General features: G+C 42.7%; 2 protein-coding genes across 3 annotated transcripts; both read right to left on the reverse strand.

Annotated features, from left to right (window-relative positions):
• Positions 1-22,110: 22,110 nt before the first annotated feature.
• Positions 22,111-30,383, reverse strand: lrrc28 (leucine rich repeat containing 28). 2 transcript variants are annotated; one of them, XM_071897357.2, is made up of 10 exons: positions 30,255-30,383; positions 29,444-29,680; positions 29,011-29,051; positions 28,854-28,891; positions 28,357-28,494; positions 26,523-26,729; positions 26,283-26,385; positions 24,978-25,162; positions 24,439-24,598; positions 22,111-23,646 (listed from the first exon to the last, which is right to left on the reverse strand). In XM_071897357.2, exons 2-10 carry the CDS (start codon positions 29,609-29,611, stop codon positions 23,577-23,579), a joined length of 1,110 nt encoding a protein of 369 aa, XP_071753458.1. In that variant the 5' UTR covers positions 29,612-29,680; positions 30,255-30,383; the 3' UTR covers positions 22,111-23,576. The 2 variants fall into 2 exon arrangements, with proteins under 2 accessions (XP_071753458.1, XP_078139256.1); XM_078283130.1 differs by lacking the exon at positions 24,439-24,598.
• A 7,122-nt stretch (positions 30,384-37,505) lies between these two features.
• igf1rb (insulin-like growth factor 1b receptor) lies at positions 37,506-100,651 on the reverse strand. The gene is made up of 21 exons (XM_071897365.2): positions 99,902-100,651; positions 91,507-92,070; positions 55,347-55,650; positions 54,695-54,831; positions 54,082-54,226; positions 52,329-52,537; positions 51,905-52,031; positions 51,208-51,443; positions 50,115-50,282; positions 49,674-49,881; positions 47,267-47,577; positions 46,493-46,626; positions 45,924-46,083; positions 45,501-45,600; positions 44,982-45,052; positions 43,307-43,536; positions 42,879-42,986; positions 41,228-41,390; positions 40,739-40,868; positions 40,022-40,156; positions 37,506-38,382 (listed from the first exon to the last, which is right to left on the reverse strand). The coding sequence occupies exons 1-21, from the start codon at positions 99,990-99,992 to the stop codon at positions 37,833-37,835; spliced, it is 4,281 nt and encodes a 1,426-aa protein (XP_071753466.2). The 5' UTR covers positions 99,993-100,651; the 3' UTR covers positions 37,506-37,832.
• Between the last annotated feature and the right edge of the window lie 6,403 nt (positions 100,652-107,054).

A 107,054-nucleotide genomic window follows, 5' to 3' on the forward strand; every position in this document is an offset into this window, starting at 1 on the left:
TAACTAGCACCACCACCAATGTTTCCCTATCATACAATGAACGGCTTTCTAAATCTATATAAAGGATGTACTACAGATCTCATTAGTGGATTTGGTTTGAGGTAGGAGTGAACGAAGGGTTAATTAAGATCTCTGGAACAGGGGAAATCTGGGCAGGGAAAATGTATGGGCGATGCTCTCGTCAAAGGGCCCTTGAGCGAGGCACTTAACCTCCTATTGCTCCAGTGGAGCTGCTCCATGGCCAACAGAAGAAGACTGTACAGGGTGGGAATGGATGGAGCAGGTATGAATGTAAAGCAAGGTGGTGCTGAAAGTCTACATGAAGCATACACCACAGACATAAGTGGTGGATTTGGTTTGTGGTGGTAACGGTAATGTTGTGTTGTGCCTCGTAATCTCAACCAAAAATGACAAGGAATGGTCCAGTAACGCTGCAGTGTAGAGACGATGAAAATTTGTTCTCATTTGATTCTGCATTGTAACATTCAATGAAAAACTGCCTGCAGGTCTAGCGCAGCCTAGATGCAGGATAAATGCATCAAAGAGCAATTTCTACAATGGCTTTCAGTGCGTACAGCACTAATGCAGGATAGATGCAGGATAAAAGCTCGAAGCGGGACTTGTGCTGTAGCAGACTGTCAGGCTGCCGTGATGAACTGCCTCCACACCGCATCGACCGGCTGCTATCAATCAAACGCCATGTTCTGTTGAGATAAACAATGTTTCTGAAGAAAATAGGACATCAGGGCCTTTTTTTTTTTGAACTCGTGTTGCACTGAATCTCTGAGTCAGGGAAACGAGGTCAGCTTGTCAGTCGTTCAGTTGCCTGTTTCTCACGAGTTTGGGTAATGATGAAGCACTAACCTAAATCTGGGGGATTTTTAGAGTAGCTGGCGCACTGAAATAGCTTGTCTCTCCGTTTCATTTATTTGTTTTTGCAGATTACTTAGAGAAGGCATGGGAAATGAGAAAATGGTTGCTGTGTAAGTGAAAATTAGTGTTTCTATTTTGTAATGCTCCTTTCTTTGTGTAACTGGGAGCAAGGTTATTTGTCTGTAAATGAATATCACAGAAGTTATATCCGGTGTTGCCACTGGGTTTGTGCTTGGCGGTGGGGAGGTAACTGTTCAGCCATGTCCCTACATGAAAATGCAACATGCAGTATTAATGAAAAGTCAAAGAAGATTTCAAAACAGTGGAAAGGTTTCTTGTTTTAGTCACCTTTTTGCACATCACTTACTGCTGTGGTGTTGCACTAAAACAAATTTAAGGTATGAGCGGTGAAATGAATTCATTAAAATGAAAACAGTGTAGAAATCTCTCTGAGGAACACTTAACATCCTCCTCTCCCCTGTCTTCCTCCTCTACTTGCACCAGACCTTGGGCCTGTCTTGTAAAAAAAAACAACTCAATTTTCCACCTGGCTTTAATGTTTAATGTCTTCTCTATCATATGAATATTGCAGGATGGAGGCATTTTGGGCTGATATTTTGACCCTTGCACTGCTTACTTTTGACTGCTAGGAATAAGATCTATAGGAATATTATGCTTATTTTACTGTTGCACTCATTTTAGGTTGCTTTGGATAAGAATGCTAGCCAGTGGTAACCATTATAAAAATGCTCCTTCATGCATTTATCCTGCATTTATCCTCTATTGGTACCACATGCATTTGTTTATTGAGTATTACACAGAATAACCAAATGAATCTGCTGTTACATAACTCTAATGTCTCTTAACCAACCTAATTCCAAGACTATTCCTTGTAACTGACATATGAAAACACAACAAATCTTGATTTTTCTGAACAATAGTTCAGCTAGCCTGCAGCAAATACATACCTACATACCTAAACTGTAAACTTAATATATAAATGTCAGCATTGCTTTCTTTCTCTCTGTTGTCCTGTAAAACAGGCAGTGGGAGACAGTAGACTGTCAGCCTCCAGAATGACACCATGTCTCACTATGAGTAATGGATGTCTCACTGTGTGTGTGTGTGTGTGTGTGTGGGTGGGTGTGGGTGTGGGTGTATGTGTGTGTGTCTGTGCCCCTCACCGAATGTGAACGGTCCTCTACGCTGACTAATTGAAAACATCACACTGAAAAAACTGGGTCAAGGACAAGAAGGAAGGAGAGCAGCAGCAAGACAGATGAGGGTGTGTGTGGGTATGTGTGTGTGGGGTGTGTGGGTGGGGGTGTTGGGTGTGTGGTATGTGTGTGTGTGTGTGTGTGGGCCCCGTCTCACCAGCATGTCACATCTGCCCAGCTCACATCAAAGCAGAACCATGTTTCATTATTCACTGGATGGAGCCAGGTCAACATTATTAATGCAGCAGCTGTGTGTGTGTGTGTGTGTGTGTGTGTGTGTGTGTGTGCGTGCGTGCGTGTGTGTGTGTGCGCATACGTCTGACAGCATGACATATGCGCAAGTGTGTGCACTCGTGTGTATGAAAGTATGTATGACAGCATGAGCCTGTGTGTTCCTATGTGTATGAGTATATACGTGTGTCTGTGCATGTGTGTATGTGTATGCGTCTGTGTATGCGTTCTGTATGCATGTGTGTGTATGGCAGCATGAGTGTGCAAATGTGCTTGTTTGTGTGTGTGTGTGTCTTGGGGTGTTACACTTTCCATCCAGCTCACCATTATTATTGCAGCAGTGTGCCTCAGTGTGTCTGACATTTTTTACAGCAGGCTGCTCACACACAAACAGCAGAATGACATTCACAGCACAACACACACGACACACACAACATCATGGCTACTGGATTTATCTGTCACAAGCCACCAGCCATACTGGTACATTTTCCCAGTGGTGGATAAGTTTGTCCTTTTTATTATTCTCTCAATCTTCATTTATCCAGGGAAGTTTAACTTTTCAGCAGTGTCCTGCTTCACAGTTCCACACATTCACACATTCACACAAGTTGAAAAAGTTGAATATTATGCAAATGAGCACAACAGTCGTGGCGCAAGAACCAATCACATTCGGGCAAAAAGCTGCAGATTGCTGCTCTTCCTGGTGTGTAACATTACTGGAGGTAGCCTAAAATACTTTAGTCGCTAACTTTAGCTCTGGTAGTCTAATAATGTTAGCTTGCTAGCCTATCATCTATCCAAATAGCTGTAGCCTCTTAGCTAGCTAGCTTGCTAGATCTTGCTAAGCGACGCAAAGCAAAAGAGTCACACTTGGTCTGCATGTACCATGAGTTGTAAGCTTTCTGACTCCTGCACTGCTCTGGTCTGATCTCTGTCCCTGTCTTCCTCCCTCTGTGTTGGAGTCAATAGATCTACTGCCCTACAGTGTCAACAGACCATCTGGTACCTAACACACACACACACACACACACACACACACACACACACGCACACACACACACACACACACAGAGAGTTGTGTAACTCTGGGAATCTTTCTCTGTCCAGGCTTATCCTGGGAAAAGCTCTGATCCTGGAGTCAGAGAGACTCTTGTTAAGATGGAGTGGAAAGATACCTTTCACTTAGACATACACACACACACACACACACATGCACACTAAAAGCAGATATTCTCTGATGCCTTAACATGGACTGTCAGTCTGTCAGCTAGTGTTAAACAGAGTGGTCAGTGCAGAGCAGAGGACCGTATAGAACCATCATATACAGTCGGAGAGTTAAAGTACCTGCTGACATAGAAGTAATATAGTGGCACACTGCATACATCACTGTCAGAAATAATTCATTTTTAAATGACCTTTGTGTTGCATTAGAGTGGGTCCACACAACTACATTACAGGGAAGGTTCAGGAGTTTTAGAAGCCTATCCTACCTCTTTCCATAGCTATTATTTCTGTCTTTTTCATTATTTCCCAGCCCCGCTCTCTTACAGGATCATTTTAAGGTCACAGGAATATATTGTTCCATCTGTTCGCTTTATTCACCTGGCGGCCATATTTGATTTACATCATACTTGGGGTGATCCTACGCCTCTAGCTCTGCTCATCTCTCAACAATACTGGAGGATAGTTTTGTTGTATATTTTACATTATTTGTTCCATCTGCTTCACTGTCTTCCAGGTAGCGTTTCGCAATTTTAGTATGATGTAAATCAAATATGGCTGTTGTGTGAATAAAGCATATTGTTAGGGTGCTGTGGCTCTGACCTTTACGCTCCTTACTGTTCCTCCTACTCTGGATCAGCGCATCAACTAAATGCCTAAAATGTAGCCTAAACTTTAGATGCAAAATGATCATGAACCAAGCACCCTCTTAAAGGAAAGGATTTTTGGGCTATCCTATGGATCTCTCTCTCTGTCACACACACACACATACATACACACAGCACATACATAACTCTGTGCTGACCTATATAAACACATGCCAAGACATGTGACCAGGCCAGAGAGCATGCTGGGAGCCTGAGGGCTAAACTATTTAGACAACACACACGCTGCTTCCCGCCTGGTTGCACATAGAGCATACATGGAGACAGAAACACACACACACACGCACACAAACAACATGGACACACACGAACATGGCATGCGCAGGTAGGTACACACTTACACACAGATACACAACATACACTAAATGGCTATTCAAACACCTACACAAAATGAACATACACACACACAGACAATAGACCCAAATGACATGCAAACACATACACACACTCACACACATGCGCATACACAACATGGACACACAGACAAACAGATACACATAAACCAGCACAGGAAAGACCCACAGCCTACATTTTGATCAACCATTCCATGTACATTGATACAATAAAAAATAGTATTGTGACTGTTCATTTTTAATATTTCATTTCATTTCAAAATGTCCAATAGTTTAAATTAGAAATAAATGATTAAATATGATTCCCACTGTAAAAACAAATAGGAAGCCAAGCAGTGAACTGGAATAGCTCAACCAAACCTAAATTTGGCATTCCATCTTTCTCAAGACTCTAAAATGGACAGTCAAAACATGAGAGGTCTTGCTTATTCACAACTTTATCTTTTGGTACCAAGTTCACTCAGCCGGCATGGTCGGCGGCACTTTACACCAGCGCTGTTGAAACCCTAATGAAAACAATGGACAACCAGTTTCACGTCTACTGCATACCACCACAATGTCAGCGCAGAATTAGCTCACAAAAAAGCTCATGTTTGTAAGTACACACACACACAGAGTGAGAGAGTGAGTGAGGAAATGTATTGGAAGGTGTAGAGAAGTGCTGGTCGAGCAACAGTGATCGCAGTAAAAGAAAGAGAACTTTATTTTCTCTTCTTCACGTGTCATGTGTCACTGTTGCATCAGAGGCAGCTGTAATAATAACTGTACTAAGGCAGAGTTATTCCACACAATCACTGCTACACCTGTCTGTCTGCTGTCTGAAAAAGCCTAACCAGAGACCAGACAGACAGACAAAACAACAGATGGACAGACAGACAGAGCTAGGACTGGCTCATTTTCTCCAAAGTACAGTCCTGTGGCAAGATCCCTGCAGCCTCTTGCAACATTGCAGTAGTCGATTTTGCATTTTTTCTTTTCTACTACAAATTGTCCAGTCCAAATAAGAAGAAAAAGGTATAGGGGGTTTCATTCCAAAACACCAAGAAAAAAAAAACTATACATTGTTCACTATTTAAAACACAGACACATAATCATGTCCTCTGAAATGTTACAGTTTTCTGTAACATCCTCGTGATAGCTTCAGTAATATTTAGTGATGAGTTTTAGTTTAGTTGGCAATCATTTTGTCAGAGTAGGTGTCACATTTTTCTAATGGTGAACAAAACTATTCAGTTCTAGTCCCTTTAACCAGGGTTGTCAAAGGGCTTTTTTGCCCACCGGCCACAATGGCTGGTGGATTGCAAAACTAGCCACTAGCTTCTTTTACTATTCTACTGGCCAAATAGACTGTCCCGTCCCATCCTGTCCCGTCCCGTCCCGTTCCACCCCGTCCTCTGTTCACATGTTAAACCACAATGTTTCTAGATGGATGCAACACAGCCAGCCCAACCAGGCCTTTCTGTTAAATATTTAAAGCTGCTGACAGATGGGGAGTGATGAGGGACATTAGAAAGCTGAGGAAAGCTTTCTTTCTTTCTTTCTTTTTCTTTCTTTCTTGATTTCTTTTTCTTTCTTTCTTTCTTGCTTTCTTTCTTTCTTTTTTTCTTTCTTGTGTTCTTTCATGCATTTACTTGATTTTGATGGGAGAGCTTGTTCATTTTTGTGTACCTGATTGTATTTGTCTCTCTCTTTGTCCCTGACTTTCCTTTTAGTCTCTATCTTCCTCTCTATCCTCTCTTTTCATCAGTCAGTGTATCGTCCCTTGCCCCAGAGGACAGATATAACCCTTGTCCTTTCCAGTCGGACAAATACAGAACAGAGCTCAGTTCCATCACTCTCTGCTGCAGTTACAGGGCCCAATTTTCATGAATCAGAGAGCAGGCGCTGGTGCAATTTCATGGCACGAACGCACATGGGTGTGACCAACAGATTTTTGGTAATTTCATGACTAGTGGTGGCGCTCCTGCAGCACAGTTGTAAAAGCGGTTGGATTAGGAGGAATAAATTATCAGAAGTTGTGTTAGGGGCTGGCGCCAATCATGGCCAATCAAATCAGCTCCTCTCATTCCCTTTACAAGCAGTGCGCTTCTCACCATGGTGCTGACAGTTTGGTAATGGATGAGGAGTCCAGACCGGCTGCACCAAAAAAGCCTCTCCCAAGAGGAAACTGATGTCCTTGTCCGGGAGGTGCAGAGTTGCAAGTGATGTCATGGCGAGCAATGAAATTACCGAAAGGGCGCAGATGGGAAAAAATCCGCTTGCACCCTTGAAACCACCACTTCATCGGTGCGAGGTCACAGAATTTGATCTGCGCCAGCATGAAATTAGGGCCCACAGTCGTTTCAATGGGATTTTTACCATCTGATCATGCCAGGATGCATTAAACAACAATTCTGGATGTACAAACATCAGATTTTGCTCACATTTCTATCAGATCTTCAAAATCAGAAAGTGGACAGGCTTGCATTGTGAGTTATATGTAGTCTAGAATCCAATCCAGCCACAATGTGCATACAAGCAACGCACAGAGATAGAACGGGAGAGTGGGAAATAGTAATGCAGATAAATGCAGTTTAATTAAATCTGTCACAGAAGACACATAACAGGCCAAGTGTGGACACAGAGAGACCAGTTTTCATAATATCTGATCTTTAATAACGTCAAAATGTAGAGTCTAGACCTAGCCAGACAATAAGGCTCCTATCTTTAAACTACTAGAGCTGTAGGAGAAGCAGCTTGGACATCACTTAGCAAGCCATACACACACCTAATATGTGTGAAAGAGAAAGAACTGTAAATAAATGTGAGTATAAAACTTCAAATTATAGATATCAAAGTATTAAAAACATTTAATCAGGGAAAGAGACTCAATGAGTGCAACCTTTGGCTATGTATGTATCGCTCTTTTGCTCTTTCTGTGTGTGTGTGTGTGTGTGTGTGGGTGTGTGTGTGCGTGTGTATGTGTGCATGCATGCACAGGCACCTTGTGTGCTAGAGAGTATAAAGATAAGATGGAGCTAACTGTGCATCATCAGTTTTAAAACAAGTTCCAAAACAGCAGCGTTTGCAGTACTTTTGATGGCAACCTTTGACCTCTTTTATAAAACTTTCTTATGCAGAATGTTTTAGCCTGACGTCCAAATGCGGGATTAAGTCATACAAAGTTATCTTGATGTCACAATAGTTTTAATAAGCAGTGTACATTCAATTCCACCAGTATTCAGTGACATATCAAAAGCTAAAACTAATTTCCATCCTTACTCAAAGTTGTAATCAAGCCTCCTGGTTTACATAATAATCAAGCCTCCTGGTTTACATCCAGATTAACCGCAGTGGACGAATGTAGGCAAAGTACAGGGTAGTAAGCCACATACAGAGCTGGGTCTCTGCCCACAGCAACGCCTGCCGTGACAATATGGCCTTGGCGCATAAAACCGCTCCCTACGGAGAGACAGGAGGGACACACAGAGAGAAATCTGCCGTGGAAAATCACTGAGGAAATTCTAAGGAAAGTCTCATGCATCAGACAAATGTTACTTTTTATACACACATAACCTAGATACTTTTTGTGCTGTTTCTCTGGTGAAATACCATCAAAACAGACTTCTAGGATGTTATCATGCAAAAGAAGACAACTGCACTATAATTTGTCAACAATGTTTTTGAGTTTTGAGTAATAAGCTTTAAAAATTTATGGAAAACACAATCCTACAACAGCATCGTTGTCTGAGATGGCTGAGAGAAGGACAACAAACTGTCAGTTAAAGGGGGTAAATATAATTATAAGTACTATTTCCTTACATGATTTTGAAAATGTTGCAATACTGGTTTGTACAGCGGGTCTAGGAGGAGGACATCTACGAGGACATTTTGAGATATTTCAATAAAACTCTAATCAGCCCTTTGACCACAGCTTGGCCTTTCTAATCAACACCTCACATTTCTTTTTTTTTCTTCACAATTATATAACCTAGAAGCTATTTTTGGTGGAATTCCCCTTTAACACACATTATTTAACACAGACATGGGCAGCCGTAGGCGGCCTCCACCCTCACTCAATGACAGAGCGAAGGGGTTTTACAGTATCCTACTGGTGTGAGTGCACAAGTTCACTCTCCGGCCGCCTGGTAGTGAGTATAACAATGTGGTGTTCGTCTCCAAAGTTGGGCTGACCCTGATTTTAACACCTTCAGATTAGGAAACCCAAACAAATGGAAAGGCACAAATTCCCAGTGTTCAGCCATGTTGTCTCATGTTCCAGCTGAGTAGGGATGATGGAGCAGATTGCATTTCTGACATTTCCTCATTGTATAATCCAAAGCTAGGCAAGCAGACAGGAAGACAGACAGAGGGAAAGCTAGGCAGGCGGGCTGGGGAGTGAGACAGGCAGATTTACCACAGTGAAATGGACAGACAGACAGACAGACAGACTGGAAGGATGAGACTGGCAGACGGACATGCAAAGAGTCAATCAACTTGTAAAGAGGCATGCAGGCCGTCAGACAGATAGACAGTTAGACAGGCTGACTGGAAGGCAGATAGGGAGTGAGATAGACAAGGAGGGAACCAGGGAGAGAGACAGGAAAACTAACAGATAGGGAGACAGATGGACAGGCGGGCAGATAGAAGGGCAGAACAATAGACAAGCAAGTGGTCAGACAGATAGATGAAAAGAAAGACAGACTAGTGAGGAGGCAATAAAACTGACAGAGACAAGCAGTTAGACGGGCAGACAAAACGACAGACAGACAGAAGGACAGAATGACAGATAAGAAAGAAGTCAATAAACCTGGGAGAGAGATGCTACAGTAAAAAATCATATTAAAACAGCTTTGGAAACTGTTTTGAACTGATATCAGAAAGATATTAAGTCCTGATTTCACAAAAGAATGCAGGTAGCAGCTATGGGCAACTACGGACGACGTATCAACATCTATTCAACGTCAAAATGTTTGCCGGCAATTAGGCCGACCCATAGACAGACAGAGAGATAGGCAGAGAGATAGGCAGAGAGATAGGCAGAGAGGCAGGGAGACAGGGAGACAGGGAGAGGGGAAGTGTGGGGCGTCCAGGAGATTCAAAGCAATCATCTCTGGCCTGCAGGGATTATCGCTGCAAAGCCCCACTGTCCCATTCACTGAGGATAAAACCCACTGGATTAATCTGCAGGCCTACAGAATACACAGAGGGAGAGAGAGAGAGAGAGAGAGAGAGAGAGAGAGAGAGACAGAGAGAGAGAGAGACAGAGAGAGAGAGAGACGCCTCACAACACTTACATAACACATGGACCACTCTCGGCTCTCTCTCTCTCTCTTTCTCATATTTGTTCACTTTCTTTCAGATTTCCTCTCCCTCCCTCACTTGCTTTCACTCTTTATGTCCCTCGCTTTGGCGTTCACAGTCTCTCTCACTTCTGCTCTCGCTAACACACTCTCTCTCACACACTCATACACACTCTCTCTCTCTCTCCACCCCCCCCCCCCCCCCCCCCCCCCTTGCCTCTATCTCTTCTCTCTCCACATGCGCACATTCAAATGGACACATGTCAGCATGCTGGTCTGTACATGCTGTCCATTTACACACATGCAAACACACATACACACACACACACACACACACACACACATACGTCACCTATCAGAGCAGTGTGAGAATAGCTTTTACACACATCTTGCCCACTCTAAAAAGTAAAAGAGCACTTCACATTGAAACCACAGGGGAACCCCAGAAGGACCCTTGAGGAATCCCTTCATAAAGGGTTCATGGGTTCAAGGGTTCAACCCTGATGGGATTTCCACTAACTGAATGAACCACTGAACCATTTAGCATTCAGCCATTTTCATTCTTTTGGGGAATCTTATAGTGCTCACTGGCTCCCTTTGGATTTTAGAAGCCACTGATGGATCCTAATTTTTAGAGAGTGTCGTCAAAGCAGCTGTAGCCTGTCTACATTTACGTTCAAGGTTCAAACCTGTAACATCCCAGTTACAGGACAGTCTCTCAGATAGATAGGTAGATAGATAGATAGATAGATAGATAGACAGATAGATAGATAGATAGATAGATAGATAGATAGATAGATAGATAGAGAAGTATAAAAGTTACTAGCAGGTTCCAATCATCACAGACCATGCAAACTGATGCAGCCTCCAAATAGCGCAGATTTCCAGACAGACTAACCAAGACCAAAACAAACCAGACTAACTTAGAATTACCAACCACACAGAAAAAGCTTCACTACAAAATTAAATATCCACCACTTGAAAAAAATGACGCCTACTTAAAATGACTGCTGGTATGAGGAGGTATCTTACAGTAACACCTTTGCTTACAAAACAGGTTTGTTTTTCAGGACAAAATCATCTGTGTTTTTGACATATTGACTCACATACTCATGATTTTGGAACGAAGCCCTTGAAAATTCTGACTCTTATTCGTACTTGAATAAAATTTGAAAGCATCCCTTTGTCCTTGCAGATGGGGGGTTGACTTTCCCTGCAGGGTTTTACAGTCTGACTACAGTAGGAATCAGATTACTGCAGAGATCTGCCCTGTCATCCAGATCAATGGGAGGGGGGGTGGGGGGCGGGTCACATTCTCAAAGATCTCAGAAATGATGTGCTCCGTCGATGGACCATCAGGATCGGAATACAGTGTGTGTGTGTGTGTGTGTGTGTGTGTGTGAAGGGAAGAGGGGTGGGGTGGTGGTGATCAGAGCGAGGAACTAACTCAATCTGCATTTCCACTGACCTCCAGATGATGGTTACCTGCAAGTGGCTGCTGATAGAGTAACAAATGTTACCAGCCATATAAGTGTTTAGTTTAGTTTAGTTTAGTTTAGTTCAGTTGCACAAATGATTTAAATGCAGAAAAAGAAACACAAATTGTGCGGATGAGACGAAAATATCTTGAGGGGTTTCTAAAAACGTTTCACCCTACCACCGCCTCATCACCACACCCCAACCCGCCACAAAAAAAAACAAGTTGACAAATAATGACATATATTACAAGTCTATTTTGATAATGATGGATTTTACTGGGACAGCAGTGCCACTTAGAAATAATCAAACCTGCATTAAAAAATCCCTCATGGCAAGAAAGCAGCAACTGCCGAGAATGGACTGCAGTTGCAATCTTCTTTTTCAATACATGCTGCTTGCTCCTTTTATTGTTAAAACTTACCACTACTACTACTACTACTACTACTACTACTAATAATAATAATAATAATAATGATAATGAAATAATGAAAGTGAGCACATTGAAGAAGAAGATTGCGATCACAATCCATTCTCGGATGTTGCTGTCTTCCTACCATGTGGGATTTTTGATGCAGAATGACATAAATTACATTGAAACTCAAAAGGGAGAATGGTACAAAAAGAACAAAATGCATAATGGAAATAAATTAAACTGTGTGTGTATGTGTGTGTGTGTGTGCGTGTGTTTATGTGTGTGTTTATGTCTGTGTGTGTTTTCAAAGAGAGAAAGAGGGAGAAAATGTGTGTTGTGTTACTGTGTGTGTGTGTGTGTGTGTGTGTGTATGTGTGTATGTGTGAGAGAGACAGATGTAACAGCGCTTGGCTGGTGGTAACTTCTCACTTCTGTGGGGATGGTGATGGGGTGGTAAGTGGTGGGTGGTGGTGGTTGGGAGGTGTGTGTGTGTGTGTGTGTGTGCGTGTGTGTGTGTGTGTGTGTGTGTGTGTGTGTGGGGGGGGGGGGGGGGGGGGTCTGTTGTGCCAGTCAAAGCAGGAGCCATTTTCTCACCGGAGAACAGATAATTTGTGCACCCCGGGTTCATATTCATCATAGCATCTCAGCCATTTTACTCTAGAGCTCACTACTGGAATCAGCAAAACTACTTTTATTTTGCCTACAGGCTGCAGACTGGTACATTTACCAACTGCTTTCACTCTTTTACCAGACAACCAGGTTTTTTGCATAGAATAGGACTCCAAATGATGGTTGGTCACCTGCAGAGTGAACTGACTTACCACGCACTTTCACTATTTTACCAGCCAACTAGATGTTTAGAATAGAATAGGAATGTAATTGATGGTTGATCACCTGTAGAGTGGACTAATGTACCAGCCGCAGCCAAAATTCAGCCAAAAGTCTGATTTATTGACTTCAGTTATATAAAAAGCGAAGTCCTGCCTAAAATACACTGGCTAATGGTTTTGATCAATGGTGTGGGTGGTGCAGTCAGTTGGGTAGAAACTGATTGATTTGTATGACAGGGTGATTGAACTGGAGCTGGCATGAATAATGGAGAATCCCGCCTCCAAAGTGCCACAGCGATTAATTATCTCTCTTTTTGAGGAGGAATACTGCGCCTAAACAGAACTACACCTAAACGAGCCGTACATTCCCACCCAACCCAAACCCACTCCACTGGAGGCACAGGAACAAAAACTGTTTCCAGAGACTGAGTGTTCTCGCCAAATCGTACGTTGGCATTCCTGCTGAGTGTTTTCCACCACAGGGAAACACAACATGTCGATAAGCTTGTTTTCCTTCACAGAAATTAGGCTCGAACACAGTAAGCTCGGGTTGTGATTTCTTCTCTGTTTCTTTTAAACCTGATCAGGCCTCTTGGTGCGATTTTCAGAGATTTTCTTCAGTTTTTTATTAGTCGTCACCTCGTTCAGATGGACCTGGGGAGCATATGACTTGCTCATGTTGGGACACATTGGTGTGACTATGTATAAAAAACATGCATTTTCATCATTTTATTTGACACCATGTCACTACTTGATTTGTTTAAAAAAAATGAAAATGGCCAATCCTAGCAGGAGGCTAACTTTTTTGTCGACTCATTTGTCTCACTCTTCTCAGTTTGTACAGACAGAGAGAGAGAGAGAGAGAGAGAGAGAGGTAGAGAGAGAGAGAGAGAGATACATACAAACATACGTAGAGAACGAGGAGGCTGGTTACAGACTGGGAATGTTGTGGTATTACATAAGTAGAGCTGGTTTCAATACAGAACTCGGACATTTAAAAGGCTCCCTCAGAAATAGAGTGATAGAACGAGAGAGAGAGAGAGAGAGAGAGAGAGGAGAGACACAGAGAGAGAGAGAGAGAGAGAGAGAGAAGGAAATTAAGAAACACAGCAACAGAGGGAGACAGAGAAAGAAAGGGAAACAGGGAGAAAGAAAGAAAAAGACGGAGAGACAGAGAAGTAGGGAGAGGAAGGTAGAGAGAGAGACATTAAGAAACAGGGAGACGGAGGAAGAGAGATGGACAGAGACACTAATGAACATTACCTATTACCATTACCTATATTACCATTTTGCCACTAATGAATATGGCCTGTTCAGTCGATGTTTTTAATCAGAGTTATGGCGATGGCCACTTAGGACACATGAAATCATAGGAAGGTTTTTATTCCTTGGTCTAATTACTAATCCCACAATCTCAACAACAATCAGCCTCCTTCCCCCCAAAAACACTGCGGCTATGACTTCTTCTCACTGTAGGGTAAACTAACAGACATTTACTCTACAAAACACTGTCCATCTGAACAACTCATTTATGGTACGGAGGCTTAAAATCTTATTTTTCTGAAAAAAGCAGAACAAAGTGCCAATAAGGGTGGGATATTTGTACTTGTTTCCAATGCAAATGAACTTTTTTCAGGAATTTTCTTAAATCGAGTGGCATTTTCTTGACACTAGTGGAGTGATCTACCAGATTTTGCCTTGTTTCAACCTATTGAAAACACAGAGAAACTTCCTGAAACGTAAAACTGCTGTAGAAACAAGTGATGGCAGAAGAATGGCAGAAATGTTCCACTTGTTTGAATAAAACTAAGATTTTAAGACCCAATACAACACGAAGGGCTTGTTATTAGGATGGATATGTTTTTTTGCAATGTGCAACTCTCATGGTGTCTTCCTCTACTGTAGCTGTGCAGTTCTCCAGCGGAACTCCGGCGGAGCTGTCCGCGGTGCTGAACCGGACTCCCGCTGCAAGAGGCTTTACCGGGATTTAAACCCTCAGCCTCTCGCCACGCCATTTGAAACATGGAAAACAACTTCACCTTTCATTTAATCCTTACGAAAAAGAACTACAGTACTCTTGTCATAATTTTTAGAAGGATACTCCTATACGAAACAGCACAGCAAAACTATAATTCACTACAGGAATGTTATGGGAACATTGTAGTGGTACCATAGGAGATAGCCATAAAACACGATAAACTATAACTATACTCACTATAAACTATAAATATACTCACTATAAAGTCACTGTTGAGCACCACAGACACGCTATAGTCCCTACAGGAATATTATAGAAAATTATACAGATTTTTCATTCAGACATGATTAGTAGGGCTGTAAAACTAGTCTACCCTGCTGTAAAAACCTTAACCGAAGACAATAAAACAAACAAATAAACAAACGAGCTGACAGTTGCTTGTGAAACAACTTCACCAAAGCTGTTCAAATTAACCGTTTTATGAAAGAAGCTGAACCAGTGCGACTCTAAAGCCAAATTCAGGTCAAAGTTTAAATGATACAAGGTGTCTCTGTTCTTTTACAGTAGGAATGCTTTGAGAAAGAGGAAGAAAACAAAATCAGTCAAACCTACCTGAAGTAGTTTTTTTTTTTTTTTTTCAAAAGCACCGTCGTCGGATCAGTTTTAAAATGTCTGTCCGTCCTACCGCTCCGTTCAACCGGACTGTCCCCGCTACGAACACACCGCCCTCCTCCAAACCAACAGTGTCAAGTGCGACGGAGTTACAAACACAACACTTCCTGTCGACGTTTTCCAAAATAAAACCCTTATTGAAGAACCTAATCTTTACATTGTATTAGATTAAAATGTATTGATCTCTGTGGGGGAATTGGGTCATTGAAGCAGCAGATAATAAATTGGATATAAAGACAAAGAGAGTAGGCCTATTACAAGCCTACAACAACAGAACATATTGAGGATCATACAACAAATAAGCCTACATGAATTAGGATCCAGCATCATTGTTGACGTGTTTAAAGGTTAGAAGTGGAAGAACAAGTGTGCATCACAAGGTGTTCACATTATCATAGAGATAGAAAAAAGTACAGAGCCCTAATCCTTAATCTTTTTAGTATGTATTTTACAGCTGTAGCCATATTCAATCTAGATCCTCAGTTCTGATTAGCTGAGCTGAGTTGGAAGCTGTTGTAAAATACCTGAGTGCACCCGTAACAGCACAACAATTAATATAAATAATAATGATATAATATTATATTAGCCTATATGAACACCTGTACTGCATAATATAGGATAATATAGGATGACATTTTTTTGGTCCCCATGGGAGAAGAAGAGTATAAGCACACAACTAGAATATAAAACAAGAAATAAAACAGTAAAAAAAAATTGAATAAAAATTAAATTTGATCAGAATTGAACAATGAAGAATAAGGAAGAAAACAGTGATTGATAAACCGATACTGTGAATGAATCTTATTTTCTGATTATAAAATGGAAAGTTGCAGCCCTTAGTACTGATTGGCTGAGTCACATTGAAAGCCATTGTAAAATACCAAATAAACACACACTTTTGACCACATTACAGTTAATACACTAACCCAAAAATCACCACACACATTTTTTGTTGAGCCAATGTTCAAGATATTACTTGGTTTAACATTAAAGTTTAATTATTATTGATTAACAAGATAAAAGATTTATCTGAGTATGTATTATCACCACTTTATAAAAGCAATAAGCCACTCAATGCAGTGCTTTACAGTGGATTTTAGAACAGCAAAGAAGGTATTTATTAGCTTAAAGTCCCAACATAATATTAGCATTAACATAAAAAAAATTTTTTTTTTTACATTTGAATCTAATTTTCATATATTCACCACTTTTATTTTGAAGTCCAAATCACCTGACTTCCGGTCTCACTGTGTCTTGCTTGACGCTACTCTCAAAATGGCCGCGCCCTCTGACGTCAGAGGCAGTGGCTAAAAGGTAGGGCAGCTCAGTTGTTTTCAAAGCCATGTTGGCTACTAGAGTAGCACACCCACACTCACCTTCCTATCTGTGGAATAGAGTCTACTCACCTTTTCAAGATGACATACATCTTTATATAAACATAAATTCATAGTAGCCTATACATCAAAATAAGTTTTTTAGGGTACTTATTTTGTACTGCAGTTCTTTTTGTAAGGATAGTATGATTTATATGAGGACAGGAGCAAAACAAAAAAAAAATTATGCTTTTCTGAAAATAAGAATGATTTTTTGTTTATATTGGTCATTGTTGATCGTAGAGATCATAGCTCAACCACCTTTATATTTACCACTACCACATCATCATGATGGGTGGCCTATAGGAGGCAAACCACACAGCTGTCAGGGTTTGATATAAAAATGTATTCATGTTCTAAGTTTGAAAAGAAAAAACATGCATTCAAGTTGTACATTTTGAACTTGTGTCACATTGACATTGGCGACTGTTAGGAGAGAGACAGATTGGTGTAATTTTACAGACAGGGAGAGAGAGAGAGAGAGAGAGAGAGAGAGAGAGAGAGAGAGAGAGAGAGAGAGAGAGAGAGAGAGAGGGGCGGTGAGGGAAAGACTGAAAGGAAAATGAGAGAGTGAAAGAGTCAAACTGTGCAGCGCTCTTTAATTTTCCACATCCTCTCTGCAGATCTGGCTTTATCTTTCCAGATGTCTGTGCAGAAAATGATCCACTTGGACACTTCAAAGGGCGCAGGTTCAGCAGGTACCATCTGACATACAGCGATATGTCTTGAGACGGTGAAACACACACACACACACACACACACACACACACACACACACACACACACACACACTCCCGTCACTTAAATGTTCTCATTTCCATCACAGAGGCTACTGACTCAGTCTCACAGCAGGGATTTAGGCTGATGGTATTTTAAAAGCTCGGTGACTATAACATGTGCCACCATCTATTTCCTCTCTGTCCCCCTCTTTTTCTTTCTCTTTGTCGTCCTTTCTGTCTCTTTTTTGCCTCTTTCAGTTCAGTTCAGTTCAGTTCAGATGCTTTATTGGGATGAATGTTGCATGAAGTATACTACTAAAGAAGAACAGTCCAAAGTTCACGGCGCACTTGAGCATGACTGACAGATTTTTGGTAATTTTGGTGACCAGACTTAGATTTGGAGGAATAAATTATCATTAGGTGAGAACAAAATAAGTGTGAAACCCCCAGTAAAGAAACTGCACATGGAGGCCTGATGAGGAATGCTGAAGCATTGCTTTCTTTCATTTGCAACCCTTTTTCACAGTAAAATAATAAATAGGATATATTACATATATCTGTCAGTGTCTGTGTGTGACTGTTTGCCTAAAGCTGCCTAAAGTTGACAGGAACTAAGGAAAACAGCGTTGAGTTTAACTTGACAGCCTTGCTCTTTTGAGTTTATCCAGTTGGTTTTGAAAGGCTTTCTTCAGTCCAAGGGTTGCAGAATTTTCTCAACCCATAGCGGAGCATGTGATCCCTCAATTGAAGTTAAAACATTACAACACCAAAATTGGAGATAGATAGATAGTGACCATATATATATATTTAGAAGTGCAGTACATGCATAATATCCATTCATGTCAGTATACATGTATATCTATGCATGCATACAGTATATGGACAGAAGTGCATATATGTTTAGGTATATATTCATGCATATAAGTGCATGTGTGTGCATGAGGATGGGTGTGCATCTGAGTGTGCCACGCCAGGCGCACCCCGACAGACTAAGTGATGTCAGAGAGTGTCTATGAGCTTCTACTCAGTGTATAATGTGTCCTGCTGTTTGCCCCAGGAGTCCTTGACTTTACATAATCAAATCCAGGCTGGGTGGAGAGCCTTTCAAGGCCACAAGGCTTCAGATCTGAATCCTGCAAATTCTGTCTGCACAGATTCACACTGAGAGGCCGGGCAGGGAGCACACACACACACACACACTCGTCCCCACACATCAGTTGTGTATTTTTGTTTGTTTGTTGTTATCAACATTGTATAATATGGTAAGATTCAACACCTGACCTAGGAAAGTATGTATCTAGACACCTTTATTTATCCTGTGAAGGGTTCTTCTGATCATTTTCCTTTCCCAGATATTCCCAGTTGGTCCGGGGATTCAAACCTGCAACTTGCCATTCACAAGCCTAACCTTTAGGCTACTGCCAGCCCCATTAATTCCTTAGCAAGATCTTATGAGGTCAAAGGTTTTGTAATTTATTGTTTGATGAGGTTTATTCAGTGTATGTGTGTGTAGGTAAAGGCTTCAGACTTCATTCAGCCAGTTCAGAGAGACTCAGGACGATGATTTGAATGTGATAAGCGGATGTTTTATAATAAAATCTTTGGCAAGGCTCCCTCAATTTTCGCAAAATTGTAATTTTTGATTGAACTTTCATGTCATGTTCATAGCTTTCTACCTGCTGTCAGTAAGCTCTCACTATATTTCATCCTCTCATTCATTTTACAGTTGAGGTGTTTATCACTTTCACCCAGAGCAACTTCCAATTAAGAACAAGAAGTAAGAGAAATAAGAGGTATGGGGAGGTACAGAAAAAAAAAAGGACTGCAACCGTCTTCATCTCTCACCTTGCATCATCTTTCCTACCCTCCTCCGCTCTGTCTGTCTATGTGTGGCTGTTTTTCATCCATGTCTATCACCTCACCAACACTTCTCCGTTAACACAATTGACTGTTAATGCTTTTCACATTTTTCACCGAACAAGCAGCAATACCCCCAGTCAGCTTACCGGGTTGGATAAACGACTTCAGATCAACAGCGGATGTGAATATTTACCGCTGATGGATGGGCCTGTCCATGTGTGGTTCAGTTCATTAGCAGACCATTGAAGAAACCATTACAGAAGTCCCTCCCAAATTGACAGTCCAATAGCAATCAGTCTGAGCACAATGAATCTCCTTTTATTGCCATTGATCGGAGTGTAACTTCTTCCTTTCCTGGGCTGTCGTGCGTTCAAAATGGCTCTGTGCTCTAATTTGTGCACAGCACAATGCATCCTGTGAAAAGATATTCATTTGAGGGCGAATCCTATTATGCATTACAGAGGGTAAGGAATGGTACTGTTGCAGAAGTCAATACTGGAGAGGCATTTATTACAACTGAGTATGGTGCTGTAGAAGCAGCATTGTGCCCGGTAGATCGCTGACTCAAACCTCCAGTTGGGAGAATCTGGGCAGGGAGAGTCATGAGTCATGGTCTCCTCTCCATCAACAGCTACTGTCTGACTTAGAGGACTATTTGTTTGTTTACTGGTTGTTGACAGGTTTGAATGAGACCCACAGCTGTAACTGTAAGTGTATGAATGTGAAGCAAGGATCCACTGAAAAGGGCTCAACAAAACCCCTCTCTGGATAAATATTAACGTGTAATGTATGTTATTTGTTACCGTTAACACTTTTTGTTCACCCTGTGCCAGAAATATGAATAAAGAGGAGACAAGTGTCACACTGCATGAATTATCATAACATGAAGAGCAGTGACTCATATGGAAATGTAGCTCACAAACACCAGAGATCGAGGACCAGTTTGGATTATGGAGCGATTTAAATGGGCTCCTCAATAATTTCGCTGAATTTTGTCTGAAAAATTCATATATAGTTGAAGTGACTGCCTATCTTACATTGCTATAACATTTCACAGTCCCTGCAATCTGCAGTGGGCTGATGATTAAAACACTTAAGTCAGTTGTTGCCAAGCTTAGTCCAGTAATCCCCCTCCCCCCCCCTCCCACCTCCACTCTACCCAGGCTGACACACTACAAGAAATGACCATGGTGTTGCATGATGGTCCAGGTGTCACCTCGTGTGTTATAATATGGACTAGGCTCAGTGCAGCACGCAAGGTGGAATTCATTCAATTACTTCATTGGCACGACTGTTTATCAGAAAAGCAGTATGCACAATGTCAATTTTCAAAAACCAACAGTTCATACATTCACACCATGATGAGATGCTAAATTATCTGGTTGGAAAACATGTACTATACAATAGTACATAATCAATATCTATAATAATATAATTATATGTGAAATAGTCAAGACAAATTGTTTGTTGTGATTACTATAAATAGCTTGGGATGAATACATTTTTAGCCTGTTTAGCCTGCATGCAAAAGATCCATTTTTTTCCACCAGCTCTCATATCCATCTTATGACAATCCTGTTTGTTGAAAAAAATCTATAAATACACTTGACTTGAAGAGTTAGAGTGTAAAAAACGCCCTCCTCTTACTGAGTGGCATCCTATTTTACACATTCCCTTTTCTCATCCATTTCAAGGGTTACAAAATCTTCCCGCTGTCTCCTGTCCTTCATCTCCACTGCAGTGGATTGAACAGGTGAAATCAATAAGGAATCAAAGGTTTCACCTGGATTCACCTGATCAGGCTACTTTATTTTTTCACACTCAGTGTATTTTGCTACCAGCTGAACAATATATGCTTGATCATATCCTCTTTCACTGAATGTGTGTGTGTGTGCATGTACACTTTGATTGTGTGAGTGTATGTGTGCGTGCGCCATTTATCTTCATTTTGTTTTAACCATATGTATATTTTGAGAGTATGAGTGTGCGCACTTTGCTTTCACGTGAGCATATGTGCGGGCGCGGGCGTTCACGTGTGTGTTAGCTTGTGTGTGCGGTCAGCAGAGATGTGATAGTCCCAGAGGGCTGACAGAGAGCTGACACGCCCATCAGAGTCTCACACCCGTCTGAACACAGTATCGATCCTGGTAATGGAGGCGCTCCACCCTCCAGCCCTCCGTCCCTCCACCTCTGCTCATCCCTCCATTATCCCTGACAATGACTCATCATCACTCACTCATTGAACTTTTGACATATTTAGGCATTTGACTATCGCTTTCCTGAGCAACTTACAAGTGCAACGAGAATGTGTTCTTACTCAACTTGCCTGGTTAAAGGTGCTTCGTGTAGCATTTTAACATCGATAAATCATTACCAGACATTAGTGTCATTACCATAAAGACAATCGGCAAGAAGACGGGCAGCTTCCACACTGTAGCTTTGTCACAAAGCCAGCAAGAAGATATGGGAGAAGCAGCTGCAGAAGGAGATGTGAATTGCCCTTTCTTCCTCCTATTCCTTGCACTTCTTTTATAAACCAGGCTATGGTGAGAGCGGGGGATGGAGGGCCAAACATTTAGGAAAGGACATGGAGAGAATACAGCAGCGTTCTCTGACTCATGAGTTCGGCAAAGCTCTTCTGGCAACCCAGCAAGCCAGCCGAGTCAAGACAGCGACTGCTTACAGTAACATTAGCTAACAGGCTACAACTCAAGTCAAGTCATTGGCTCAACATAATAATAGTTACTCCGACTGCAGCTAATAAACTATAGTGAAACCCACCAGTCCAGCAGAAAAAGAGCCTCATCTGTATCTCTCCTCAGTCCCTCTCATCTTTGAGTGCTTTTCATCTTGGAAAGCCAAAGCCGATGTTCAGTCTAGTTCTGGCTCTAGTGTGTGTGGGTACAAACTCACTGGCAATCAAATCAAATTAACCATCAGTCAACGTTTACTGCCAAACGCAAAACATTCAAATCAAAGCAACTGATAAATTAGAATAGTACAACATAGTCTTAACGAACATTAACACAGCCATCAGCTGAACAAAATAATCAAACAGTGCAGAAGCCTTATTTACTACAACTCAAACTGAGTCAGTTATGCTGAGGAAGCAAGCCTCTACAAGGTTGTTAAAAACAACTTGACCATTTTAGGTTGCTGTACGTTTTGCACACAATGTATAATGTTTGACACATCTGTATTAAAAACACTGCTTACACACAACACAGCATATGGAGAGTTTGTTCCAAAACGAAACAGTCACCATTTAAAAAACTCCTACAAAATAAATGACATCACAAAATTAAAACAAATTATGTTACTTTTTCTTTTTAAGCACGTGGCATTAATCATTGGTTGACTACATTTACACACTGGATGCTCTAGATTTTAGAAATACTGAATGATGAACTTGAGGTACTGATGTTTCGCTCAAAATGGATATCCTGTGTTTTGGAATGGAACTCTTCATAAGTTGTGTTAATATATGTTGTGATGACACTGTGTGTTGTCCCAGATGTACATTTTACATTTCAGCCATTTATCTGATGGCCTTATCAAGAGCGACTTCAAATGAAGTGAGCAGGTGAGAGTTGGGTGTCTTGCTCATGGACACATGGCCACTGCGGGGATTGAACCTGTGACCTTTCAGTTGTGGGAGGCTCTTCTCAAACCACAAGGCCACCGTACCAGCTGTTCAAAAATTACACATATCTTAAATGGATATATAGCATTTTAGAATAGAACTCTTCAAATATTTTTGTGTCATGAACGAAACAGAAACGTACTACAAATGTTAATACTTCAAAGATGACTCCACTGTCTATGGGATGTGTCTATTGCAAAATATTTTGTCTATTGTGTGATGTAAAAAAATTTTGATTTCACAAAATACTGCAGATTTTAAGACAAGCGCTAATAAATCAAACAACAGTGCTTGTTCTTCAATAACATTCAGAAAAGTGCCTGTTTTCAGTAAAGGGTTAGTAGATACTTCATGTCTAAGTTCACACTGACGGAGTTCTAGAGAGATCTAATTGAACTGCAGCTAAGATGTCGACTCCAGTAGGAATTAAATCCTAAAACCTAACATGCCAGTTAGTTAAACTCAGATAAGTGTTATTGCCCATGACCTGAACACCAAGTTGGGTTAGGATTAGGGTCTTTGTCTAAAGTGTGTTGGAGCGTTAATGAACAGGTTCTGTCTGCCATCTGCCCCGCCCAACGTCCACACAGGCTGCTTCTTAGTGGTTCCAACTTCTGCCAATCAAGCAACTGGCCCCCGCGCTATTGGAGCAAAGAACGCCAACATCCACTGTTCACCGGCGGACTCTCGACAAGCCGTCATCTGTCAGGTTCTGGGAACCCAATCAGCAGCTGCTGAGCGGAAGTGGGCGGGGCCAGCGTGGTGAGGTCATCCCTGGAGGTCAAAGGTCCGTAGGCAGTGACTGGAGCAGCAATAAGCCACGAAACTCACTGTGGTTCTGAAGAGGAAAGAGTGGAGGAAGACAGAGGAGTAAGAAAGCGTGAGAGAGATGGGGATGACGTGCATGCATGTTCAGTTCAACACAATTTACACAAACACAAAACAAATGACTTAGGTATCTGTCAACATGAAAAAAGTTAAGATGATAAAGTGGAGCATCTGTCAGTGCTTTCAAAGGAATCATTCCTTCGATGGTTGACGGCAATGCTTGACACCCGATGGCTGTAGTGGAGCAGGGGCATCAGGGACCAGAAGTCCCTCGTGCTTGAATTCATTCATTCATTCATTCATTCATTCATTATAGCTCACAACTATAAATGCATTTGTTTACAATGCATTGCATCTTATAATAAAAGTACAACAGCTTGTGGTGTGAGTTTCTGCAGGAGGCCATTTTAACATAATAGGCCTAGATCCCAAGTTTGCAAATTCTATTGCTATTTTCCACTTTACGGCTTGGAGCACGCATTTTTTATTTTTTATTTTTTTTTACATACGAGTTTGCAAGTCATGTTACAACCGCATTCATATTATAAGTACAACTTCTTCTTCTTGCAGTTTTGTATTCCCATACTTTTGCTTTTTTTTTATAGACTTGTGCCTTCAAAACACTGGTGATTTAGAGATCTGACCCTTTGAGACACTGTAGTGATTTGTCAATCTGTCCCTTCAAGACAGTGCAAGCAGGGAGCAAAAATGTGTGTGTTTGGGGGAAGGGGGGGTTAAAGAGAGGAGGTTGGGAGTAGCTCTGTGGGCATTTGTGGCAGGGATGGGGTGCGTTTGTTCTAACCTGCGGTGCACCCCCGCCAGGGCGGTGTTGCGGAGGGGGAAAAGCTTGGGGTAGACAATGGTGAACATGGGTTGGCTGCAGCGGTGGCAGTGTCCCAGGGGGAAGTGCAGCAGGTCCAGCAGGCTCTTTGGGAGGATGATGGGGGGCAGGAGGTTCAGCTCTGCGAGGAGAACAGAACAGTACGAGGACTCACAACAGCTTCCTACTGGGTTACACACACTTTATGTAGGTGGCAAGGCAACATTGCATGCAAGCAGTTTGATGTGACATTCTCTCCCATGCAAAGAGAGAAAAAATAGCATGTACCAGGGGGGGGGACGCTACAAGGTTTGTTTACTTGTCTGTAAGTCACGCACAGTATCCCAGACGCTAATGATGGCACCTCTTCTTCCCCTTTCCCTGCTGCATACAATCAACATGAGGTAACATATTTTCTACTTATTGCCACTCTACAACTCTTTCGTTCGTGGGGGACGATGTAAAAAGTGGAGCCCAGCTGGCCAGTGTGGCAGACAGACAGGCACACCAGCGCTCCTCACCCGTTGGGTGGTGGTGGTAGGTGCGGTACAGGGTCCTCATGGCGAGCTCCTCCAGGGGAACCACGCTGTCTGTCTCCAGGGCTACCACTTTCACCTCCGCTGGCAGCCCAGCCAGTGCCTCGCTTAGCGCCTCGCCCAGCGCCTCGCCCAGCTCACCGTCCAACACCTGGGATGACACACCACACCTGGATGGGAGCGACACACACACACACACACACACACACACACACACACGATATGAAACACATACTGTAGTGATGGGTCGATTCACAAATCAATCGTTTATTTGAACGATTCTTTAAAGTGAAAGAGTTGATTCGATTCACAAACTGAATAGAAATGTTAAATTGGTCAGTGTCTGCGGTTGGACTGTGCTCCGTACAGTTCTACAAAATGCACTTGTTCACTCAATTCATAGTCAAATTGAATTTTTAGGGGCAATTGACAGCCTTAACCCAAACAGCATACTACTTCATGGCGCGAGCGTGATATTATTCAGCGCAATATAGGGATGGGACGATATGGTTCTCACGATACAATTCGATACACCATATGATATAATAAATAGAAGTTCAGTGACAACAAAGTCTGACTGAGCAGAATTATGTTTATTTCTGAGCCACTGATCTTTCTAGCAATGGCTTTGGCTTGCTAAAATGTAAACAACAATTTAAAAATGTAGTCATTCAGTGAACTAGCAGCAGTGCAGTTGCTGTATGTATGAGTGTATGAATCCAACATTTCAATCATGTCAGTCATTGAGTTTGCAATTCACTTAATGAATCAATTCTGTATATCAGTCAGTGAGTGTTTAACCCAGTTCTGGCTTTTACATGAGAAAATTGCCTGGACCCGATAACAAGCTAGCAATGGCAGCTGAGCAATGGTATCTCTTCTGTAGTGTGCCAGCCAATGTGTGTGGGTAGATATGTTTTCATTTCCTGCGTTAAGGTCATTTTATTTGTTGTGTACCTCCTGGTGGCATTTAGATTCTGTTATCTATTCCAGCGGCCTCTGCTGTCATAAGGATGTTTTTGATATTTTGTTTGTAGGCGTGTTGTTTTGCGGTGGTTGTTTTTATCTCACATGCAAAATTTAGTAATTGCATCTCTTCTATTTGTGTTTGCATCATACTTTATATCATTGATATTTTGATTATACTTATTTGGAAAATTTCTATTTTTCATCAACAAGCAAATAAACTAATACTAACCTAAACCAAATGAACTTAAATGAAACTGAACTAACCTACATTAACTGATTCTAACCTAAACTAAACGGTTAACAGTCTGAGAAGGTTGTTACCCGCTGCAGCCGATGACCTTGTTGTACAGATAGGAGGGAAGGCCTTTCAGATCTACGTTGTTGTCAACAAACACAAACTGCAGCTCCCGCGATCTGCCAAGATCTGAAAAACACACACACACACACACACACACACACACACACACACACACACACACTTATCTATCGTAATACAGTCTTTTTCAGGATAACTACATCACTACAGCAGCACACAACACACAAATCAAAGCGTATACTGACCGAGCGGTAGGAAGACCAGCCGGTTGGCGGCCATGGAGAGCTGGTTGAGGCGGTGGAGCCGGCAGAGCTGCCGGGGAACGTGGCTCAGCTGGTTGTGGTCGGCGGTCAGATACTGCAGAGACAGACACCGGTACAGCCGATCCGGTAGAGACATCAGCTGGTTCATGGACACATCCAGAGTCTCCAGATCCTGCAGATCACCGATCTCTGACAATGTCAGACAGGAGAGAGCATGAAGGTTTATTCCAAATCAGAAAATCCACCATTTGACAAAAATGACACCTTCTCTTACAAAATGATTGACAGCACAACCTTAAACCCAATGGAAAGTGAGGAACTTAAGTCCTTAGTTGACTAAATGAGACTTTTACAGACAGTAATTTAAAATACTGAATGACGAACTACAGGTAATTATTTTTATGACAGATGACATTTCCATATAGTTTGGAACAAAGAAAGAACACCCTGATATTCAGACTGGCACCTGAAACTCACATTTACATTTAGATTTAGCTGTCACTCTTATTCAGCGACTCACAATGAGTGAGCAGGCTCAGTCTCGCTCGAGGATACTTCAAAAGGAAACATGTCTGCTGCTGGGACACGTGGGCTGCTGTGGTGGTCGTACCCGTGACCTTTTGTTATGAGACATTTCCTCTAACCATTATGCCACCCGGCCGTCCTCTACAGCAACGAACTTCAATGGCACAGCAAGCTCTGTCTCACCCCACTGACACAGACAGGGAGAGTGTGGTAAGACGGGTCTGAAAGTGGCCAAAGGGGAGTGTGTGAGTGAGTGAGAGACAGTTCCTTTCCACATTGGAGTATTTTTGAGGGTAACCTGAGGTGTGTGTGTGTGCGTGTGTGTGTGTGTGTGCAGTGTGTCTCATAGGTCTGCACAGTTAATAGTGTATAATCATATATATATCACAATTTTAGCTTCCACAATTAATAGTGGAATACTGACATATAAGCAATATTGACAAATTTCAATTCATTTAGAAAATCCATTGTGGTTGGAAACAGTAGATAGATGTTGTAATAGATAATAGCAATAGATGTTGATATAAGATGAAAAATGTGCAGTGAAATAATTTTGCTCCTCAACTAATAACCAAGACCACCAGAACAATGTAGATTTTCATTTTAGCCAAAATTAAGCAGACCTAGTACAAGTTCTCTCTCTGTTATTGAGATGTACAGGGAATTGCTGTGTTTTGTCCCCTTTTCTTTTCCATGTAGCTGAGTCCGCTGTTGCCCTCTGCTGGCAAAAGAAATACCCACAACTCAACAGATGTTGATGCTCCAATGCTGCCATTTGTCAGTCACCGCCAAATGTACCCAACACCACTCCTTTCCCCAGTGGGAAATGTTACATGTAAAAGGTTCAGCATTTCGTTTGACTTAATGCTATGCAGGCTATACATCCATTATCATTTTGTTCAAGGATTTATGTAAGTGAGCTGTACAGGGCATTACGAAACAAGGTTGAAGATCAGTTTGATTTGTACAGTTAAACGTTAACATATAAATAAACATCCGTCCCTCGTCTTGATTCTACTTTCTCAATGTGGACCTCTGACACACACACACACACACACGTCCACATTTCCCCAGAGGGGTCAGAGCTGTTGACCTAGACAGAGTAGTCAGACAGTAGTGGGGAGAAGATGTGAGGAATAATGTAATCATTTGACTTTGAATATTCATTTTAAACTATTTTATTACAAGCTAAAGTAATGTACAAGCTTCCTTCCAGATAATAGTCCAGCAGTACTGTAACCAAGCAGTGCTGCCTGTAGATGTAGACAGACAGACAGCTGCTGTGGTTTACCTGGAGGAAGGCATTTCAGCTGGTTGTTGGACAGTCTCAGGTGCCGTAGGGACCTCAGTCGGCCAATCTCTGGACAGAGGAGCTGGAGGGCGTTGTCGCTCAGGTCCAGTGACTGCAGCCTGGCCAGGTTTCCGATAGCTGAGGACCAAACCACAGTCACTCTCACTCTGTTCAATGGACAAACTTCACCTAGATTACCTCACTTCCTCAGAAACACATATGCAGCCAAAAATAACCTTCAGGCTCATTTCATCTCCAGATTAGCCTAGTTTTAATTCTTTTTCACTCCCACTTTATCAAATAACTTATTGTTGTACCATTTCCCATTGTGTTATTTCTGTTATGTTATCCAGTCAAAGTGTGACTTAACTTGTTATCTTGATTTGTGTTGTGGCTATTTTTTCTTTCAATATGTCAAATGCTGTCAAATTAAAGCGAGTGACAATCAATCAATGTGGATGATGGAATCCATTCTTATGACATAGAGGAAGACTTACCTTCAGGAATGATGACTATGTTGTTTGAGTGCAAATACCTTAAAAGGGAAAAAAACAAACAAAGATGACAATTTGAATGACAAAGTTATTTGCTAGCTCATTAGATATTTCTCTATAAAATGCATTGCTCATATACATAGGTTAACTGAATACTCACAGCTCAATTAGATTTGGGAGCTTCTGAGCAAGATTGTCTGGCTAAGAGAGAATGAGAGAGAGAGAGAGAGAGAGAGAGAGCGGAAGTAACAAAAATAACAGCACAGTAAATCACTCACAGTAAAAAAGCAGCACTTCTGAAATTGATTAGCACTGCTTGCTTTATTTTTGTGGGAGAGGATTGTAGGAATGACAGGTAAGCCAGCTATAAAAGTTGCATTTTTTTGTAATTTAAGTGCTTCTTCTAGGATCATATGTATGCAGATTTGACCAGTTTAACCCAACTTTTTAGAAAAGGTCTTAAGTCATGTTCTGTAAGGCATTTATGTATGCCAAAACCCAAGACAACATTAAACTTCCACAATTATCAATGGGGTTCGCCTTGACATTCTCTCCCATACAAAAAGAGAGAGCAGCATGGACTGTGTGGATACCAGCGTGGTGAGCGAGTTCCTCTTCATGTAGAGTCTCTCCAGAAACTGCAGGCCTTCGTCCTTCAGCAGCTCCACGGGGAAGTTGTTCAGGTTCCTGTAGTTGAGGAACAGGTTTTTGTGGCGCTCCTGTTTGGCCATGAATATGGTCTCGTGAAGTTCGGTGGCCATGTCTGTGGAGAACCCCTCCTGGGGGAGGAGACTCGGCAATGCCTCCTGCTTCTATGGCATTACTGTTCCCTGAAACAAAACAGGATGGACAGAGTCTGCAGCAGACATAACTTGAATCTCTGTTGTTTCATTAGTGCAGCTGAGAATAACAAGAACTTGATAAATAACTACCTAGGAAGCAGTTGGACCATGACAACACATGCAACAGGATCATTCTAACTAAATATGGAAGCCCTAGTTACATATAGCTGTATGTTGCATCTACATATGAGGCAAAATTAAGTCTCTTCCTTTACACTTAACTGACAAGCTGTGTCACTTCAGGTGCAAATCTGTCTGCAGTGGCTACTAGCAAACAGTACACACTCAACTAGCTAGCTAGCTCTGCCACCAAAACATTATCAGCAAAACTACTCGGTGGTCTTGATATTGACAACGCTGGAAAGCTGCCTTGTTAAAGAGTTAGTACATAAACAGAAACAGTACTTGCTATCCAAGTAACAAGTTAGTACAAACTGATATAAACGGCCCTCTTCGTGCTGTTATCAGTTCTGGTTAGCAACGTTAGCTAAGTAGCTACTGTTAGCAAGCTACTTTCGACAGCAACCAGCCACACACAAAACACGCATCTGTTTTACTTTACCTTAATTTTTGCAAGACTACTTTAAGCGGCTTTAATTTCCCCACATGCACATTATAAACTAAGTATTTTCTCCAAGGTTTTACCAAAGGACTGTGGCACAGTTATGTGATGTAAACAACGTGAGACGTCATCGTCATCGTCACGGTCAAAGGTCACTTCTTCTTCTTCGTCTTCCTCTTGGTTTTTAAATGGCGGTAGGTATTCACATTTGTTGCATTACCGCCATCTACTGTTCAAATCCTATAATCCACACCTTTTTACAATCTCTCCAGTAAAGCTGCATCTCTCAGATATGTAATTTAAATTCTACACTTTCTTCCATCTTCTGTTAACTTTAGAATCCCCTTGACTGTAAATTCCTTTGCTCCAATCTCATCCATTTTTGTCATCATTACGCTGTCTCTCTCTGTATCTGATACCTTCCACATCTGATTAAAATGTGCTCAACTGTTTCCTAATCCTGACAATTTTCACATATTCCTATGGGATGCTTTCCAGTAATAGGCAGTGTGCTATTCAGACCATTGTGACCCAGTCTAAGCTTTATAATTGGCACCTCCTCTCTTTGTCTACCACATCTTTCTGGTTAAGAGTTAAATAACACTACAGTTGAACAAAGCTCATTTGGTGTAAACATATAAAATTAATATCCCATTCATCGTCTATGGACCAGCTCCACATTGTATATGTTAATGGTATTACAGGTTCAATTCATGATGCTGTATTTCGTCTTCTGGCTTTGGGGAAGCATTCGTAGCGGTAATCACATTTCCCAATCTCACAGTATTGTTTAAGAAATGGCTTCCTTGGGTAAAGTTGCCCAAAATATAGTATTGTGGAAACTTGACTAATGCCCTTTGAGAAATTCTCCCTCTGGTGATTAGCTGTTGTTCAACATACACTTGGATTTACTAGTCATTTAAAGAGTGGTAAAAACCCTTGGCTTGTACTTTATATTTGACATTTAAAATATTTCATGATTTTTTCAAAATAGAATTTACTTTAGCACAGATTGTGCCATGGGCCAGACATGATGGTGAGCAGTGAGAACAAGTGAGATGAACCATCAAAAACTGAAAAAATGCCTCCCCTCGCATTAAAAATCCATGGCAAATGAATCCTGCCTCCATACTACTGGGTTACTGGTGTGCAGAGGATGCTTAGTTCCCAATAAAGGCAAGCCAGTGAAAACAGTTTGCATACATTTTTATTCATCTTAAATCTTGTGGTAAACGCGTAGAAAAAAAGAATCAGAGAAACCAACATTCTCTTTTCCTTCAGCCATTCATTTTTCCCAGTATTCAGAATATATTGATAACAGGAAGAAACCCTTACAACAGAATGTACAAAAGAAAACCGAAATGAAGCCTCAGTCTAACGAATCATTTCAATAGAAACACAAAGAGTCGGAAAGGCTATGAATAATTTACACACATCAAAGTCTTGGTAGCAAATTGGCCATCATTTGTAACAAAAAGAAAAAAAAAAAAGAGTTTGTTCTATTTAATGTCAGCTCTGTGAGGTGTTCCAGTGGTAAAATTGAGGCATAAGTCACACCGCAAATGTTGAAATACCCATCCTGAACTCGTCACACCAGGACAAACTGGCACCAGTGTGTGTCTGCGATGGTTGGTCTGAGCTATCGGACTCTGAACCAGAACCCACTGATGATATCGACTGGACCTCCGATCCCAAACCTCTGACACTCCTTGCCTGAAACTAGGGAAAGGAGAAGTCTAACAGAGAGAGAAGAGTAAGAGAATTTTTGGGGGGTGAGGGGGCACAAACATTTTATCTACCAGCTGCAGTGTTTGCTAAACCCCAAATCTACCAGCCACTTTCACTATTTTACCAGCCAACTAGATGTTTAGCGTGGTGATGGGGGAATTAAATGGGAATGAAAGCTGCTATTTGTCCCTCATCAGCTGAGAATAGTAGAGTGCTTTGGTCCATTCCACCATGTTGACCTTTGACCTCCCAGACCGACCTACAGTACAACCTCCGCTGCCTCAACCTGAAGTCACACTTGACTGATCGTGGTCTGACAGAGCTTTTGTCCGCTCCTCCAGACCCACAATCCACTAATATATAGTTTTATTCCTACATGTTAGGCATTTAGCTGATGGCCTTACTTACAGAGTGAGCAGGCAGCATTCAGTGTCTTGCTCAAGGACACAAACCTGTTGTGGGAATCCAACCTGTGATTTTCCAGTTTCAGGACCACTAAGCCACTCTGCCCAGACCTCCCAGTCACCACACTGATGATGACATGCTTTAATATAGCACTAATCTCCTCGAGGGTGTTCTTTACTGTTATAATGATTACCATGGCGACGTATAGGTACGAGGCACAGCACTGAAATCCCATAATCGCAGTAAAGAGCCTCCTAGAGGGGATTATGGTTACATCATGTGGAGGAAGTAGTATACAGACATATGATTAAGGAGCATCACTAACTAGCTCCTTGGTTACCACAAGTATAACTGTAGCAACCAATAAAGATGGGTAACTGGCTCCCTGGTCCCATGGTTGGGACGCGTCTTTGACCAATCAGACGGCTTAGACCTGACCAGGGAATCTGACTTCAGACACTTTACATTAAGGCCGCTTGGATGAATAAACAGGAATGCAGATTAACTGTCAACTGCTTCACTTTTAAAGAGGATGGAACATTTAACCCTTCATTAACACAGTTTGGAACCACACAAACTGTCTTGTGTTACTTTTCAGCATGCCATATACAGTATTAGCAGCAATACACATTGACACAAAATATGTTGTATTTACATATGTTGTGTTGAGAAGTAGCAGTAAGTAATGTGTGCTAGACAGAAGGATGTATTGAAAATGCCCTGTCCTTTTTAAAAGCCTGGACTGTCTGACTGACTGCTATCAATAGAAATCCCAGCATGGCCTTCTGCATGTAGTGGAACTTGACAGTACAAGAGCTGAAGGATTTAAACTGTCACACTGAAAACATTTCCTGGCCTTTGATTACAGCCTTCCTAGTGAGACGGCTGACTGTAAACTTCTCGTCTTCTTTCATGTGAATACCTGTGGTTGTTTGTGTGTAGTCGTAAATCTGAGGAACTACAAAACTCCCGCAGCGCTCGATGGAACCTGGCCATCAGTGAGCTACGAGCAAACTTCTGTCTCAGTAACATGGAAGCAGTTTAAGAAATATGTTGCTCTGATGTCTGTAATTAATGACACAGATGAAGGACACTCTACACCTGTGATGGGATGATGACATGTATATATATATATATATAAAATGCAAAAAACATGGGCAGAGCTGGTGATCTGAATTTATTTCTCTTTTTTTCTTAACAAAAAGCACAAAAAACAAACATTTCCATCCAGCAACGTGCCTCTCTACCAGCTCCAGTTCCATTCTGAATGTGTCAAAAATTATAAACAGGATATAAGAGCCTTTTTTCCCCAGGCTCTAACAAACCTGAACCAGAAACAGAATCAGACTTCTCCAAAATAAAAAACCAATGGACTCAATTTGGAACATTTTCACTTCAACCTCCCTGAACGTTGGACAAGAAAACTAACTCGGCTCTGTCCTTCTTTTCATCCACATACCAGAATGTACCATGCTCCATCTTCGGCGGATGGAATCTTTGAGAACATCCGAACATCATTCTCTTTGAGAACATCCCTGACTGCTCCTGGCTCTGCTAGCATCTAAGGGGGAGATCTGGGCTTCAGGGCTGTAGGTCAGCAGATCTGACAGGGAAAGCCGAGCTCCGCCTCTACTGGCCAGTCAGTGACACTATGTGTGTGTGTTTGGGGGTGCGGTGGACAGGGACAGTTGGGGGGGAGGAGGTGGGGAGGAGACTGGAGGAGGCTGGGGTGGGGGTGGGGGGTGGGGAGGGGTTGAGAAGGTCAGGAGGTTTAACAACAGGGGGAGAAACACTTCAGCACTCCTAACGCCAAAACTGAACTTCATCTCTTCTCCTCCCATGTTCCTCCACCGAACACAGGGAGAGGACTGAGGCTAGAAAGCTAGAACTCCACTAACATCCATTTCCATTGGACAACAGCACTGACACACTCGCTCTTCTCAAAATAAAATCCCCTGGTTCTCCGTACCCATCAGCAAAATAGCATCACAGTACCGAACGACATCCAAAAGTACAGTTTTTATGCAGAACAGCCTCTTTGGGCTGGTAGGAGTGGGACGTAGGGGGACGTTGGCTGCGGGGGGACGGGGATGCGAGGTCCAGAGACACTTCAGGAACCAGAAGACATACCCCCCCCAATACCCTCTACCCACCACCACCACCACATTGCATAGCATCAGATGGCCGAATCTTTTCACTCCCATTTCAATCCAAACATTTCAATCCCCAGGCTGCAGAGGCTGGCACATCCCCCAAATTCACCAGCAACTTGCACTACTTTATCAGCCACCTAGATGTTTAGAACAGGACTCCAAAATGATAGTTGGTAATTTACCAGACGCCGTCAAAAACATTTACGAGAATCAGTCTGGTTTTCATTTCCCCCCCTGTGATTGCGCAACACGCCCCCCCCCCCCCCCCCCCCGGGATAGTTTGGTTTGTGGTTTGTAGTGTTTCATGTGGTAACGAGCTCGTCTGTATAAACAGCACTCAGTAAGATCGTCATTACAGCCGGACAACACAGATGAGATGTTTTGTCTTTCTGAACACGTACATAAGAGTGAAAACAAACAGTGAGGTAGATGGATGCTTGAAGGAATACCAAAACCTTCCCCCAAATAGCAAAGGAATACAAAATTTAACAAAAGAGAAAAAAAAACAAAACTTGCAGGGTATTTGTACAGTGATTTACACTTCACAAAATGAAATGAAATAAATAAGAAACATCTGGGCTGGGAACTGGGAATACAAATGTAACTTTTTGAGGTGAATGAGCCTTTACAATCTATTTCATGTGGTCCCTCTCTGATCTTACGTTTGTAACGATGTCTTTATAGTTTAGTCTGCTGTGTTTCTTCAGTAAACCTGAACTCTGTCACAAAATGCATTCAGTTTAGTGTTCACTTGGTATTCATCTAGGGTTTAAAGACAGGGATCTCAGTCCAGTTGACATCCATAACAGCAGACTTCAATCAAAATGTGTGGCTCTGGCTCAATCCAGACCTGCTGTTTTATTGACAGAAGTAGCTCCGAGGAAGAGAAGGCCTGGGCTTAGTTTTGTATTCGGCCTGAAAATCATATTTTTCTTAAAACACATGAGCAATTCTGCCAGTGGGGTGAGAAAATCCCACGTCTTCCCCAATGCAGCTTCACTTGTTGCAGTAATTTTCTAGATATAAGCGTCAACATCTTGAAACAAGACAGAATAATGTGGATTAGTCCAGCAGCATCGAGAAAATCCCACTCGATTCAAGAAACGTGTTGATCTGCAACAGAACCAAGTGGAATGATCTCATCCTAATGGCAGATTTTTTCACTTTCTTTTAAGAAAAGTACGATTTTAAGGCTCAATACTAGATTACATGACTTGTTGAGAGGGATATCTTGTGTTTACTCTGTGATCCTTGAACTCAATCGTATTTAAACACTTAGAAACTGTCCCCTGGACCTACTGTGGTTCCAACAGTTTGAGAGACACTGGCCTTGTCGAATGATCAAAGAAATGAAATAGGACATGGGATCAGACAGAGAGGTAACAGACACAGCCAGGCTGGATGTCACTGGGTATGACAGCACAATACAAAAAAGAAGAAAAGAAAAACGTCTGGAAAAAAGTAGAAAAGGATTTAACTTTTCTTTGACCTGAGATTCAGTTGGGACTCGGCAGCGACGCCCGACCTCTGACCTCCGACCCAGAGAATTATGGGTAGAGGGGGGAAGCCGGGGGCGTCCCGAGAGAAGACGGGAACGCCGACGGTCACAGACACCGCCGCCGTCCGTCCGTCCGGTTGGGTGGGACAGGGGAGTGTACCGGTGTTAGAAAACACAAGGCAAAACGTCAAACCTTTTTTTTAAGCAACACAGAAACAACACCGTCTCAGATACACTTTTACACAATTACGAGCATAAAAAAAAACAACTGGACTGTAGTGGAAACGGTCGTAGATTCAACCTGAAGGAGTTTTTCTCTTTATATATAGATATCAGCTATATTACAACCACAAGAGAAATAAAGAATAGCAGCTTCTTTCTGTACATGATGAACGTCTCCAACTGTAAAAAAGTTAGAAAAGTGACATAAACAATTTATGTGTATGTAAATGCTCTGCCCACATAGAGATGCTGTAAATCTTAGAGACTAATGGCTAATCTAAAAAAATACCTGCTTGTATACAACGCCGCCGCCTCTGGACTCGGAGCGAACCCCCGAGTCGGTCAAGTCGGAGATCTAGAGTTCGTACTCGCTCGCCTCTTCATGCTCTTCCCTCCCCAGTCCTCGCTTTGAGGGTTTTTTTTTTTGCTTGTTGACGTTATTTGGCGGTTAGACCCTTATGGAACAGCACTTTGTGACAGCGTGTGGCTCAACCTCAGAGAAATCTATGTAATCAGGATCTATTTGGTGGAGATCAATTTGATAGAGGTCTACTCAGTAGGTATCTATCCAGTAGAGATCAATGCAGTAGATGTGGGGAGCGGCGAACAGTGGCCTAAGATGTAGAGTGTAGGACTGTCGAGGGAAGATAATCTCCCTGTAAATCACAGATTTTTAGGACGGCGTGGTAACAGTACAGAGCGCCAGAAGAACTGTTTTTGATTTTTTGTTTGTTTTTTTTTTGCTTCCGTTTTCAATCTGGTGGGGTGGAGAATGATCGGGGAAGACTAGTAGACGAAAAGGAACTAAACAAAAAAATACAATTTGGCAACAAATTTGGCAGATTTGACCTCTCCCCCTCCTTTTGCTTTTCAGCGGATTGGCTGCTGTCCCGGCGCCGCGCCGACACGCAGCCTGCAGAGCAGCAACGCAAACCGCTGGACGCTGGAGACGCCGACCTCTCTGAAGTGCTCCTCCGTTAGATATGCGCAACAGTTTCACCATAATGCCCGCCCAAAAGCGACCAAAACACCGGTCATTTATAAAGGCCTACACATTTTTTCCCTATTTGGAAATTGATATAAAAAAGTAACAAATAAACAACAATATATAAAACTAGTTCAGCCGTACGGGGGGGAGAGAAAGAGAGAGAGACCTCCCCCCCCTGAATGGTTTAATTCTTTCTCCTTTCCTGTTTTCTGTTCTTCCTCCTCAGCAGCAAGGGGCAATGTCACATCTGACAGCCAGCTGGTAGAAACCAAAACTAGAATAAAAATATGAAAAGAAAAAAAAAAAATAAAAAAAGTTTGTGGAGGTACAGCAGAACATGGACTGACAGACTGATAGACTGACAGAGAAGTGAAGGTGTCTCCACCTTCCTATGAGTCTTGACTGCTCAGAAAGGAGCCAAACCCAGCTGGCGGTCATGTTTTTGATGTATTTTATTTTTATTTTTTTAAAAGAGATCCCGCCCACTGAGAAAAACAGGCTCTGTAGAGCAGCAGGAGGCGGGGTTTGAAGTCCGGGGGGGGGGGGGTATTTGAGTGGGGGGTTAGGGGGTGACGCTCCTCAAATCAGCAGGCAGAGGACTGGGGCAGGGGCATGGCGCGCTCGTTTTTGCGTCCTCCGTTCATGTGCGCGTATGGCGGCAGGTCGTCCAGAGACGGCCGCATCATGGCGCCCGACCCCGCCCCCGCCCCCACCCCCGCCCCCGCCCCCGCCGCCTGCCCCGCCCCCAGGCCCGGCCCCGACAGCCCGTTGGCCGCCTGCTGGCCGGAGGCCTGCTTGTCCGCGGCGGAGCTCGACGAGCAGGGAGAGGAGGGCGGGCTGGGGGCTAACGAGGGGGCGGGCGGAGCGTTGGAGCCGGGGGAGGGCGGCGTCTGTTGGGGGGTCGGCGCTTGCTGCGGCTGGGTGGAGGAGGGGGGGTCCAGGGGGACGTCGTCCATGTTGTCCGCGGTGTCCAGGTGGAGCTGCGGGGCGTCGACCGGCTTGTTGTCGGCGCTGTAGAAGAAGCTGAGCTCTCTGAAGGCCGGGTCCAGCTCCTCCTTGATGCTGCTGATGATCTCCACGAAGGATGGACGCATCTTAGGGTTGTACTGCCAACACATCCGCATCAGCTCGAACCTGGACACACACACACACACACACACACACACACACACACAGGTTAGTCTAGTCTGCATCAACAACATGTCCTCCTGTAGTAGCTGCTCCATCCAGAGGAACTCTCTGCCTTCCAACTGACAAGCCAATATTTGCTTTTGCCAAATGTTTGCTTTCAGCTGCTAAAAATGGCCGTATGTGTTTTTTCCCCCGCTGCTTGTTTATGAAGCCGAGAGCCGACGCTGCCTTCACTTCCCTCAGCAGGCCAGCAGTTGGCGCTTTGCAACACGTTTAGAGCTCTACACCAAGCCTGGACGCTGACAAACAAGCCTGCCGCACCAAGATGAACCCCTAGGTCACATCAGATGTATTAAATGTTCTGATTGAAGTTCATTCATGTCGAATGAGAGAAACTGTTACTGCTGATACTGCATGTGTTAACCAAACCAAATGCTGTTTTACCCTGACATTTCATCAGTGAATCAAAGTTGTGATGAAAATTTACACTCAATATTTTATCAGGTTTACCTCCCCATTTATGCAGCAGCTTGCTCCTCCAGACGGTTAGTCAGGTATAAATAAAGCATAAGTAGAAAGCATGCTGGCAGGGTGGAGAGATTCAGTATAGCTTGACTAAACGTTAGAATGGTAAGATGTGATTTAAGCTACTTTGAACTTGATACGATGGTTGGTGCCTCCTGGGATTTTGCCGCTGCAGTATGTAGAGTTTACTGATAATGGTGCCATAACCAAAAATCATGCAGTCAGACAAAATGCCTTGTTGATGAGAGAGGTCAGAGGAGAATGCAAAGACCAGGAGGTTAGGATGTATCCATGGATCCATCCTGCCTGGTGTCAACAGTACAGGCTGCTGGTGGTGTAATGGTGTTGGGGAATGTTTTCTTGGCTCACATTAGGCCTCTTAGTACCAGCGGAGTCTGGTTTGAATGCCACAGCGTACCTAAACAATATTGCTGACCCTTCATGGCCACAGTCTTCCTTTTTTCAAATGGAAAATTCCAGCAGAATAAAGATGATTCCGGGAATATAACAGTGACTTTAGTTCAGTCTCCAGATCTCAACCCAATGAAGCTCCTGTGGGATCAGGTGGAATGGGATGGTCGCGGCAGTGTTCTCATTAGAAACATCTGATATCTGCACATAGTCGAACCCCTGGCTGGCTCAATAACAGAATTGTCAAATACACTCAAGAATGGTTCACTGAGCTGCCAAGACCCTAAGGAAACTTTCAGAAGTCCTAATTTGATCACAATATAAGCAAGTGCAAACCCAACGAAGAGCCATTTTTGTGATGTATAAAAACAGACATTCATATTGTTTTTTGTCAATTTGACATGAAACAGGCTATCTTGTTGGGAATTGCTGGCCAAAACTAAGTCAGTTTTCATTTTCTAGACCTAGGCAGCTGTGGGATACTAGAGTGTCTAGGGTTTGGCTATTTTTGTCTGATGTTTTTACAGAGGTAACTATCAAAGTGGAAATATCCACAAAACATGACAGCATATCGAGTGTAGAGCAGACGCTCTGGGTACAGGTTCTCTTGGATAATGGCAGAAATCCAACTTCACAGTATGTCAGGACAGTGTTGTGGTTTCTCTAAGAGTCTGTCTGTGTTTGTGTGTGTGTGTGTGTCTCTTACAGCATGTCAGGACAGTGCTGTGGTTTCTCCAGCAATCCTCCCTCCATGACAAAGCGGAGGACCTGCTCATTGGACAGACCCTGATAGGGCTGCTCTGCCAGAGTCGCCACCTCCCACAACACAACCCCGAACGACCTATAGACAGAGAGAGAGAGAGAGAGAGAGAGAGAGAGAGAGAGAGAGACAGAGAGAGAGACACAGAGAGAGAGAGAGACAGAGAGAGAGAGAGAGAGACAGAGAGAGAGACACAGAGAGAGAGAGAGACAGAGAGAGAGAGAGAGAGAGACAGACAGACAGACAGACAGAGAGAGAGAGAGAGAGAGAGAGAGAGAGAGAGAGAGAGAGAGAGATTACTGTATATTAGATTGCATTTGATTTTTCAACAAAGAAAAATTTTATGTATTAGATTTCATATATTAGATTTAATATTCAACTTTCAAAAAGAAAACAAATATATAAATGAGAATAAGAAATTATGGCATTAAACATACAACTGATGATTACAAAAAACATGAACTTATGTGGAGAACTTACAATGTGCAAGGTGCATTGGTGTCTGTTCTGATTATCACATCATATTCAGAACATATTTTATGGAAGGAGGTATATACAGAAAACAAAATCACCATATTTGTTTAGTTGTGTGTGTGTGTGTGTGTGTGTGTGTGTGTGTGTGTGTGTGTGGGTGTGTGTGTGTGTGCGTGTGTGTGTGCTTACCAGACGTCAGAGTTGGTGGTGAAGACTCCGTCCTTCAGCGACTCGGGCGACATCCAGCGGACAGGAAGTAAACCCTTACCGCCTTTACGATAGTAATCCGTCTCATAGATATCCCTGGTCATACCGAAGTCTACACACACACACACACACACACACACACACACGCACAGAGGAAGGAAGTGATTTATTTAGAATGCTTCGATGGTCAACAGGTCACATCCACGGCACGTTACTGATAAAGACGTTTCTAACTGTTGAAAAGCCTTTAAATCAAATATCTGTTCTTTACTGTTCTCCAAAGCAGTGCTCACTCATAAGAATAAAAAAAACACTACTAACTAGCTCCCTGGTTACCACAAGTGCATCAGGGGAATTATCAGCACAGGTGACTGCCTGGTTGAAGTCTGCGGTTGTCTCAAACCAGCTCAGTTTTTGGCAGCAGGGTGCTGTGTTCTGTAGCTGACCTCTGACCTCCCTATGGTCCTTTACCTCCTATCTTAACAGTGAAGTCCTCGGCCACCATGCAGTTCCTGGCTGCCAGATCTCTGTGGACGAACTTGTTGGCGTTGAGGTAAGCCATGCCGTCAGCGATCTGCCCCGCCATCTGCAGCATCTTCTTCAGAGGAGGGAGAGACAGGCTCGACCACTGCTGCTGCAGACAGACAGACAGGGGAGAGAGTTAGTTCCACATGAGGAACAAGGTCCTGATGAGCATCATCATTTACCAATACACTGTAACTCTTCTTTGGGTTACACAGAGTTCCTATATATACTTAGAGTAGAGAGAATTCTTATATATATATACCATATAGAGTAGAGTTCTTGTATAAAGAATATAGTTAGAATATAGAGAATATAGTTCTTATATACTATATAGAGTTCCTATAGCATTACACTTTAGTTACACTTAGTATCTACAGAACTATAGTATACTACCATATACCAACACTTAATACCTAGAACTACGTTTTGTTTTGTTTTTTACTTTATTGCCATTAACACACATTAACAGGCAATTAACATTACAAAACAAAATCACCTTGAGATTGGGCTTCACTTGACATACATACACATATAGATGAAATGACACCATACACAAGTAGAACACACACACATCTACCTATACATATACCTACAAAAATTATACATCTAAACAATAAAGTACAAGATTCCTAACTAAGGTAGTCAATAACTGATGTCCATTTTCTTATAAAAATAGGCAGTTTTAGTTGTAACTGGGCAGTCATGTGTTCCATCATGTAAACATGTTTGACTTTTTGTAGCCATTGAACAATCGTGGGAGGGTTAGGCTTCATCCAGTTAATAGTAATTATTTTTCTTGCAACCATCAACAAAATATGCAGTATATAACACTGGTCTGTGGTAAACAGGAGTTCAGGTGATACTTCCAATAAGAACAATAACGGGTCCAGGGGAATGTCCATTTCCAGAATTTTCTCCATTTCTTCTTTGACGTTTTTCCAATATGTCTGTATTTTCGGGCAGTCCAGAACTACGGTTTTGTTGAATAATAAATTCTGTTTGGCCAGTGAAGGCATTCTGAGGTCTGTCATGTCTCAATAGTAGACCGCTGTTTCTTGTTACATCTAACCTTATCACTCTGCAATCAAGAAGTCTGGTCGATTTTGTTGATTTTTAATCAAATTAATTGGTGACACCCTGTGCCAAAAATATGTTACTGCTTGGTTACTGCAGACAGTCCGGCTGGACTATTTTTTAGGTGGAAAATGATTAATGTATTTAGTAAGCAGCCATGTAATTAACAAGATAATGTACAGCAAGCCGGTCACTCCGCTTTGTGTTGGGTTCTTGATTCACCCCATCGGGACTTATTTTGCAATAATGACCAGCTCCCTGTACACTATACCTTACTTACTAGGATCTGTACAACTATACTACACTACACTTCTACCTATACTTAAGCTTATCTCTAGTTCACTACATTACACACAATCATTTCTAAACTCACTATTGGTCTCAACAACAGGCTAACAGGACGTCGAAGCCTGCTGGCTTGGGATAGAGAGACCCAGAACACCACCAGGACATGATATGCACCCCAGGGTGCCTCTGTCTGAACAAACTAGTGACCTGGCTGGTAGAAGCTAAAGGCAGGTACCTCTTTGGGTCGGAGGGAGCGCAGGTAACTCTTCAGGTCTCCTCGCGTCATCAGCTCCATGATGACCAGGGTGGGCTGGCCCTGAGAGACCACGCCCAGGAGACGAACCTGCACCAATCACAGCACAGTACATCATTACAACACAGGAACTGACTGGCTCCCTTGTCTAATGATTTGACTTGATGTTGATTTGACATAACGTTGATTTGACTTTTTATAATCATTTTTTATAATCATTTATGGGACTCTAGCCCCAGCATGGCATTCTGAATATCAACTGAATAACATACTTAGAATAGAATAGAGTAGAACAGAAAAGAATAAAACAGAACAGAATCTAGAATAGAATGGAACCTGTCCACCACTGCTCTGTATGATCTGAACATGTGTGTGTGTGTATGTATGTGTGTGTGTGTGCGTGCATGTACCACATGGTGACAGTTGAACTCCTTCATGACGGAGGCCTCGTTGAGGAACTCTATCCGCTCCCTCATGCTGGCCGTCTCGTTCACGGTCTTGACGGCGACGCGGGTCTCCGGCTCGTCTTTGACCACGCCCTTGGCCACGCCCTCATACACCATGCCGAACGACCCCTGACCCAGCTCCCGGCTCAGAGAGATCTTCTCCCTCGCCACCTCCCACTCATCTGGTACGTACACTGCACAGAAAGCATTACATGATGACGATAATAACAATAACAATACACTGTGCAGCAACCAGTTCAGCTTTTAGTCCAGCTACACCATAACAATAATAATACTAAAATTAACTTTATATGTATAGCACTTTTTAAGACAGTTTACAAAGTGGTTTACAGTGTTTCCCACAGAATTTGAATGTATTTGTGGTGGTAGGTGGGTTGGCGGGGGGGGGGGGGATCAATGGGATCAATAAAGGATCCCATTACCTGGATGGCTGAAAAATTATCTAATGTAGGCCTCTTCCATTTTAAATAGTTCTATTTGTCAAACAAATAACTAACCTGTATATATCTAAAGTACTTTGTGTCAAAGATAACATAACTTAAAAATATAAACAGTGCTACACTGTTCTGTTTGTTGTTGCTTTTGTCTACAAGGTGAAGAATAGAAATGAGACCCCTTTTACAGAGAAATCAGCTGTTCTGCCCCTCTGCCCTGCTGCATCTCTGTGCTGTCAGTCTCACCTGTATCTTTACATCGTTACATTACAGCCTTTGACATTATTATCTACTCTGTTTTACTGCTCAGCAGCTCCTCTGGTCCAGACTGTCCTGCTCCTCCTCAGGACCAGTCCTTTTCCTTCTTTGAAAATATTTTTGAATATGAATCTGGATTGAGGGAGCAAACATTCAGTCAGAGTTAAAAAGTTAATATTAACGTTATCAGTCCACTCAGTGGATACTGACTAGCAGCTAGGCTATACAGCGTGCTAATCTCGGAAACTCAGCTGTATTCCGAGTAACGTTAACTGTTAGTTCTTCTTTTCGGGAATTCAGTCGGCCGTCTTCTTGGCATGGAAAAAAAAATATCCCTCACGCTTGTGCAGTGGGAGGCGAACAGACGGGTCCGGTGAGCGAGCGAGAGAGAGAGAGAGAGACAGAGACCGAGCAACAGAGAGAGAGAGGGGAGCAACAGAGAGAGCAAGCGAGAGAGAGAGAGCGAGCGAGAGACGGAAAGAGAGAGCGAGAGAAAGAGAGAGAGCGAGAGAGACACAGAAAGAGAGAGCGAGAGACAGAAAGAGAGAGAGTGAGAGACAGAAAGAGAGAGAGAGAGATCGCGTGGAGCAATTAGGGGCTGAGTGAATCAAAGCGCTACACGCAGTTCTACAATTAAATAGTGAAGAAAAAAAAAATTTGCCACAAAGTTTTTTTATGTGTGGGGAAACCCTGGAGGGGTAACTTAGAGCGAGGGGAGATTGTCCACTAGTTAATCGATCACGGATGGCGTCGTTCTCTCGGACGGATAAAAAAATAAAAATAAAAAATGCTAAAATGGGTCGCCAAATATACTTTGGCGGCCGTTAATATACCTGGGCGGCCCGCCCAGGTAAAGTCTATGTGTGGGAAACACTGACGGTTTATCAAGCAAATAAAAGCGAACACGCTTCAAAATGTTCACTTACTCTCGGCGGCGCTGAAGTATTCTGGGTTGACCGAGGCGTACAGGACTCCGTTCCCCAGCCGGTCGCTGTTCCTGGACACACAAACACACACAGGGTTTATAGACACACACACACACACATACATACACACGTACGCTTGCACACTAGGTCTGCACAGCTGTAGTGTATAATCGTATATATATATCATGTTGGTTTCCACAATTAATAGTAGAATATCGGCAAATCAACAATATTGAATTTATTTAGAAAATCCACTGTGGTTGGAACTAGTCAAGATATTGATAAGATTCAAATGTGCAGTGAAATTTTTTTGTTCCTTAAATTATCCAGACAAATAATTGCGATGACAATACCTCGCAAAATAATCTAGATTTTCATTTTAGTGAACATTTTTAGAACTGTAGAATTTCAAATTGTGCAGCGATAGTGTGTTACTGAGCTACACAGGGAATTGAACCTCTAACCCCGGCAGTGTCATTGCCTCGCTCTACCCATTGAGCTGCACAGAAACACACAAACCTTTTCCTGTTGAAGACGACCAGCATTGCGACCAGGAAGCAGAGGAAAAGGAGGATGCCGATGGGGATGAAGATCATAGCGTAGAGGATGTTTTCATATCCTGTTGGATCAAAGAGTTCCTTTGATTATTACAGCTCAGTTCAGAGCGTTTCTGCTTTGTTCTCTAGCAAACAGGCTTCGAACCCACAACAGTACATGGTATCTGCCTGGCCTGTGGACGCATTAGGACGCTGCAGGGATCTAACCAGACGCCTGCTCAGTAGACTATCCTGTCAATACAACCATGTTCACTATAGAAGCAGGAAAAAAGGACAAATTGTTATTTATTAACGGTGCCACTGCTCACCCCCTCCCTCCGAGGCACTTAGCCACTCCACTAGCTGTCCTCGGAGAACCCCTAGTGTGTGTGTGTGTGTGTCTTACGTTCAGCTACATAGAGATCCAGAATGTGTGTCCAGGATCCGTTGCCAGCCAGTGAAGTTGCTCTGACTCTGACTGAATAGTTTCCTGGACTGAGGTTGGACAGCCGAGCGCCACGCTGGGTCTGGTACACCTGACCAGACACACACTCATGCTTCTCAGCCTGAAACACACACACACACACAATTAATAAAAGATCATTACATAAAAAAATCTTTAAACATGAGTTTTAAGAAGTGACGTGATTTTAGGAGTCCAAGATCATTCTGATGACAATGAATGACAATCTATATATCCAGAATCTAATATACAGTATACATCTATGATCTAGATTTTGGAACAGCCAAAATATGGACCTGTTGTTTTTAATCTAGAATGTGGGACAGCCAGTAGGCAGCAAGTTCTGACTCATAGAGGGTTAAACGGTCTGCCAGACCCATCCCTGTCTTATAAATGATCAATAAATCTTAAAATCAATTCTGAAAATTCTGAAAATTCTATGTTCAGACCTGGAAATGACAGAATTCATTTTCCAAGCTTCCCGGCCCCAGAAGACGGAGAGGTTGTCTTACCTCAGCAGCCAGTCTGAACTTGATCTCGTACATGAGGATGAGTCCGTTTGGACGAGACGGCTCCGGCCAGCGCAGGTACACCCAGTCCTCCTGGCCCTCCCAGGTCACCGGGCCGGGGATGTCGTCAGCGTTCTCTGGAGAACCACAGGGAGACTGGGTTACCATGGTGACCACAGAGCTCACAGGGTAGACCTCTTATCCAGCGTGACTTCCAATGAGTTCAGTAGAAACAACTTCAAAATTGACAATATGGTTGTGCCACTACTGTAACTTCTATGTGTTAGCAGGAGTTCAGCGGCTGGTAAATCCCAAAATTCATCAGCTACTTTCATCATTTTAGCTGTCAACTAGGATAGTGTTGGTTGCTTGAGAAGGTGGTGATTTATAAAACGTATTCTACTGTTGCAGTATTTGCAGGGTCGATTGGGATAACGACTAAAAGGTAAAATATAATGTAAATGTAATCCCATAATCCACCAGCTGCAATTAACATCAACAATGAAATCATAATTGGGGAAATCATAAATAAAACTACAAATCCATACACATTTTCAATAAACACCAAAGATCAATAGAGTATATACAACCCTGTGGTTGAGAAAAGACTTGTTGAGTTGCACTGAATCAGCAGCAGCTTGAAATGTCTAACCTGGTGGTTGATAAGGACTAATGTGATAACTGTGAGCTTCAGGCCAGGAGCTGCTCATAAAGCAGTCAATACAGTAACCAGAAAATAATCTGTTAATTAACATCTATTTGTAAACAAAACCTAACCTGCAGGCTGCGTTCTGGAGAAGACGAACTCTGCGGCGCTGCAGTGTCGGACCTGCCGGTTGCAGGCGTGGACGTCGATGCGGTAAACGGTGAACGGCTGCAGGCCGGAGATCTGCAGCTCGCGCTCCGCCACGGCCTGCTCCATGAAGTCAAACTCATGATCCGACGCCTCCGGCTCCGCGGTGCTGCTGTTACCGCTACCGGCGGCTGGGAGAGGAGGGGCGGTGGTGCTGTTGGCGTACAGCCGGCTGCCGCGGGAGAAGGTGGAGTTGGCGATGCCAAATAAATCTCTGCGGCGACGATCTGGTGGACTGCAGGAGAGAGGAATGGGGAGAGAATGGAGAGAGAGAGAGAAACAGAGAGAGGTAGAAGAGAGAGATGGAGATAGAGGGAGAAGAGAGGGAGACAGGAGGAAGGTGAGTTGAGTTCTGCAGCGTAGGGCTACATAAGTATGACAGGCTATAAATTTGCTGGCTACATTTCCACACACACGAAAAATCACATCTTACCCTGGTAAGGCAATATTCTGACCCAACCAAATACCATGGAAACACCTTAGTCTGATTAACACACCTACATTCTGCTAAATCTGTCCATTTATTTGTCCATGGAAACACATTAGTCTGATTTCATTCAGGTTTTTAAATATGTGTGTCTAAAGTCACAGAGGAAGCTGACCTGAATGCAGTGGCGGTGTTTCACACCAATGACAACATGTGCTACCTGAGTACATTACAGCATCTTCTGCTTTCAGCTAACACCAAAAATAACACGGTTTGCATCAAGATGTTCTGTAAGCACAATGATGTCAACAACAAAGAACGGCAAAAATAACCTGACAAAATGTTTTGACATTTTCGGTCTGATATAAAGATGACAGTGAATCTTTGAGTAACCCAATCCAAAGTATTTCTGCTGTCATCATAAGACAACCCAGCATAGAAAACATAAGTGTATATATGTAGTAAATGATACAATAACTATAAAGAACAATCACAAACATACAAGGATATAGTCTAATTAACATAATGACATATGAGCCTGAGGAGAGTGAATGGAAACCTGTGGAAAAGATGATGAAGCCTGTTGTGTATCTTTAGCGCTAAATGCATCCATCTCTGCTGCCTCTGCAAAACACACCGAGTACTAACTAACTTCAACTGGACCAGGCTTAGGCCAATTCATTATAGTCTGTGTGTGTGCGTGTGTGTGTGTGTGTGAGAGAGATAATGTGATGCAGATGTCTGATTTATGGAGTAAGCCTGCAGCCTTTCACTTCTGCCAGAAGTAGAAGAAACAATTTTAAGAAAGAAAAAGAAAAGCTGTCCACGTGTACCACAATTCATATTGGAAATACAAGGAGGGAAAAAAATTGTTAGTATTGTATCCCCACCAAAAACAGGCCCACACTTTGCTCTGGGTCCCATTCACTGGTTTAAAGGAGAGTTGGACACAGACCAGGACACTCACTTTTTGACTACAGTCCACAATGCTTGGTGAATCCCCAAATTCACCAGCTAGAGTCACTATTTTACCAGCAAACTGGATGCTTAAAATAGAATAGGACTGACCTTGCTTACCTGTAGAGAAGACCGACTTACTAGACACTTTCACTATTTTTACATGTTGAATTATCTAAAAACGATATCCCACCTCCATCCCCCGATTTGTTTTCCTCATAATTTGTCATTGTCCTCTCACACTGAGCTACCTTACATGAGAAATGGTTGACTTTCTCTGGGTGGAAAAATTTCCTTGAGTGTGCTATTGACTAAATCCTCCTTGTTCATGTCAAGTGTCTGCATAAATGAACCACGTATCGATCACCAAGATGATTTTCTAAGTTACTTGTGTTAGGTGGACTGGGATTCAGTTCAAGACCTGGTGGACTGCTTGTTCTCAGCTGTTTAACTCAGTCGAATTTTGCACAGACTGCTGCAGTCCGCTGTCAAGAGCCAGACTGTGGCTCTGTCTATTCCAATCCTCCTTGTCCTTTTAATTAATCCAGTCTAAGTGCCAACTGCACGTATACGCCCTCTGGAGGTGACACTGAAATGGGATTTTAACTTGCAGAACACATTTGGTGGAAGTACTGAATGTTTCTAAAATTCAATACTGAATCAAATATTTTGCGACAGTTTCAAAGTAGCATCAACATTTTGATTACCATGACAACATTACCACGTACTATGATTTTATCCAGTAAAAGGACGACAAGAACATTGGACATCAGCACATTTTGGCTGCCTGATCATTCACAGGAGAGGTAACAGAGTTATCCTGATTTTTGAAGGGAAGAGAGAGTGAGGAATGCTGAAATGTGATATGAGTAATGTAATGAATTACTGCGCCCAGGGAGTAATAAGTAATATAGTAAAGTAATAAGTAATGATGATGAGTAACTTACCGCGGTGTGAAGATGGAGTTGTGCAGGAAATTCTCGAAGACTTTCCGGTAGGAGGCGTCGGCGGCCTCGGCCTCCAGGTCCTCTACGGACTTGGGGCAGGGGCAACAGGGGCCCTTATCTGCCCCGTCGGTGTCCGGCTTGGTGGGCTTGGTGTCCTCGTCCTGGTCACCCACCCCCGTGGCAGCAATCCTGATGGGGATCTTCAGCTCTGGACGCAGGAGGAGGAGGAGGAGGAGGAGGAGGAGGAGGAGGAGGAGGAGGGGGAGAGGAGGAGGACAAGGAAGATGAGACAAGCCTCACCAAGGAGCGAGGAGAAACACTAACTTGCTGTATTTCAAGGTTTAGTCTGTATACACTACTGCCGATAACACAGACATTTAGAACAGAAACTGTGCTGGTATAGCACTCGGTCCTCGGCTTGTTGTCTGTGCATGTGTTTACCTTTAGAGCAGTAGTTGTGTTGGTACAGCTCTCGGTCTTCGGCTTGCTGCTGCCATCTCACCAGGTAGTAGGTTTGGTTTCCATTGGGCGACACAGGGGGCGACCAACGCACCACCAACTGGGTGGACGAGTTAGAGTAGGCTCGCACATCCAGAGGCATGGAGGGAGCTGAGAGAGAGAGAGAAAGAGAGAGAGAGAGAGGGGGGGAGAGAGAGACAGAGAGAGAGAGAGAGAGAGAGAGAGAGACAGAGAGAGAGAGAGAGAGAGAGAGATTTGATTTATTTTGATTTCATCACCCTGTGGTTTTTTTGATGTGACAAACTTTATTCATCACCAAAAAGGGAAATTCCCTTACCTGCCTAACCACTAGACCAGCCTGATACCCCAAAGATGTGATTTTCTGAGATCGAAACACTGTGTGTCCACACTTGACCTGTACACGGCTGTTTATTATTTAAAGCCGTCTCCGTTTCCATATCTTTATATTGTAGCTGGAATCCATTAAATCAGTCTGTCTTCATCTCTTTACATTGCAGCTGGATTCAGTTAAAGCTGTCTCCCTCTGGATCTCCTTACACTGTCTTTGGATTGCATGCAGACTACTAGACTTGTCACTAAGCGTATCCTGGTGTGATTGAATGATAACAATCACATTAGAAAGTGGAACTGTAGTCATCTCTCCACCCGGCCTACACTATTCTATCTCCTTCCTACAACAGTCACGACAGCAGAGTCACTACCCATACTCTGTAGTAAGATGAAAACTCATCTCTTCAAGACGTTCCTCATATCACCCATTATCCCACGGTAAGATATTAACTTTTTATCAGATGCCATTTTTTCCCCCTTGATCTTTTTTTTGTAGGGGCATTGTGGTAGTTTATGGGGGTAATTTTATTGAACTATCAAATTATATATTTGCAAACACTCACACCACTAAGATTTGTTTTCTTTTAAATCATATTATACCATCAAATAAAGAGAGTAACAATCTTCTACTGCTTCAGGCTACTCGGTTGTTTTCTTTAGGGTGTGACCTCGCACCCCCTGATCTATGAAAGCCATCATAAAAGCTATCAGAAACCACATGTACCTGCGGGGCTGGTGCGGATATAGACCACCTTGCTCTTGGCGCTCGGCATGTGTTTGTCCTCCACCATGAGCGTGATGGCCTTAACGAAGATGGCGTACTGCGTCCAGGGCTTCAGGCTGGACAGTAGCACCCCGGGGTCCGAGTCCTTGTCCTGCCTCAGCTCCACGTCCACCATGTTCCAGCTGTTGGAGCCGCAGCCGTCCTGCCCCTCGAACTCTGTGATGTTCTGGAAAGGCCTGGGGAGAGGGGGGGGGATTAATGTCAGAGGTAAAACAGAGCAACCGGCGGACCAGAGGAACAGTAGCTGTGTCCACTGAGCATAATGGCTAGCTTATCCCCAAAATCCACCTGCATCTTTCAATATTTTACCAGCCAACTAGATTTTAAGAATAGAAAAGACTCCAAATGATGGTTGGTAAAGTAAAAGTAACTTACCAACTACAATCAAAATTTTGCACATTTAAATTTAGGTGGTAATTTCATGTCCTGTTGAACGCTTGAGCAAGGCATGTAACCCCAAATTGCTGTTTGAATGCTTGGTCGTGATATTTTGGTTCCTCAAAGCTGACCATGTTTTCCAGTTCCTGTCACTGTTACAAACAACACCGTCCAAGACACAGCCTGACCCAGTCTACTCTGTCCTGGTAGTGGAGGTGGGCTAGGGCTAAAGAAGGTGGTCTGCGCTGAGGAAACCTACGCCTCCTTGTAGTAGACGATGAAGCTGATGAGGTCTCTGTAGTCGGGGGGGCGGTAGCGCTGCCAGGTCAGTTTGATCCTCGTGCTGCTGGTGCTGTTGGACTTGAACTTCAGGATGGTGCTTTCACCTGGGGAGACAGCAGGACGTTAAAACACAGCCACTTTTATCTGCAAGTACAATAAATGTACAGGAATTAGTCTTGGTGACAAATAACACAGCAGTCCAGCGCATACTAACACACATGGTACAGGACAACAGGACCTCTAACGGACTACCATAGGCATAGAGGAGGTGGGTGATACGTCTCTGCACTGATGTCACCAAGACTAATTCCTGTACATGTATTTGGACTTGGCAAGTGAACTGATTGCGATTTAAAGTTTAGTTCACGTCTTTGGCTGAATGAGGCTCGTTCGACTCTTACAGCTGGCTCTGTGACCATTGTTTTGGAAGTCGCTCTCATCGAAGCGGCCCTGGACGCTGGTCTTCTGCCACATCTTGCGGATCTCGGACATGCAGAGCTTCGGGTTGGCTCCGAAGAACAGCTTCCCCGCCCTGATGGTCAGGTTGTGCTGCTTCCAGTCCCAAAGATACTGCAGCTGCTGGTTGTCGAACGCCGAGAAGGCATACATGCTAAAGGAGAGAGACAGGATGGATAGATAGAGTCAATGTACCACTCGCCCCTTTTATTTCATGTCTTGCATGTTTCTGTATGTATTTATCGCAATTATGTTTTGTGCTGGAAGGTGAATTGCAAGTAGTTTTAAGAAGAAGAGGGGATTTGGGAGTGGAAACATGGGTAATGTGAGGGTCTTCGGTTCTTCTACCCATTTTTTTTTTTTTGGTCACGTCTTTCTGTTTTGTATATACTTGCACCGCACCTTGGTCGACACTTGTTTTTATAGTGTGCTTTATAAATAAAGTGAACTTGAACGATGATGATGGGAACCTTTGCAAACTCAATAAGGTGTAGCAGTGGAGCGCTACTCTCCTCCCAGTGAATCTCCATGTTCAGCTGGAAGAATTTCCCAGTCAGAGACTAGAGGGACTGGTTCACAGTGGGATGAAAATGACCTGGATAAACAGGTTAACCAGTAACTGATTCTGTTGAGCCTTGTCTGAACATCATGGCTAAATAAATTCAAGAATCTGGTTCTATTGTCCCTGTCGGACCGGATCCGATCGGAGAGGAGAGGAATAGAAAGGAGGTGGGGCTTTTATGACCTTAACTTGTTTGGTAGCATCCAGACAGGAATGGCTGGAATGTGAGCCTTGGGACAGTAACATTCCTCAGACCTCTAATCTCAGGGAGAGCGAGGACAAGGAGGGAGTGAAGGCCTCCCCATGACCCTGGGAGCCACCTCTGAGGAACTTTCCCTGAGCTGTTGGAGGTTATGCTGTACTGAAGGCCTTGAGCAGCGAGGTCACATCCACCACAGTCTACAGCCACCAGAGTCGCTCAGTATAATTGCTTTTCCAAGAAACAAGGAGTGTGCCGAATTATTTCAATTTCACTGATATTACACTTATCAATCCAAAAAAGTAAGATGGTATTTTTGTTATCGCCCCCTCCAAATATCAGACTGAAGTTGAATTATCCAAAAACGATATCCCACCTCCATCAGCCAATTTGTTTTCCTCATAATTTGTTGTTGTCCCTAACATTGAGCTAACTTAGATAAGAAATGGTAGAAAAGTTGGCTTTCTCTGGGTGAAAGTTTTCCCACTACTTTCACAAGAAATGGTAGAAAGGTTGACTTTCTCTGGGGGAGCAGAATTCTGCCCAGAGAGGAGGAGTTCTGTCCTCCTCATTTTTGAAGGATGTGTGTTGAATGTCCGCAGAAAAGATCAACAAAACAGACTTTTCTCAAAGTCAAGAGTTGGTCCGGCTTATTGAATATGACTGTACAGCAGAGTACTATTCAGTAGAATACAGTAGAATATTATTCAGGAGAATCCTATAACAGTGGAATAGGACACAGTAGAATACGGACTGACTAAACTTCAGCTCCAGTCTCTGGTTAACAGACAGGAGAGAGTTTAAAACCAACTGACTTGAAAGTAGCATAGCCACTGTGAGTTGTTGGGGCTGACAGGCATTGGGATTGTGTGTGCGTATGCTTGTAGTTAAGTGTGTGTGTGTGTGTGTGTGTGTGTGTGTGTGTGTGTGTCCCTACTCGTCCAGAAGTTCGTCTCCATCGATGTATCTCAGGCTGCGGAGGAAGGCCAGGGAGCCCAGAGTGGGGGAGTGTCTGATCTGGACGAAACCCGTCACCCTCTGGATCATACCTGTGAAACTCTCCAGCTCCGCCACCATGTTGTCTACACACACACACACACACACACACACACACAGGTCAGCATTGTGTCAACAGCTTCACAGTCCTCTCCTTCTCTTCTTCTTTATTGATTTTTGAATGTATTTATGCATTTTTTTTTACTATCCTCTTTTTTGCGTTGTGTCCGTGTTTGTTTTTGTTGGACTTGGGGACCTTTTTTCTTTATTACTGAAAAGTATTTGTGGAGATGTGGGATTTCCAACAGACTTTCCCAGACAGGAAAAACCGTACGGCGCCTTAGGGTGCTGTTGATGTCAACAGATAGTTCCAAAAGTACAGTATGTAACAAACAGGCCTTTTCAAATCTCCAGGCCAGCTGGGAAATTTAGGAGGGGAAAGTGAATGAGGACTGCTTTGCCCTCCTTCAACAACTACCATCAACTGCTGGTAGCAGGAGCAGCGTAGCAGTGCTAGTATTGCAGTAGTGTTGCAGTAATATTGCAGTACTTACGGCCTCTGCGAATGTTGATATGCAGGTTGCCTTTGATAACAGTGCAGCCTTTGAGAGACTGGGCGGCAACCATGGAGTCGATGACCTTCTCCTCACACACCTTATCGCATAGGCCGACACAGGCTGTACAGAACATACTGGAGAGACAGAGACAGAGAGAGACAGAAACAGAAACAGAGAGAGAGCAGATGGTGAAGAGATCTCCAGAATAAGGCCGGCCACTAAGACAACTCATTCCATCGACTTACATTCATTCTTTAACCTCTAACCCTTCTACCTCTCTCCTTGGCTCTTATCTTTTATTTCTGCCCTTGGAAATTCTCATATGTTATCATTCTACACAGTGTCAGCTAAATGCCACAAAGGAGAAAATCCCAAAATTTACCAGCCACTTTCACTATTTTACCAGCCAACTAGATGTTTAGAATAGATAAAGTTTTAGACTGAAAACCTTTAAGTGTCACTTAAATTATTATTTATTATTATTATTTTAGGCTATTTATTGGTTCAGGTTTTGCTATGTTATAATTTTAGAATGGAAACTGATAGCAGGGACTGGAATTGGTACCAAAGTCATGGCAACAGTAATTCACCGCAGCTCCCCCTAGTGGCTCCATGTCAGCGTGACACCCCAGGGTGGGCTGCAGCTCACCTGTCGGGTACGGTGCGGTAGTATCCAGACGGGCAGTCGGGCGTGCACTCTCCGGCGTGGATGACGAAGCTGTCGAAGTCGGGGAGGTGGACCTTGGAGCAAAGTTCAGCGCTGATGCAGCGCCAGCCCTCGAACCTGTAGGTGCCGGCGGGGCAGTCGGCCACGCAGCGCCCCTGGTGGTAGTAATGCAGGCATGCGGCACACGCCGTGTCACTGCCAGGAGCTGTGCAGCTGCCCAGACACTGAGGGTGGCAGCACTCGCCGTCCCCCGTGCACGCGCGCCGTGCACACTTCTCTGGGCATTCTGGGAGAGAGAGAGAAAGAGAGAGAGAGAGAAAGATTACACACGTTTGTTTTTCAGGATTTTACATTTTCAAGAGGTAAATTACCTATACCATACTACACCCGCCCGTATGTCTCTGTTCTTGTGACCGCAAGTGCACAACCTAGCAGTCAACACAGCACAGCCTGTCTGCCTGTTTCCCCAAAATAAAGGGGCATTCCCCTATATTAGCAGAACTCAGAGAGCAACAGACAGACACAACCAGGCAGTCTTCAGCCTGAATTAGCCCCTGGCATGATGCTGTTGGACGCAGTCCTAAACAAATGATTTGCATTTACTGGAGGGTGAATGCACACACACACACACACACACACACACACACACACACACACACACACACTATCTCTCTGAGCCCAAATTAGAGCTTGTAAAAGACCAAAAACAGGCACTCATCAGGAAGGCATGCAGGCTACTCACATCCCAGAATGCTCTGCAGGAAGGCATGCCACTACAACCATAAATCCAACCAACAACCTTGTTTGGATGTTTTTGCTTGTCCAAAAGAACAGAAATACAGCAAACAAAACCACACCTAACAAACTAACTCCCACAGAGGTTAGATCTGAAAGCAGTTGCTTGCTGGGAAAGGCTGGTGTCGAGGCCTGCAGTGCTGTGTGGGCTCATTCCTGATCCCCAGTGACAAACGCGGCTCTACTCCGGGGTTTCCAGCAAGCTCGGCTACAAATAACTCATCCAGTTGCTGCGCTGTCCTTCTAAATAAAAGCGTATTGTAACAGAAGACAGGAAAAACTGATCCAGGAGCTCCAGAAGGAAAACACCGGTCTTAGCACCGGACTGACCTACGCTTAGGATGGAGCTACGCCTCATGGTGGCCCTGGCCTCTACACCAGGGATTTTTAGTCATGCACCATGGAGGCCAAGAGGCTGCAACCAAACACTACAGCAACTCATTTCACTAGTTGAGACACTTTTAACCAGAGAGGGGGAACTAATTAGTGAAATGAGCTGCTGCAGTGTTTGGTTGCAGACTACTGGGCCTCCTTGAATAATGACTGAAAACCACTACTGCTAATACATTTGTGTGTGCTGAGAGAGGATATGTTTTTTTCTCTCATACAGAGCTGCTGGCCGGTCTCTGGTCTGGAGTGTAGCCAGTACACCATTAAGAGTTCACTCCCAGACTGATTAACACTTTGTACAGTCTGTTATGTCTCAGAAAAAACTGACAAAAACTGACAAAACTGATCCTAGGGCCAACAGTGAGCCAACAAAGCAGTAACTAATGCCTGGCCAATAGCGATAAGAGAAGTTCCTTTTAGCCAATTACCACACAGCATACTCCACAGTCAACTTTGCTCGAGTCTCAAGTCAGTCTCAAGTCTTGAGGCAGAAATCTCAAGTTAAGTCCCAAGTCTAAATGTAGATTACCAAGTCAAGTCCACGTCAAGTCCATGTCGTTAATGTCAAGTCTCAAGTCTAAATGTAGAACACCAAGACAAGTCAGAACAAATCCAACAAGAGTCCAGTATCAATTTAATATCTAGGACTTTTCAATGCAATATGGTTTTAATAGGATAAAAACTTACTAAGTGCATCATGAGTTTGATTTCTACAATCAAGTTCAACTTCAAAAATTCAATTGTTCCATACAAATTCAGAAAACAGAATTGAAATTCAGTTGTCTGGTGGAACAAATCTCATCACTCAAGTAATTTACACAAGTAATTTACACAAACACAAGACTTTGTCAAGTCAAAGTCAAGTCCCAAGCACCAGAACCAAAGTCAAGTCAATTAATTAAAATTGTGGCGAGTCTGACTCGAGTCCAAGTCATGTGACAAATCCCCCACCTCTGGCAAAAAAACCCACCAAAAACAACTAATAAAAATCATCATCATTCATCATCATAAAGTAGAGAGTTAGTAGCTGATTGGTTCAAACTGCCTGACTGAGCAGACAGCAACATCCCAGACCTGGAAAACAGCTGTACCGTCTACCTCAAAACAGAATACTAATCACTGTGTAAACACTCTCAAACCGGTAGGTAGATCACTGCTTGAAATTATTTGAGTGTGTGTGTGTGTGTGTGTGTGTGTTCTGTATGGCCTACACATGGACAACAACACCATATCTGAATCAGAAGCACCTGGATGGACAAAGGACTGTGGTTTTGATGATGTCATCCACTTAAGCTGGTGCTGACAGCTGATTGGCCAGAGGCTATGCTTAAACACAAAACAAACAAAGAAGAATTATGGGAAATGATGTGTTGATGTGTGTGTGTGTGTGTGTGTGGGGGGGTGTTTACAGGAAGCTGACTAATAAAACACTGCAACACGTTTCTACATGTTGCCTCCACCAGCTCCCTGAGGAGACGACTGGAACTCCTCCGCTTAATCTACATCTATATTTCAGTCATTTAGCCATAGAGACTTGCACTATGCAGCTGTAGAATAAGCTTAAATTCCTTTATAATAAGAATAATGTTAATTATATTAACATGTACTCTTCTATTGAACCCTGTAGGGAAATCCTCTTTTCTCTCTCCCCCCTCCATAGAGAGGTCATAGGTCAGGCTCAGCTACAGAACAAAACTGGCGCTGGTAGGGATTCATTTGAATGCTTTGGTTGATCTTAGTTCTGTTGCAGTTTAGGATGAATTAAAAACTTGATCCATTATATAAGTGAGTGAACAAGTTTTAAATTAGCACACAGAACCTGATTCCATATATGAAATCGCACTGAAAATGGGTAGGGGGACATACTTCTATGAAAAATTCATATTACTTATGTTGGCCCGTGACATTCATTCTTGGCAGGTAATTTTGTTTTAGTTTACCAGCCCTTGGCACGTGAGCCAAAAAGTCAATTTCGGACACCGACTGTAAGGCTGCTTGCATAAAAGCCTCTCAACAGCAGATGTTGAATTGGAAAGGGAAGTCATTCCCCAGGCCTGGAACACAAAGAATCCCATGTCCAGCCATCTGTCTGACCCTTTACCCCTCCAGGTTGGCGCACACAGCTCCAGGAATGTGTGTTTGAGAAAACATGGCTACCATAAAACGTACTGTTGAATTTTATCCTTCAAAGCGTGCTTCCCAACTTAGAGATCCTTCAGAAGTGCTCATACAAGCAGGATGCCTGCAAATATCATCAAGTTAAATTTAAGACCTTTGTAATGCCAATGGAAATGAAATATAAGAACAATTTTGCAAATGAATTCAATGTGAAAATGAAAACAGCTGTACTGAAGATTCTAACTGTCCTGTTTGAATTGAAGTCTGCATGACTGGGCTGATTTCTCACCAGAAAAACAGTGATGGAGAAACCATGTTATTAAAATGTCAACAATTGAATTTAAGATTTAAAGGCTATATTTAAGGGCCTTGAATTTAGATAATACATTTCAAAACATTTGAAAACTTTTTTCCAGGACCTGCAGACGCCCTATACAAAGAGGGCTTCAAGTGGAAAATGGAATGGAATAAAGCAGCGACAGGTGAACACACTGTGTCTCTACTGATATTTATACTACAGAACAAAGACACAGCCGGCTGGACGGAAGTGTATGAAACACTATAGAGGAGAGGGGGATGGGAAGGGAGGGAGGGAGGGAGGGAAAGAGAGAGAGAGAGAGAGAGAGAGAGAGAGAGAGAGAGAGAGACCTTGGTGAGGTCAACACTGTTTTAAAGAGTCAAAGTGAACTCTGAATTCAGCCATGCAAGGCATTTACTATCTCTCTCTCTCCAACGGGGAGGTGAAGAAGGTGAGGCAGGAGAAGGAGGAGAAGGTTATTTAGACACCCGGCTCTGGGATGCTGATCCAGGTCCATCCCATGTGTGAAAAGATTCACAGTGAGCGTCATACTCAGTCCTATTGGCTGTCACCTAATCAGTAGACAAACCCTGACCTTGACCTGGAGTGGTTTCATGGGTTAAATGGGTCAAACCTTTCACATTGAACTTTGATCCTTACACATTGATGATTGACCCTTCGATTTCCCAGTTCAATAGTCCACTGGGCACAGAGTATTAGTTTGCAAAGAGTTGAGGTAGAGGCAGAAACATTCCTTTGTTCCTCAGTAGGAGCGACAGGAGAGTGACAAGTTGAAACCCAGTTTAGGGGTCTGCTGCCTGACCAAAGCCCGACGGGACCCGAGGCAATGTGTCGGAAATTGGCCAGGTAGGGCTTGTTTTTTAAATGAGTAATTAGGACTCGGGGCGGGCTTGGTTGTGTTTTTCTCATGCATGGAAAAAAAGGGTTTGCACGTCTTCCCTCTTGCGGCACACTGGTGGTTGCGGTCGTTTTGGGGCTAGCCAATCAAGACAGCTGCCAGTGACCTCCTTTCTTGTACACAAGTCATTGCCTGCGAGTGTAAAATCTGAAGTCTTAGACAAGTGTGACAGGTACGGATTGGGAAATAGCAGAGGTCCAGACCTTCACAAGCTACAAAGCTACAAATGCTGCCCACAACTGACAGAGATGAGATCCACCAAGATGCCGGGGCTCAGATAGCCTGCTTCTCAGTGAACATGCCCCTTCTTCGCCAAGGACCGGCCGATGAACCAGCTGCTGCCGGTGAGCCCCATGCCAAAAGGAGAGCAAAACTGGTGGAGTTTGAGGAGTGGGAGAACGTGTCCGCCACCAGTGACACTGTGGATGAAGTGCTCAGCGACGCAGTGGAAGATGCCAGAGAGGTGCTGGGATGGTGGAAATCTCACGAGGCGTCTGTGCCCTTGCTAGCCAGACTTGTGTGCTCTGCGTTCAGGATCCCCACAATCAGCAGCAGCAGCGAAACTTCATTGCAGCGGGACGAACATCTCAACTCATTCTGATGGAATATAATAACTGTAAATAGTTCAAGTCAAGAGTGAAGAGTCAAGATAAGGCCTACTACTTTTAACTGCTGCCCTATTCAGTGGGCGAAGAGGATTTATTAGATCTTTGTTCATTTAAGATGATCATAGCCCTGTTCATTTGGTGAATATTAGGCTGGTGCAGTTTCAGTAGACTTTCTTCGAACAGGTAGGCCTAAGGCCAATGTGTGTTGATTACTGGTCCAAGAATATCAGGTTATGTGTGTGGTGTGTGATAGGCCCTCTCCGGCCAGTTGGAAGGAAGATAGCCTTCAATAAGTTTTCAATTATTATTGGCCTAGCTCGGTAATTTTCTTTCCATCAATTTATTCACACAGCAGCAAAGCATTGTGCCTGCGCCCGCAGAACATCCCGTCCAGTGTGTGTGTTTCTGTGCAGCATGTATTCTGAAAGGGGAGAGAACACATTTAATAGGCGCGTTTTAATTTTGGGTTTACAGTCGGGTTTGGGCTTCAAATGTTACATTACAGTTGGTCTTAGTTTTGGGTAGAGCGTGAATGTCATGGTCTAGCCAGCCTTAATTTCCGGGTCCGTGCAGACCTCTAACCCAGTTTGACAGAGAATGTGCCCAAGAATCTCAACTTCGCGTCGAGTCTACGTGGAGTCGCGCAATCTGATTGGCTGATCACAGGCGATCATGACGGCATCCAACTCTTCAAGCTCCAACTCCAGCTGCATTGATATAGTCATGTCCATGTTTGTTTTTACCAGTGATTGTCGTCACGTCTGCTTCCTGTTCCTCTCTTCTTCTATGTTCTGTTTTGGTGCGATATGATTCTTTTTAAACACTGCCTCCCTGTGTACGGGATTTTCAACAACATGCTAGGCGCACGTCAACGCAGAAGTATAAAAACCTACATGTAAGCGCAGCCGCATTGTTTACATTCGCGCTTTACATTACGTTTACATTACGTTCGACTATAAAATGTGCTTAATGCTGCATTCAGATCATTTGGGAATAACCCCTGGACGGTTAAAAGCAACACCTTGGAAGCCATCAAGATACCATGGTTGAAGTTTTCTGTAGACTTTGGTTGCTCCTCATCAGTTTTTTCACACTTCAACACACATTATTAGTGAGTGATACATTTGACTTCATGTTCTACAGCAAACCAAATGTTGCAATATCAACCACAAACCAATAATCCAAGAATTGTGTCCTGCCATGGCATTTTAAGAGCTGTGATCACAAAATGACTTTACACAAATGGTTCATTTTGCTCATTTACAGTAGGTATTTCCTTGTTGGTGACATTAAAATTCAGGAAGTTGGAGGAATCTACTGTCGTTCCCATATGACAAGAATGCAGCATCAGGCGGTGACCCTGAGACGACCTTCCAGCCTGTCCCCTGACAGAGCAGCCAATCACAGCCTTCAGTCTATATGGTCCCATCAGCTGTAGCAGGAGGGTAACAGGGCTGCATTTCTCTGGCACAGAATGTTCTTTCTCTGCTCCACCCGCAGCCCCCATCACGACCTCTGACCTCTGGAATGGAGGGGGGGGGGGGGGGGGGGGGGGGGGGTGGTCAAGTTGTAATTTTGTAATATAATGTACAGCCACAGGCCTGTAGAGAGCTGCAGAGTGGAAGGCAGGATTACAGAGTTCATCTCTGCCTAGGCAGTTGACTAGTCTAGACATAACACACTGACAGACTGACTGACTGACCAGTAGAGGGTGGACCATGGTGGGGAGGAAGGACAGGTAGAGGTGGAAGAGGAAAAAGAAGAAGAGGGGGAGGAAGTGGAGGAAGATGAGGAGGGAGTCATCAAACTAAAACCTCCATTTAATGACTCAGGTCTTTTTCAAAGCAAACACCACACACACACACACACACACACACACACACACCAGTTGGCTGGGCTGCCAGCAGGGGGAGCCAGACTTAAAACAACCTGCTGCCGCTGTGGACGATGCAGATCTGCCTCAACACAACAGACTGAAGTCACTTGAGGAGGAAAGCAATGAGCTTGATGAAAGGATTAATAGGCTCAACAGTCTCATTTTAATTCAGTTGCTCTGATAAATGTTCCTTTATTATAGTGAAAACAATGGGTTAAGTTGGGAATAGTGGTTTTTAGTTGGCTAACTGCTGTAGTCCATCTTTGGTCTTACAAAAGCAGAACTTGGCAAAAATTCCTGACAATAAATAAGACTTTAAGTTTAATCTAGGATTTCTTTTCATTCTCTTGTTATGAGGTAGGGATATGTTCATGTTGGGGTTTTTACCTAACCTGCACACCAAAAAACCTGCATCTCTTCTCTCTGGGCTTTTACCACCATATTTTACCATTAGGTTTTTTGTCACTTCACTTCCGTTTTATCACTGCAAAAATAAAGTAAACTGAAAGTAAACTGTAGAAAGCAAAGAGAAAGCAAAGAGCTCAATATCCTAGAGATAGAAGTAGCTGACAGCTATAGAGCACACAGGCTGCCTCACAGAGCATATGCAATTTCTCATCCCTACAAAACTAATTACAAATCTCTCATACCCTCACTTTCCCAGGGTGCAGGGTGGTTATTGTGGATGACTTGAGGAGAGGAGAGGGTTAGTTGTCTCTAAGTTAGTCTACTCTCCAGGTTAAACCATCATTTGGAGGCCTATTCTATTCTAAACTCCAAGTTGGCTGGTAAAACAGTTGAAGTGTCTGGTAAGGCTATTCTACAGGTAACCAACCATCATTTGGACGGCCTGGTGTCTGGTCAGTGTAACTGGTGAATATAAAGTGTCCGGCCGTGCGATGGAGGCCAGTACTGGTGGAGGTGTTCCATGGTTGTCGGGTTGAATCCTCACTGGCCCTCATTACCCTGCATCTACTTATCTACTGCCTCAATCTCCACTGTGGGAACTCACCTGAGGCAGCAGATTCAGCCTGTCTGCCTGCTACCAGCCCGTCTGGCTGCCTGCTATCAGTCTGTCTGCCAGCCTGCTAACAGCCTGCCTGCTAACTGCCTGTCTGCCTGCCAACGTCACATTTCAGCCTCTACAACAGCCTGCAACCTGAACAGATTTATTTTATACATTTCAACATTTCTTCACTTTTAAGAAATGTACTTTAAATATAAAATATAGTCAGCATTATTGTGTTATTATGTCACATTTATACTATTCATTTAGTTTCTTTTTTCAATTGATCTGTGTATACTGGTATCTATGCTCATTCAGTGCAGCAGCATTGAGTGTTCAGACTGAGGCTGACTGCATGACAAAGGACTAACAGCTACCCACCCACTTCATCTGGCTGATTGACAGCTGTAGCGCCAATAGGGATGTGGCAACAGGCGGCACATGAAGCAATGCCAGTACGCGACTGGCTGCTGCTGGGTGACGTCTTCTATAAGTTCAGCTGCGGCCAACCTAGAGAAGAGGCGCCCAAAGTTTCTCTGGTCGTAGAAAGTGAAGTATTTATGGAGTTGCTGGTGTTCGCACGGTAAAGCCGTTTAGTCTTTCCTGTTCTGTCATTCCTCAGCACTCTTAGATGTGGGATAAAGTTCATTGCTGTAGGTCGACCAGCCGACACAGGGCTTCCAGGGAGACAGAAATACCAGCCCAGCGTGAATGCAGGCTGGGAAATTCACAGCAGTCACCAGTCAAAGGGTGGGAAAGGTTTTTGGTTGTTGCTTTTAAATGAATCTATTCCTGCAGCCACTTCTACAGGTAAACAACCATCACTTTGGAGTCCTAAACAAGTCCTAAACAATTCCTAAACAGCTAGTTGGCTGGTAAAATAATGAAAGTGGCTCGTGAGTCTACTCTATAGGTAACCAACCATCATTTGGAGTATTCTACTCTATAAATCTAATAAACAAGTTGGTAAAATAGTGAAAGTGGCTGGTGGATTTTGTCCACTATAACCAATGGACAAAATGTTGTTGTTTTTTTGTCTCCTGCCCAGCTGGCTGACCAGGTAGGGAGTCCTCGTGCTCCGTTCTCGTCTCCAGCCCCCACCCTGGGGTGACATGAACAGGATCTCCCACAGAGACGCGCGGAGTTGCTGGGACAACGCCCCGGGCTTTGGCAGCACAGCCTGCACTACTGATGAGCACAGCACAACGACAGCAGGGAAAGGCAGACGTCTAGACTGATGACAGCAGAGTCGCTTCAGCAGCACTGATAGAGATCTGTATTGGCTTTCATTCCAACACCTTACATGTCCACCCGCCGGAAATTCATCAGTCAATATTGCAGAAACAAAGGTGATTCATCCTCAAATATCAAACTATTTTGTAAGCAAAGATCACTCCTTAACTTTAATAGTAAACCCATAATATTCTTTACTTTCATGCAAGCAAGTATTTAATCAGAGTCGGTATCAATCTATTTAAATCTCATTTTGGAATTGCTATCTACATCTTTACCTCCCCTCCCCATCTCATTGCTATTGTACAAGCTCACTGTTCAAAGCAATCTAAGAGCAGAATTAAAACAAGATTAAGGTTGGAATTGCCCTGCAGAAAACCAGCAACATTTTTACAGCAACAGAATAACATAGGCTACATAATAAGATTCAATACAAAAGACAGACTGAAGCTGTATTCTTCTAATAAGATACTGAGTAGTCCAGGGTTAGCCAACATGGTGCCCGCGAGCGCCTGGTCGCCCGCAGGGAGCCAGTGAGTCGCCCGCAGGGCACGTTCTAAAAATAGCATGAGTCACCGGTAGAGCTCGGTCTAAAAATAGCCTAAATTGTCTTTATTTTTATTTTTTTTTCAATAACACTTGCATGAATGTAGAAAATAACTAGTTTAACATTGCATATAACATTTTAAAAACATAAATTTATTATGTATGTATAATTTATACCCCGTCTGGGGTCAAAGTTTAGCTTGACGTTCCGTCGCGCGTCACCTCTTCTCACCTTCTCACTCGTTGATTCTATGCCAGCTAGCTACGATGATGAGCTAACTAAGTTAGGCTATTAACGGCGTGAACAATGGCAGAAAAGCGGAAGAAAAAAACATACCACTTTCACGAGCAGTGGGAGGAAGAGTTCTTCTTCACAACAGTGAAAGAAAAGAGTGTATGTCTCATTTGTGGGGCGACTGTGGCGACGGCGAAGCGACACAACATAGAGAGGCACTTCAGTACATGCCACAAGAACTTCAATGCTAGCTACCCGCCAGGTAGCTCATTATGGGTAGAAAAAGCCCGTGAGTTAAAGGCAGCTTTGGGCAAACAGCAATCTTTTTTCACCAGGCCGGTGAAAAAGTCCCAAGCAGCAACGGAAGCTTCGTTTAGAGCTGCACATTTTTTGACAAAGAACAAGAAACCTTTTTCGGATGGCGATGTACTGAAAGGAGCAATGACAGTGATCGCAAACACCTTGTTCAAAGACGAGAAGAATGGGCCCGAAGTCATCTCCACTCTCTCCGACTTCCAATTGGGGGCAAGTACAATCGCCAGAAGAGTGTCAGCTATGTCTGAGAACTTGACAGAGCAGCTGGACCGAGATCTGAGTACGTGCAGGTGGTTTAGCATCCAGTGCGACGAGTCAGTGGACACCAGCAGTACGGCGCAGCTGATGGTGTTTGTACGAATGGTATTCCATGATTTATCCACGAAAGAGGAACTCCTGACACTACTGCCCCTGAAGACAACAACAAGGGGGGTTGATATCTACGACGTGGTGAAGGGGTATTTCGTGGAGAAAAAGGTACCGTTGGAAAAGCTGGTGTCTGTGACAACAGACGGTGCCCCCGCGATGACCGGCCGTCACACAGGCTTCGTCGCGCAATGCAAAGGTGACCCAGATTTCCCCAAATTTCTACATTACCACTGCATCATTCACCAGCAGGCGATATGTGCAAAAGTGATGGGCTTTGATCACATAATGACTCCGGTCATAAAGATCATAAACAGCATCCGCGCCAAAGCTAAACAACACAGGTCATTCAAGGTTCTGTTGGAGGAGCTGTCAGCTGAATATGGTGACCTGTTACCACACACTGAAATCCGATGGCTCAGCAGGGGAAGGGTTTTGCAGCGTTTTTTATCACTTTTGGGTGAAATCAAAGAGTTCATGGAATCCAGAGGGGAGGACGCCTCGCTGCTTCAGGACACTGAGTGGATACTAGACCTTGCATTTCTAACGGACATCACTGGGAAACTGAACCATTTGAACTGTGAACTGCAAGGCAAAGGTAAGACTGTCTCTGACATGATCAGTGCTGTAAACGCATTTAAAGCCAAGATGAACATTTTCTCTGTGCATTTACAGAGAAAGAAATTGCTGCACTTTCCCTCTGTGCAGTCAGTGCTGAATGACAATGCTTCTGCATCTGGGGCCTTGGACAGGGCTGCAGAAAAGTACTCTCAACTCATAAATAGACTTGGGCAAGAGTTCGAAGACAGGTTCTGTGACTTTGATAAGCTGGAGCCATGTGTGTCATTCATTTCAAATCCTTTCATGCAAGTGGACATGACATGCATTGCTGAGCAACTAAGTGCAGCATTCAACTTGGATGCTGGTGAGGTAGAGATGGAAATTCTCACGTTGCAAAGTGACATTCACCTCAAAGCCCACCAGGGCTCGCCAAACTTTTGGTGCCTTGTGGACCCAGAAAAGTACAAAGGTGTATTCACAGCAGCTATGAAAGTTGCCTGTCTTTTTGGTTCAACCTATCTGTGTGAATCAGCCTTTTCTGATATGAACTTCATTAAGAACAAACACAGAACACGCCTTACTGATGCACATCTAGAAGACTCAATCAGAGTTGCAGTGTCAAGTTATATCCCTGATTACAGTGCACTTGTGAACAGTATGCAATGCCAAGCTTCCCACTAAAAGACCTTTACAGCTAACTCTGTCTGTCTGCCATTTGGTAGTGTACAGTGGGTTTATCAGAGCTTATTCACTGAAAAACACGGTTGATGAGAGCAGTGAAAGTGAAATGTTTGTGTTATGTGTGAGAATATGGGACAAAAACTATGCCATGTCTGAATTATTTCAATCTAATTGTTGAGATTAACAGAGAAATCATTAAACTTGCATGTTTAAATATATATATCTGTGTTTTCCTATGATCACTTGGTAAAACATTATTAATAATGATTGTGAGGAATCATTAACAGTAATTAGTGAACATAGACAGACAGTCTCCTAATATATGTAACCTATTAAATGCATAATATTCATTATTTAAAGGTAAACTGAGCAAATTTATATTATTCGGGAAGATTATATCAAACAAGTAGCCCTCCATATTACTCTCTACCGTTCAGGTAGCTCTCAGTCTCAAAAAGGTTGGTGACCCCTGGAGTAGTCAGATGCATATATTCTCCTGAATGCTGTGATTGTGATATGAATCACAATACATACAGTCACAACTTTTTCTATATTCTTTTTAGCACTTTAAAAGTTTTGTGCTTGAATGCATGTGTGGGTGGAGGCAAGCTGAGACTTCAAATTTGCTCAGCTGAAATAAAATGAAAGATTTTCTCCATGGTGCATCTTCATAGAGCAGAGACTCGCCGCCGCATCAGAATACCTTGTTTAGGACGTTAGCTGGAAATTGCAGTAGTCAATATTGGGACTGTGATGGTTTTTCCATTAATTGTGCAGCTCTGGTGTCGAAGGCTGCCAGGAACAGGCCCCCAGACCCCCCCAGACCCCCCCCAACTTCCTGTAGGACTTGGTTTTGTCATTAGTGGGCCCAGTATGTGGTAGAGCTGTACCATTACGGCTAAAATGATAATCCAGATCATTTTACTAGACATTGGGATCACAATTTATTAAATTATTCGTCTCATATATTTTGGAAAAACCATATTTTACGTCTCCTTTTGTATCTTGTATCAAAATCTCAACTATTTCTAACTACAGCAGTCATTCTAAATGAAATGAGAGCTTCAAGAGTGCCAATTTTGTATGATTACTTATTGTGGAAACTAAAATATCAGAGTTTTACGATGATACACACATCGCAATCAATCAGGATTATCTGTGCCTGACTATGATGTGGCAGGCTGTGCTGTCATTGCAGGAACGGGTGATGTGGCAAAGACAGCCGATGACCACCCAAACCAGAGGGCCCCGGGGACCCAACAGCCCCGCTGAGGCTCTTCTGGATGGGGAACAGAGAAAGGGAGCACTGCTTTAATGAGGCCCAGGCTGCTGGTAGATGCACAAACAGATAGATAGACTCTACAGAAGATACCCTGCTGTGGTCCCTGTCAGTTCTCCCGTTTTACCCCGTTTGAAAAATAATATTCTGGACAAATCCAGAGTTCTATTCCAAAATGCTGCGTATCCATTTTGAAAAAACACAAAAACATCTGAAGTTCATCATTAAACAGATCCAGTCTGTAAAGTTCTCATCGACGTTAGCTACTATCCTCTGCCACTTTTTTTCAAACTGTTTCATTTCAGAGTGAAACTCTTCAATGAATGTTGCTTTCCTTTTGGAGAACAGCTGATAGTGAAAGGAAACTTTCTTGGAAATGAAAAGGCTGATTCTAGGAAACACATAGAGGTGTGTGGACAACACTGGAGTCCAGGCCCTGACCTGTCCTCACCATTCACACACTAAACAACCACAACACATGACTGTTTCTGTTATGACTGACCAGCAGACGAAACAATATCTGAACCGTTCAATTCAACTTTTTACAGCCTTATTCACTCTGTGTGTGTGTGTGTGTGTGTGTGTGTGTACTGGGTTGGGCTCCTGCACTCTGGATGAACAGGTCTGCCTGATGAACTTTGACTTACACAATCACTATCATCTTTAAAATCACTTCTTAAAACTTAGGCTATGTCTTTTATCTTTTTTTTACTATTTATACTGTTTTAATCTCTATTCTTTTATCTTGTGGTGCCATCTTGTTTTTACTTGGTTTGAATTATTTTATGAGTTTGATGTCTGCTTTTATCTGATTGTTAAATTATTAAAATGTATTATTGTTAAAGTTCTTTGTAACCTTTGTTTTGACAATTTGCTATATGTATAGAAGTGCAATATGTTTATTATTATTATTGTTATTATTATTATTATTATTTAGTAGTAGTAGTAGTAGTAGTAGTAGTAGTAGCAGTGGAAGTAGTTGTAGCAGTAGTATCATACTATGCAAAATTGTCATTTACTCAAACACTGAAGCAGGAAAAAATGTGGTGGTAAAGTTGATTCTCCATAAAACCAGCAGGCTGTCAGGCAGCAGCAGAGCTGAGGATCAGCAGCTTCCAGCACTGTGGCAAATCAAATCAACAGCGATTCAGACGCCAGACCAGGCCAACAAGAATGTGGCACAAAGAGGAAAAAACACGACAACAACAACCCCAACTCATAACCTGACCTCCACCCTCTTTCTCCTCCCTCCCTTCCTCCCGCTCATTCATAAAATGGCGTTTGAATGCCTTCAGCTGCTCAGAAGGGTTATGACTGGGGTATGGGGGGGGGGGGGCGGGGGGGCTGTTTCCTCTCTGGGAATTACATGTCTGGACCTGCTGCCATCTTGCTTTCATCACTCATCTCATTAGCCGGTGCTCCACCCCCTCCCAGGGAAGTTAGACCAATCAGAATATGCCCTTCCTCTCTTTCTCGCAATTTTCTTTTTTATATACGTCCTGCTCATTTCTACATTCAGCCTGACACACACACACATGCAGAGCATAAATATCTGAACTGATAATTAAGTCAGGGGGACAGAGGTAGGTGTGTGTGTGTTTGTGTGTGAGTGAGTAAGCAGGGCAGTCATCCGTCAACCTGGAATTAGCCTCGCCCCATTTCCAAACCCCGTCCACTCCCTGACCTCCCCAGTGTGTTCCAGTAGCCAGGCTGAACTGGGAAACGAGCAGCACCAGCGCAGTTTCCTCAGACAGAACAGAAAACACAACAATACTGTTGTGTTTCCATTCTGGTACAAAGCATGCTCTGTTATAGCCAGACAGACAGACAGTCTGTCAGTCAATCCATTAGTCAGTCAGTCAATCAGTCAGTGATTCAGTAACACCCTGTCCAATCCTGCAGCATGATGATGAACACATTGGGGATTGGCGATATATGTGATGACAATTGGTTGATGGGAGGATCTACATTATTGCCCAACCCTAGTGTTTGTGTTGCAGGCTGAATCAACAATCAAAATCTGAATATTCAGACAGATGGTTTCTTAAAGAAGGCCTTCTGCTGCTGTAGAAAAACATTAGGCCTAAGTTACAGTGTGGAGAAAATGTTTCACAGATCACATATTGTGATTTATATTGCAAAATGCAGCAAAATAATTGCAATGTTTTTTTGTTTTTTTTCAGTATCATTCAGCCTCTCGTGCTGTAATATGAGATCTCACTATAAGAGCCGTGCTGTAGTGTATTTCTGGCTGTCCAGTTTCAAAGGGAACAACACGGCTGTAACAAAGCAGTCCATCAGTGCAGACCTGGTTCTGTCTCATATTCTGTAATATTGCTACGTCTTCAGAGAAGCTGCTTCCATCCAGACACACTGCGTTTGGACTGTCTGGTGGCCTTGATGACTGTTTTACCTATAGGTTGTATTCACACTGTTCCTGTGTTTTGTAGAAGAAAAAAAAATGCTGCCTCAACCTCATTTTGTGCTGATAATGAAAAGTGGGTTTGTTTCCATAGCAACCAGCTGCAATAGCTGCCACAGTCAGCAAACAGTACTAAATAGTACTACAGTACTTATATTGAACAGTACTAAATACTACTACTATATTACTTGCGTCCAATAGTACTAAATAACACTATTACAACTACTACAGTACTTGTGTTGAACAGTACTAAATAGTACTATTACTATAGTACTTACGTCAAACAGTACTAAATTCTACCACTGTTAATATAGTACTGATGTCCGCCTGTCAAACACTTAGAATAACAACTACTACCAACTTTACTACCACTACACCATTGTAATTCTGCTTTTCTCTCCAGTATATCTATGAAGAAGCCAGATGCAGCGTCTTTTCCAAAGCTATGCTTTCCATCCGCGTTGCCGCCACTCCCCATTGACTTAAATGCAAAAAATGCAGAATAATGTGAAGGCAGCCTTAGAGAGGGGATGGTTTCCTCCTTCTCCCTGCTAGGACGAGAGGAGTGGATGGGATGGGAGCGTGAACCTCTTATAGCCAGGAGAGGAGGTGCGGTCCTTCCAGCAGGTGACATCCACTTGAGTAGAAACGAAAGACGAAAGGACAGAGGCAGTACAATATTCAATGGCTAGTGCTCCCTGCTCTCTAGAATCAAATGTAAAAAAGGGTTTCCCCACCTCAAAAGGCTTCACAATGCTCTTATGTGGGATCAGATGTCTAGGTTAGTTTAAAACGGTGCGTTTTAACACCTAGGCAGATACCTGGACAAGTACAGGCACAGTTCAACATTAAACACCAGCTGTACAATACAGATAATAAACTGTAGTTTGCACAGTGCCGCTGACAGGACATCAAAGTACTGCTGGACCTCCTCTTCTCCTCCTCCTCCTCTCCTCCCGGTGTGAGGAGGCGTCCCAGAGGAGAGGTGTGGTCTGAAGCTTCCTGCTGATAATTACAGTTTGTTCAGAGGAAAACACACTGATCACTAATGGAGGTGAGACGCTCTAATAACATCATTCCTGTTAGTGATGAAAAAGCGGGACATGGTGTCTCTGTTTCTCTTTCTCTCCCTGTCTCTCAGTGTGTGGAGATTCACACAGAGCCTTGTACAGGGGAATGTCCTACTGGCGGTCACCTAATGACATCATCAAAAGCAGACAGGTTTCTATTCTGTGTTCAACATGGCAGAGGACATGACATTCCAGACACATATCATCACAGGTTAAACATTGACCTTTGACATAAAGCAGACCGGAAGTTGACCTTGAACGGGGTGGTTGTACGAGTCGACCCATCCACACTGACCTTTGATCCTTACACGCCGACTATCGACCTGCAGATTTACTAGGTCACTAGTCTGCAGGGAAAGGGGTTTAACTCTCTCTCTCAGATTAAGCAATTAGATAATGTTAACAGGTCTTAGATCCTCTTTAGGCCTGCTGCCCAAAGGAGCAGGCGGGAGCAAAGGAGGAAGTGAATCAGCCATTTGCTATTAAGAGGACACTGTCCCAAGACAGAGACCGGACTCCTTAGAGCAAACAGTGATCAGGTGCTTCCTCCGTGGTTCTCTCAGATTATTTTTCTGGGGCTGCACTCATTAATCACATTTTTATTTCCAAGTCAATAGCAGTAGAATATTGGCTTAACAGCAATATTAAAACTTTTCAAATAATCTAGAATGTCCACTTTAGTTGCAAGATCAAAGTTCATATTTTAGTCTTCTCAGAGCAATACTGGATCTCTCTCCTGAGTACTACTGCACTCACAGAACTGAGATCCAATAATTATGGAAACATAAATCAGTTGAAATAATGAGGAAATGCCCCAATTTTACATGGTCATAACACCTGCATACTGGGGCTTTAACAAACCCTCCTAAAACAGAAGCCCCTATGATCTTTCCCTGTTCCTCCCTTTACTTCTCCCATTTCTATTTTGAACATTGGCAAAATGGAGTCAGTGTGCAAGTGGGACTTGTCAGGATTGGTTAAACGTGGGTGGCAACATCAAAATCAAGGACCAGAATGGCTTGCGCAGATTAACATGACCTGAAAAAAATCAGGTATTGACACTGAATTTGAGAGCGGTTTCGGTTAGTCCGAGTAGGGTGTAGCAGAACCGGACTGGACAACTTTTTGTTATGTGACGTAAGGTGAAACACTCCTTACGTTACGTAACATTACCATCGTTAATTTGAAAGAGACGGCGGTAAGTGTTGTGAGACATTCTCAAATTTTCTATCCAGTTTCCTCAACATTGCGGTTGTTCCTACCAGTTCTGCGGTCTTCGGCGTAAATGTTGCGGTTAAAACTATCAAGTCCAGTCGAGTGAAAAAAGAGAATGTGACGCCGCTGTCAGTGGTGGTTTATTAAGACCTTATGGATAAATTGACGCCTCTGGTTACTGGTGTGCAGTAAACCGAAAATACAGGCAATGGTAGCCGCCATATTGATCTGAAGTAAACGTTACTATGGTTACAGACATTATTTACAACCATCGCAAGATCGTAGGAGTGGAGTGACTCCTGTGTACCATACATATGCGCATTCACTCAATTCGGTTGTCACTACCAAATTCTGGCAGTGTGTACGTAGCCTTAGTGACATTCAGTTATAAAAGTAGCTGGCCAGACAGAGGTGGGTAGACGGCTAAATAGCCGGCAGCTGGTGCTTGGGGAACCCCCTGCGATAGCAAATAAATAGCAGCAGTAATAGTACTAGCAGTAGTAGTCATTAGAGGCACCGTTCAATCGGCCACCAATCACCAATCTGCCGAAAAAATGTTCTTAATAGGTCTTGATGCCTGAAAGAATGTGTTTCTTTGTTGGTCGTGCTAAACCAAAAACATATAATTCCACGGTCCAATGTCCAAAAGACAAAAGGTAGAATACACATATTTTACAATTACCTCTTGTCTTTATTTATTTTGGCCATGCCAAACAAACACAAGGATTAAAGCAAAAAATTGGCAGCCGCGTTTCGTTGGCAGCTTTGCAAATTGAATATCAGTCTTCTTCAACAAACCGCGGTCATTTTGTAGGAATCCAAAATGCTCCCACACTGCTGATTTAAGGCACTATTTGGTGGATAAAAAGCTGGGATGTTGTCTCCTCCCTGTTAGCTAATGTAGCCTCCACACAAACATAAACAGTGATTCGCTCTCGTGAGAAGTTTTGACAGGCGCAGTCTCATGCGAATGTGAGGCTGCATTCAAGAGCACAGAATCGCAGGCAGAGATACCGCAGCTTCTAAAATGCTTACGGTTAGAAAACCATGGCGTTTTAAAGCGTGGCTCATAGTGACATCGGTTAATCGCTGCATTCCTACGCTTGCACCGGTGCCCCTAAATTCAACCTCTCATTCGCATTTTTAAAGAAGTAGGAGCAAATGCAAGCATTTTGCTCGCACTGCAGAACCCTGCCGATCCATCTCCATTACAACATAAGGAACTGATAGTAGACAATCGTATGGCAAAATTAATAAGTAGGCTAATGTAAATAAAATAACATTATTAAAAGAACATTATAACATTATAGCCTACAGCCTAGTCAAAAGACGGATTAGGCATTCGAGAATATTATGGTCTAACGAGAAATATAGGCTATAGGCTATATACGTATAATTACCGACATCAAAGTAGATTGTATGCCTATACAAATCAGCTACCTATCACCTGGTAGCGCGATTCCTAAACCCCGTAACACCCCCCTCCCCTCGCTTTTTTCCCCCCTTGGGATCTACACTGATCTCATACATGGCCTCTCTGGAATCCAATTGACGGAAATCCGTCATAGCGACGGAGAACTTTAATCCCTGCAAACATGCTAAAGTTTTGGCCTAGTGGCCTTCATCAGATCAGAGCATAATCAGAGCATCACGCTCTTCACCCGTCTATTTGTCTATTTTGTATTGAAGATCTGTGTGTGTGCTACCTTTTGCCTTTTGAACATTGATTCTAAATAGTTCATCTTCCCAATCAAGGAAAAAAAGTTTCAATTGCCGGATCAGGAAAGCAGTGGAGCGCATGCCGTAAATAGGTATGAGCCAATTTGCAGCAGAACGTTAGCATAGGCATGTCTTCCATCTGGCACTGACAGTTCATTTCTGACGTGTTTTGAATTTCACGGCCTATGATCAGATATTAGAACCAGTTTAATATATTGAACATCAGACAGAGCCTATGTTGATGCAATGATAAGCTTTTCATGTGCTACCAGTGGCAATAGGTGAGTAAACACCTGAGTCATCAAGCACACACTAACATGGATTTACTATGTTTGGATAAAACCAATGATTTATTTACACATTGATAGGCTAGCTATGTCATGCGGCCGTATGTATGTACTGTACAAACATACAGTGTCATACAGTATGTTGATATGTAAATTACAGCACCTGTAAGCTGCATTACAGCACCTACCTACCTGCCTACAACTCAGGTGTACAGCAAATGGTTCTCCGGTCACTCTGTTTTAAGGTACCATACAGTCCCCCAGGAAACAAGAACAGAGAAAAGTCAAGCAGGAAACAAGCTTATCAGCCATACTACCTGTACAGCTTGTACAGTAAAATCATCCCTGTATAGTCAAAGTGTAAGCAACAACATCAGAAAGATATGATGTTAAAACTATTCCTAACAGTGCCAGCAGACGGAGGCCATGTAGCCTTTTACAGCTCTATGGGAAAACACTATCAGCTCCACCATCTCCACATCCTCTCAGATCAGCTGACACTACAGGATAACTCCAGACAAAAGGAATTCCTGGAATCCCCCCGCCTCCTGACCTGGAAAACACAAAACAATCAAATGGTCTGGTCCCCAGAGCCTCCAGAGAGCCCAAACAGAGGAGGGAAGGTTGAGGAATACAAGGTGTTGTCACCTGAGCCGCTACCTGATACCTGCAGCTTCACAAAGATGGAGGACAGACACCCAAAATGGCTCCAGTTCCAGGAAGACAAAACCAGCGCTCCAGGGAGAAGAATGGCCACAATGAAAGTCTGTCATCTCTGAGGTAAAGCCGAGGTCAGACTTCAAGACTGTTCACATCTTGCCCAATGAGGGCAGTTCTGTTTGCCATCCTGTCGGGAAGCTGTTCACACTACGTGACGGGGCAAAGACAAGAGATCACACACTACCCGATTCTGTCATTCAATAACATTTCCCCATTCTATCAGAACAGTTCACTGTACAGAAGCTAGTTTACATTACATATGTATTTTGTGACGCTGTTACAAGGATAACTGGAATTGGAGCCGGTCCAGGAGAATTTTGAGGTATACAAACATCGTCCACCACTTACAGCACTGTTTGAAAGCAGCTGGGTAGCAGCGATGTCCGCAGTCTGGAATTACTTTGAACCGGAGATCGAAAGCAGTCAAACAGCTAGCAGCAGAGGTAACTACAATACTACTACTTTAATCGGGCACTTGAAGAAACACCATTCGAAGGAGTACGAGTTCTCACTTATAGAAGCTCAGAAGAAGCGTGCGCCCAGGCTGCAAACATTAGAGGATGCGCTGAAAAAATAAGATAAATTACCCCCACCACAGCGAAAAAGCTAAAAAAAAAAAAGCAAAAACGGGATTATTATTGAATTTATTGCACTGGATGAGCAGCCCCTCTTGGTGGAGGAAAATCTGGGCCCTGGCTATTTAATGGGGCATTTGGAGCAACCGACACTGCTGCCCTCCCGCTACTGTCCTGTAAGTTATCACTACAGTCATTTGGAGTTCAGACGTTTGGCCCATATCACTGTTGAGTTTGACTGCGCAGCTTTAAGTGCAGTGTTGAAAAATAAACACCTTTCAATGAATTACAAAAATAGCGGATCGTACTCGGTATCGGCAGATACTCAAAATTTAATAACCCAGATCGGTATCAGAGACCAAAAACTGGATCGGGACATCCCTAATAGCAACTTATCAAGAGTTGAACAAATGAGGTTGGGAATCTTACGGATGTGAACTATCTGCTTGAGTGGGTGTTGTTGTTGTTGTTGTTAAAGTGACTTCTCCTCTGGCTCCGTCTCATTTTCTTCCCCCTGTATATAAACTCCCACTGGTTGTTGCCAGCCTCACTCTCAGATTTCAGTGTTGGTGAGTCTTGTACTGCTTCACACTACAGGAGCCTGACCGTATTGGCCTGGCTCAACATACTGCCATTAACTACTATGTTTATCTTCCATTTGACATTAAAACACTTTAATAATATCCCTTAGGCGCAAGAAAAAGCCAAAATCCATTAAATTAAAATAAGTTATCAATAAAGTACTAGAAGATATTTTCAACCTCTCAAGGACCATTTTTTTGCCGTTACATTAATACAGTAACATTGTTGATAGATTATCACTGAGTGGTCTTTTTTCACTGTTCTGGAAATGTGACTAGTCCAAGGGGAGACACATAACTCTTGGTCAAGTATAAAGTGATTATAGTTTAAACATTACCATTTTTAGTCAGTTTGCTCATATCAATTCTAGTTTCATACTTTGACAATGGTCGCCAAAACCATGGCCTAAACCAAAATCCAAATTATTTTGCTAGATCTTGTGATCGCAACTATCAATCACAATTCTTAGTCTTGATGATTTGAGGATGAGATTAAAAATGTTTGAGGACAAAGATTTTAATGGACTAAACTATAATGGACTTTCAACTAATACTTTCAACTGATCAATAAAATTGTGGGTCAAATTAACCCAATATTTATACTTAATGGATTTTAACCTCCCCCCTCCCCAATGCCTACATCAGAAGGAGTTGTCCACATTCCTGAGTCTTTGTGTTTGTGTGTTTACTTGGCGTGGGAAGACCGAAATATCCCTGGAATTTGATGGAAGGGTTGGAGGAGGCCCGAGGATAAGATTCCCATCCACCTTATGGCAGCCTGGCCTGGCTGGCTGTGCTAATGACCTACCTCACTGGCAGCTTCAAAAAATGTTGGGCCATTGACCACAACCGCAATTCAAGGCCTGAATGTTTTGTGCAAAATGGTTTCATTCAGTGCTGAAGGAATCAGAAGAGCGTTCGCTGTTGAAACCGGACATTTAAGGCACTTAGCAATGAAGTGAGCAGGTAGGGGTTCACTGTCTTGCTCAAGGACTCTTAAACAAGACATGACACCCTGAGTATTGAAGTGATCGAACCTGTGGCCTTTGGCTTACAGGTCGGTCTCTGTAATCTATTTATAATGGGTAAGCTGATGACAGTGATTAGCCTAGCCTTCCGTGACACACAGAGATCCTCAACGCTCTACCGCTCCATCTTCAGACAGGCTGATGGTCAGTATGAGAACTCTCAGGGAATCGGCCTGGCAACCGGCCCAAGAGGAAAGGTCAAAGTTCTTTCACAGGTAGGTAACTAGCTGTGGACAGAAATTAAACTATGACTCTGTGACTTAACTGTGTCTCAATGATTAGGCCTGAGCTGTTTATGGACCGACAGACAGAAGCAGTTCAATCCTATTAGCTGTTCTACAACAATATTAGAGTCAAAAAGTGACCTAACCAGAGCTAAATCACCAAGGAGAGGTACCAGTCCAGGCCTGGATTAAGCAGAAAGGTTTGGGCTTCGGAGCTGCACAGCAACACTAATGGAGCTAACAGAAACTTATGAAGATGAACACTGGAAAAGAGTAAAGATTAGATAAAACTTGAAACTTGAATGGTTTCCTCGTGGGGAAATTGGTTAAAAGTGTAAGATGGCCTAACAAAGAAGTAGAAAATTGTTGAGTAGAAAATTGTGAAATTTGAAACTAATTATACAAAAACACGACACAAAACACTATAGCCATAGCCATAAACTAGAAGGCAAATAAAACTTCCAATGGTGCTGATAGGCTAGATTTTGCCTTTTCTCTCTGTCATTCTGTTTTTCTCCTGCGATCAAGGCACAAGGAAGGAACGGGGAGGGGCCTTTATAATAAAACGAAAACTCTTCCAGCCAAATCCAACCAGCCTCAGATCCACAAAGAGAGAGACTCGTCAGCAAGTCCCTGTGGTCGCTCACAGCTCATCCCAATCTAACGGTGTTAACGGAGCACAGTTAAAGGCCACATAATTACAGTGGGCACCTCAACACAGCCAAACCAGTAATGTTCTCTTGGGAATTCCAGGGATGGGTGTGACTGTTCACTAAAAGCAGGGAGTCATAGATGTGCCTGGTTTACAATGCAATCCCTACAATTACCGTCCCTGACAGCCTCTGGGCTCTGGGTCAGGGTTAGGGTTGCACAATTAGTTGTGTATCGTCATACATTGCCATTTTAGTTTCCACAATTAATAATTGTACAATATTGGCAATGCTGAAACATTTCATTTCGTGTAAAATGCCCGCTGTAGTAGAAAATAGGCAATATGTTGATATAATAACAAAAGGACAAGATCACATCAGTCTAATTTAACATCTGTTTAGTTTCAGAAGTTATTTTAAAACTTTACTGATCACTTACAAGGCAGGAATGGGTCTGACACCAAGCTACATCACAGACCTTTTAATCCCATACGAGCCAGATCAGAGAGTCCTCTTGCTTTTATGCAGTGATCTTTTATCAATTGTCTTTGATCTCCCTTTCATGGTTAATCTTTCTTCTTTTGCCTTGGTTTTATATTTCTTACCTTGCTTACATTGCTTTTGCTATCAATTTAAACTATTTTTTATTTTTTTTACTCCTTTGTAAAAGCACTTTGGAACTATGTTTTGATGATGCCAAAAGTGCAGTAAAATAGTTTTCTTCAAAATTATTTTACTAAATCTGATTTGTAAGTCTCCCAAAAGTTTCTGGTCTGCTTCACTATGGAAATGGAGTGTGAAAAGGAAACTAGTAAAAGTAAACTAGGAAAAAGTAAAAGTGACAGCAGAAACTGAACATACACTGATATCACTATCAATATGACTTGTGTAAATGAGTCAGTGCGGTAGTATGAGTGTGTGTGTAACAGTAGTGTGTGTGGGTGTGTTTCAGTGTGTGTGTTAGAGAAAGAGAGGTCAATCAACTGTCCAGTGTTCTACTACAGACATGAAAAGACCTAAGACTTTAACCCTGATTGATGAACTGGTTTACTGACCAACTGGTTTACTGACTGACTGGCTTACTGACTGTTACTGCACATGGCCGACGCTCTTATCCAGAGTTACTTACAATGATGTAAGGGGTTCAAGGATATTTCAACATGTCGCATGGCTGTTGATGGACACAGTGGCTATTGCAGTGATCGAACCCGTAACCTTTGGCTTTCCCAGTTTGGTTTTGCTAATCTATCAGTAATGTGTAAGCTGATGATGGAGATTAGCGTTTCGTGACAAGTACAGATCCTGAACACTCTACTGTTTCATCTTCAGACAGGGTGATGTTCATACCTACAACTAGGGATGTAGCAATTAACCAATGTCACTATTAACGTTTTTTTTTTAAATGCCATGGTTTTCTAACATAAGCATTTTAGAAGCTATGCTATCTATGTCTACGGTTCTATGCTCTTTGAATGCAGCCTTGCGTTTGCAAGAAATTGCACCTGTCAAAACTTCTCATGAGTGAATCACTCTGTTTGTGCGTGTTTGTGTGGGGTTACTTTAGCTAACAGAGAGAAGACGATATCCCAGCCTTATATTCACCAAAAAGCACCCTAAATCAGCAGTGTTGGAGCATTTTGGATACCTCAAAAACAATAATACTAATACATTTTATTTATTTCATTTTATCTATGAAAGATAAAATAAAAAAATGACCTCACAGGGATTCAAAATGCTCCAGGGATTCAAAAAATGACCTGATATCCAATTTGGAAAACATGCCGACAAAATGACACTCAACAATCCTCGGTTACAAATGTTTCAACCTCGTTAGTGTGAAATTATTATTTTTCTGTCGCTTCTGTGTTTCAAACAGCACCAAGCACTACAATATCCATGACCCTTATAGGCCGTTACTATGGTGATAGCACAACAAACTTAGTGTGTAGTGGGTGTCAATTTGATAGGTGTGTCAAGCAAATAGACATAGAATTATCAAACGTATGCATGTTTTTCACAGAATGTAAACAAACTTTCAATATAGGGTCATGTCATGTTTGCGGACTGAGACAAAGGAAGGTGGTAGAATGAAGTGCAGTTGTGCACTTCTGAACGATGGCTGCAACTCAGTACAAAACGCTGGACCATGTTCTTTTTGTTTTAATGTTGAATGTTAGGTCTATCTTGTATGACTAGCTCTAGATATACTTTGTCTCTCCCACCTGACAAGATGACAGAGCGACAGGTTAGTGTGCTCTCTGAGTTCTGTAATTGGTAGGGTTGGGACGTTATGCTTATCTCACGATACGACTCGATACGCGATATGGGCTTCACGATTCGATAGAAACACGATACGATGTAATAAAATAAGTTCAATGACAACAAAGTGTGACTGCAGAACTATGCTTATTTGTGAGCCACAGGTCTTTCTAGCAATGGCATTGGCTTGCTAGAATGTAAACAACAATTTGTAAAATGTCATTACAAAGTGCAAATAATATAATTTGGATGGAGAGCTTGTGAAATAGAGATGGGCAAGCCGTCTCATTTGTGAAGAATAAAATGGAGCTAATACCACGACTCATTTTTCTCCCCCACTATATTCGTGCCATCAAAATCCCATACCACCGCATCCCTACCTGCAACCAGCCTAAGGTCAAAGGTCAAAGGTCTTTCACTGACAGGTGGCTAGGTTTGGTTCAGAGAGGCCTGTGGACAAAACCTAAACTGCTGTGATTTCACACTGTCTCAATGATTAGACATGAGAAAGAGAGAGGGAGGGAGGGAGGGAGGGAGGGAGGGAGGGGGAGAGAGAGAGAGAGAGAGAGAGACAGACAGAAACACTATTGTCCCATTGAGGTTGAGCCTGCTATAGCCTGACAGCAGCTGGAGAGTCTCAAGTGTTGAAAGGACTGTGGGACATAGACACATCTACTGTCCTCATGGTAGAGACCACATACTTTATGGATCCATCATTGACGTCCTCATTTGAAAGTAGAAAGACAAAACAAACACTCAGCGGAGTCAGGCTTGGACACCCACGCCTCTGCTAGCTGATGGTGATGATAGTGGCATGTGAGGACAGCTTCTAGATGATTCAGACCAAATAAAGATCAGCACAAACAAAGTTAATCTGCCCTACACTGGAAATTTTCCTAAAAAGGTTCAATGCAAAATATTATGAGATCAGTTACAGACAGTCCTGCTGATATCAAAGTCTGTACTTACTTAGAGGCAGGCCACCTGGGCCTGAAAACTGCCACAATTTGATAGTTTAACTAAAGAGATGAAACTATGTAACTTGTATATATACATAACTATTTAAAAAGACATCAAAACAGGCAAAATTGACTGGTCTTTATGTGTGCTGTTTTTAAAGACAAGCAACAAAGAGTGTTGATTGTATTTTAATTTGATGTAATGTGCTCCTCTATTGCTCCCTGTACGGAAATCCCCTTTCCTCTTTCCGCCTCCACAGGGAGGTCAGAGGTCAGGGTCAGCTACAGAGCAGCAGCTCTGGAGCTGGTAGGGATTCAGTGTCTTGCTCAAGAAAACTTCAGCAGGTTTGAACCCGGGTGTTCTGGTTGAAGGACGGTCTGTCTAATCACTACACCGCACCGCTGCAGTTAGTTTTAATCTATGTGACTGACTAGCAGCTCTCAGCACAACTAGCCACCTAAACATCTAAACCACCTATCTGATCTCTCTCTCTCTCTCCCTCTCACCTACAAACACCTGCTTCACCATGGCGACGGGGTCAGCCCTCAGGCTTCAGCAAGATACTGAACCCTCTCTACTAGTTCACTCATTAGAATAGCCACATCCAGGGAACAAGTTCCTCAGGGCAACTTGCCTTTCTTAATCTTGGCAGCTGTTGAGGTAGGGAAGAGCATTTCTCATACACTTTCCCCAGCCAGTCCGGGGATTCAAACAGGTGACCTTCTGGTCACAACAAGCCCGCTTCTCCCAGCTCTAGACGACCAGGCCAATGTGTGTATTGAGTCAGAGAGCGGGTGTCTGGCCTCCTCAGTACATGATGGTATGAAGCTAATCATAGCCGAGATTAGACAGACTGCAGAAGGAACTGCTATTGACTGGGCTTCCTTAAGCCTTAAGCATCGGCTCATGCAGGTCAGGCTGTCTGGATAACATGACCTCTCTGCTAGAGCTGGGCGCCGCTACTGATTTTACTTCTAAAACACCTCCTCCATCTCTCCTTAGTTATTGCTTTTATTTCTTACGTGATCACTACAGCTGCAGCTTTTATTATAATCATGTAGCGTGATATGTATAGTCTACTGTCTGGTATGCCCTGCACTTATGCCCTTTATGTGAGGTCCTGTTGTCATGTACCATGTGTGTCAGTATGTACTGTACTACTATGTTAATCTGTTCGCAGTCCTATTGTCCTGTACCATGTGTGTCAGTATATACTGTACTGCATTAGTTTTCAATGCTTCTCTGCACCAATGTCACCAAGACACCTTCCTGTACATTTACTGCACCTGGTGATGAAAGTGATTCTGATTCAAGGGTCACAGGAATACTGTCAAGGTGCAGTGACCTCTGGCCCTTGACTCCCTTACTATTAGTTGCTTGCAATTTTGGTCATCAAGGAAGTGAAGCTTGTTCTGCTTCCGACCTCACTGATGACAGTGTCAGCTAAAAAAACATTTCTAAAACCAAACGTAAAAGGAGGGTGCTAAACCTGCCCTGCATCTCCTGCTAAATGTCTGTTTGATGATGGACTTGAATGACTGATTGAATTTTATTATCATGTCTTGTCAGAGAAAATTATCTACCTCTCAGTATTTATTATACATGCAGCTTAGAGCACATCCCCATCCCCAAAATGAGATGTGACAGATTGTTACAATCTATGCACAGTCTGACACTGAGGACAGTCAGATCCTCCACCGTATTGTTCAGTGGAAAAGACAGAACAGCCCGTCCTGTCTATTGACTCCCATACTATATTTATCAGGACATGCCAAGTCACTCCACACACACACACACGGAAACACTCTCAATTAATGTCTGACCTTATTAGAGCGCTGATCTCATCCGATCTCATCCGTTCCCTCCCTCGATCACTCCTTCATTCCCTTTCTCCTTCCTTTACTCATTCATCCGTTCCCTCCTTCCTTTAATACTTCACGCCCTCCTTCCTTCCTTCCTTCCTTCCCTCCATTGGCCAAGTGCTTAGAGAAACCCGTACACACACGTCCCGTAACCAGAGGGTTACACATTTGATCCTCACAACAGCATCTATATTTCATCAACAGCCATATATCCAAACACTGTTCATACCCTACCCTAACATAACCCAACACAACACATTATAACACAACACAAGTAGGGTTGGGAGTTTGATAAGATTTTATCAAAGTCAATTACTTCACATTTCCTTCTTAACAATCCAATTCTTCTTCTACCTGCTCATATGATACCGTTTTATTATTGTGTTGCAATAAAACTGAACTCACTCTTTCCGCAGTGTTCAGTTCAGTTCTCTGTGGTGTAGCAGCAGCTTCCCTATAGCGGCTATGCTCATAGCAGCAGAGCAACAAAGAGGACAAACTAGACTTTTTATGGAAAAGTAGCCACACTTATCGTCTCTCCTTTCTCATGTTTCCCCTGCTCACTATGTCGCTACATGCTTCAGCAACAAGGAAACTGCTGCTGTGCTGCGGAGAATTGAACTGAATTGAACCTACTGTGCTGTCTGAGACTCACTACACCTCAGCTGCTCACACAGCAGACCAGGGAGGAATAGATAGATAGATAGATAGATAGATAGATAGATAGATAGATAGATAGATAGATAGATAGATAGATAGATAGATAGATAGATAGATAGATAGATAGATAGATAGATAGATAGATAGATAGATAGATAGAGAATTAAAAACTGCACATTTTGTTATATATAAAAAAAACAGCAGAAAAGAAAATGGGAACTGGTAACGGGAATCAATCAGGCAAATGTGCTTCGATACAGACGGCTCTGGAAACATTGAAACCAGTTCCTCAACGGAACCAGGTCTCCCAACCCTAAAGACAACACAACCAAACATGACCCAGCCCAACACATTATAACACAACCATACACATCACACCGCATCATATTATAACCCATCCCATCCCAGCTACCCCATCCACAGCATGCTGGGAGAGAACAGAAACTCAAGTACAGCAGAGATGGTCTACTACAGAAAAATCCAAAAACATTGGTGAGACAGAAACTGGGAAAAGGCTAGCTCAGGTTAAGAAAATATATGTTTAAAAACGGCCTCAGATTTAGCACTAGAGAAGCACTGAGCAAATAAACACTGGATGTACCACAGGTTGTCTGCCACATCCAAAACCAACCAGAAAACAGGACTGGGAGGGGGGCTGGGACTGCATCCACTACTCACTCTCTCTCTCTCTCCCTCTCTCTAACTCCCTCTCTCTCTCTCTCTCTCTCTCTCACACACACACACACACACACAGAGAAGTGTGTGTTCCTGCTAGGTAGCTAGCTGTCACACACATTACACCTGCAATGTATTCGGCTTTTAAATTTATATTTTTGCTCAAAAAATACTTCTTAGTCATCCACGCTAAGAAGGACTTTTTCTTGTAATGTTGGTGATCTAGAAATGATCCAGAAATTAAAATGCTTTTATGTACAAGTTAAGCAACTTTTTGGCATTCATCAATATTCTCTTAGTATGTAAGAGAGAGCTTGGGAACACTCTTTTCAGCATGCACAAATCTTGGTGTCAAGTTAGGGCACATGGTTTTTAAAAAACTATTTACAAGACATTTGCAGAATGAAATAAAGATTATGTTGATACATTTGTTTTAGCTTCCTTCAACCATTATTTGATCAATAATACCCTCTCCTAAAAACATAAGTAAAATATTAAATTGATTTGAAAAGGGCAGGTACAAATACACAAGCCTACAATCTGCTCTAAGGGTCTAATTTGGATTGCTTCTTACCATCCTTGTCAGCTCCTCATACTTTCTCCACCAAAATGTTGTCTGGAGCTCTGTACGTTCGGGGGGTACTGGGGACATGTTAGCTTTCATAAGCTAGCATCTCATATGCTAGCTTCTGTTCAACACGCCCAACACTGTTTACACTTTACATGCGTGGTCATCTCCAGTGGGTGATTGGCTGTCAACTTGTCAGATAAAGCTCTGTTGTGAAGGGAAAAGATACACCCAGAGTTACTGAGACAGGCGCTGGATGTAGTGAAAATATGGAGACATAAAAACTGTATTTTTTTGTTAAAATACAGGCAAACGTGTTTTTAGTGAACTTACTGCATTTTTAAGGTGATTTGCCAATAGCACAAACTGAATTTAACTAACAAAGTTAACAGTAAAATAAGAAAACATTCATGCATGATCCTATTGTCTTGTAGGGATAAAACTGTCAGCTTAATGACTAAAATGTAAATGTAAATGAGCAAATGCTGACATGTAAAAGGTGGTAAATTAGTCTAGTGTCAGGCTGAATAACTGCCCTGATGATGATCTTCCTCTAGTTTAATGTGTAATCCCTCCAGCCAGGGGTTAACAAAAGACAAAAAGTCCTTCCAGTAACCCCAGAAGACCTGCTTTGTACTTTAATGATGTGCTTTCATCTCCCCAGACCATACAAAGCACCAGAAAAACATCCCCCATGCTGTTCAATGAGTGAGCATGTGTGTGTGTGTTTGTGTGTATGAGAGTGTGTGAGAATGTGTATTTGCTTCCCAGCGTGCACAGACATGGCTCTCCTTTAGAGGCTTATGAGTTATGAACGAGACAAAACATCCAAACCAGATTCCAAAAACAAACGAGGGAAGTAAACACTGGATAATTTAGCCCCCACCACCACAACGAGCGCACGCAGCTTTCCCAGAGAGGAAACCGGTTTTGAACCCTACTCGCCTGGTAATGATTTTATGAATGAGTTCAGACTGAACGCGTGAGCTCTTTATTGATTCAGTGAAAACAGCGCTGGTGTTTTTCCTTTACATCACAAATCAATCTGATGAATGAATGACAAATCAATCTGATGAATGAACGGAGGAAAACTTGCTGCTGAACACTTAGTTGAGCCTTGTGCTGACACTGGGATGTTATCAGGAGAGAAGAATGATAATAATGATAATATGGTCCTCTATTGCTTCCATCCAAAGGGAGGTCCGAGTGTGTTTGCTGCTGCTGGCACCAACGCCAAGTAAAGAGAGATGATTCCCAGTATAGCAGCACCAGCCTTTACCTTTTCCATTGGCACAGACTAAGTAGGAACACACGGGACTCTATATACCATAGAAAGCCTCTGATCTGTAGGAGGTCCGGGACCTGCCAGAGGGGATGAACACTGTGTGGACTGCCAACTTAACTACTCTGGCTATCTGACTTCCTCCCTTTAATGAAGCCTGGCTTTACTAGCAATGCACCGCTCCTATAAACTGCCTAATAAATAGCACAACAATGCAGCCTCCGCAGATAGAGCAGTAGGGCTCGCATTGTTTGAGATCAATTCTGTTTTAAGTCAGCGGTGGCGACTGATGGCTCGTTTGCCCTGGCCGGTGGATCGGCTTAAACATCCTCACAGGGTCGCTCTCAAAGTCCCCGACATTTAGTCTACTTACACTGACTGCTAACAACAAAACATGTCGTCCTCTTGGATGGGAAGACGCTAACTGGACACAAACACATCAGCTGCCTCACAGTGTCATCTGTCCTGCCAGTCAGGTCCTGAGACATGACCTGGGACAAACTAGGACCAGGAGGCATTTAGGAAAGTGTGATCTAATTATCTGGAGCCCTACGCTCCAACATAGTGGAGTGGATGAGTCTCTTTCTGGAACTACATCTATCTTCATTGTCCTGGGATTCAGTCCCGACAGTTTTCCCTCCTGTGTCCCTCTCTACTTTCCCACTGTCTAAATAAAGAATAAAAATACTAAAGGCGGACTGCTTAGTCTCCCTTTAAGGAAAAAACAAAAATTATGCATAGCCCTGAGATTCTCCACACAGACACCGCTTTATCTGTGCTGACACCAGCCAGTCAAAGCACCAGCGGAGCGGAGGTGTGCGTGTGTGTGTGTGTGCTGGGCCCTGGCATCATAGAGAGAGGGTGTGTGGCTGGCAGAGGAGGAAGGTCCATCATTGCTACAATTTAGTGGCGACTGAATGGAGTCCAGCACAGAGTAGAGCTGCTACCAACAGCACACAGGAGGGAAGCGGCTCCAGCAGTCATAGCAGGAGTACTTGTAGCTGGAGTAGTAGTAATAGTAGTTTTAGTGGTGGCAATAGTAGAAGTAGTAGTAGCAGCGGTAATAGTACTAGTAGTAGTAGTAGTAGTAGTAGTAGTAACAGAAGCAGTAGTAGCAATAGCAACAATATTAGCTGAAGTAGTAGTAGCAGTAATAGTGATAGTAGTAGTTACAACAACAGTAGCAGTAGTAGTAGCAACAGCAGTCGTAATTCTTTTGATCTTAGTGGGAGTAGAAACAGTAGTAATAACTGTATTAGTAGCAGCAGTACAAGTAGTAATAGCAGCAGCAGTAGTAGTACTTTTAGCCAAGGCCTTTAGTATTAATAGCTGCTTAACTATATACATCTATTCTCTGTCCTTCAGTCACCACCACCCCTCCCCACACACACACACACACACAATATGGAGGACAGTATGGCAGAGTGCAGAGAAAGCTGAGACATTCCTAAGTGTCTAGTCTCAACAGAGTGGAGTTAACAGATAGAACAGTCTTTTATCAGGAGACATTGTTCTGTCGTCAGGTCTTGCATCTGAGAGGTCAACATTTTAGACAAACTATGGATTGTCAACACAGTGCTGTCACCCTTGACCTCCTTACTACTGGTTGCTGGTAATGTTGATAATAATAAGGAATTGAAGCTTATTCTACTATTGACTTAATTGGAAGTCTCACTGGATAAGAGAGACCGCAGATGTTAATGTGTTGTTGAATCAGGGACGTGTTGTGAAAGCTCAGTGCAGAGTTGAGGGTGGGGCAGGAAGGAAGACAGGTGGTGTGGGAAATTTGGATTCACCATTCAAGTGAATGAATAGTCAGTATAATATCCAACATGTGAATTTGTTAGTATCTACGTTAAGCACATATTCATTTATTTTTTATCAACATAGTAGCACTGTAGGAAATAATAGTGTCCCAATTAAAGAATGTGGTCTGCTCCAAGCATGAATGTGAGGTCACGTTGACACCACTAGTTTGGATCAAAAGCATATCTGTAAGGGAGTAGACGGGCAAGGGATGAGGGAGTAGACACCATTAATTATGGGGAATGGAAGAAAGACCTTGGGACAGATAAACAATGGTGTATCAAAGAAGAAGGAAAGTTTAGGGGAAAACCGGTAGGAGGTAGCTTACCATAAGACCCACAATAGGAGGAATAAAGTTCAGTTGCTCCATGGATCAGCTCGGTTTACATGTACCCTTTGTGATTTTGCAGTAAACCTATATTATATTGAACTCTACTGAATTTGTCTGAATTATTTAATTAATGGTAATGAAGAAGTGTGGTTGAGGACCTGAAGACATCTGGCCCAACTGAAGGTTTTTCTCCCACAGTGGCCTTGATGCTAACAAAGACACAACAGTAGATAGGGCTTTGTGTAGTCTCACTGTTTTACCAGCCAACTAGATGTTTAGAATAGAATAGGACTCCAAATGATGGTTGGTTATAAGTAGAGGAGGCTAATTTAACTGGATCTGGCTGGCTGTCATTTCTTATTAGGTGCTAAACCTTGTCTTTCTTTGGACCAAATACATGACATTAATAAAACACAAGGCTTGTGTCCCCTGTCACAACCACACACACACAGAAAGTTGGTGCTGAATGTTGTGCTTGGTGCATGGCCTCTGTCTGGACCGCCAGACGCTTCAGCCAGACACAACAGAGAAAGGAGGAGGAGAGGAGGGAGAGGAGAGGAGGGTCATCCAGGTGCAGGTTTTATGTTATCATGGAGTTATTGTGGACTATCTATAGTGTTTCCCTGCTGACTGGAGAAACAGTAGATATGGCCGAGTTCTGCTCCTCCACCCGACACCTCCTCCATCTATCCAACAATTCCTCCTCCACCAAACTCCACCTTCTGATTTATTTTCCAGCATGCCCACACTCTTCCCCCCTCCCCCAACCCACAAGGCAGGCGTTTGTGTGTGTGTCAGACAGAGATGTTTATGTGTCTGTGTGTTTGTCTGTATATGCATGTGCGTGCATCGGTGTCTGTGCACACTAGTGTATGTGTTTGTGCATGTGTGTGTGTGTGTGTGTGTATGTGTACATGCATGTAATCCAGGCCAGTCCTGCGACAGTCCCAAGTCACAAGACTGAAAACATCAACATGCCGAGTCAGCAGCAAGGTCGCCGGTCGGCACGGAAATAATTCAGCCAGACATACACACTCTGTCAGCCGAAACACACCGTCTTAAACACACCATCTAAAACTCCACTGTCTGAAACACACCATCCAAAGGCGCGTTCACATCAAGCATGTTTGGAGCCGTTTGTTTAAACTCTGGAGCGTTTACTCCTTTGGTTCTGTTTGTTTGATCAGGTGAGAACAATGCCGTTTGAACTTGGATGACACTAAATAACTGCATCAAGACGCCTGAAAATGCAGATCTTGGTCCTCTTCCATGAGAACTGCAGTGCATTGTGTTAGAAACGAGAACATAATGCGAACCGACTACAGGAAACAACCCAAAAACATATGGTTTTATAGGTATAGGTAAATGGATGTTGACATCTGATAGCCAACAGTTACTCATGCTGAAAAAGGCCAGCATAACAATATGAACTGAGGGCAAATCTCAATCTGGATTGATGCTCATGTTCAGCTATTTATTCATATGCCCTTAACTGGTATGAACACCAGAGAGAGTAAATTACAGCAAAGAGAGCAGACAAGTCCATCATCGTATGGGGACTGGACTTGGATTTGTTTTGACTACCCCCCCTCCCCCGTCCCCTCCAAAAGCTCCCAACTCGCGGGATGACAGGTTACTAAAACTCTGTCCAATATACAAGCTACATGAGTCCTTGTGACTTTTGCTTATAAGCCCCTGATTCTCTTGGAATTCGGCTTGGAATTAACCTAAATGAACCAAATACAAAAACACATCAGAGTGGCCTTCTCCATCTTGTCACCACACAGCGCTGCAGCCAAAACAAGACATTACTGTAGCAGCAAATAGGTGCCAAATGTGTCCTTTGGGTCCAAGCTAATAGCAGCAACTGTGACAGGTAACAGACCACAGCTGTACGCGCAGAAGCTTTCATTACACGTCCAAATCCACATCTATGCAGAACAGGCCAAAGGCTAAACTGTCTGCATGATCTAATTCCAACTCAAATCCCTGATGTGCTATCATGTGCTATTGACAGCTTACCTTTCTGGCAGTGGTTGGAGTTCCAGCATCGGTAGCTGTAGTTGTCGTTGAACATGGTCCTCCTGCACTGAGGGCTGTTCTCCATGATGCCTGGACAAACGTCACCGCACTCCTTGGACTGCTTGTTCCCGGCGATGAAGTTGTTGAACTCGGCGTCCATGATGAGGGACCAGTCCACCGAGTCCAGGTAGCAGAGCTCAGGGTTCTTCTCGATGCGGATGGCGCCTCGGGTGATGTTCCTCAGGTTGTACAGGCCGATGTCCTTCAGGCTGGTCATCTCGAAGATCACCAGGGCGTAGTTGTAGAAGAGGTTGCGTCCGCGGATGACGGTGAGGTTGGGAAAGAGCGTGCTCAGGCTGTCCAGGCCCGACACCCGGAACAGCAGCAGGTAGTCGGTGATCATTGTCAACTTGGGGAAGCTGAGCGAGCGGAAGACCTCCTGGTTGACGTTGTTGTTCTTGTCGCCGATGAGGAGGATCTGCAGGTAGCCCTCCACCACCGTGCAGTTCTCCAGGCGCCTGAACTCGCTGATGTCATTGCCGATGTCGATGCTGGGGCCGCAGACTGGACGGAAGGGGGAAATAAAGGGAGAGGGTGAGGTGATTGAGAGAATACAGTTTTTATAGAATCATCGTCACAATATGAGGTCTTCATCTTAGCTAAATGTTTAAGTTTAACAGCAACACAACCTCATGAAAACACTGTAACATCATCAGGTCACAACTGTCGTTCTTACAAATAATTCGGTCACTGAAGACATTTCAAAAGCTGTTGACACACTCTCTATGCAATGAATACCAGTTAAATATGACAGTTATTACAAAACAATGTACTCCATTCCTGAAATACTTGTATTTATAATGAGATGTGTATCCAATACATATTTCAAATATTGATAGTACACTTGAGCTGTTGACAGACCATGTTTGCCTTGCAGTTCTCTCATTTTCAATGCCAAGCTCAATACGGTGTGTCAAAGTAAATACTTCAGTCAGGTTCCACTCAAGCATAGGTTAACAGTGTAATAAAGCTTTGATTGCTCAGCCTACAGGCTATTGTTGCTCTTATGTCCACCTAATATCAAGCTTTAATAAAAGCACAACTTCAAAGGCCTAGAAATGATTAGGCTATACTATAAAAGACATCATCCATAAAACACCTGGACCCTGTCAGCTTATCAAATATACGCTGAAGTGATGAAACAACCTTTTTAAACAAGGATTAGGCAAAGTGGATTATGTGGTAATGTTTTTGTAAGTTCTGTGACAATATCATATTTCATAAAAGACCTAAGTTGTACAGTGTAGCGCCCCCCGTTGAAAGACTGTCACCCTGATACTGGCTTTGCTCACATAGTGGGCTATTGGATTGAAGACTTATCTTCAATAGAACTGTAATGTCTGAGGTTTTGATCGAAGGACTGATATATATGGTATATGACAGCTAAAAACAAGTTTTTCATGTATGTTGAGGCTGGGAAGGTTTGTTCACATTTGTTATGTTTTTAATTACTGGACTAAAACTGTATTTTGGGTTCTGGCTGATTAAGAAAGACTAAACACTAAAAACCTACATTTTCATTTCTGAATATAACCAAAAGTTGGTTAAATAAATTGGATATTTTATCATTAAAAATAGTTGATATAAATGTAGCCTATTTTTGCACTCCTTTCCAGTCTGTCCATACTGATTCAGTAAATCATAAGTGTGTCTGGGTATCAAGAAAATGATACCCATCTGTACTGTACCGATTGTTGGTATTGATATTGATTTTAAAGCATCAATTGGTATAGGAAAATTCTTCAAAATATTGGATTCTCACAGTGGGAGCTCAGGTTTTCTACAAGCCTGAAGGCATTTAACAGTGGAGCGTGGTCTGATTCTATTTGGAAAAGGAAATTGCACGTACAGAATAATATCGACAACAAAGATCTGGAATCGGTGTGGTCTGTGAAGAAGCGGAACCTGCAGCAGAAAAAAATCCCAACGACTATTTGTAAACCTTGGTACAGAATTCGTTAAGAGCGCGGTGATGATAGGTCTTTACCTCTCCGACTGACTCCCACCTGTGCGCTGTGCTCTAAACAATACTTAGCCTGAAGCCCCAGCAGCACCCACAGAAACATGGAGGTCATTATCACACATCAACGTGAGGAGGATTCAGACTTCAAAGGCCGGAGGGCAATGAGTCATGGAAAACTCACACCAACAGGCTAGCAGGTTGTCACACTACTTGTTTAATGTTACTCTAAAGTTTAACGGTACGAATGTGAAGCGGGGAGGTTCTGGGAAGACCGTGCACTCTCAGCAAACCTTTTAAAAAAAAACACGCATGTATAAACCGTTTTCTTAATTACACCTTTTGTATGTAAACATTAGGACTGGCAATACATGTCAAATGATGAACTTAATTTATGGCAAGGGATGGAACAACTACTTCATTACCTAGCAAAACCTGGAGCTGGAACAATGCGCTAGTTACATTCCCACAATAGGGTCACACCCTTTTACAGTCTATGGTCACACCACAGAGCTGTACACATTACTGTATGCCTTTTCCCAGGTCCATGTTAGTATTGAGTGTAGTACGAAATAAACTCATCATCAAAACAACTATCACTCTTTTCTTCTCCATCTCTCTAGCATTTTATGACAAATAATGTAATAATATGATTTATGCATCATGTTAAAGAGTAGAATGACAAAACAAACACTGCTCTCCTAACTGATGACTGACGTTATATTCAGAATAGTAGCATGTAAGGACAGCTTCTAGATGATTCAGACTAAATAAAGATCACCACAAACAAAGTTAATCCCCACCACACTGGAAATTCTCCTAAAAAGGTTCAATCCAAAATATGAGATCAGTTACAGACAGTCCTGCTGATACCAAAGTCTGTACTTCCCCAAAACACAGAGGCAGGCCAACTGGGCCTGAAAACTGCCACAATTTGATAGTTTAACTAAGCACATGACACTATTTAAGTTGTAATAAATATGCACAACTACTGACATCAAAATAGGCATAATTGACTTTTGACTTTGACTATTTGTGCTGTTTCTACAGACATGTGACAAAGACTTTTGAGCAGCAAGATATCTGAGGAAACTATGCAGCAATGCCACACAAACAATCTTTAAAACAAAAACAATAGCGTTTACTGTATTTTAAACAGGCTCTTTAAACTGTTCCATCCACTGGCCTCACTAAATTCCAAAGTCCACCAGCCACTACCCTGGTTTTGTAGGGCTCCACAATGAGTCATGTATAACTGTATATCCTGATTTTATTTTCCACAGTCAATAATCATACAATATTGGTATATCAGGAGTATTAAAACATTTAATTTAATTTAGAATGCTCACTGTAGTTGAATATAGTCAAAATATTAATATAAGTTGCCAAAGTACAGTAAAATAATTTTGTTCCTCAAATCATCAAGGCTAATGTGATTAATACTCATGAACACAATATCTAACAAACCCACAACTTTCTTTTTAGCCATAATTACGCAGTCATATGGCTTTGAAATCACTGAACAGCAAAAAACTGGAGTCAGTCAATGAAAAAACAGTTCCAAAGATAGACTCAGGTTACACTGTTTGTATGACACTGCTCTCATGTAAGCGGCAGGTAACTGACAAAATAAAGGAAACATACGTAGTTTACAAGTGCAAACTATAAAGCAGTGGCTAGTCCCTAACATAATTAATCAATGAACATTCCGTAACACATGATGCTTGTGTGAGAGAGTGGCATCCCTCCAACAGAGTTCAGTCACTTGTGTAGGGTTGTAAGGGAGGTGATATTCCTGCTAATTTACAGAAATTCTCCTTGGTAGTTTTCCATGATGGTAATTTTCAAATAGGTGGAAAAACACCTTGCATATTCAATCAAATGTGCAAACTCTCTCACTTGATACCAGGGTAGATGTATCAAACTCAAGCTCACCTGTTCCCTAATTAGCTTTCTTACAAATGCCTGCAGTTACAGCAGAGTCCTAAAACACAAAGGCAAACACAGCAATGTTTTCACGCATTGTTTTCATAATGTGGGCGTTGTGAGGCCCTTTGAGCCTGTAATTGTCATTAAGGGCTAAACAAACAAACTTGACCTGACTTAACACCACATCCATTTCAAAAACCTGCAGGCGGAACAGGCTGGACTTGTAACGAACTGAGGTACGTTAAGTTTCAGCAGAGCATTTCTACTACTTCTTGTTTTTATCCAATTGAATGCCTAGCGAACTTTATAGATAGCAAAAATAAAATGAACAGCATAAATTCCCAAAGTTTCAACAGATTCCCAAAGTTGCCTCAAAATTCCCAAAGTTGCCAGAAGGTTCCAGCCCTACTTGTATAATCAATGCCAAAACACATTAAAGCTGTTCTGGTGGCTTGTCGTGGACCAGTGCCCTAGTAAAACATTTTACATTGGTGTTTCCTTTATTTTGATATTTCACCTGTAGTGCTGCTCATTTCAACAATGTTCATTTTTATAATTGAGGACGATTCAATTCTCACATAAAATAGAGGGTTAAGAGCCAGAGGCATTTTGAATGAGACTGCTGTGAGTTGAAGTCTTCTCCAGAGAGGACGTCAGGGCCTTCGGTGTGCTATTACAAAAGGCCTTTGGTATGATTTAGGGCAGCCAGTGTGCTGGTATGGCTGTTATGTCTTTCTATGTAATCTACTTGTCAGCACACACTGTCAGCAGCCCAGAGCGTGCTGCCTACCTGCTAATACAATCCACAACACCTGGGCCTGTAAAAAGACACACTGCCTTGTGACGTTACATACCGCAGGTTACATCACCACAGCCAAACAGCTTCACCCTCTGTGGCCTCGCTGCAACGCCAGCATGGACGTCTTTCATGGGAACTGCTCCTCACCTCGCTCTCGAAAATACTAAACAAAGTTTCGGATCCAAATTGACGTCGTGCGCACCAGCTAAGTGGAAATACCGCTAGCAGGTGTAGCGGCTTAACCCCCCTCTGCTGACACATTTCACACTGCTGAGTACACAAGCCTATCTCCAGAGCTTTGATGGGCCTCCAGATCACATGTTTGCTTTTGATAACCTTTCCCCAGCTGGCTGCAGCGCCCAGACTGTCCACAGACAACCAGAGGAAATCTACAGGAAGCCACATTAGACGTTTCCTAAAGAAACAGGAAGCAATAAGCCCTCTGAGCTGGTGCTTCACTCGCTGCCACTAGACTACAGCAAGCCTGTTTACTCCTCATTTCCATTCTGTTAGTGACAGACTGCCCCGAGGGGAAACCTATTCACAAATACTCTTCCACATGAGAGGCAAGGTGAGAAGGAATGAGCTGGGAAGCTTTGACAAAAGATCATTCTTGACAGATAAAACTCTCGTTAGGTTCATGTGAGAAGCCGTGGCTGGGTCTGCAGCAGCAGGGCTGAACTTAGTTAACCCAAACCTGCCGGTTGGCCCTTAGCCCCGACTGATACAGCAAACCAGCAGAATATTCAGAGTTTAGCCACACAAGGAACCTTCAGATAGCTCCACACCGGAGTGAGAATAAACGTAGGATTTCGATGGGAGAACCTCTCTGCTGCTGCCAGGTTTGTCCTGTGACCGCTGGGGTTAACAGTAAACCCCATAACACACAGTTCACAAACTCCTCACTCTTTCCAATCAACAGAACCAAGTCTGTTTTGCTTGCGAATGTACTTTGGCTTGTTCTATTTTAAAACCCAGACCCCCTCCCCCTCATGATGAATGGGATGAATCGGGAAGCCTTGTTTGCAGTATACCTGGAAACATGGAAATTTTCTGGTGGCAACACATAAAAGGAGATTTTTTTTTTTTTTTACAAAAATGCTATATGTTATAAGTTATTAAACCTCTTTAAATTTTGAAAGTTTACAAGCTCACGGAGCATGTGAACTTCGGCACACTGGCACTATTAATCACCTGAACAGTCCTATTCCTTGGACTAAGCCATCTGTGTGGCACCAATTTGTGCTTTTCAAAAGTCTGTCAAAGTTTCAGTAGTTAGCAGTTAGAGTATAATTTACTTCAATGGGAAAACATCTATAACCTCTGCCCTCCTGTGGTCCCATGACGGGTATAATGAGACGATGTTGCTGCGGAACTGCAGCAGCCTGGCATCGCAATTTCTCATGCAAATATTTCTAAGGTAAAAGTATCTCAAATTTGTTTAACAAAAGAGAATAAATAATAGGTGCACACACACACAGCGACGCTTTCAGACAAACAAGTGCTCACAGTGGCTTCAGTCAATATTGTAGGAAGATTATTAAAATGGACAACCTTTTGTTATAGACCCCTAAACACAACAGAATCCTGAAATTTTACAGTCAAGGCTGTGTTGTGAATATTCCACTGGGTTTGGGTCTAGGTTTGTCTTACCAGGACTCTTGGAAATCTAATATTCTGTGATTGAAAATGGTTGGCCAAGTTCAGCCACAGTACTAAACTAAGTCTAAACCAAAGTAACATCACTCTCTTTATAACTGTATTGAAACAATGCACCTCCAAGCGGTTAGTACAGCAAGCAGAAACAGGTCATCATTAGGTTAATATGTTTCTCTGTGCTTCTTCCGTCTTAAGAGTGAGTTTGCAGCCATTGATCAAGGACAACACAAAACCAAGCAGCTGTACTTTTACCATGCAATGAATAAAAAACTGAATCACATGTTACATACTCGTTAAAATACTGCTCAATGTTGTTAAATGTTGTTCCATCGGTGTAATGTGATCTGATGGTTTGCTGTTGGCCATCAGCATGGATGAGCTTTCATTTCAGCACCATAATGATAAAGTGTGGGACTGTGTGAGGCCTATAATATGTTATAATATAACACTTCCATGCACCAGCTTGCTACTGGAGGCGGTGGAGGCCGTGTTGTAGATCTTTAGGTTTCCACGCTGTCATGAAGCGATGAAACCATTCCAGACACCAGCAGTTTGTTAATGCCTGTCACTGAACAACAGTAATGCAAGGGCTTCCCAACCCTTTCTAGCAGGTGTGACCCTACGGAGGTCAACAAATTCCTATGACTCCCAACAATTAAAATGTGTCCTGGCTTTGTAATGTTTACTTTATGATAGAGTGCATAGAGCTTTGATTTCCAGGTTGCTCTTGTAAGGCTTTAACGGTGTCTTCGCAATCTCAGCTGTTCGCATGTATTGGCAGTAGTTTTTTCTTTTTCATTTCAAAATGATTGTAAATATCACATTCATGGAAGGAGTGGAGGGAACTAATCTCTGTTTACCTACCATTTTATTTGCAGAATAGAGTTCGGCTAACATAATCTTCCTGACATAAATTTGTAGTGTCAAACTATTTAAAAACGTTCTTTTAAAAAAGAAAAAAATATAAATTGATGCTATTCTGAAAATTAATTCATCCATTCATTGTCTTTAATCTTTTATTCCTATTCAGGATCACAGGGGGTTGGAGTCTATACCTTGGGCAGAAGGCAGGGAAACACCCTGGACCGGTCGCCAGTCCATCACAGGGACATATACTGAAAATGTAATTGCTTTTTGTTCATATTGCTGGTTGTTTGACGACAGCTCATAGTTGACCCACCATTTTATTTCCCACTACATCGCCGGTTACATTCCTCCTAGTTTTACAGGGAATACTCCCGGCACCCCATGTTCATATGAGGGAAGCGCACGTGGAGCCCCGACCCCAGGGCCGAGAGAGCCTGCTCACAAGTTTACATTCACCACTTGACTCACTTTGTCCATTCTGAGTCACACTCATGTATTGAACACATAATGTGCTAGCCTATATTTTAAAAACAAAGCTATCTTCACTGCTTGACTTGCTTCCTCCATGGGCTGAGTCATAATAATGTATTTACCAACACATGTTTTAAATACAGTCTGCCTTTCCTTCTTGAGTCACTGCAAAGTATTCATCACCACATGATGTGGTAGACTTTAAAAACAAGTCAACAGCAGGCCTCCTACTAGGCTTACTTTCCCCATTATGAGTCATGGTAATGTACTCACCAATGAGTATTTTAAAACCAAGTTAACTACTCTTGTTTTCTCCATTCATACAGTGAAGTACTATAAAAAATACTGCGTTTTCCCACTGAAATTTCCTCCATCCATTAAGCAAGGCACAATGTAAAATACTGTTTTCTTAGTAATGTAAATTCACATTATATTCTCCATACATACAGTAACTGTTAACATTATGTTCTCCATTCATATATTCAATATAATAAAGATCACATTATTTGCTCCATGAACACAAAAATGTACTATGTAAAGTATGTTTTCACAGTCATGTAAGCTGACATTATTCTCTCCATTCATACAGTAATGTAGCATGAAAATGTTTTCCCAGTAAAGTAAGTCAACAGTGTTAGTGGCAGACTTACTCTCTGCGGTGGCGGGCCGGAGGCAGGAGGACAGACCCAGCATCAGACCCCAAAACAAGGTCAAACGCTCCCTCTCCATCCGAGACCTCATTCCTGGAGAAATAAATCCTCCCAGATCCTGTAAATAAATATGTTGACGAGAGGAAACGTCGGTAGGACCTGGTCAGGGTTGTTAAAAAAAAGCTTTTAAACCTCCAGCCAGTTTAGCCTTTAGCTGTTAGCCGGCTAATGGAGCTAATAGCTACAACAAACAGGCTAGCTGGAAAGCTCTCACAAGATAATGGGAGTCCAATCAAGCTCCAAAATCACCGATTTATTCCCTTGGGCAGAAAATACACGCTTATCATCATAGTCCCGTTTATTTCTGCCAACAATAACACCACGATGCTGTGTGCACAGAAACCAGTGCGGCTAAACTAGCGGTGGGGATTCCTCTGTAATCCGCATCTTCACACTCCATATCTGGAGGAAAAAACCTTCAACGTCCCGGTGCTGGAGACTCCTCAGCGGCTACGAACCAGGTCAAAACCCCCTCAAAACCGAGCTGGAAGGACACGGTCTAGCACATGAATGAACATAACAGATAGGTGCACAGCCTCCTTGTGTGAACGACACGACGTTTGATCCAAAATGTCCAGGATAAAATCTGGTTTCAGACCGCAGCCTCCTCCTCCTCCTCCTCCTCCTCAGCCGCTCATCATGCACACACACCGCGATGTTAAGGTATAATTCGCATTCATATCGACGGAAAGGGTAGTGTCGAGCTTAACGCCTCGGGTCAGGCCAGTTCCTTTGATTATCTAAAGTCCTCCGTCGACAGATAGATAGATAGACAGATTAATGGACAGGTAGATACCCAGTCTCCTTCAGTCAGTCTGCAGTCTGCTCTGGTCGCTGTAAACAAGGCGCCGTACTCAGAGATCGTCTCCGTTTTAGAAGATGAACCACTCTATGGCTAAAAAAAACTGCGCCGCCTTCCAGTCTGGAAAAGTGGGCGTTAACCCTCTCCTCCTGTAGTTTAGCTTAGCATAGCAGTTACCATAGTGACCAATATGGTACTCATGACAAAAAGGTCAGTTTTATATCTGTACTTAACAATACGTTGGTCCAAATAAACCCTATCTCCCTATTTTTTCGTTCATATCAGCAAGGAAGGCCATATCACACTACTTTTCCTTTTCCATGAATGCCAATTACTGATGTAGTGGTAAATAAAAAGGTGCTTGGTCAGGGATTTTCATAAGCAACATCCACCAATATAAATGAAAGTCAATTATATTTTCAGAAAAGCATTAGGTTATGCTTTTTTCTTAAAAGTCTCAACTTGAAGCAAGTATTAAAAACAAGATTACTGACAACATAAGACTGATAGGCGCAACAAACACAGTCACTATGCAGTGTTGATGCAGAGTGCAAAGACAAATCACCATCACCATCGTAAACATCATCATTATCATTTTATTTTAGAAAAGCGTTAATTTATGCTTTTTTCTTAAAACAACATGTGCTCATATAGCCTATTTTACATCAGTTTGATGGTGAACGCTATACTGTGCATTCATGTCATAAAGATTTCTGTCAGCCTGAAAAACTCTATTCTGCAAATAAAAGGTGTGTAAAGTGACTTCAGGTGGCTTTCCCCACTACATCTCTGACAACACATCGAGGGCAAACTCTGCTCTGTTTGTGGGATCTGCAAATCGAGGCAGAGTGAGAGCTCTGTGTTTCCTCCTCCTCTCTGGTTCCCGTCGTAGTGGCTCCGTTTAACGACGCGGTGGGAAGGGAATCCGGACGGCTGCTCCAGGATCGGGATTGTTTTGCTGCTCACATATTCACAGCAGAGGACTGGCCATGCGCAGAGACGCAGTTTAATATGTCTGCACCACGCAGTTTCATATCTGCCTCTTATTTAAGAAAGAAGTCATATTTTGAGCTGTTATGCAGTCACCAGTGTGTTTATATATGACAATACTATATCATTAATAATTTAACGTGCTGTTTAGTTTGGGGAATCATGCCTTGCTCAGAGGCAACAGGAACGATATCTTCCATACCAACCTAGAGGTACGAGACAGGGGGACACCATATGAAAAAAGTGACACCTACACATAGCACAAAATCAATACAAATGTTTGTTTTTAAAAGATAAAACATTTAAGTCCTTGGTTAATAAAATGAAAGCGCTTCTACAGACTTCAGAGATATGGAATGACGCACTTCAGAGATGATTTTATTTCCAGAATGGATATGCAGCATTTTGGAAACGAGCTCTTCGAATATAAATCACACAATGTAGACAAAACGTTTCTCATGGGGAGTATCCATAGAGAAAAAACAGCAACAACACTAAACAACTGCTTAATTTCTATGGGAGCACCGCGGTAAACAGCTCTGCAACACTGGCTTTCCTTTAGAAAAGTCACAGCGCTGCTGCCACCTGGAGGCCTGAGGAGGCCACTGCAGACTGTTCAACCTACAGTGAAAACAACATACTGCTGCTCATGGAAACTATTAAGAAATCCAATGTGTGAAGTATATTTTGGAAAATGATGCTGGACGCTTTTATCCAAACTGCTTTGCAGAACCAAAACTACATACATTTTTAGCATGGGAACTGAACCCCTAACCCTGCAGTGTAAGTGCCTTGCTCTACCTATTGACAGGACAACAGCACCAAAAGGGAGAATAAGTACATAATGGAACCTTGTCAATATTGGGACACAGAAGAACCCAAGTTTATTGTTTATTGTTTATTGATAAGGATCCCCATTAGCTGCACACAAGGGCGTCTGCTATTCTTCCTGGCGTCCCACTAAAACACAATATACATCCAAAACATATGCACAAAGTTTCAAACCAGGATACAATAAATGACAGACATACAAACAAGAATAGGGAAGGCAAGATCATCCTTCTTAATACTAAGACAAATATGGAATTCAAAGCACATCTCCACAAAAAATAAACTCTGCATCTTCAACGCAAATGTCAAGTTTTATTTTACGGGGCAGAAACACGGAGAACCACAAAAGCAACAAGTAATAAACTCCAAACCTTCATAAACAGATGCTTACGACACATCCTGGAAATCTACTGGCCAAACACAATAACCAACGAAGAGCTCTGGCAAATCACAAAACAAGAACCAATTGAAACACAAATCAAACGCAGGAAATGGGGCTGGATTGGGCATACCCTGAGGAAACCACCTTACAATACGACCAGACAGGCCTTAACCTGGTACCCACAGAGGAAAAGAAAGCCAGTAAGACCCAGGAACAGCTGGAGAGGGTCTGTGGAGTCAGAACTCAAGGAATTAGGAACGTCCTGGAAGGAAGCAGAGAAGTCCGCCCAACACCGAACCAGCTGGAAAAAGTTCATGAATGACCTATGCTCCCCAAAGAGCAAAAGGGTTTAAGAGAAGAAGAGAGAAGATACAATAAAATAAAAAAATTAGGACCACTTTGTCATGGGCTATACGCATGGAAGACAAGCAGAAATATTAATGTTAATGTAAAGATAAGTCACATTTGTACAGTAAACGATGATTCTTACATATCAAAAGCTTAAGGACAAGCCCAAACAAACAAAAAGTGCACATGAAATACATATGCATGGATACAACAGTAGAATTAAAGTGAAGCATTTAACCTTTAACTCATAATCAAATGTCTTCCAACAAGTTGTGTCCATCTACATACAGTATGTAGGGATTACACTGTTTTATTTTAAAGTCTAACCCCAAATTTGGTGTAATCTTCCTCCTAACCAGCTCATGACATCACGGTGATTTTAAGCTGCTTGAGACCCGTGCAGGTACATCTGCAGTGAACTGTAGAGAGTCTGAAGAAGCGGAAGGCCAGCAGGACTATCGGGCCGGCAGCTTGTGATGCTGTGAGAGAGGCGGAGGGGCAAAACAAAAGCGCCCGCCGAAGAGTCCCTGACAGTTTTGATTATCCCTGTAATTACAGGCCGCTCTCATCACTTCACAGAGGAGAGCACAGAAGCGTTATTTGAACGGCGCGCATTACCTCAGCGCTGGCAGGCAGCGCTCAGCTTCCGTCACATTCCGACGATCAGCACAAAAAAAAAAAAAACACATTAAAAATGAAGTGAATATCAGTGGCCACCCAAGACTCCAGATACAGTGAGTCACCCTCTAACAAGTGCTCACTGTACCAACATGACCCCCTGTGCCAGAGAATGTTGTGCCTGTCCACTTGCATTTGTTAAGTCCCTATTAAAGTCCCCATGAAGGCAGGCGGCGGGCCCACCTACCTCGACCGCCCCGGTGCAATCCATTCTCCCACTGCACTCATGTGGAAATAAGCCTGTTTACCACCAATGGGTCACACATGCTAATGAGCGTCTGTTTGTTTTCCACTGTGCTCAATGCAGGAAGAAGGGAATTATTATTATTAATTTTTTTTTTTGGGTGGAGTGGGGGGGATAATAGATGATATGCAGACAACAGCTCCGGTGGCTCTGCAGCACTAATGATGGAAAAACGCAGAACAAAGCATTAATGGATATGAAATCGGAACAGGAAATGCGGCCGGACGTTTTGATGTTGCCGAGGTTAATCGCACAGGAATACAGGATGGTGTCTGGTCGTGCTGGTTGGAAAGTGTGGCCTGTAGCCCAGGGGTTCCCAGACTTTTAAAGGTCAAGGACCCCTAAATAGATTCACATTAGACCACAGACCGCCATAAGATTTATCCTAAGGACCTCCATCTGAGAGTTAGACATGATATAGTGTAGAATTATATATCTGTCTGTCATACTGTAGGTGGAGAGACAACTGGAGAGAGAGAAACCTATGATAAGTAAAGTGATTTCTACATTCTCTCATTGTGCAAATGTCCAGGGAGTGAAATAATAGTGAAAGTGAACTATTTCTCATTTTGTTGGTGACTCCTCCGCAATATCCCCACTGGTGGTTGGGAATCACTGCTACAGCGTACAGTAAATACTGCAGTGTGTCCAACGTCCTGCAGGACGCTGAGAATATAGTAGAAGCCTGATGCAACAGTTTTCAGGTGTTGTAGACATCAGTGTTTATTCCCCTTTCAGGAGCAACTATTATTATTAATAGGTTGACTGAGCACCATGCTCTTTCTCTGTTGCTCATTCTCTGTTGCTATGATGTAACTTGGTAACCTTGTGGCAACATAACAGGAGAGAAGTTTCTCTAAAGATTGAGAAATTGTATTTTTTATGTCATTATTCATATTTCATGAATTGCAATATCATAAATGACAATGTTGGCCATTTTAACAGAATAACTGTTAAAACTGACAATATTGTGATTGTCAGTTTGATAATTAAATGAATATAATCAGTAACACCATCAATGATAATACTATCTGGATGACTAATCTAACAGCAACAGGCTGAAAAAGGTTGTTAAATGTTAAAATGTTAAAAGTTTGTCTTTCACTAATGGTAAAAGTGACACATAATAATGTTACACAGATAAGAACAGACCCGCTGCCTCCCTTACATATACTGCATATACAGTCCTGTGATCAGTCACACACAGTGAAGCACTGAGTCATACAGCAACTCTCTTGGCCAAGGCATTACCACAGATAGTCAACACTGTTGTCATGGTTCTATTTGATATCAAAACAACATGAATCAGTTGTTGTAAATCTACACTGACATGTAACTTAGCATAGCATTTATACTCTAACCCTGCTGACAGTGCCAACTAGCCTGGCTGGCTTGACACTAGTGCAGTTAGTTCACTGGGGCCAGTTAGATATTTGTAATTGGGAGATTAAAACTTGATCTGCATATTCATCTACAATAGGTAAATTAGTAAATCAAGAGCATACCAGAACAATATTACTATTACAAAATGTTGTGCAGCCTTTGCCGTCTCATTGTTCATTATTTGTAGTTAACAACTAGGCTGTGTAACTGGATGGTATGACCAATTGGTAGTGTTAGTTATTTAGTATCAGAGCAGGTAACTACAACGTGGTGAGTTGGTCAGCCTGAAATGGGGAAATTAAATTACCAATTAGTGCCAAGCATTGTGTGAGCTGGAAGCATTAATCATACACTTTCCTCAACCAGATTCCCAGCTGGTCGGGGGGTTCTGAACTAGTGTCCTTCCCGTCACAAGCCAACTTCTGGAGCGTCTAGGTTCCTGCCCACAAATTTGTGAAAGTAACATTAAGTCCCCTAATGAGGCTTCCCAGTCTCCTCTACCAGCTGACAAACAAGACGAATATATATTTAGAGACCATCGCCACACCAAATTACTAATGGGACAAAAAAATGATGCTGCACAACAAATTGCTTCATTGAAGTTTTAAGCATAGAAGAACAAACACAGACTTGTCAATAAAGAGCTGAAGGGTGTAGATAAAATTTCACAAGACCATCATTTATACCCCAAATAGAGACAAAATGACATGCACGTGCAAATATTCCACTGAGCACATGCAGATCTATGGCTACTACCTGAATGCTGTGTGTGTTGTAAAATGTGTATCCCAGTCTCACTAGAGATCAGAGGAGGTTGTTGTTTTGACAAGATTTGACACAACTCCATCACTGTGAAGCTAATCAGTCACTTTATCTCATTTGGCAACTGGGGTGAAGATTTTACCACAAGTCACTAGCTACAAGCCACAGACTAGCCACTGTAGTCTGTGGAGGTAAATGGTGTTTCATTTTACAAGCAAACTGTTATGCTACCAGTAGAGGTCATTATATGTTTGCTTAGACTCTCACACTTGGATTTATAAAATACAGCTTTAATTAAATTAGCTGAGCATCATGTTAACTGAGTTGTGTTTGAGTCAGCATTTGTCCCCACTTTTTTTTATTTTGGGTATATTTTGAGTTCTGTACACCCTGTGTATATGCTGTAAATGTATTTATTTATTTATTTTTATTTTTTTCCAGTCATATATTTTACTTCAAGTTCAAGTTTGTTTATTTATATAGCCCTTTATCACAAGCATGTCTCAAAGGACTTAACAGAGAATAAGCCTAACTCTAACTGATCAACAATTAACCATAGAGCAGAAAGATATAGGATATCAGGAAGAGCAAGACACACAAAAACAGATTATAGCAAGACATAACAGCCTACCTACTGTACTTACTTAATGCGCGTCATAATCATTTGAGTTGT

The sequence above is a fragment of the Centroberyx gerrardi genome, chromosome 1 (genome assembly GCF_048128805.1).
Source record: "Centroberyx gerrardi isolate f3 chromosome 1, fCenGer3.hap1.cur.20231027, whole genome shotgun sequence".
NCBI classification, from domain to species: Eukaryota; Metazoa; Chordata; class Actinopteri; order Beryciformes; family Berycidae; genus Centroberyx; species Centroberyx gerrardi.

What these genes read in the sequence shown, in the direction of transcription:
- lrrc28 (XM_071897357.2), bottom strand. Translation starts at nt 29,611, where the DNA reads ATGGCCACCGAACTTCACGAGACCATATTCATGGCCAAACAGGAGCGC. An exon ending in AAGGTCATCGGCTGCAGCGG is followed by an intron (nt 25,163 to 26,282) that starts GTAACAACCTTC and finishes GCTCCCATCCAG; the next exon opens with GTGTGGTGTGTCATCCCAGG. An exon ending in CTACCACCACCACCCAACGG is followed by an intron (nt 24,599 to 24,977) that starts GTGAGGAGCGCT and finishes TTCTCCTCGCAG; the next exon opens with AGCTGAACCTCCTGCCCCCC.
- igf1rb (XM_071897365.2), bottom strand. Translation starts at nt 99,992, where the DNA reads ATGAGGTCTCGGATGGAGAGGGAGCGTTTGACCTTGTTTTGGGGTCTG. An exon ending in CTCCAGAACGCAGCCTGCAG is followed by an intron (nt 46,627 to 47,266) that starts GTTAGGTTTTGT and finishes GTGGTTCTCCAG; the next exon opens with AGAACGCTGACGACATCCCC. An exon ending in CAGCACTGTCCTGACATGCT is followed by an intron (nt 38,383 to 40,021) that starts GTAAGAGACACA and finishes GTGTGTGTCCAG; the next exon opens with GTTCGAGCTGATGCGGATGT.